At 43.0% G+C, this 144,179-nt stretch overlaps 1 protein-coding gene across 1 annotated transcript; it reads left to right on the top strand.

The window, feature by feature from the left end:
* The first annotated feature begins 37,307 nt into the window (after positions 1-37,307).
* Positions 37,308-139,706, top strand: NTSR1 (neurotensin receptor 1). The gene is made up of 4 exons (XM_054044923.1): positions 37,308-38,085; positions 110,851-111,052; positions 127,716-127,806; positions 137,489-139,706. Exons 1-4 carry the CDS (start codon positions 37,408-37,410, stop codon positions 137,736-137,738), a joined length of 1,221 nt encoding a protein of 406 aa, XP_053900898.1. The 5' UTR covers positions 37,308-37,407; the 3' UTR covers positions 137,739-139,706.
* The last annotated feature ends 4,473 nt before the right edge of the window (positions 139,707-144,179 follow it).

The raw sequence follows: 144,179 nt of genomic DNA, 5'->3' as shown, positions 1-144,179 counted from the left end.
AGAGCAGGACTCTTGGTCTGGAGTCATTGGAGTAAGTAAATGTATGTAAAATGGAAAGAAATGGCAATATGGCCCTTCACGTGGGTTGCTGGTGCTAACCCTAATCAATGCCATTGAAAGAGTCATAACAATGGAGCGGCTACTCTTAATTAGAAGACCCTCTCAAAACTAATTAATTATTACTTGACTCAGTATGAAGCAGCAAAATGTAGCAAGCCGTCATTGTGAAATAGCAATGGAAAAAATACCTAACAGCACCCGATGAAGAATGCCCCTGCAACAAATTACCAGAGACTTTGTGAAGTGCATCTTGATTTACTCCTTGAGTTTTTAAGAAGATTTTATTAATAACTTGCTGCACTTGTTTGCACTTTCAGTCTGCCTGTTTTTTCCAAGCTAGTCCGACACGACAGGTGCTGCTATCCTTTGTGTCCTCAGACTGCCATTTCAAATGTTCTTTGATCATTGGATGGTCCCAGACTTCCCTACCCAGGATTACAAACTGAGTAAAATGTGGGACATTAATGAACATCCAGTTCTGAGCCTCAAGAATTTATTGAACATATCAGGTCATGCTCCAATATCAAACCACCTCACCTGGTGTTTACAGATTTTCTGCCATGTATTAATTGATATGTTAGGGCCGCCCAGAGGATTCAGGGGGCCTGGGACAAAGCAATTTCAGGGGTCCCTTCCATAAAAAAAGTTGCAATACTATAGAATACTATATTCTCGTGGGGGTCCCTGCGGGGCCTGGGGCAAATTGCCCCACTTGCGCCGCCCCCCCCCCCCCCCCGGGGCGGCAAGTATATTGTATATAAGTATAAGTATATTGTATATTTATTTGAAACTATGGTGGTCGCAAACATTGTTACACAGAATGGTGTGGAAGAAGAAAATTTCAAACCCCTTATCTCATGGATCTTACTGCTAGCAGAAAAACTGTGACGTGAGCATATGTGTTTCAAAGCGGATGTCAGCTGGGGAGACTGGATGGCTCAGGGAGCGTGAACGCAATATTAAGCCTTTCACCTCCAGGTCACTGGCTCAAATCTACCTCCGGTGACTAGCAATCAAAAGGGGCTACCATCTCATGTTTGCTGAGTGCTGAATCCATTTCATATTCTCAGGCCAGTTCATAAATGACAATTGTTCGCTGTATTGGCAGCCTCAGCAAAGAGGACAAGCACTAAGGCCTACTCAACACTTGAAAAGATTTGCCGGTATAGCTATAGTAGTGTAGATGCAGCTTATACCAGTTCTCCAAACAAAATAAGCTCTTCCGACAGGAGCACGTCTTTGCCAGTATAATAACATCTACTTCTAGGGCTTTTACCAGTCTAAAAGATTAAAAATCACATTACTGTGCCAGCAAATGTCTGAAGTACATGCATGGAGTCTCTCTCTTCACAGGGTTTGGGGGAAGCTAGTTCTGCTCATGCCTGTTATATGGATAACAAGAGGGATCTCTGTTTCTCGGTCTGTCACTCCAGCATCTTTCATAAGCACAATAATCTTTATTCATATTTATTTAGATATGAAATCATTTAAAAAGATGCCTTCTCGAGACTCTGGGCACGCTAACATTGTTAATACCATAAAATCCCAGCAGCATGAAAGCAGGAATTCAGCTAGCCAGTCATCTCCTACAGAAACTCCTTTCTACCACTTCATTGCTCTGGGAAGCATGGCCTCAGGCCTCTCCCAAAACCCTGTTGAACAGGTGTCTTTCCCAACATCGCCAGGAGGTCACCAAATCTGGGTTAAGGGGGGGTGGGGGAAAGCAAGATCCAGGAACATCCTGCCAGTGCCCTCTCTCTTTTCTAATGAGAAGGCCCCATCTTAGGCATGCTGCTGACCATAGCTGTGGCAATATGGCCTGGGGACAGAGATGATCCTGCAGATCGGCAGTCCTAGGTTATTTAGGGCTTGATAGGCCATAACGAACACCTTTAACTCCCCCAATGGGTAGCCAGTGCAGGTCCCAGAGCACTGGTGTCATATGCGCTCAACAAGCTGCCCTATTCAGTAAGCAAGCTGTTGCACTCTGCACCAGTTACAGGACCTGGATGATTTTAAGGTATAGACCCATGAAGAGTGCTCAAGTTTTCAGCCTGTTAACTGTGTGGTTTCCTTGCCTCTGTGATATCATTATTGTGCTTAAGATTCAGCCCTTTGATTTCCCTGAATTTTTCTTTCCACCCACAGTAGCTGAGCCAAGGTGAATGCAAAGAGTGTTTTAAAATGAAATGATGATTTCTTATCATAGCTGAGAGATGCTGAATTCCCCTGTCTAAAGTTCATGGATAATTTGTTCTGTGATAACAGTCAAGTGGAGCATAGGGCTCTGCATGCTTGTCATTTGGTTGTCATTTTAATTCAAAATGAGAGGTAAATCTGAAGACACCAAAAGAGGATCTTGCAGCGAGGAGCTACAGAGGGAAGGGACCACATTAAAGAGTGGACAGAGAGGGCGATCACTGCAGACGTAGAGAGAGAATTTGCACAGGATTGGCAGAAAGGCGATCTTGACAAGGTTGATTGCACAGAGAGTAAAGTGATAAAGAATTTCATGGGATCTCACAGAGCCTACAGCGACCTGGGCCAGAAACTGAGTAGTTTACAACTACCGCAAAAATGAGACCCCCGGAGTTAGGCTGAGCATCTGCATCTCCCGTTGAATGCACAGCAGGTACTCCGAACCTTTGATGTCTTCAAGTGCAGCTACCCTGAGTAAAAGACCTAAAAATGTCTTCTAACATCCTGTATAGTTAATGCGGATTAAAGCCGTAGCCTATTTCACTGGGAAGGTCTGAATCATCAGTGAATTGCAAGAGAAGAGTATATTGGTGAATGTATTTATTAGCTTGTGGCCATTTATTAAGCTCATAGATGCCATACGCAGTTTCTAAGGTTTTCGTGACTCTTTAACTGAGTCTTCAATTCTGTTAAAACTGGAGATTTTCTCTTTTCATTTGACTGATCTCCTGGGCAGACAGTAAAGCCAAATGCATTTTAATAACTCCTGATAATCCTCTAGCATTTGTGCTTCTCATACCAGAAGCCCGAGGAATGAGTCTATTTCTTTTGTATCTTTTAAATGAGTCAATAAATTAATTACTCTTGGAATTCAGGGCTGCATAGCATTGGTTGGAGCAAGGTGTAGGGTGTAACGTGCATGCTGCTATCCCCACCAACCCAGCTTATCCAAAGCACCTTAGTTTTACATTGAAAGCCTGCCCCCATGCACTCTTCAATTCTGAACACAGCAGTGTTTCTCAAACTGGGGTTGCCGCTTGTGTAGGGAAAGCCCCTGGCGGGCCGGGCCAGTTTGTTTACCTGCCCCGTCAGCAGGTCCGGCCGATCACGGCTCCCACTTGCCGCGGTTCACTGCTGCAGGCCAATGGGAGTTGCTGGAAGTGGCGGTCAGTATGTCCCTTAGCCCGCGCCACTTCCAGCAGCTCCCATTGGCCCGGAGCAGTGAACAGCGGCCAGTGGGAGCTGCAATCGGGTGGACCTGCGGACGGGGCAGGTAAACAAACCGGCCCGGCCCGCCAGGGGCTTTCCCTACACAAGCGGTGACCCCAGTTTGAGAAACACTGGCCTATCAGCTCCGTGAGATCATGTAGTTTTGTGATATATATGAATAGAGAACAGCATGACAGCAAACTGCTTCCACTTGTGTGGCTTAACCCAGGGTTTGAGGTATGAAATACTAATGCATTAACCCACTAGTGCCCCCAACTCCAGTAATAAGTATATAATTCCATATTCTGTTGGAATTGTGAGAGATTGGTCTCAGGCTGAGAGAGCAGAATGCATTCACACAAGGCCGTAAGCACCACTTAAGCTGCTAATGTAGGACACAATCTTTGCAGAAGGCTTTGCATGGGAGTGAATTTCACACACACAGAACAGAGCATGCTCCTTAATGGGTACTGGATAGACGTTAGTAACTAAATCACCATTCTGCAGACAGTAGACCTTGGTAAGCCAGAAAATATACAGGCTGAGCCAAACCACGAGGGTCTTATTTGTCTCCATGAACCACGACACAGTTGCCTCTATAACTCGCATTGGCAGAATTTGGGGTGGGAAGGGGGAAGGTAAATAATTTTGATGGATAATATCTGTTTATTTCTATTTATTTATATCAGTTTAAATTTTCACAGTTGTGGGACATTATGGGAGGGTCAGACAATAATTATGTAATGTCAGTAGATGTTGATATTCAAACAGCTAGAGCTTTATAGCCCGTAAAACACATTGTCAACACCATGTGTCAAAATATACAAAATAAATAGCCTTAATGTTCACTGACACTGACTGATAAAAATCTAGTCCTTCGATGCTCATATAAGCCAAACACAGAGGAATATTCAAGGTCTCTGTGACTGTCTGGAAGTGGTGCCAGAATTTTCTCACTGACTTGGCTCATCTTCATTCATCAACACAGAGCTTTGCAGGAGCCCATCTTGTGACTTCATTAGCTTGGCTATCTTCAACAGAAAGCCCCATTGTACTAGTGATCATCCACAGCCAGCCTTCTGCTCAGTTTTCTGCTAATTAACTGATAACATTTCTTTGCCAAACACCTGGCGTCTTTAGAAAAAAGGAAATAAACCCTGAAGTCTTGAACTCTACCGCTAGGGATGGAATGTTATCAGCAACTTGTCCATGAATAGACCTCCCCATGGATAAATGCAGAAATTTTGAGACTCTGGGCAGAATGCAACTTGGTAGGGCATTCTGACATAGGGGGACCATCAGGTATCCGACTCCTGAGCTCATGATGACCTCTCTGCTCAGAAATCATTTGGCCAGGTCCTCAGGTCATTACTCAAGGAAACTCCCATTGTTCCATGATCTTTATGAAGTTCATAAACTCTCTTTCCTAAAGTCTTTAGATGGGGGTGATGCCTGCCCAGGGACTTTCATCATTGCCTCAAATATTCTCACTGTTTTACCAGCCATTAATACGACAGAAGATGTCCTAAATCTAGGAGCTGATATGAACTGCGACTGGGCATCTGCAGGCTCTAGCATCTTGGCAGGATGTGGGACCCTACACTTAGTCCCTGATCCAGCAAAGCACTCAAGCACTTGCTTATATTTAAGCACGTGCATAGTCCAATAGCCTTCAGTGAAATGAATGATGTGCTTACAGTTAAACATATACTATCCTGGGCTAGGGGCTTAGAATGTCCACACGCTACTGAGCAATTTGGCAATCCGTTATTGCATGAAAAAGTGATGAATGTCTGTAAAACACAGAAAAGAATGGAGAAATGTCACCATCTCTAACTTCATTATTTCATCCGGTTAATGCAAACTGGGTACATCACCACAACTCAATTAGAGGGCAGATTTTCTGAATATTTGATCAAATCCTGGCTGATGTCAAACGAGAGTTAATGAAGCTTAAAAATGTACTATGATGTGCTAGAGGCTACATAAAATGTGTTTTAAAAATCTGCTGGAAGACATTAACATGTAGTGCAGAAAGGAGAGAAGGAATTCTGAACAACAAATTGAGCCATCTGGCATGTTTCTCTGGTGGCATGATAGCAACATGTATCAGAAGACAAAGAAGAATCACCATATGGACCTAGCCGCAGAGGTAATTCACACATGTTGTCAAGCTAACTCATGCTTAAGTCTTGGACCCAATTCTGGAATTGAAGCAATGGCTACCAGACTCAATGAAAGATTATGGGTTGACTTTGATTTTGCTCATCTTAGATTTACACTGGTGTAACTTCACTGACTTCATTTGGGTTAATCCTGATTTACACTGGAGAATATGAGATCACAGTCAGGTCTATTATATTCTGCTTCCTGGAATGACAGAAAGTTACATATGCATGTGCAGAGTGACATGTGATACCCAAGTAGAAGCAATGGGATTGAGAAAATGTATACGCACTGGAGAAATATTATAAAGATGAAACAGTTTCCCCAGGGTTCCATTGTTTTTATACCACAACCCACAGCCATGACAATATTATCAATATTATTCATCTTGTGTTCTTTGCAGATTACCTGCTTTTTCTGGAACACTGCATGGTCAACAACGGCGCCCACCAATTCCTCATGGGCCACAAGAACTTCATAATATTGTGTGTAAAAGTGATCTTGCTACTAACACCCAATAAAACAATTCTTCTCCAATAAAACAATTTATTCAGTGTCTAAAATGGTATTTTCTGAATCTGTGCCAAATATTGAAGGTAATGAATCCGGAAGAATAAACCATAAATTAAGCACTTTCTTTTCCTCCATGAAAATGTTGATTATGAACTTGACTATACATAAACCATAGACAGTCCTTTACATAAAGAATTTATATGAAATCCTCTGACTTTGCTTTTGGGTGGCCAAAGAAGAGATGATTTGCCACAAACTAGACTCTTTCCCCACCCCCTTCTTTTCATTTTTGTCCAGCCTTTTGTACACCGTTGGATTTTATTGTGTTTATAAATATAGTTTTCAATATAATGTTCTTCCTCAGTGGCATCAACACAGAATCTAAAACATACATTGCCTGATTAGTTCTTGACCCCAAATGAGTTTTGTCTGTTTTCTGTGCTTCTAAATACACATTTGCCATATGCTGCCTCATATGTCACTTTCCTTTCTAATGCCACTTGGGACTAAGTGTTATGAGGCTTTTATAATAATCTCATGGCTGTTATAGTCAAATCTGGGAAACAAAGTTTCATCAAACTGGGAAAAACTTTTGTGAAACCCAAAATTTAACAACATCAAAAATGTCAGCATTGTCATGAACCCCAAAGCACCATCATGTCCTCCTGCCCCTGGAACTTGTGGGTCAAGTTCCAGTCCGGGCATCAATGCATTCCCATTGAAGTCAGTAGGATTTGATCTGATTTATACCAAAGCTGAATTTGGCCCTCGCTTCTAATAAATATCATAATATATGTCTGTCACAGCTATGTAGCTCTACAACAGTGCAGCTTACCCTGCATGGGACCTTCTCAGGTTAGAGGTCACAGTCTGGGAGACACAGTGCAGAAAACAAAGGCCAGGCACCCTTTTATTCTTCCTGAGTTCATTTTTGTACAGAGCCTTCCATGCTGTCTCTCCTGTGTTCAAGCCTTCAGCCCCTGCTGGGTGGTGGAAGATGGCCCCTCAAGGAAAACAACTTCCTATGCCTCCCACCTCCTCTCTAATATACACCAGATCAGTAGAGGAAGTTGTAACAGGTCTCCTTGCTTTCCAAATCACTTTAAAAAATCCTCATGGAAGCTGATAAGCCAGAGTGAACATAGGATTGTGTAGATTCCTTTCTTTTTTTATTGCTGAGTTGTTGATGTTTTTTTTTTTTTTTTTTTTTAAGGAACAAAGCACAGTGCCAATAACATGTCTGAAATCACAGTTTGGTATTATTAGAAACTTGTGTTTTCAGACATTAAGCCTCATTTGCATACTGAGTCTGGGATAGAAACATATTAATCAGTTATTCATTAATATTTTTTTCTATATTGCTTTAATGTCTCGAGGGCCCATTCACATTGTGCATATAACAAGAAGACAGTCCCTGCCCCCAAGAGCTTACAATCTAGATATAACACAAGATGTAACAGCTGGATACAACAGACAGGGAAGCACAACATAATTTTGAGATGATTCTGATCAGTTCTCATCTCTCATTCTTCCCTGATTCTCTAGGGGAAACATTCTCCATTAATCAGGGATTCAGTGCTATTTTGATTCACCTATTCTTTCAATCACCATGGTAATTTACCTTGTGTTCCATTAAGGAAAGATACAATATGCTTCCCCATGAAGTGTGATATCAGTTAAGTGGAACAGTTTCTTCTTGTATTACCATCCGTACAGCAAGGGAGGAAAAAACCACAATCTTTCGCAATCACAGCTTTTCAGCTTATCAGTGTCTTTTGTCCTTTGGCAGTGTATAGTCTCCCATTCGGTTTATATGTAGCAGCTGTCATAACACAGAGAACAGGTTTTATGTTATTGTTTTTTTTTAAAAAAAAGATCACTCCTTTGCGTGACTGGAGCTAGTGATGGGCAAACCTCAAGCAACCCACATTGTGGGGCCAAATCCTGAGGAGGTGCTGAGGTCAATGGGAGTTTAGCTGCTCAGCATCTTTCTGACCTGTGTGATCCTGCCAGGTGCCTAGAATCACATGGGGAATGCTGAGCACAGATCCCATTGAGTTCAATTGTCTTTGACCCAGAAGGCAAGCAGCAGAATCAGACTCTGTGAAATTATCTGAATCACCTGGGTCTGCAAAATTGGAATGTAAATCTCAGGAGAACAGGTTTTCTCATGAATTTTCCTGCATTTTCTGCTTCAAGACATACTGGAAATGCTACAATACTGACCTCTCTCACTGTATCTCTTTACTTTTGTTTCTGCTCCCGGGGGAAGTATGTGAAAATTCAAACCGATGAGGAAAAAATTCACCCAGTTCAGTGCTTTTTAGCACCTCCATAAGATCTCGCTCTGTGCGGGTTTGGTTTGTGTTCGGAGTGAAGCTTTGCGTTGGCTCTTATTGTAAGCAAACCCCATGGCCCATCCATAATATATATATCACTAGTTTTCATTGTTGTTCAGAAATTTTCCTCATTAGGGGCACAATTTCCAGAGAGGATTCCAAAGGGTGCAGCTGCAAAACCCTATACACACACAGACAGATATTTGCTTATTATGTCCCCAGAGGCTTTTCATGAAATTTCAGTCTTCTTGTACCTTGGGAGCCAATTGAGTGCCTTCAGTATGAAATTCCTTTAAAATCCTAAAATAACTGGATATGCCCAGATGGCTGGAAAAGAAGTCACTTTGTGTCTGTAATGGAGAGTAACTGTGCAGGTCTGGCTGTTTTCTACAGTATTATTGCTTATATTTAACCCTGTGGACAACTCTTGCAATTTAATGTGAGTGTCACAATAATTGGTTTCAGAGTAGCAGCCGTGTTAGTCTGTATCCACAAAAAGAACAGGAGTACTTGTGGCACCTTAGAGACTAACAAATTTATTTGAGCATAAGCTTTCGTGGGCTACATGAATGTAGCTTATGCTCAAATAAATTTGTTAGTCTCTAAGGTGCCACAAGTACTCCTGTTCTTTTTACAATAATTGGTGTTTTTCTTAAAGCTCCATCTCCTGGAGTCATGTGATTTTTTTTGTGAGAATCTCAGCTTTCAGTTTAAGAAAAGGAAGTTTATAGGTATCATGGTTACAATGTGAACCCCTTGATTCTGAAAAACCAGAAGACAAATAAGAATATCCCAACACTTATTACTTTTTTAAAATCTCATGATTTATGAAAGCAACCTCATGTTTTTGGCAGGCCTAACTTGTGGTTTTGGAACCTTTGGGGATTGGCGAAAGTGTAATATCAATGAGATGCTTTGGCAAGAAGACTTCTAGGAGATTATTACAATTATTGAAACATACTGTTCAATAGTGCAGTGGACTGGGAGTTAGGACTCTCAGATTCTGTTCTTGCTCGGTTATTGTTTCAGAGTGTGACTTTGGGCAAGTCGCTTAACCTCTCTGTGCTTTAGTTGAGCAGTAAAACCTGTGCACCAATCACCTTATAAAGGTGGTGTGGGGTTTCATTAAAATTGGTGGAACACTTTGAGATCCAGTGCAGTGTAAGTGTGAGTTTTATTGTTGTTATGACACCTCTGAAGGCATGTCATAACTGTCCAGATGGACATTCTACCCTATATTATTGCCCTATTAAATGTTTGGTCAGTTGCCTTCAACCCAAACACTCAAATAACTGTAACAATAATGAATAATCTGAGTGGTTAGGCCTCAAACTGTCTTGAAATAGCCTCACAGTCTTAGCCATAACTTTTTCTTTCCTTAGGCTTTTCTTCCTTAATGCAGCACTAGCATTTAGTGGAGAGACGCAATAGCCCCATTGACACAGCAGTGTTGACCCCAGGGCTTTGCTTAACGTATCCAGGCCATGATCCGAAGCTTCAGTAACAGCTGAATTCACCGCACTCCATTTCTTCCTACTTACTGTTCAGAGAGCATCTCTAAAACACAACACATATGCTTCATTCATCAGAAAGCTGGAAACATGCTGTCTATTGTTGTAAGTTACTGTCTACCAAAGCAGTGTTTAAGTCAAACCCCAGTTAATACTCCATAACAAGAAAGAATGTGTAGTCCAAGAGACGCACACGGCCTTACTTGTCTATAAAATATTCAGCCAGTAATCCTAAGGCAGTCAGCAACAGCAGTGATCTGTGAAGATGAGACTTCACAGCAATATCGGAACCCATTACAAAAATCGGTGATAAATTGCAGTGGGCAGGTTACATGCTTTGCAGCTAGTAGGTGATGCAATCAAGTGAAGTCTATATACGCAAATTATGGCCATTGAGAGATGAAAGGAGATGTTGATACACTCTATTCCTGCAATCTATATTCTCAGTTACAAGCCAGCCAAGCCTTTTATTCAAAATGAAAACAATAATGTGAGCTTTTGTGACTGCTAACCTGTACTTTATCAATGAATGATGAAAGAAATGAAAAACTACAAGCCTAAGAAAACAGAGGAGGCAGAAAGAGACAGCTCGACAAGCCTATGTCTAGTGAAAGAGACGGAGGCTGGTCTTGTAGTTACAGCACTGAACCGGGGACTCAAGTTAATCTCAATTTAATTCCTTGTTCTGCTACCCACTTCTTGTGCGACCTTGGTCAAGTCACTGAATCGCTCTGTGTCTCAGTTTCCAAGATGTGAAATAATTAATAAATTGGTCCAAAAATAAATTTCATCAATTCTTTCTTCAAAAACATATTATGAAAAAATTTTGATTTTCAAAATGTGTGTTTTTTCAACAAAAAAAGCCCCTGAAAATCTTTCAGTTGTCAGTTTTCACTTGATAATTTTTTTTGTTTTTTCCTTTTCCCTCTCTTCAGTGGCAAGATAGAAAAAGGAAAAATGGTGGAAAAAAAGGGAAAAAATAAACTGAAAAATGTTGATACATAAGAGCATTGCAGCAATTCAGACACAGGGAGGACCAGGGTGCATCATGAGAGATGTAATCCTGCCAAGAAGCAGGGCTCATAGAGAAGAATGAGGAACCTAGAACTACAACTCTCATGAGACACTATAGTGGCTCAGCAGATATTAATGTCAACCTGGAACAAAAGATTTTGATTTTGATTTTTCCTGACTGAAAATTCTGCTGAAACTGACCTTTTCCCTTGGCAAATTTAGATTTCAATGATATCCCATTTCCAAAGGAAAAATGTTTCATTTAAAAGTTATCAACTATCCCTAGTCATTTTTCATGTGTTCAGTTTCCAGTAGTTCTTAGCGTGTAGGGATTTAGAATGGGATTTTCAAAAGCAACATTGACTTTAAATGGGATTTGTGCTCCTAAGTCAGAGAGGTGGTTTTTAATATCCTGCCCTTGTTGCCCTGGCATGGCAGAACATTTAAAGCACCCTAAAATTCTAAAAGTTTTAGTATGTGTTTGCACCTGCAAAGTGCAGATGCATTTTTGCGAGTGCACAATTTTGCACATGTACAAGCCAAGTCTCAGAAGGAGGGGAGATCCAGCTTAAAATGTACTACTATATGGTCATGGATTTTGTTTTCTGACTTCAACCTCATTCAGTGCTGACCTTTGGTCACACAGAGTTCAAAATGTGGCACTCCCAAAATATAAACCAAAGAGGGTAAATATTCATCTGTAACTCTCATTGTCCCCCGCCCCCTTTTCAGCTCCTGTACATTCACACTTTTGGCTCATGTCTAATTCCCCTTCTTCCTCTTTCTTTGTTAGAAAATCCAGTTACAGCTTGTATCATGACTTATGGCCTGATCTAGGTTCCAGTTGAGGTCCATTTCTAGTATTAATCATAGATTTGGTTTACACTAAATGTTACATAACTGTTACAAAGGCCAGATTCTTTTGGGAAAAGAAAAATTCCTTCACCATAGAACAAGATCTTTATCCTAACACAGAGCTACGTGAGCTCAGTGGTAGTTCAGGGCTGTTAGAAGAGCAAGTGGATGGTTGCTCTTGTTATGTTCACGGCCTACAAATAGAAGTTAGATAAAAACATAAACTACTGGTTCAAGAAGGTTGCAGTGTAACACGACTTTATTTCTCAAAATCCAGGACTTTAACGCATCAGAACCCCAAAATAGAGAGAGACCAAGCAGGCTGCTCCTTAAGGTAGAGGGGCACAACTCATCGCACCTTGCTGCAGGCTGGCATTTAGCAGACTGAGTCTGATCACATGCTTCCCTACAGAACCCATTAGCCTGCAAGCAGAACCAGGAAACCCCATGCAAATTAAAGCAACAGAGCTTACAATTCCTACTCCGTTTTCAATACACCACAGCCATCTTGGCTAACACACCAGGAACTGAACCAGGGCTCTCCAGAGCTAAAATTATGACCTGCTACAGCTTGAGCTGGATCTTTAACACTCCTGGCCTAGTGGATTAGCGCAGAAGTGGAACAGTAATACACACTCATGAGTGGGTTATACAAGGGCCAGCACCCCATGTTGGACAGTAGAAATAACAGTGTGCAGGGTTTTTTTTTTTACTATTAGTGATTTTTCTCTCGCTGGCTTTCTTAAAAGAGAATATACCAACTGTCTCTCGGCTTATTATTTTCTTTTATCCATCTAGTTTCAGGCTCTCTCCAATAGTCAAGAGTAAAAAAATATCAGGGAGCTTCAAACAAATCACACTGGGCCTTGCAGGGACCAGAGCCAAAGGTCAACTTTAATAATGTGCATTCTCCTGAGAGGACAGTAGCATTCAGGAGAGAAATCACCACTGTGTCTTTGTACACACAGAAGGCTGGGTATCATTAGATAAGGACAAAACAGCTCCTGAAGGTGCATGGGAAGGATGAAGCATAGAAACTTCTTTTTAAGTTGCACCGTAAGATTTTAAAGATATAATAATTTTTTGACAGTTCATCCGGCTCACCATAAAAACAGCTCCTCTTTGCATGTACAAGCTGCTAATTAAGGGCTAGACTGAGCCTTCAAGCACAGCCCTGAGCAAAGGGTGAGCCTTCAACTCTACCACCCCATGAGAACTTCTGGGTAGCATTGTACCTCAGAGCCATGCCTCTGAGTCTCAGGGCCCTTGCCCACGTCTTCCTTGCTCTGGGGACAGGGGAAAACACTTCGCTGCTGACCTAGGTCACTAGCAAATTAGCACACCTGGGTTGACCAGCGAGTTAGGTGGGTGGAGCTAAGGCTGTGACTCGCCTCCCTACACACATGCTCCAGGGCAGGAGTAAATAAACACATAATCCCACTTCCTCCGTGTGCCTAGTCTCAAGGTCTGGGCAGCCCATACAGGGCTGTGAGGGAGGTGTACACTCCATGACTCCCTTGTATAGGCATATGGTCCAGCCCACAGGCCTGGTCTACACATAAAGTTTCACTGGTTTAATACCTCCCTCTTTACTGGTCCGAGTAGATGGCTGGGTGCCTTGCAGGGAGTTGGCTTGCTCCAATTTTATGATGCTGGAACTATTGGGTGAGGTTCTATGGTATGGCCTGTTATGTGGGTCAGATTAGATGACAGTGATAGTCTTCTCTGGCCTTGAGAAGCTATGAAACTAGGCCCATCTCCCTGCAGGTATTAGGTTCCTAACTCCCATTGATTTTGATGGGTTCTTAAATATCGTCAAGGCTCTGGGCTTTACTCCCTACCTCAGAGTGAGAGAGAACAGGGGGAGGCATTGTGATTCTTGCACAATCCACTCCCTGGTCGGCTCATGAGTCACAGCAGTTACACGCTGCCCCTTACTCAGGGCAGACTGTAGAATCGCAGTCTAGACCGAAGGTTTTAGATCCTTTTTCTGCAGAATGGATACTTCAATTGGCACAAATGGAGAGGGGGAAAAGAGGGTTATCTTTTGACTGGACTCAAATTCCAACATGCCTGCCTCTGTATATTGTGCATGCCTTGTCTTCTATTTGCTCAGACAAGTCTCTGCTAAAATACCAGAAGTCTCCACTATACGTTTTTTAAATAACAAAATAATATGCACGCAGCAAGTGCGGTGTTTGGTTTGGAGTCAGATGTAATTAGGAAGATTGTAACTGAAGAATAGGACCAGACACAGTTAATTATATTTTTTACTGCATTGATAAAGCTGAGCCTGACTCTAATCACAAAGGCCTTGAACAGTAATAACAGGTTACATACATTTCTGTTACACACTGAGCTGTTAGTTCATTCCCTTGCTGTGTGCCTCACAACTGCAGCTGTCTGCATTTGAATTCCTAAAACTTACCTCAGTTCCCTTTCTTGGTAAGGTGACTAAATCCAAGCAGATATTACGGCCTGTTTCATGGCAAAGTCTGTTTAAAAACATTACGGCCATTTGATCTTTATCTGAGTGCCACTCACTTCTGTGCTATGCATCCGAAGAAGTGAGGTTTTTACCCACGAAAGCTTATGCCCAAATAAATCTGTTAGTCTTTAAGGTGCCACCAGACTCCTTGTTGTTTTTGTAGATACAGACTAACACGGCTACCCCCTGATACTCACTTCTGTGTAACTTCTAAAAGGTGTAGAAGGCAGGTCATGGAAAGTGAGGCGTACTTTAGGATTGCTTGCTAAATACGCAAAACTTCAAACCCAAAACAATACTGGGTTCGTGTTAGCTGTTGTTTTCTATGCTGATGAATGCACAGAATGAAACATGGGAATGGGACATGGGTAATTAGCTTTATGGAAACCGTTGTCTGGAGCTCTCAAATCTGACTGCATTTGGGGATTTTAGTTTGGCCATTTCTCCACTAATTTTGATGTACAGGGTGTCACTGGAAAGCCAGAAAAAAATACACGCTTGTATTTGTTTATTAACCCAACAGGTTAGCTGGTTACTTTGAGAGGGAGAGAGGGAATGCCCCCACAGCAATAATACTGTTATCTACGGGAAAAATATCACAAACCCAATATCTGGTGACCTCTAAAACATAGCTGTCAATGATCAGGCAGATAGTGTGAGTCCTGGTTCTAGTCCTAGCTCTGCCACTGACCCGGTGCATAACCTAGGACAAGTCACTTAACCTTTTTGTGTCTGTTTCCTTATCTACAAAATGGAGCCAGTGATATTTACTGTCCCCTGTAAAGCGCTTTGAAATCTACAACTGAAAAGTGCTAGATACGGGGCTAGAGGAGTTCTGCTCTGCCTTCCGCAGCCCCAGAGCTGGAGGAATTCGCTCTCCCCACCTCAGCCCAGGGGGAGAGGAGCTCTCTCGTCCTCCCTGCTGCAGCCCCAGGGTGGGAGGAGTTCTGAGTCCCCCGCCTGGGCCCTGTGTCTGGAGGAGCTCTCTGCCTCCCCCCCCCCCACACACACTTTTTCTTCTATGGTATTTTGTCCTAACACAAACTCAGTGAGGTCATACACATATCCCCATAACATGAGGTTACGGATGCATGTGAGCCTGCTTGGTTTGCACATGTTCTCCATAAAGTTAAGGAGCCCGTATTCGAGGTGGATCAAAGGTACAGTTCATTAAAATGGTGAGTGTACTGCTGTGTATTTCTTTGCATCTGATGTATGTGCTTGTGTCGATATGGTTTAATGTGTATAATATGTGTGTGTTTAATATGCCCTCCCCCCCCAAAGCAGTAACATTTATATTCCTGCGCACGCCCCTGATTTTAGCTATTAAATAATGATGATTGACAAGTGGCTGTTTGGGTATGTGTGCGGGGTCAGGGAGACTTTGAGTTTGCAGGATTTCATTTTTCCAGATGGCTTCATAAGGAAGCATAAAGCCTGGCTTTAGCTTTCTGTGTCTGTATCTCACTGATGGGAGATCTCTCTCCTGCATTCATTAGCCTCATCTTCATAGGGCTTATCCTCTTTGCCTATTCGTTTCCAGGAGCAAAGCTTCCACTCCGGGGAGATCAGCTTTGTCTGTCTCTCCCTGGAAGTGGAACATCTGCTCAGCATTCATCCATTCAGGGTCTACGAGTGCTGATGCAAATGCTCCTTTTGCAATTGCAGGCCCCGCTCAGATATGAAGCACTTTAGCTTCTAGGTGTCTTCTTCCACCTGTGTCATTTCTCAGCAAAGACCTTATTTTAGAGGGAATCCCATAGGAGGCTGAGGGTGGGGGTGGAATTTTCCTCCAAGCTGTGGCCAGGGTACAATATAGTACACAACCCACACGCTTTAGTACTCCAGGAGCCCCCTGCCTGACTCTTCCATGGGAGACTCAGGCGGGTGGATCAATGCAGTCATAGATCTACCTACAAATCACCCTCCAGGTTGTCAAGGAGTGAGGGTCACAAAGGGAGATGGGGGAGTTCTCCTGGGCAGCCTGCCTGTGGGCTGTCATCCTCCACCCACTTGAACTGAGGCAATTCTGTAACACTTGACCTTCCATGAATGTGGGGGTGTCAGAGAAACAGCGTATCACCTTTGCAAAGCCAAGTGCTCCATGTTAGCGAGGTCTTTTCTTTATATCCTCATCCTTGTATCCTTCTTGTACCATTCCATTGTTTTGTGAAACACGTTGCAAGAAAAACATAAGACTCCTATTCCCTCTGCCCTTAGCACTGCTAAGAATAATACCTACCATTCCTACAGCACTTTGCAAATGGCATATAAATATAAATCTCTTCTCCCACCAATGAAATGCAGCCATGGGTGGAATTAACATCACAGAGTGGTAGAACACAATAGACTAGTATAGAAAGTGGACAAAAATAAAGCTTTATCCAATTGAAACTACGGGAGTCATTCAGGTAGGGGGAACATACACTTAACCAAATTAGACTTCAACCAAGACAGCATGGCCAAGATATGCACTTGTGAAAAGTATCATGGGATATTTACTGCTCACAGAACCATCACTGGATAATGTCTCACCTGAAAGTTCTGGGAAGTAGGCCCCAGATCCTCAAAGGTATTTAGGAAATCAATGTCAGTTAGAAGCCTAAAGACCTTTGAGGATCTGGGGCTGGGTATTTAGAAATTATAGGAAGCTTTTCTATTTGAAATCTGTCATTTCTTCAGCTTGTCAGCTTTTCCTCTTATCTGTGCCCCACCAGATGAATTGCTGTCTAGTGGCTGAGCTGAAAGAAAAAAGTTCACCAGCTTCTATGCAATACAGAGGATAATATCTGCTGTACTGCCGTATACAGCAGTGCTAATATGAGGGAGGGAGACTTTATCACGGTCACCTCTCATGGCTTGGGGGAAATGGAACAAAGCAATCTCAGACCCTCCTATGATCGTTCTTTATCACCAGCTACCAGATCAGAGGAATAAAGAAGTGCAGCTCCACATCCTAAAGGGAATTATCAAATTAGAGTGTTACAGCTGAGACTGGTGGGAGGATGTGCAGGAGCTTGTCAAGGGAAAGTGATTCAACGGATAATTGTTTCACAGGAGAACTATCGGAACTAATAATCCATCTAATAGCTGAGAAGAGTTAAGTAAAGAGTGAAGGAATTTCCTTCTTGCTTTTTCCGGCCTGGGTCAGTAACACCAGATGCCATGTAGCAGTTCATCCAAATTAAGAATTTATAGAAAATTCTTCCCTCCCCGTCTATTCGAATTTTACTTCTTGTTAATTGAGTGCAACCCTTGAATACGTGAGCAATGCAGGACTCCATCTCCTCCAGTCAGGAGCATTACTTAACCTGAAATCCCCTCTGAATACCTGAGAAGCACCAGCATAAAGCAGGGTTCTGGCTAATGCACAGACTGATTGCTTGGGCTCCCTGAATGGAATGACCTTCCGTTTTGTTTTCCTTTTCTTAATAATCTTTGAGGTTGAACAAAGCCAAAATGAAGCCGTGGGGATGCTCACTGCCGTGTACGTAGCAGAGCTCTGTGTTATTGCTTTTCTAAATTGAGATGAGCAACATGTAGGCGTTGGATGAGAGAAAGGAACAACTGCAGTAACATAAACGGAAGTGTTTGTGCCTTGGTTTTTGTCTAAAAATTAGGGAATTAGTGGAAATTAGTCAGATTTGGGCACCTAACTCCCTTAGGTGCTTTTTAAAATTTCACCATTGAGAATTGGGGCCAAATTAAATCTGATTTTCCTTGGTATGTGTCAAACTCATTCCTGGCAGAACTCCATTTAAATCATAAATGTGGCCCCAAATGTTTCTTTTTATTGCACTCAGCGAACAATATGGGATCCCTCATGTAGCTTATTCGCTACCTGCAAATTCCTTTGTATTCCAGTAAAAGGCTGGTGGAGGAAGCTGATATTGCAAAAGGACTTCTATTTAGTTCCTGTCAGGGTTCTCCTTTTGCAAAAATCTTCTCAAATCTCATGTATATGGCAAATTATCCATTGCTTCTTACATTTCTGTAAGATTCTAGGATCATAGTCAACAGCCCCATATGAGATTTTTATAGGTTCCCTTAAGGGACTCATAAGAAAGCAAAGAGCTCCATTAAGTTATAGCTACAAAGAGGGGAAAAGTATATACTTTCAAAATGAATGAAAATATAAGTCCCCATGGAGTCATTTTTATGAGCTTTTATGAGTTTAATCTACTATTATGCCAGTTACACTCAACTTTCTAAGGAACCAAAACGAATACAAAATGCACAGCTCATAAAGGCCAAGTCATTGAATCATGATTTGGTAGAATATTAAATGATAAATAAGAGCAGGTAATTTCAGTTTTGTGTCTTGTTCTTAGTGCTTGTCTTGTCTGCCTGTACATTTGGTTTGTTGGAACATACATTTCAAAAGTTTATGATTATCTATTTATCCATCCAGTTCATGCTCATCGCCAGGGTATCTGAGTGCCAGACTGATGCATGAAACCTGTTACATTTAGCTTTAAAGGTAAAGGGCCTGATTTGAGAAAAATTGCACCTGAAAATTACAATGCTTCAATACACAATTAACTGTAGGCACAATTCATAGTTCTTTACCATGTAACTATCCAATTGCACTTACCACCCTGGTAGTCATATGGGCAGTGAACTGTGTTCGTAATTCATTGCAGGCACAATTATTTGCAGCTGCAAAATTGCACCCCAAAATTGGAGGAGGGGGTAATGCTTGTGGACAAAGTATTAAGTGCAGTGACGTCAAGGGCCAAATCAGTCTTTCAGCGTGTACATTGCCCCTGTTGATTTCAGTGATTGGGAGCTGCCCATTCAGAATTCGCTCTAAGCATTTAGATTGCTATTGATTTTCCTTGCGATTGGCTCTTTTGTTCTGGTATCATTTTATCCAGGAAAGGTCAACACAGAGGCAGCATCCATTCTCCATTCCTTCCTTTGATCCAGTTGACTTAGTCACAACAAGCTCATGTGACTTACCCAGAGGTCACACAAAGAGTTTCCTCCAATCACCACTATCCGTGCCCTTCACTCTAGCCACCATAATAAGGTCTCCCAGAGCAGGGGTTCTCAAACTGGGGGTTGGGACCCCTCAGGGGGTTGCAAGGTTATTACATGGAGGGTTGCGAGCTGTCAGCCTCCACCCCAAACCCCACTTTGCCTCCAGCATTTAAAATGGTGTTAAATGTACAAAAAAGTGTTTTTAATATATAAGGGGGAGGTCGCACTCAGAGGCTTGCTGTGTGAAAGGGAAAGTTTGAGAACCACTGTCCTAGAGTTTCACTGCTTCTTCCTGGAGATACCTATTTGTTTCTTGCTGTCAGTCTTTTCTGGGACTTCTGATTACAGCATCTGTATTTGGAGATCGGAATGATATTATAGTCATTCCCATAGCAACAGATGCTGATGTCACAGGGCACCGTATTGTGCCTTCCTCAGTGGGATGCAAAGGAAAAAGCTCTCATTTGTATTAAAACCATCTTCAATAATAATGAGTTACAGAGTGAGATTTACTATTCAGTATAAGGCAACGGTAATCTGACTGAGGCTTAAATAAAATAACTACGCTTTATCTCCTCTGATTGTGATACTCTATCAAAATGCCTCAAGTGCCTACTGCCTATCACTCCACCAAGACTCTGTGGACTCCAAGACACTTTAGCCATGAATGAGACACCATCCGATAAAGACTTGTTAGGCACAAGATGAAGCACTCATAAAATTAGATATAAGTAACTCTTCCTAAGCGGTGACAATTTAAGATCACAAAAGTCAAATACAGGGCAATGTGAACACTGGAGAAGCAATTCTGACTACGGGTGTAATTTTAAAAATTAGACCACTTTGATGAGAAAGAGGTGGTGTGTGTGTACGTGCCTGTGCACCTGTGCATGTGTTTACATGCACTTAGAGTAATAATCCTGTACAAGCTAATCTGGGAGCACATTCTGCCTCTTCGCCTCACATTGAGTTTTCTTCATCTGGATTCCTTTTGCGTTTGTTCCTTGATGGCTCGGTGACACTCTGTCATACAGACGTTTAAGTCTGTCTGAGTAACAGCAGGAAAAACGATGACCATAACTCTCACAAGATACTTCTGAACTACCCATCTTACCCAACACGCTGTGCCTAGCAGACTGAGATCTGCAAACGTTTCTAGACAGTTGCCTGAAAAATCAAAGCAGATGCCCTGAGAATCAAAGATTTCAAAGAAATCTTTTAGTTAATTGCACACCATTTTGTCCCAGTGCCAGTTGACCTCAGAGTCATCTTCGTGCATGCACAACGTGATTCAGGTGGCACGTGCCCAGGATTCATCACCGAATTTGGTCTGTTGGTTGGATCATTCGCTTCCCCGGCCCAGGGTGGGGCCTGGTGGGGAGCACGACATGATCCATGCCCCCCCGCCGCAGTGATACCTTTGTGCCATTTATCTTCACTAATGCTTTTATGTTTATCGGGCAATGAAACATGTCTTGCTTGCTTTGTTGATATTATTATTTTGAAAGGGGGGCTCTATCTAGTTTTTCTAGCCTACTTTTCATCCCCTATCGTTAGTCTACTTTAGTTGACATTCAGCAATTATTTATATGAATGCATCCATCTAACCAAATCAGTTTCTAGACATTTTCCTCCAACGTTCAAGCTTGGGTGGTAGACAGCATTTTCTATTTTGAGCACTTCAGTAAAGTCATTTACTGCACTAAAGGAAAAGGATTTTGCTTTCCACACCAGTACATGAGCTTTGTAAGCATATACCTCTATTTGCAAATGGCCTCACATGAGCTAATTGGTTTGCATGTGCTCAGATATATGCATGCAGTTGTGTGTACCCATCTTTAAAAATCTATCCTATTATTTACAGCACTTGGGGTACCCCTTCCCTTTCTCTTTCCCCGGAGATGTCTTGGTGCATGTTCCCATCACAGTAATTATTTTCAGCACAGTATGGCTGGCTTGTTAAATATTTGAACATTGATTGTGGTATTTGACAGTTTAGGAGATGAATACTCTTTAGAAGTGCCCAGCATGGAGGTCACTTAGCAATAGCACAAGAATCAAGAGGTAACAAAGAGACTGAAAATCATATAGAAAGATATAACCTGGGCACCATTTGATTTAACAGGCCAGGTGAAGGAAAGAAATCATGCTTCAGGCAACCATAAACCCAGAAATTAATGCATTTGCTCAGTGCACCATATTGTTTTGCTATATAGACAGCCAAATGAAGGGAGGTTTGGATAACCCTCTGAGAGCTTTCAAGTGCCCAATAAGAAACCATATAGATTTGGCATGAGAGGAGGCTTCAGTTTTTATAGATACTTTTTCGACCCTAAAATTGCACATCCAAATTTTCATTCTGTTCTACCACTCTCCCTTCTGGTCACTTCTATTACTAAACCAGTGAGTGATGAACCTGCGAAAGGTTGGAGTCTGGGTGTAGTTCAGATGAACATCTAGACATTTGGATGCTTCTCTGAATCTTATTTGAAATATTGGAGCATGCAAAACTAGGCTGGAAATGTCACATTTAGAAATCTTCCTTTTGAAGTTTCCATTATTATTTGTATTGTAGTAGCACCCAGAATCCCCAGGCATGAACCAGGACCCCATTGTGCAGGATGGTGTACAAACACAGAAGAAAAAGACAGTTCCTGCATCAAAGAGCTTCCGGGACTTCTACTTTGGATTGTGGCTGGAAATACTGTACCATCATGACAACCTTTTATACAGCAGTTCTGGTTCTAACCAGAATCTTGAAATGAAAAAAAAAACAAAAACCTGTGTCCAAATATTTCCAAAACCTCAAAACAGCATCCATTCAAGCACTGAAATAAAGAAGAGTGAAGGTCTCTCCTCTGTTCTAAACATGAAAAATTGGAGCGATATGACATAGTGATTCAAGTAAGGGACCTGCCATCAGGACAGCTGAGTTCTCAATTCTGCCACAGGTTTGTGTGAATTTAGGTAAGTCACTTGTGACCTGTGCCTGCTTCCACTGGAGTCAATGACAAAGCTGAATTTGGTGGAAGATGGATTGGGTATTTAACTGCTTTCAGCATTAGTTTCCCCATTTATAAACTGGAATACTAATACTTACATGCCTCAGGGGTGTTGTGAGGCTAAATGCAGTATTGCCAACCCCAAGCATTCAAAAATCATGAGTCATTCCCTCCCCGAAAAAATCATGACATCGGTTTAAATCTTGAGAATTGGAAAAATGTGTAGGGTTCTTGTCCTCGCTTGATTATTGGAGACTTTAGGGCTCATGTTTTCCAGCTCTTCTCTGAAACCATGAGGCCTAGAAACTCTTTTTAAAAAATAGAAGCTGAGATTCTCAAATAATAACATGATTCCACCAGTTGTGAGCTTTAAGAAAATAACCCTTATCACAAGCTTGTGATGAAATCACCAGAGTCAGCAGCACAGTTCATGTATTGTGTTGAAATCCCCCCCTTGCAGAGGACCAGCACAAGGGTCTGTACACCACATAAGTCCCACTCAACGCCTATTTGGAGGGATGTAAGTGGTGCATGGGTCTTACACTGGCTCTCTGAACAGGGGTGAATGCCATCCATGTTGGCCGAAAAGTGCTTTAGGTTCCTCAGGTGGCAGGTGCTATAGAAGTGCAGAATAGCGCTATTGCGCTTTGGTCCTCCGTATCCTTATTTTGAGTCCTGAGGTAACTCTGTCAGCTGAAGTCCCTCATTTGCATTTTAACGGTCACTTGTGTCACAGTGACTCCACTGGCTCATCTACTCTGTGTAATGTCAGAATAGTTTGTTAAACCGCTTGGGATGCACCTCTCCTTCCTCATCCCCACTCCCTGAAAGAAGCCTCTGTTATGCGTTAAATGTAACACGTTGGCACCTGTGCGAGACATTACAATGACAAGGAAATCTTAATAAACTATTTCAGCTTTCTGATGGAGACAGGATCAGACAAGGATGTTTTTATAGACTTTATATCTCGACTTGGAGACCAATAGTTATTTTAAATGTTTTCTTAGCCAGTAAAAGCATTGTGATTTCAACAAGCAAGGTAGATTTATGTTCCGCCCCTCCCCCCCAACCCTATTCAAAATAAAGTGAGAAAACCAAGGATAGAAAAACGTTAGAGAAAGAAAATGATTTGGGGGCCTAAAATATAATTTGCAGAGCACTGGAAAAGCTAAAACTTTGCATTTCCCAGAAGCCACCATTTTCTTTGTATTCTGCGCCAATATATGTTGGTTTCATTTGGCAGAGACATAGCATTCCTTCTTGTCACAGTAAGATCCTTGTCTGCCTTGGGAATCAATAAGAAATTAAAATGATAAGTTCTACCAACAGCATCATAAAAGAAGCCATTGCTTTTGTGTTTAAATCTGTCACGATGTTTACAGTTTTGTATAAAACTAGAGGCAAAAAAGAAACCCTCCTCTGAAAACAAATGGGAGAATGTATTCAAAGAAAAGACGCTATTTTCTACAGCATGAGAACAGATATAAGATGTAATTTTCTTTGCAATTGAACAGATGGAATTATTTGTCCTTCAAAGCCAGAATAGCACTGTTTGTTGGTTGGTTTGTGGTTGATTTTTTTCTTGAAAATGTTTAAAATGGAGGAACTGTTGTCTGAGATTCCCATCCTTAGTAAACAATATCTTTCTATCAAATTAACCAAAGATTTGTTTAAAGGCCTGATTTTTAGAGTTTTTCAGCACCCGCAGCTCCCAAAACAGCTCAGCAGTCTGCACTCGATTTTCAAAAGCATTCAGCACATTGGAGGCATGTTGGGTGCACAGCTCTTTTGAGAACCTGGACACAATTCTGGGTGCTCAGTATTTGGAAATCTAGCCTTGAGCTCATTTGTAAATCAGGTCCACTTGTCTAAAATTCTGGCCCAGAGCATTTAGATGTCACAGTATGAAAGGAGATTTGACCAGATCTCTCTCTGATTCAGGCAGACATGAGTGTTATCATTTACCTTTCTGAAAAAAAAACAAAGAAACTAAAATGGAATACATATAAACCAGACTGCACGTTACTGACCTAGTTCTCTGAAATATTGGACCAGAGCCAGAGCTGCACCAGAACTCTGCTTAGCACAGCTGAGGAGGTGTATGAGGGAAAGAGCCATCTATTTGCTCCCTCAATCTCTGGCCCTTCCATCCCACCCCAGCATACTTTAGAGCAGTGTCAGGGCTGCTCTAAATTATAATCACCTGGGGCCTTTCTGCAGCTGGGAATCACGGGAGTATAGGAGCACTCCTGCAATGTCCCCTTCCCCTTGGTATGCCCCCAACAGCCCCACTATGTTGTGACCTGAAGGATGGAGGAGTCCATCTTGGATTCCCTTAACCCTGGGAATTCCCATCTACTTAAGATGATTTAGGGCTATTTTACACCACTGGAGCAACACAAAGCAGCTTGTCTGGGGCCAAGATTTGACCCAGTAGTTTCACAGAGTTGATTTTGCACTCAGATTATATTTGAATCTTCTGCTTGGAAGGTTTGTAACACTGGATTGGAATCTGCTCACACTATTTCTCTGGTGATAAATTTTCTCCAACCATGGAATCTGTAGAACTGGCTTCATTAGACAGAGGTAGCTGCACTTAGTGGTAACAAGTGGTAGGATTATCGTACTGATTGGGCTAACTAGATTGTCCCCTATGCTAGAGAGAGCTGCACAGGGGACAGGAAACTCGGATCGAACTCACTAGTGGAGTTTCTTCTGAATGGTTCCACCTGCCATGGTAAGGCAGCGTCTGTTGCTGCTATGGACTGAATGCTGAATACTCAAGTATGGGGGTTCTTAAAGGGAGTGGGGCAACCCATGTATGGCCATACTTCGTTATCCCCATGAGTTTCTAGGGGGTGATAGATACCATGGAGAGCAGCTTTGCTTATCCCACTTCCTTTTAGGCTCACAATTATGTAGACAGGAGGCTCTTGCGTAGGAGTTATCTGGCCAAATTTGCCTCTCCCAGAGCAGAGGGGAGCAATGTGGCCTTTGTTCTGGGCCCTTTCAGGATGTGCAGCACTGTATCAATCTAAGGAATTATTAAAAGGAACAATAACAATACAATGCATGCCTTTTTCCTTGGTGATTGTAGTTAGCTAACCACCAGCCTGCTTTGGTGTGTCCTCTGTGTATTCTTGTGCTCTGACTAATACAATCATTAACGTAAGTCATCTCAAGAACAGAACAATAAAAAGCCTCTAGGAACCAACCGAGACTGTCCCTTTGTAATGTATCTTAATCCTGCTTCTCATCAGACTACCTCCTTCCTCCAGAGACCGATCCGAGTGGTGCTAGAACACACTGACATTTTCTGCGTCAGTCACCTGCCCAGGAGACTTACTGTGAACGTGGATTCCCCCGTGTTCTCCCAAAGGGCTTGTCCACACAGTGCAGCAATGTGCACTAGAGGGGTGTGATCTAACGCGCACCAAAGTGTTGTGCACTAACTGGCCTGTGTAGCCCCTCCTGGGCTGCATTAAAAGTTTCCAAGGGAGTGTTAATGCAGTGCTATTTCAAACAATAGTGCACATTGCCAGGTAGTGTAGACAAGCCCTGGATTTCTTAATTGTATAGATTAGATCCAGTCTGAAAGAGTTTGGCTTCCTGAGCGCACCACAGCACTTTACTGTGGAAGGTTCCTCCCAACCCTCCAGTGTTAAACTCCTTCACATTTATATCCTCTGTTTGCTGTTGTTTTCTAGTTTTTCTGTCTCTAATGGCGATAGCTATACAGTGGAATGATTGTTGCTTCTGAACACCACCTTCCATCAAAGTCTAGCTCTTTTCCTCTTTGAATTCTGTTTAGTTTCCTTCTTAGCTTTTCTTCCTACAACAGAGTGTTGGCTTTTGTCCGTGTCCATGAGGGCAGGGGACTGGACTCGATGACCTCTCGAGGTCCCTTCCAGTCCTAGAGTCTATGAATCTATGTGTGAAACAGAAACAATGACAAAAAGTTTACTTCTCTCTGTCCCCTTCCCGCAATGAAAACCTGGATTATCTTTAAATGTTCTTTTCCAAGACTATATATGACAGGCATTCTACTCGTTATTGTAGATCACAGCCTCTGCTAAACTGTTGATTGTATTTGCTGCTTCAAGACACCATTTGGAACCAGATGTAACAAACTTTCAATGTTTTCCATAGAAAAGTTACTTCATAATTACCCCAGTGTTTCCAACATATTGAGCACATGCTTTCTCCATGCCAATAGTGACATCAGCTTTACCTCTCTGTAAAGTCAATGGGATTTGTGCTCCTAAGTCACTAAGGTGCTTTTGAAAATCCCACTCTGTGTCCATATTGGAAGGATGAAGGGATCTGTAGATTGGGTTGAGATTTAGAGTGGGATTTTCAAAGCTGCCTAGTGACCAAAACCCATAAAGCATCTTTGGAAATCCCATCCATTTATCTTTTGGCCAATAGAACCACTTCTTTTTCTCCCTCCTGGATTTTTTGGATTTCAGAGGCTCACTGGTTGGCACCATTCTGTAATATATCCACATTAGAACTTGGATCGCACTGGCTGGAGGAAGACAAGATTTTATTTTTTTTAAATCACGCTGTGGGAATTTTACAGAATAATAAAAACTGAGAAATCACCAAATTAACTTAGAACAAAAGGGTGGGGGGAAATAATGCATTGTCGTAATGGGTGAAGTGACCCTGATGCATCCCTTACAGGGATGTGCTGTGAACTGTGGGACCAGACTGTGAACCCCTTAATCACAGTAGTGAGCATTTACTAATCCAAGAGACTCACTGAAATGAATGTTACTCCTGGGAGTAAGTGCTCTTGAATAGGGCTAAAATGTGGCACAATGTAGCCCATTAAATTCTGCGTTTCTAATAATTAACCTGCCTAAGGATATCTAAATAAACACATACTCTGCTTAAACATTACAGGCCAGATTATCAAAAAGAGCTCAGCTCCCTCCCATTAGGCACCCAATGGGAGACAAGAGCTGCTGGGAGCAGATCCCTTTGGAAAATCTGGCTCTACAAGTGTGAGGGTTTTCTGTGGTGACTGCTGTGGAGTGGAAGTGGAACTCAGGCAAATTCAAGGTGACTGTGAGGTGACAAATTGGGAGGATGTAGGCTCTTAAGTGAAAGAACACCGGGAATGAGCTGAGCCGTATGTTATAAATAAGTCTAGTTTACGGCAGTCCAGACTGTGCTGTGAAAGACCAAATTCTCCATTCTGCGAACTTCACTTTAGCATTAGCAGTACAAAGTGAATTGAAGCCAACTGGCAATTCCCTTGAGTCCCCTTTGAATCGGGGGATATCCACCCAGTGTTAAGTTGGCAGAGGCAGCAAGTATAGCCACCTCCGACACCAGCTGCCCCACCCCCTGGGCCTAACCAGAAGGGGATGTGTTAGGGGCAGGTGGAGGTCTGGTGGACCTGAGCTGGCTATACCTGATCTCCAGGTCCCTGCTACTCTAACTTCCACTGGAGCTGAGTGGCTCGGGATCAGGGGACCATGGCTGTCTGCTATGTCTGAACACAGCTTGGATGTAGTGGAGAACTGGGGGCCTGAACAGGCTACTGCATGGTTAGTGTCTAAGATGATGAAACTGAACATCATGTGGTACCATTAGGATGAGGCACATGGAAAAAAGCTTTATTAGCCTATGATCTTTTCAGCACAAGAAAATTCACACAAGAAAACCGTGTTAATTCTGGTGGTATATAAACTTCCTCAAAACGGGACAATATTTCGTAACGATTTCACATAGAGACAGAGGTATGCCCTTGAGTCCATGCCCTTCCCATCTCAGGCAGCCCTGTCATATAATCTCATTCATGAATTTATCAAGCTGCATCTTAAAACTAGAGTCATAGAGTTTAAGGCCAGAAGGGACCCCCAGATCATCTACTCTGACTTCCTGTATAGCACAGGCCACCAACAGCACCCAGCAATTCGGTGACAATGAAGAAAACTGTCATCTATCTACCACTATTAATAGCATTTCTTCTCCGAGCTATATCCGGGAAGTTAAAGTCTCCCACTATGACACAATTCCCCAAAGTATTTATCTCCCTCATCATATTAGAGAGTTCCCTACGCATATCCAAGTCAGACCCTGGGGGCAGGAGGTTTATAGCAGACCTCGCACCACCCTAATATAAATTCTTTTACAATCCTTCCCCAAAGTGAAGAACAACTAGCTAGGTTGTTTGCCCCTACTACTGCCATCGGAAGTCTGTGCTATTTGTGGTGCTTCATACACATTAGAAAGTTATATGGGGCCAGATTTCAAGAGTATTCAGCACCCACCCACTCCCACACTTACGGAAAGCTTCTCAAAAGAACTCAGCACGTTGGGGGCTGAAATCTAACCACTTATTTTGGTGCCTAAATGGGAGCTGAGCACTCTTGAAAATCAGGCCACAGTTGTGGGTGCTGAGCCCTGGTGAAAATTCTGGTTATCCGACAGAAAGATAAGAATGAGGAACCTGGTGCCTTCTAAATACGAATGTTTCCAGCAGATGGACCATGATGTGTTTTGTGGAACAAGCCACTAAGTGGTGCTATTGACAGTCTTCAACAAAAATGCAGGCAGGGACCTCACAGGTAATCGCCCAAGACTGAGAATCAGAAAAGAAAAGGAAACAACTTGAAAAAGAAGGAAACCCTTACGGGTTTTTCCCCTGAATGGCAACATGTAATAACACAATCATTAGCAGTCATGCAAATCTACTAGCTTAATCTCTAGCAACGCCCACACCCTATGGGATTGTAATCATGGGTGTAATTTGAATGCAACGAAACTCTCCCTGTCCTGTTGGAATTCTTCACTCCTCTTCTTTATGTTTGTATCTGTGGTGAAACTGATTATTCCAATTTTGCCAGACATAAGGGGGGGGGGTGCGTGTGTGTGCGCGCGCACAATCATTTATATTGTGCACTCAAGCTGCTTTGACTGCCACAGGGAATCTGACTGTGCCTGTTACTTGAACAATTTATGGGACCTGAAAGTCACAGTTTCCTATGAAAACAAAGGCAGGTGAAACTGACAGTGTGTCCAACTTCCCAATTTGGGTGCCTACCCATAAGTTTCTAAATCCACATTTCGGTAGCCACATGGAGATCTTGGGCCAAATACTGCAGCCTCTAGGTGACCAATACTTCCATTCATTTTCAGAGGAGATTTGCCTGATTGAGGATTGGATAAGGACCAGCTGCAATTGTCTTTAGGCACCTAGTCCCCCTTTTAGGTGTTGCAGTGACTAGTTTAGGTGCACACATGCATTTTACATTCTCAGCTGCGAAAGAAACCCAGGGCCTCTGTGTCAGCTCGTGGTGTGACCTTCAATGTGCATAATCACTACGTATTTAGGGTTAAATCATGTCCTGTGTACTGTGAGGGCATGGGAGGTAGGGATGGCTGATCAGGGTTCAGGAGGAGGCTTTTAAAAATCCTTTAATATGTGAGGGAAGAAGAAACCTCACCACTCCTGAGGGAATGAAAGCTTTGACTGAGAGTTCACTGGTCTGGTCCTCTGAGTTAGTGCAGCATCACTGCACATTCCTGCTCTCTGTTAGCTCCCAATGTGGCTCAGGGTTTAAAACTGGCGGCACTTTCGATTTTTTTTTTCAGTGAAAATTATTCAGCTGTTACCATCAGACCCACCCACCCATGTTCAAAAATCCCAGCAGGTCAAAAGTCAGAGGCTTTTTAAGATGAAAATAATGGAATTCATATTCCTCATCCCAGATCATGGCAGGGTCCTCTCTTTGTTTCTGTCCTGCCATCTTGCAGCTGCAGGGATTGGTCACCTCCAGCCCAGAATTCCTGTGGTGCATGAGTGGAACCAAAAAAAGTGTCCTGCTGCTCTTTGAGTTCCTTCGCAGTCTCAAGTGGAAAATAAAGCTGCTCCAGAGAGAGCCTTGAAGCCCATAGCGACGGAAAAGGAAGACACGTGCGTTCTAGTGTAACTCTGCTGCCACTGTCATTGTGTACATTTCATTCCTCTCTGCTTTGACTGGTTGCCTATTTTATGAAAATCTGCATCGGCATCAATCTAGAATCAAGTTCATATCTTCTGTCGTTTGACCAATCGCCTGGAAAAATTAAATCAGCCAACCAAATAACTAGTTTGACAGAATGGGCCAAATTCACCCTGGCTGCAATGTCTCTGGTTTCAACGGTGTTACACCACAGATGAATCTGGCCCAGCAAGTGCAATATTTACAAGCTTCCACCATGCATCTTACTTATCCTTCATTGAACAGCAGCGTGAATATGTGGTTGCACATGCAAATGTTTACCACATGCAATGATCTAAGTTAATCATGAGCACAGAGCAGAGGAGCATTTCTCGTGTGTGTTTGTGTGTGTGTGTGTGTGTGGTGTGTTGGGGGAGGTAAGCAGGTAGGGTATGTTTTCCTTTGAAGCATTCAGCATTGGTCACCCTGAGAGACAAGATACTGGACTAAATGCACCTTTGTTCTTCTGTTCTGAGCTGGGAAATCCTCTTTGCTTCTTTATTCAGCAAAGTTTTGAAACTAAAAGGGTTCCAGTGACACTGTTTGTCTGGTATGAAAGTCAAGTCCCATAAATATTGCCCTTGTCAGTTGTTTTGCTTTAAAATACTCTCCCTTTCATTTCAGTCTAATCTAGTAAATAATTTGATACCTCACAACTGAATATCTTTATTCCCCATCCAGATTGCAATATCTTAGTTTATTTTTCAATATACTGGAGGGAGGGGCACTTTCAAGCACCTTCGTAACGAAACATCCAATAACACCATTAGCATTGGTCATTTCGATGTGCCGGTGTCCCCCACGCCTTCTTCTTTCACTGCCCACTCCACACATCTTGTATTCCAGCAACATATCCTGGGTGAATTCACAATTCAAGCTTAGCTCACCAGCGCCTGCAATCAAGGAAGGGACATTTGGAGAAGGGAGAGACTTCCCGTTGCAAATTTATTTAAAAGCTGTAAATCAGTCCAGCCTGATGAGTCAGAAATCTGCCAGGTATGTGTTTACGGCTTATAGGCTGCTACTTTAATGGAAAATGATACTAGCCTTGTTCTCTTTGGGCCAACTCCCTGCACATCTTTGCCTCTACAGCTTTTAGACTCCTTAGCAGGCACGCCTGGGGAAATCAGACTGCAGGAGGGTTAATCAGAATAAAAGTTCCTGATGGGTTCTGATATATTTTTTTTTATTGCATCACATTAGATCAACATAAAAGGGAATTGGGAGGATTCTTTTGGCAATCTGTGAGCTCTTCTCTTAGGCTCAGTGGGACCTCCGCTTAAAGCCCAGGTAGATTGGTTAGACAAGGTCTTTGGGGTGACATTTTCTTGAATGATTTAAGTAAATGCCTTGCTGTAACATTTGAGGTTGGTCATCTCTTGGTTTCATGATTCTTTTTCTTTTAAGCCCCAGACACACAGACACAAAATATATTAAAAAGAGGCGAGCTTAGCGGAAAGGTCGCCTAGTTCAGAAACAAACAGTGGGGATTTAGGGTGGAGGTTTAGGTGTGCAAGGAGAGAACATTTCATTTCAAATCCTCTCCGCTTCCTTTGCGTGGAGACTGCATGGTTAAAAGGACATGGGGAAGGGAGGGCAGGAAAGAGCCCATTGCCCCTTCATTTCAGAATCCCTTTACCTGAAAGAAACCTGAGCAATGCCCTGCCCAGTGCATTTCTGTACCAACTTCTTCGTCCAGCTTCCTAGCAACAAAGAATCCTGGTGCTTTTTAAGGTATTTTCAATAGACCCTATGCAGAGTGTTGCAGAGAAGGGGTTAACTTTCTTTCCCTCTGGCCAGAGAAAGGACCACAGCTGCTTGCACTGAGTGAAGGGATTTGCTGGGTCTCAGGTCTGCACCAGCTGCAGGGAATTAATTAATTCACTCAAGACTCTATAAAAGGGATGTGATGAGAGACAGTGGAAGCTGGTGGTAAGGGTCGGGATTTCTGGGATGAACACTCCCATTCTCTATATAGTGAGGGCTTCCTGGCCTTATTATACTCTCATTTTTAAATGAAGGGAGTCCACCTTAGACCTTTCTTTTCATTTGGCTGAAGCAGACCAGGTCTTATATCTTGCCTTTGGCTCAGAGAAGCTTTGTGGGGGTTTCTTGTCTGGCAGTGCAATCTTTACAAGTAGGCCTGTTTAACTATGTACTCTATAAAAGTGCCTCAACTCCACCTTGATGTGCAGTATCCATTCCTGCCATAGTTTGTATAGACGAATTCCTCCAGAATCGAGAGTGTGCCTTTAAAGTCTTTGTATAAACGCTGGTTACAAAACCAGTTATAAAGTTCTGTTATAAAATATCAGCAAAGAAGACCATAAATAGTAACCCCACACACACCCCCAGTCAGTCTGTCATGGGCTGATACTTTGAGCATCCATTCATCCTGGATCTCTCCTCTCTTGCTTTGGACACCATAAACTGACAGCTGGGTCATTTGGAGCATTTAAAAAAATGGCAGGTATTATTTTTTGTATATTAGCACAGCCTAAATCATAGTCCCATTGTTGTACAAATACATTGTATTTAACAGTCCCTACCCTAAAGCGCTCAGATGGCAGGGGAATATAATACCTTACAATTAACAAGGTTAGTTCCAGATTCCTTTCATATCAAATATTCTTTCTGATCTGTTGCCACCTACAAAGAAATCAAAAGGAAACTGTGCACTTCCATGATTCAAGACACTGAGGTTATTTCAAATTTCCTGAACTACTAGACAACCTCAGGACCACTTCTCCCCCCCACCCCCACCCCCAAAAATTGATGAGAGTTACTGTATTTCACCCCAGCACTTTGGATAGCCCCAACCTTGTGAAAGAGATGCAAGGGTCTGGTTGTAAAGCGGGAGCTTCTGTTTATGCTAACAAAAATGCCTCAGCCATTTATGGCTGGAGCAGACTTGCTAAGTATTTAATAGTATATATTAAATCAATTAACTTAGAAACAGCCTATGGAGGCATTTGCTGACATTAAAAGAGAATGCTCTGAGTGCACCAGCTGTTAATTAAGGGACACCGATTTCTCTGATGTACCTTTATGAACTGAAAGCTCTAGAAATTAAAATGAACTGTAATGGCCTGTAAGACTATTGACTTTAAATCAACAGCAGTGGTGCATGTGAACCACCTAGGTTGATATTTCAGTAAGTGATTGGTTTCCGTAACCATCTCTTTCATAATTGTCATTGCAAGGCTGGGTGGTATTCAGAGTTGAGCTAAAGCACAGGAACTGGTGCACTGAGCTCCCAGTGACAGCTGTAAAGATGTGAGGCTGTGATAGCTGGTATTCTTTTGGTTGTAATCCAAAATATTTGTGATCGGCAGTGCACAGAAACTTAAAACACACTCCAAAACCGAGAATTTTATACACCCACGCAGAGGCTCTCAGACATTTCAAACCATATCTAGCCCAATAGATGTGTGAGTTGCAGTTGGGGGGACCAATTCACTCTTGCGTGGTTAACATGAAATTACAGGATTGCAAAGGAACAAAAATCCTCCACTGTGAGACAATCACAAAACTATCTAGTTACTGCCTATCTGAACGAATGTGGATTAATTTGAAGATTTTGTTCTTTTGACATGGAATCCTTTCCACTGACTTTAGCAGGCTTTGAATCAGGCCCTATAACGTTACACTGGTTGAAATGTTCACTTTTTAGATCAGCTGAGCTGTCTGTCTATTCTAGGTCTTTAAGTGCCCCAGACCGATTAGAATGACTATTTGATGTGGAGGAAGGTTGGAACTGACCTCACTAATTATAATTTGTTTCTTGGCTAAGGAATGGTGTCCCTAGCCTCTGTTTGTCAGAGGGTGGCGACGGATGGCAGGAGAGAGATCACTTGATCGTTACCTGTTAGGTTCACTCCCTCTGGGGCACCTGGCATTGGCCACTGTCGGCAGACAGGATACTGGGCTGGATGGACCTTTGGTATGGCCATTCTTATGTTCTTGTTCTGCCTTCCTTAGTTCCTCTTAAATGTTCCCAATGTAGCTTAAGAAGTCACCCAGGAGACTTCTCCTTGGAAGCCAGAAGGAAATGATCAGGTGAGGGTGGTTTTGTGGATGATGGATGCACCAGCCCTTGACAGACTAACCCCAGGGAATAAAAGATATTTTTCTCTTCATGGAGATTTCATAAGAAAAGACTCCAAAATGTTAAAATTAAAGGGATATTGTCCACCCTTTAGGCCAATACACTTCACTAGAGTTGAGTGTCACAAAACAGTTCCCACCAGTTTGCGTGAATGTTTATGCAAATTTAGCTGGCTCCCCCTTTTATTTTATTCTGTCAATTGACCTTAGTGGGAGGAAAGCTGGTGGAAACACTGAATTTATAGTGAATGGTGGAGAATATCTGTGGAATGCTCCTTGGGAATTTATGGAGGGAATTTATCTATGCTGATCCAGTCAGGTAACTGAAATGCTACCATGTGGCCTGTGGGACCAGCCGATAATAAATGCAAATCAAATAATTAATATGGGCAACGAGGAGCACCCTCCTGATGCACTGCAGTGTTCTTCAATAATAACTTCTTGAAATACGTCAAGAAAATTGTAAGTGGAGGCAAACTTTGTTGAAAAAAACGACTCGCTGCTCTTACAAAGATCAGTTTTATCATGGATCATATCCAACTTGCAAGGCCTCTGCCTATCCAGCTAGACCCTTGGTTCTCAAACTTTTTGTATTGGTGACTCCTTTCATACGGCAAGCCTCTGAGTGCAACCCCCCCCACCACCACCTTATAAATTAAAAACGTGGGTGGGGCAATTTAATTTTAATTTAACAGGGGCTCAGGACTGACATCCCCCCTCTCCCCCGTGCATGGCTGGGCTTGGAGCTGTCAGCCCCTGACCCTCACGTAACCACCTCAGGGGGTCATGACTCCCCAGTTTGAGAATCCCTGAGCTAGACTTTCTTATTGCTGAAAATGGCTACACAAGCCCAAACTGATACTGACAAACATGTCTGCTGCATGAGGAAGCTCATGAGAGGAGACTTTGCCTCTAGCACCGTATTCAGTCTAGTTTCTCCACAAGCTTGTAGCTGAAATGGAGCTGCTGGAGTGAGGCGGGGACTGTAAATCCTGAAACTTGGAGGATATAGAAGAGAGAGAAACATGGGGGGAGTGTGTGTGTGTGTGTGTGTGTGTGTGTTAGTTATGCTATAGCACTGGTGCTGATACAAAATAACCATACACAACAGAGGCAACCATTTTCAGATCTTATTTTCTGCTCCCTCTCCTCATGGAGTAGTTTTGCCAAACACATGGACAGCCTCAGACAGATTGGTTATTTACGTTCTTTCTGCATAATGTATGCACATACCCCAGATAAGTGAGCCGGGCTATAGTGTTTATTCCAATAAGATACAAGCCACTGATTCTGTATCTATCTTCCCCTTTTTTTCCTTTCACACTAGATACGGAGCAGCAGATGTTTGAGCCTTGTGTGGCAGGGAAAGTGGCCACAAGATCTTTTACCTGGCCCTGGCTGTTCTGTTGTTAATTTTTCCATTGTAACAATGATTTTGGTTGCTGAATGTCCATCACATTGTATGCTGTGGCCCTAGAGTCCAGACTTCTCTGTTTCCAAAGGTGATCTACAGCATTGACAGTTTCTAGTCCTTCTCCCCCACAATTCCTGTTCCTGGTTAATTAGCCAGGTAGGCTTTGCAATAGGTCCCAAGCCACAATGCCTTGGGGAAAAGGCTGGCTGCAGGAACTGAACCCACATGTTTTATCCATGCTGGATTATTCACATGTGGGCGAGTTTATTTGGAGAAATGTAAAAGCTGGATTGACGGGTCCTGCTGATATTTAATTAACGAATTACATTGTAAACTGCAGGGTTTGGAGCGGCAACACTTGATCTCTTTACTCAGTAGAATGAACAGGCTTCTGGGCAAAAATGTGCTAGATCCAGCAAAATCCGGGTGTCTTTATGTCGCTCTTGCACTTGGAGGTGTTGGAGTTTGGATTTTTCTGGCCAAGTCGGAACACCAGCCAGTGCCCAGTTTTGGAATCTGGGAGCCAAATAATAATGATGATAATAATAATTTTTAAAAAGGTAAGATCCTGCAGACCCCACCACACTCATGTTTTTGTGGTGCTGCACCCGTTTGCAACAGGAGCTGGGTTTTTTGGTTGCACTAGGACCCGAGATTTCCCCCTCTGTTTAGACAGTAGAATTTAGGGGGCGGGGGAAAGGGTGGTTAAGATTAAAAATAGGCTCCAGGTACCAACTCCCTGGGCCAGGATGCAGAGTCCAGTTTTTTACAGTGAAGTAGCTGTGGCTACACATTTCCTATTTAGATTGTACAAAGTGGGGCTTGGGGCCAAAGATTCCCGTTAGAGCCAGAGCTGGGTCTAGATTTTGATGGGCACTGGTGCACCCCACTGGGGAATATTTTGGTGCACTAGGCGGGAGGCGTGTTCACTGTTTAGGAACTAGCATTTGGTAGCTCGGAGTCCAAACGTGGCTGGATCCAGGAGCAATCCACGTGCTGGGTCCGGGTTTTTGCGGCACGTGTGCTGGGGGTGGGGTGGGGTACATCGGGGTCTGGGTTAATATCGGTCCAGCAAGAGCACCCAGCACGTCGGTGCCATCTGAGCCCGGGTGGGGCAAAAATGAGCAGGATCCGCCAGGCTCCAGCTCGATCCGGCTTTTACCTTTTTCCAGTTCGCTCACATCACACACCACTAGCTCCCCAGCTTCGACGGGCTGTGTGTGAGAGCGAGCAGAGCGATCCTCGCCCTGCTTCCACCCCATTAGCGCGGCTCGCATCTGGGGAGCGGGAGCAGCCTTGGGAACCAGACGCAGGCTGGGGGGCGGGGGGGAGAGCCAAGCGCAGCCCCTTGTGCCGCTGGATTTTGTGAATCAAGCTGGGCGGGCTCTCGCTCCCCTCCGGGCGCCGCCTTCTCCGGCGCATTTAAACGAGCCAAGTTTCCACTCCGCTTCTTAGTGGCAGCGTTCCACCCTCGCAGCCTGGCGGAGCGCTGGGTACCACGCGGGGCAGCCTCCTTCGCCAAGCATCCCTCGGCCGCCCGGCTCCTGACCATGCACCTGAACGCAACTTCTTCGTGGCAGCAGCACCCGAGCCCGTTTCACCTGCAGCCCCCGGGCGATGCGGCCGGGAACGTCTCCAACAGCTCGGATCTGTACTCCGAAGGGCCGGACGAGGAAGATCTGGATGTGAACACCGACATCTACTCCAAAGTCATGGTCACGGTCATCTACCTGGCTCTCTTCCTGGTGGGCACCATCGGCAACTCCATCACCGCCTACACCCTGGTGCGCAAGAAGTCCCTGCAGAACCTGCAGAGCACGGTGCACTACCACCTGGCCAGCCTGGCTTTCTCTGACCTGCTCATCTTCCTCCTGTGCATGCCCATCGAGCTGTACAACTTCATCTGGGTGCACCACCCCTGGGCCTTCGGGGACGCCGTCTGCAAAGGGTACTACTTCCTGAGGGATGCCTGCACCTATGCCACCGCCCTCAACATCGCCAGCCTCAGCGTGGAGAGGTACATGGCCATCTGCCATCCCTTCAAAGCCAAGAGCATCATGTCCAGGAGCAGGACCAAGAAGTTCATCAGCTGCATCTGGGTGGCCTCTTTCCTGCTGGCCATCCCCATGATCTTCACCATGGGCGAGATCTATGGCAGGGACCAGCAGCCCGACTCGCTGATCTGTACCACCATTGTGGAAGCCTCCACGCTTAAGACTGTCATTCAGGTGAGTTTTCCTGCGTTCCTTTGTGTTCATGCTGGGACCTGACTGCATGTCGCTACACTGGAGATCAGTGGTCAGTAAGGTGCTTTGATTGATTGATTGACTTTTTTTTTTTAACCTAGCACCTGCTGGCTTTCCTAGAAAACAACAGCTGACAGCAGCTCTGTAGAGCATGGTCACTCATTGATCTCCTTTGGACCTGGCTGTGTTGCAAGCCAGTGCTCTAGCTCAGTGGTTTTCAGTCTCTCCAGACCACTGTACCCCTTTCAGGAGTCTGATTTGTCTTGCCTCCCCCCAAGTTTCACCTCACATAAAAACTACTTGCTGACAAAATCAGACATAAAAATACAAACGTATCAGAGCACACTAGCACTGAACAATTGCTGACGTTCTCATTTTTACCAGATAATGATAAAATAAATTGATTGGAATATAAATATTGTACTTACATTTCAGTGTGATACTTTAGCCTGTTTTTTCACTTGTGAATCTTGTCTGAAGCATGTAGCTTAGCTTCGCAGGGCCCCTTGTGGTGTGGGACCCCAGGTAATTGCCCTGCTTGACACCCCGTAATGCTGGCTTTGCACTTGTGATTCCCCTAAGCCCATCCCATGACTATTTGGGGGTTGCAACCCTCAGGTTGAGGAACACTGATCCAGATGAGTTGAGTACCCCTTGGAAGATCTCTGCATACTCCCAGGGGTACACATACCCCAGGTTGAGAACCACTGTTCTAGCTGACATCATAAACCGGCAAAACTTTGTAGATGTCCTTTGTGCAAGCCTCAGCATTAGTCACCCTTTGCACTTGTACGACTGAGGGTAAGTCCCGTGAAATGGTCTCTGGAGAGCAGAAGGTGGTGGTGTTCCAGGTGAACATGTGCTTACCTTTATTGCAAGCTGCTGCCTGGCCAAAGAGGGAGGCGGGGTGGGAGGAGGAGAAGAATTGACATACTGATCCCTTTCCAGCTTTAACAATGTAATTTATTTAGAAGTCAGATTACTTCTGGGAACAAACGCATCCATCCATCCTGTGCAATTTTTGTGCATAAAAGAAGCAAAGGTCTTTTCTGATCTGTCTTGGGGCTTGATTCTGATCTTGCACTGGTGTAAATGAGAAGTAACTCCACTGAAGCCGATGGAATTATACCCAGGCAAATTCCAGGTGTTAGTGAGATCAAAATAAGGTCCAACATCTGCTTCAGCCAAACTAGCATCTCTCCACTGCACTTCAGCAAGTAGCAGAAATGGTTTCTAAAGTAGACACTGGTGACTTGGCTCTCTGTAAATTCAGGGGAAACAAAGGCCAGTTCCCCATTTTAATAATGTCTCCAGTGCTCAATGCTGTTGGGGCCAGGCCCTCAGTTGGTATAAACTGGCAAAATTCCATTGGATGAGGACTTGGACTCGTATGTCTTGTATGTTACTGTTTTCACTTTACAGCAGCAGTTAACCACTGGAATAAATACAATCCCACCCTTTGACTCTGACTTTTCTAAATTCTGTATATTTCTCTTGCACCTGCTCTGAACTTGTCATGGTATCAAGGCAACATAGATTTCCTTTCTTCCAATCTTCAAATTACATTTCTCTGCTGATATCATCGTATTTCCTCCCTATGGCAACAGAACATAATTTCACAAAGTTATGGCTCATGTCACAAAACAAACATTAAAAATGAACTAACTTGCAAGGCAAAGAGCTGCTGTTTAAGCACAAATCGTTACTTGGAATAAAGCAGAGAAGCTCCTTCAACTTCAGAGGAGCTATGCCGCTTTATACAAACTGAAGATCTAACACTATATAGTGTGTGGAACGGAATGCAGGATAACAGTTTAGTCAGTGTTCTGTTTTCTTATGCACATTTTACTTTTACTTTTTGATGGAATTTCTAACTCTTCAAGGATATTTATGTACTGGAGCAATAGGCTTGAAAATGTAAGAAAACTGGGCATGAACTGGAAGAAAAAAGAAATCAGCCTATGTAGTTTTTTCTGTTGATGCCAGTCTCAGATCTGAGAACTTTTCAGGGTCTTGTCTTCTAGACATGAGTTTTCAGAGGGGTGGGAGTTAATCTCTAGCCAATTAGAGTTTAAAAGGGTATATAACAGTGTGTACACTAAATCTTTTCTTTTTAAATACTCCTCAGACTAGTTCGTAGAGAGGGAATTATATTCAGTTAAATGGAAGCAAATCAGCACCTTTTTTCTGATGAAGAGGGCTGAGATATGTATGCTGAGAAGAAGACAGAGTATAGTACCTAACTTTCAACTTCAGATCAGGCAGCTATCCTTAATGGGAGACCAGTGCAACTGAAGTCCAGATATCTTGTATTTCAAATCATCTTCTGTTTAGGATTAAAAATGACATCCAATGGCTGGCTGTGGGGCTGAGGAGGTGGGTTTATCTCCTAATATGCATCTTCAGAGATTACAGATGACATACATTTCTAAGCAACTATATATTGTTTAATATATATCTCAGTGCTGTGGAATATCAGTGTTGTATTATTTCAAACATGAAAGTGCAGGGGCATTAATTTATTACACTACAGGAAATGCATCACTTTGTGTGCTCTAACTGACCAGTGTAGAAAAACGTATATTTTGTTTCGGGGGTTTCTAATTTCACTTGTGCACTAATTGAAAAAACTAAGAGTACATAATGGTAACTTGTAATGTAAAACAGCAGCGAGCTTGGTATTCATTTATGTAGCACAGCGGCTTTCCCTATCTGGAGACCTAGATTTAAATGCTGATTTGCTCATGCGAGATGCTGGTTTAATGGCTGTTTAGTTCCTTTTAAACATATGATAAAGCAGCACGCAGTTCTTCGCTCTATGAAGCTAGTACGGGGGGGGGGGCGGGAACAGGACTGAACAAGTAGAGATATTGCAAGTCAGGCTTGAAGTGCATTAATCAAGTTGAGTGGCACAGTGTGTGACAACGCATTCTCTCACAACATACAAGTCTGTGGCCTTGGGCAAGCCAATTAACTGCGAATCAGTTTTCCACACGTAAAATGGAAATAATGATATTGCACTTATCAGAGCTGGGTAAATACTGTTAAATAAATCACTTTTCCTGTTTGCAGGTTGTCTGCAAGCAGGTTATGATTTTCTTGAACTTGTTCATGATTCAATTAATTCTAAAATATTACTTGTAAATAGTTTTTTGTTTTGTATCTGGCTTGCAAGCAGTTAATTGAAACTATTCCATAGTCAGAAACCAGTTTAAGCTGTGGTGAATGTCTTTGATTGGACGCATAGGTACACGGTATTGCTTCTGTTGCCCGATTGGATGAACATACCTCTTAGAATCAATTTCTGGTGTGAATATTGGTATGTATTTAAAATCTGCTCTCTGCAAATGTTTGTCAATATTTGCTTAAAATTTGCAGTTTTTTGGCAAAGATTCCCACAATTAAATTAGAATATTCATGAACATAATGAAATGGCTGGAGACGGGACACTAGATGGGGAGGGCGCTTGAGTTGCTACAGAGAATTCTTTCCCAGGTATCTGCCTGGTGGGTCTTGCCCACATGCTCAGAGTCTTACTGATGGCCATATTTGAGGTCAGGAAGGAATTTTCCCCGATGTCAGATTGGCAGAGACCCTGGGGCTTTTTTGCCTCCCTTTTTAGCATGGAGCACGGGTCATATGCAGGTTTAAACTAGTGTAAATGGTGAATTCTCTGTAACTTGAAGTCTTTAAACCATGATTCGAGGACTTCAGTAACTCAGCCAGAGGTTAGGTGTCTATTACAGGAGTGGATGGGGATGTTCCGTGGTTTGCAAGGTGCAGGAGATCACATTAGATGATCACGGTGGTCCCTTCAGACCTTAAAGTCAGTGAGTCTATAAATTGAACCAATATTCATGGCAGGTCTTTAGCATATGCCCTATGCTTTAACACTCCTTAATTAAGAAGGCTTTACTGAACGTTAATTAGTTAATCTTTTGATAGTAATTCAAAAATGCTCTTTAAGTTCTAAGGAATAATAAATGCAGTAAAAGTAATACATTAGATAAACTAACTGGTATAACTGTGGGCAGGGAGGTTGAACTAACAGTAATGCAGGACTTTAAACTCATTGCCGCATCATGCCTTGAAGGGGTTAGCTCTGGAGAGCCTTTGATGTTTAATCTTACAGAATAGTGATGTTTCTCAGTTTTGTATGTCACCATCTTTGCAGCTGCTTATGCTTATACTCTATCGTGTATCTTCATTGACCAGCCTTTAGTCTATTTGTCAATCCAGTGCATCTGGCTTGCATTTTGGCCTCAGTCTTGAATTTGGCAACAGGCATTAAGGACATTGGAACTACGTTATTTAAGTCTGTTTAATACTTTAACTGAAAGCCATCCTCTAACTGAAACTGCAGCCAATTGTTCACATTAACTAAAGCACCTCTCAAAACCATTTCCACACAGGCAAATTAATGTTTGGATGCCACGTCAGCTGGAGTAGGTTTTTAAAGCTACTCACTGTGGTGGTAACAGGAAGAAGAGTTTTTGAGTGAGATGTTTGGTCTGCTCATTTTGCATGTTAATACCCAGAATGCTTTTGGCTATTTCATGGAACTGCTATTGTCCATGGGTCTGACTTTCAAACAAGGGAGGCATGTAACCGCATAAGGAAAAAGTAAGTGAAACTGAGCGCCAAATGCAGGCCTGGCCAGTGTGACTGCGTGCAAACTTGTTGTCACACTCGATGAGCAATTGCGTGATTTATACATTAATCATTAACTCCAAGTGCAAATGAGACAGACAATTGCACAAACATTTTTACACTAACATCTAACTCAGTGCATCTAACTCAGTAATCAGGCCTTGTATTTACCCGTGCTGCAATAGTTTCAAAACCACTTCGCCTTCAGCCTTCATAAAAGAAGGCTCCATTTCTCCTCACAATAGGACAGCTCTCCCATGATACTGTGCAAGCCTATTGAGCTGGCTGTGAGAGCCATTACTTCAGCCAGCAGCAGTGCCCCCCATCTCCCGCACACTCCCCCAGCAGGTACGTGCTGCCCGGGATCATCTCTGGTCTTGGAAGGAGGGGAGAGCCCGGATCCATCACGCCAGTTATTGTCAGGGAAATACCCCCCACTTTCAGTTCTTCACATTTAGCTGGGCAGCGGTATTCTGCTGTTTGCACAGCAATAGGAATATGAAGAAACCACATATGTACAGCTGAATTCCAAGTAACTGTGTACTCACTGTACACAAACGTACCAAGCCTGGCTCTGTATAATATATCCTGCTGCTCGGGCTGATTTCTAGCTGCTTCTAAAACCTAGAACATGGAAGGCATTGCTATAGGGCTCAGAAACGATGTCAAAGGATACTACAAGCGGGAGACCCCCAAAAACTACATTGAAAAATCTTTGGCCAAAGGAGGGCATGAGGCTGCAACACCTATCGCAATGGGAAAGCCAGCTGTGCAATATCTCAACCCACAGCACTGCCCCAGAGTCCTGCTCCTTCCTAGCTTACAAGGGAGATGGGTGGTGCACCTGTGGTAGAGAGAGGACAGAGGGCTCTCTCTCTCTCTGCTGCCCTCATACATATCTTGGTCAACTAACACACACTCCAGGGATAGCAGCACTTAGAGCTGCTCTCATGGTACACCCGAAGTTATAATTGCTTTGATTAAAAAAAAAAATCCCCCAATTGTTCCAGTGCAGGAACGGTGTATTGGAGAAATCAATGGGGTTTGTAGGGCAAATATAGCATTGCAGGTTCTGAGTGATGGGAACCTCTTCTCAGCCTCGGTACTGACTTCAGCCTGCTTCTTCCTTTAGGGATGACTGTAATTCACTGTGGCCAGATATACAAGTACTTGATGCATGCGGATGTGCCGTTTATTTGCATAGACAGCTGGTGCAAGTCCCCTTGTTAAAATACACGGCGATAGACTCTGAGCTGCAGTAAAACGGTGTCGCTCCATCGACTTCAAGGATCTGGCCTATGCTTGGCAGTGTCGAAAGGGCTCAGTGCGTGCGAAAAGGTGTCAGGCAAAGTGACTGTGTTCCAAGTGCACAACTCTGTGCAACTGGGGGGCAAAAAGCTGAATTTCTAAATGCTCATCTGCTCTGAGACATAAGTGGTGAGAATCTACCTCTCAGAACGCACATGTGTTTCTTACCACCTGTTTCTAATACAGGGAGCTGTTCTGCGATTCCTCAAAGGTTTTGGCGGGCAGTTATAGTAATGCAGCTCTTAGTCCCACGATCCTTGTATGGAAGTCGTTTGCCTATCTCTCCAAATCCCTTGTTTATTATGTGTCACAGTGTCTGCAGACTGTTAAGGTACTTGGTATAGTACATAATCCTTCGTATGAAAGAATAGGCTTCATAACTAACCATTCTGTTTTATTTCTACCTGCTCTCAATGTCATGCCCATTCCAGAGTGCCCTCAGGGGAACTTAACGAGTGGAACTGGAAAAAGTGAGTCAGGTTTCAGGATAGAAATCGTAGGGTTAGAAGGGACCGTGAGGGTCTAACCCCCTGCCAAGATGCAAGATTTGTTGTGTCTAAACCATTCAAGACAGACGGCTATCCAGCTGCTCTTTGAAAACCTCCAGTGAACAAGCTTCCACAACCTCCAGAGGCGTCTGCTCCATTGTCCTACTGTTCTTACAGCTAGGAAGTTTTTCCTGAGATTTAATCTAAATCTGCTGTGCTGTAATTTGGATGCACTGCCTCTTGTCCTGCCCTCTGTGGCAAAAGAGAACAACTTTTCTCTTTTTTATGGCAGCCTTTCAAGGATCTGAAGACCACTATCATATCCCCCCTTAATCTCCTCTTTTCCGAACTAAACATACCCAGTTCCTACAGCCTTTGTTCATATAGCTGGTATTCTATATCTTTGATCATCTTTGTTGCTCGCCTCTGGATCCTTTCCAGTTTCTCTACACCTAGATTGGTGAAGAACTAGAGAATCAGAAATACAAGACTGGGCCAGTAGAGCCTCAGCATGTAAGCTTGGACTCTCAGTATGTTCATCAAAGTTATGATGTCTGTAGCTCTGCCCACCTGCTGCATCTCTTATTGCTAATGGAAACTCACTACTTCCTGGAGCCTACTGCTTAGCCCAAATGCTACCCCACCTCCATCCTTCAAGTCTCACTTTTATAAATATATTTTTTCTGTGAGGTTTATAAAGAAACCTCAGTCCTCTCATATTATGAGCACTGCAGTTGACCTCAGTGCAGCCCTTACATTATATTCTTCCCTAGGGAAGGGTACTGGCCATGAGCTTGAACTGACACAGGAGTGTTCAGCATAGATCAGGAGTGTGTGCATGCAAAAGTGGTGATTTTGGCAATTGACGCCCATGCCCTCAGCCCAGAGGGGCCATTCCAGCAGCCAGAAATCACTGGGGTGCAAGGGAGTCCCAGTCATTCCTCCTTTTCCCTTGTCCTGTCCCCCAGCAGAGGGTGCCTTGAAGACCAGCTGTGGTAACTCTGCACTAGAGGTTTTTTCCCATCCCATAAGAATTATTGCAATTTAAATAAACAAACCAATCTTATTCTGCATCAGGATAAAACTGAGACCTTTGGAAATTTTTCAATGAAAAACTGGAGAGGCAAAGAGACACTCACCCCAAAATAACCAATAGCATGTGGCTTGTACACTCTCCGAGATATGGGAGACCCAGGTTCAAGTCCCTGGTAAGAATCAGGCAGGGGTGTATCTCTCCTTCTCTCTCCTTCCTGCCACTGCTCCCTGACATTCCATAATGGACCTGAGAAACCTCCTCTGACAAAGTTTCATCACAACTGGTAAATTCCCATGAAAAGTTTCAGTTTTCACAAATTGGCATTTTCCATCAAAAAACCTTGTTGTTAAATTACCAACCAACTCCGCTCTACACCACCTGAATAGTTCTTCTAACAGACGAATCCTCCGGGGGCTGGGTGAGGCAGGTTCACTCTGGTGGAACTGCAGGAAGCTCCCCTCCCAGGTTCCTGGCCATTTTCTTCTATTTGTTGGCAAAGGGGCAGGTATATCTATGGCACAGTGTAAATAACAAACGATAGGTGACGGAAGCTCTCTGCAAACCACTAAAACAAAATGGTCAGTTTCTACTTGTGTTTGTACCTGGGTCAAACCAGAATGACTCTATAACTTCAGTACAGACATTCTGGATTTACCCCAGTGTAACTTAGGTGAATGCACCCACTGTCTTGTCCTTGCATTAGCATAACTTTTAGTTTTAAAACTTTAGTGCTATTAAAGGTCAATTACTCACCACTCTTACATGCAGCAGTGGGGCACTAAACCTCTTTTAGAAAAGTTTTCTATCACCGAGGCTTGGTCTATATGCATGTAGCTATCTCGGTTAGGGGTCTGTTTGGTTGGGTTTTTTTAATTGAAATAGTTATACAGTACAAATCCTAGAGTGGATGCAGTTATATTGGTATAAAGCTACCTTTATACTGGTATAGTTTCCCATATGGGAAGAGCTATATAAAGTACCATTATCCTGATGTAACTATGTCCAAATTAAAGGGGTTGTACACTTGAACTAGTCTGCCACAGGTAGAGTGGCACAACTTTTTTGTATATAGGCAAGCCCGGGGGCTTGATTCTCTACTGTTTTGCATCTTATGTGGCCATGTAGCCTCCAGCACAGTGATTAAGCACCTGTTTAACCTTAAGCACATGCTTAAGTCTCATTGAATTCAATGAGACTTATGTAAATGCTCAATTGCTGTGCTGACTAGGGATGGAGCCCTGAACTGGGGCCTTCCACCTGTATGCAGCGAGTGCAGAATGGGGGTAAAAGGCGATCACTGATGCAAACAAAGAGAATTCTGATATGTTAGCATTTTGCACTCTCTCTTGCAGGTGTAAGCCATTCTGCAAGGTGCAGGACAATGAAGAATCAGGCTCAGTGATTTAAATTCTTCCTTTTGATAATAAAACATTTTGTTAAGCAGAGAATTAAACATATGAGATGTCAGCTCCTCAAAGCAACCGCATCAGCAAAGGCAGCTGATCTTGGTTGCCAAGTGCGGCATTAGCCAAGAATGACTAATCCTAGCCCCTTTGCGCTGCAGCCGTCCTTATCGCTGGATCTAAATTAAAGAAGCTCATGCTTTCATTGCATTATGTAACCACTTGTTGTGGCAGTTCTTACACACTGTTTTTTGTACTGATTTGAATTCATTTGATTTCTCTTTTCTGAGATGTCGGCTGTAGGGAATAAAAGAACAAGGAAATGTTGTGGCAGATCAATTTAGTTCTTAGGTTTTCCTCTTACCGACCGTTTGCAAAAAAGTGGGAAAGATTAAGTTAATCTACTGGCTCCTCTACACAGAGGAAAGAAAACCCTGTAGTTGGCTTTAATCTTCTTCTGGATAATTTAAAACAGCTATTTAATTGTCTTTCACCCATCCCTCCCTGAAAGGATTTTACTGTGGTCTCTATACAGCATCTGCTTGAGCCAAACAGATGGCACTTTCACTTATTGACATTTAGAAATATTTCTCTGTTTCCTCTGCCCTGGGCATGTTCTGATGCCTATCAAAGGGGTAACATTCCTGACACGCGCTAGGTTTGATCTGCGCAGATATGATATGGTGCTGGATTCGCTTCCATCTGGCAGTCGTGATGATGGAGAACGCTGGTGTCATGTCTGGCAGGGAAAAGCTTTTGGGAATCTTTGATGTTTAATTGCCCTGAACATATTTTTTACATTTGCATCCCAATAATGCCATCTTTCCACTTCTTCTTGTTAAACATCATTCTAGCATTGCTTGGAACATCACATTGAAATCTTTCATGTTTTGTTTCTTTTCTGGGTCAAGAAGAAGGGGCTGCCCAATTCTCCATGTTCAGCTTGAGACACTTCTAACTTTCATCCATTTCTCCACACAGCAGGGTCTATCCCAGCAGAGAACATAGACATCTTGGGGTCTGCAGTGGACGGGAAAGGGACCTTTTGAACCTAAAGTGTTCATGGCAGTTTTCATGTAATTTTACTGCCTTATAGAAGCCATGGACTCAGTCACTGCAGGGGTACCCTGGGGCAGTGAGTATTCAGATGATATTGGTGATGGGCTACAGTTTCTGCATCTGGAAGGATTTTGTTCAGCCACCTTCTTGAGCCCTGGTCTACACTGGGGGGGGGGAGGGGAGGGATCGATCTAAGATACGCAACTTCTGCTACGAGATTAGCATAGTTGAAGTCTACGTATCTTAGATCAACTTAGAATCACTTACTTCGCGTCCTTGCAGCGCGCGATCAACAGCCGCCACTCTCGCATCGACTCCGCTTACGCCTCTTGCTGTGGTGGATTTCCGGAATCGACGGCAGAATGATCAGGGATCGATCACTACCTGCTGATCTAGTGGGTAGTGTAGACATACCCTGAGTGTCTTGAATGCCCAATGTTGCATGAGCAAGTGTCAAAGTTAATCCCCTTTCCTGCCCTCTAAAGGAATGCTGCTGCCTGGCAGTTTACCGCTATCCCTCCAGTATGATGACTTCACAATAACGTGCTGCCATCTGTGTGTCCTTTGACGCTGCCCCCTTGCCAAGGGCATAATCCACCTCCCGTTGAACTCCATGGGTGACTTTCCATTGATTTCAGCAGGAAGTGGACCAGATGATGGCTCACCATGCCTCTCTTTTTGTTGATATTTCTCACATCTTCCTAGCTGTCTAGTGGTGCTCACAATGTGCTGGGCCCCATTCAAATACAAAAGAAGACACAGTCCCTGCCCCAAGGAGCTTTCACTTCTTGCTCTGGCCAAACTCTGATTGAGTTTTCCTTGTACTTAAGCACCTGAAAAGATGTTCATCTGGGGGCAAAATTTAAACACTACATTCTAGGACATTAAACATCAAAGATTCTGTATGCTTTTGGGGGTCTTTGATATTTTTATTGTGTGGAGTGTAATTATTACATTTGCATCCCAGTACTCTTTCAGACCCATCAGACAACTTGCTGAAGTCAATGTTTACAGTGTGGGATTAGGCTCAGTCTGCATTAGTAGCCTAAAAAAGTACCCATTTTCCAGACTTAAATAATAGTATGAGAATATAGATAGTGTAAGGGAGACATTTTTCCAAAGGGTCTCCTCCTTTCATGTGGCCACATCTGCATGTTGCATCCCTTTGTGTGCATAAAACTTCTTATCAGGGCCGCCCAGAGGGGGAGGGGGGGCAAATGGGGCAATTTGCCGCAGGCCCCAGGAATGTCGGAGGTTCCCCTCCCTGCCCCCGCCTTCCCCCATCCCCCAGCGCCTCAGCGTGCCGCATCTAGGAGCAGCCCTGGACAGCGCTTCAGCGGTGTGGCCTGAGCTCTTCCCGCTCAGAGCCATGTGGTAAGGGGGCGGGGCTCCAGGCCCAGCAGCAGGAGATCAGGTCCCGTGGAGCCACACCGCTGCAGTGCTGTCCAGGGTTGCTCCTGGACGTGACGCGCTGAGGCTCCAGGAGAGGGGGGAGGCGGGAGTAAGCAGCATGGTAAGCCCCTCTGAGCCAGACCCCCCTCCCCGACCCTCCTTCCACAGCCCTGACCCCCAGCTCTGAGCCCAGCCCCTCTGAGCCGGACACCCCCCTGACCCCACTCCCCCCACAGCCCTGACCCCCAGCTCAGAGTCCAGTCCCTCTGTGCCGGGCACCCCCCGACCCCATCCCCCCACAGCCCTGACCCCCAACTCTGAGCACAGCCCCTCTGAGCTGGGCACCCCCTGACCCCATCCCCCTACAGCCCTGACCTCCAGCTCCGAGCCCAGCCCCTCTGAGCCAGACCTCCCCGGCCCCCCTCCCACAGCCCTAACCCCCAGCTCTGAGCCCAGCCCCTCTGAACCGGACACCCTCCTGACCCCACTCCCCCCACAGCCCTGACCCCCAGCTCTGAGCCCAGCCCCTCTGAGCCGGACACCCCCCGACCCCATCCCCCCACAGCCCTGACCCCCAGCTCTGAGCACAGCCCCTCTGACCTAGGCTTCCTCCGACCCAGAGCCTAGCTCCCCACCCAGCCCTGGGCAACAGCAGCGCCATCCCCAGGCAGCGACAGCCCATTGGCACCAACCATCACCCAGCGACAGCCCATTATGTAATTGCAAATGTATACATACCATTAAAGCATTTAATGTTTTTTAATAATGTATTTCGTGTATTTTCAAATTATTAAAAATTAATTTTTGAATGTATTTCACTGGTTATTTTTTACATTTCCAAATACATGTTACTATAATATTGCAATTTTTTTTTATGGAAGGGGCCCCCGAAATTGCTTTGCCCCAGGCCCCCTGAATCCTCTGGGCGGCCCTGCTTCTTATGGCCTGTTTGCATGCACAACTGCAGGTTTATTGCATGGGAAGTGCACATTTTACAGCTGCATTTTCAGAGGATACGTTGACTGTTGAATCCGGATTGTAAGGTTTTCATGGATTTAAACATGATTTTTTAAAAAGTCAAATAAAATCAGGGTTTTAAATATAAAAATAACAAATGGGTCAGATTTCTGAGAGCCTCTGGGCTTGACTCTCCTCTGCCCTGCTCTTTATATCATCATTTATGCCCCTCCACAATTTCCAACTGATTGTGTTTAATATTTTTGAAGGCATGTGTAGAAACTAAATTCAGATTTATCTTGCAGGGAGGAAAGAGTTAACAGCCCACTTCCCTACACTGTCTTAAGCCACTTCTGCCCATTGTGTTAGTACATAAGAGTCTTGCAAATAAAGTCCATTGATTTTCATTCATTCAATAGAGCACAAGTCAACACAAGTTTATTTTTTCACAGCTGACAGCCACTTAGTGAGGTAAGTGGATTACATGCCACTTTCTCTTCACTCACAGAATACTCCATGTCTACTTCAAGAAGTTAATCTATTATGTTCTGTGCTGGCTGGTTTCTAGCTGCAGCTCTCCTTTACCATGCTTGCAATCCCACTTTTCTCTGAGTCTGAAATAGATTTTGTCCAAGGACACTTTTCCATTGCCTTCATTGTTTGACAGAGCCAGAAGTAAGGTTCTGGCTTGCAGTTAGCTGGAAGCTCTTGGCAGCTCAACAAATCCAACAGCAATCCAAACTATTTACTCACATAGCTTTCAGAGTAGCATGAAAATCACAGTGATGGTGAAGGCCGTTCATATTTGATCATTAGTGTAATAGTCTCCATATATAGCAGATGCATTTGGTAAGTTTTGTGTTGCCAGAATTTTAACAAGGTGGTATCCTCAAACATTTTCCACCTCCATGGTGGGTGGTATGACATCTGCTGCCCAAAATACTCTGCTCCCTTCCAACCAAAATAGTCTTCAGTTAGATACACATCCTTTTTACACTTCATTCTTAATCAGTTTCTGCCCGCACCACTGTGTATGGAGCCATCCTAAAAGGTTTGGGAAAATTAGAGAGATGATTCTTTGCGATATATAGTGATGAGATAGGTATAAAAGGTAGGGATTACTGCTCTATTTTGTAGCACTCTGAAAGGGAGATAGTTGGTGCACTAAGATTGAATTGCTCATACAATAATCCTCTACAAATTGCATAAATATGCTAGGCCTGCTTCTTTTCGCCTGCTGATATTACACCAGTGTAATTCCATTAATTTCAGTTCTGCATATAGTGAGCAACACTGGTTGGGGAGGAAAAGTTTCCCCTCAGGGGGGAAAAAATATTTTTAAGATTGTCAAGTTTCTTTGATTTTTTTTTTCCAGTTTTCTGCAACTGAAATGTTTTTTGTTTCACTGGAAAATGTCAGGTTTGGGGTTTTCCAGTGAAAACTGGACATTTTCACAAGATTTCTCATTTCCTAGAGAGGCTATTTTCTGTCAAGTGTTTGGATGGAAATGTTTCAAGCTGATCTTGGTGTAAAACCTAGTGCTGAACATAATACCAATGGGACACATCCTCAGCTGGTGTAAATCAAAGCTCTGTGGGAGTCAGTAGGGCTACAGGGAGGATTTTTCTCATTGACTTCAGTGATGTTCCTCCTAATTTGCATGGTTGTAGCTGACAAGAGAGACAGGCCCTGTGTTGTTGAATAATTGTTATGAGAGAAAACCCATTTTCACTGGAAGCATCATTGCCTGCATTCTCCCCACTCCCAGCCAGTGGATTTACATTTCTCCGCTATTGCATCTTCTGCAGTACATTTCTTTCATAAAGCCTTCCTGTTGTCACGTTGCCAAGTCCATTTCTATAAGTATACAAAATAGAAGAACAGGCCTCCTACACCAGACTGGAAGTAATCTGAATTCTGCACCATTTTCTGCCCTCTCTCTACAATACCCTCCTGTGCACTCCAGTTACAATTACTTCCCTTGGATAACACAGGCTGAATCTAGGGCCAGTGCTGTTAGGGCTAGCACATAATCTAGTGGGGAATGATTTTACCTTGCTTTAGAAGATTTTCTTCGTCCTGCAGGCCGTCCTTTGATTCTAACTTTCACTTTGAAATGAATGCTGTGGCTTACTGTATGCTGATCACAACTCACTAAGCCTTCAAAGCAATTTGAGGGGGCTTCTCTGGCATGGATAATGGACATATGTTGACTCAATTCCTCCCAAGCCTTGCACGTGTGTAGTCATTTATACCATTCAATGACACTGAAAGGCAACACATTCAAAAGTCATAAAAGGAAATGCTTTTCTACGCAACGTAATCCACACTTTCTGCCACAAGGTGTAATAGAGGCCAGGAAGGTTAAAAAAAGAAAAAGATTGGCTATTTCAGGCTAATCAGTCAACAGTTAATTAGATGGGATAAGAGTTATTAGGTTGGATAATAAATCTACATGATTGAGGGCATAAACCAACAAATCTTTGACTGAGATCAGGAAGAAGCTTCCCTTATGAGCAAACCACTGAGCTATCGCTCCCCAGCAAGTTACTCTAGGATTGTCCACTCTGGGATATCTTGCACCTTTCTCAAAGCACCTGTGCCAGAGAGAGGTTAGAGGACTGAATACACCACTAGTCTATCCCAGTCGGGCAATTCCTATTCCATGATAGAATTTCACTCTTTTGCATTTCTGAGACTATTGTGCAAGGTTAGAAGGTTGCCATTTCAGGCATTTTCTCTAGGCCAGTCGTGTTTTCAAACCCTATGTCTATTCTTTAGGAAGAACCATCCACTGGACGTGTTGGCTAGACAAGTGGAGAGCTGAAAATTCTGCTTTTCTGCTGCACTGTGCTTTATTACTTCATCCTCTCAAGCTGTATGTCTGGTCATGACATCGGTTGCATCCTGTGACTGATCCGTGGGGCAGGAAGGATGGTCTGGTGCAGCGATATTCAGGCTCTCGAGCGTCTCTTTACTGGGTCTCTTGCAGCTTTTTGCAGCACATGATATTAAAACACTACTAGTACTATAGTAAATGAAACAATGAATTCACACGACTGTGGCTCTTTTGGGTAATGTTGATCGCTAATTTTGCTCCTGAACCAGTGTGGTCTGAGTATCACTGGTCTAGTGGTTAGGGCAGTAGTTTATGACTTGGGAGAGCTGGGTTCAAGTGTCTGCTCTGCCACAGACTTCTTGTGTGACCTTGGGAAAGTCACTTAACCTCTCTCTGCCTCATTTCCCCATCTGTAAAATGAAGGGAAGAGAGATTATCCCCTTCACGTTTGTATTGTCAGGTTAGATACATTAAACACTGTGAGGCGGTCAGACACTATGGTTATGGGGGTCATAGAAGTACTATAGCCCCTTTGGCACAAGCAGTTAGCCAATATTTGGGCCTTGCCAGATTGTTTCCATTACAAAGAGAAATGGATGAGATGACTCTGGTATAGTCTTTGGTATAATACTATTTATTCACAGAGAATGTACACAAAGTCTTGTTTCCCTGAACACAGTATGAGTCAAATAGAAGGAGGCAGTTTCTTTGCTCTCAGCTTCCAAGTCTGTACCCCATGGAGCTCTGTCTCAGTTCCCTCTGAGGGCCACATTCACAATTGCTTCTCTTGCTGTCTGCTCGCTTTCCTTCCCTAGCCCCAACATTTGCAGTCAGGAAACACATCAGCCCACATGGCTCAGCTTCTGATCAGGCCTTGCCTGGTGGCCCATTGTCTTGGGTAGTGGCTTCTACCATTTCCAGCTATCTCGCTCCCTAAAGGGGCTTAATTGCTCATACCATTTAGGCTGAAAGAAAGGTACTTTGCCTGCTTACCTGCTTCAAACAGGTCTATGACTGATCTATAGGTCAAAGCCCTGCTTGATGGCAGCCATTAACCTCTCCCAGCATACAGGACACTAGTGTCTACCCAGCACTTAGCACAATGGGACTTAGTCCTTGATTGGGATTCCAAGGTGCTACCATAATATAAAGAAGAATACAGATGTATAGTGCTGAATAAATAACTAAATGAAGTCTCATCTCATAGCTGATATATCCTTTCAGGGGAATATATCCTGCCCATACTAAGTATGAATTTAATCAGTCTATAACTACATTAATATGATTATGTGATGCCAACAATACTAATATGATTTTGTTTTGTCTGCCACTTTGAGTTTTGGGCACTCTCTTATGAAATGCAACTCACATTGACTCTGAAAGAGCATAATTTACTGCTAATGTTCCTTTAATGATTCTTCCTGGAGGTACCATTTCACCCTCTGAAGATAGTTTGGTCATTATAATTTACTCATTTCATTCTGAGGAGAAAGCTGATTGGAAAAGTCTCACCTTGGTTTCATTTTATAGCCACTCCATCCTGCTCCTGGGATACCATTTGTCACAGCTGTTTGTCCGGACACTGAAAATTCTGAACCTGAATTACTCTTTTTGACCTGGCATTGATCTTTTGTTATGTGTTTGGAATATAAGGCCCTCTCTATCCTTGGAAAGAAAGAGACATAAAGCTCTGCTGTCCCAAAGTGGAAGGAATGGGTAGTGTGTAATGCATACATTGCATGTGTAAGAGGAGTCAGAATGAGCTCTCCCCTGACAGCTGGTGGTGAGCTGTGGAGAAGGACTTCAGGGGCTGATCTCGTTTGCATGGGCACACCCACCCTGCCTACCATGATGGACTGCTTGCCCAGATGGTCACTTTGGCTGCTGTGGGATCCCCAGGATCTTTGTTATTGGGGCAGAAGTAATAAAGGGTTGTTATCCTGGTTATGTGAATCAAGGACAGTAGAACTGTGCTTGGCATTTTATGATGGAGGGACTCGCCCTCACCTAAGTAGCACTTGCTAGGCAAGGGATGTGGGTTCCAGTGACTTGAGAGAGGCTAGAACAGGCATGTGCACCTGATAATGTGGGCCTCAAACACCACTTTGACCCCTTCTCTCTCTGCAGTGTAATAATAGAGCTAATTTTGACTCAGTTAGGAGTTTTGTTAGGTGCTGCAGAGATGAAATCACTCATTTCTAGGTCTAAGCATTAGATCCGCTTTGGGCTAGTGGTTCTGAGTGTGCTAGCACTGGGCCTCCTTTTCCCTCTCCCCGCACCTAACAGCTGAAATCGCTAAAGAGCTGAAGTTACTGAGAGCTGAAATCACTGAGAGCAGTGGGGGCGTGCTGAAGACAAGTTGGTGAGTGGCTAGCAGGACAGCTAGCAGAGAGGAGCGGATAGCAGAGCAGCTGGCAGCGAAGACTGCAGCAGAACCCCATGGAGAGGCATGGCAATCGGCTGTCAACCAGAGCAGTGGAGCATGTAAGATATCCCCCATACATCCCCCCACTTCCACCCAGGCTGGGAGGTAGACTCTGCTGATGAACTTCTGAACTCTGGGGGCTGCACTGACCAAGGACAGAAACTGTGGGAGGGGTGACTTTTGGGTTACTGGTCCAGGGTCGGCTCCAGGCACCAGCTTGTCAAGCTGGTGCTTGGGGCAGCCACTCCAGAGAGGGGCGGCACGTCCAGGTATTTGGCGGCAATTCGGCGGATGGTCCCTCACTCCGCCTCGGAGCGAAGGACCTTCCGCCGAGTTGCTGCCACAGATCGCGATCACAATTGCGATCACGGCTTTTCTTTTTTTTTTTTTTGGCTGCTTGGGGTAGCAAAACCCTGGAGCCGGCCCTGTACTGGACTCAAGAACCAGTCTGGGGCTACACTAATCAACGTCAGAAAGTGTGAGTAGGGTGACTGTTGGGTTGCTGGACCTGAGGGGAAAAAGGATACTGCCAAACTTACTTGGGGGTGGGGCTTTTGCTCATGGTTTGTGTTACGAATCCTGTTTGTGGTGTTTCCTCAACATAATTCCACATTATTTCCCTCCTTTATTAAAAGGCTTTTGCTACACTCAGACTCCGTGCTTGAGAGAGGGGAAGTATTGACTCTTAGAGGTGCCCAGGGGGGTGGTATGTAATTGTCCCAGGTCACTGGGTGGGGGCTCGAGCCGGTTTTGCATTGTGTTATTGAAACGGAACCCTTAGATATTGAACCCAGCCCTTGTTGCTGCCAGCTCTGATGGGCAGAAGGGTTACACGGGTATAGTCTGTAAGTGACAGATGATGATAGAGTGAAGTTCTGGCACATGCATCCACCGTTTTGCACTACAGCAGGGCTGTGAAACTGCCTTTCGCTAGAACAGCTAAGACTTTCCCAGCATGGAGAATTCCTGGTTGGCATAGAGGCACAATAGTTTGCTCTACCCCACCCCTTCCTAGGGCAGAGGTGTAGGAGAGAAGACAGACGTATGACAGCTATGCGATGCTCATAAGTAAGGCTAAGATTTTATCACGGTTATTTTTAGTAAAGTCACGGACAGGTCATGGGCAATAAACAAAAATTCACGGAGCCCTTGACCTGTCCGTGACTTTACTAAAAATAACCGGGGGGATAGGAGGGTGAATGGAGTCCCATGCGGCAGGGGACTAACAGGCCAAGCCCCCACATCATGCCAAGGGGCACAGCCCTGGCTGCAGTGGAGGTACAGATGGGGAGGGGTACACAGTCCCGCTCTGGAGCTGGGCACAGCTGTGGGACAGGGGTGTGTGGCTCTTGCTGCAGCCGCTGCCAAGTCCTGGCTGCAGCAGGGGGCGCACAGCCCCGGGAAGTCACAAGGGGGGCACATAGCCCCAGCTGCAGCCCCTGGGAGAAGCCTGGAATGCCAGGCTGGGGAGTGCAGCCCCCAGGAGAAGCCATGGGGCTGGGGCTGCAGGATCCTGGTTCCAGCCAGCCCCAGTTGCAGAGCAGGGGCACACAGTCCTGCCTCCACCCGCTGAAGCCCTAGAAGTCACAGAGGTCCGGTAAAGTAACAGAATCCGTGACCTCTGTGACTAAAACATAACCTTACTCATAAGCAATCTTCTAGCAGCAAACAGCCCTGAGACTGCTCTAAATTATGCTGAGGGAAAAACAGGCCCCCCAGTGTCTCAGGAGGGTGAGAGGGAAGAGAATCAGGGAAAGAAAGAGGAGATAACCACCCACATAACAGGACTATTTATTTAGTGTGTAAATAGGGTAGTTAATAAGGACTCTGACCCCTTTCAAAGGTGGGCTCACCCCCCTCCCCCATATCATCTTGGAGTTTATTTTATTGACAAAGACAGAAGCTACACAACTTGACCGATATACTTGAGACTGGGGGGAAGTTCCACATACTGGGGATTTTTTTTTTAAGGAAGCTTTTTTCCCTTGACAGGCTGGGTCAAAACGAACCAGCAGCTTCTGAAAGCTGCTCAGGGATTTAGAGGTGGATTAGTGGACCGAGCACAGTGAGACGGGCAGTAGGGCACAGACATGCATTGTTATGGGACAAATCACAGTGATCACCCACTTTGCTGAAGCCAAAGCCTTGTGCGGAGATACTGGGATAGCTGGGGAGACAGAGTGTGCTCACCTCTACACTGACCCCTGGTCCAGTACTTCTGGGGCTACCTGTAAGATCCCAGGGCTCTCTCTGCTGCTGTTTTTTCAAATCAGCCTGACACAAATGGTTTCCTTTTTTCACCCAAAATGTGAAATCCCTCCTCTGCTCTCCCACTTTTCACCCCCACCCCAAACTTTTACTAGTCTGATATCCCAGATAAGTAGTAGCTTATCTTGGACTAGTGACATGTTGAAGGACTGATATCTCAAGAATCCTTAGGGCTAAAAACCAGAGGCCCTATTCCAGTGGAGAGCTGGGACACTCCTTTCCCCTAAGATAGAGCAATCATCCCATCAATTCACCAGATATCAGGGCTCTAAATCATGACAATGTAGATTAACCTTTTCATCTAATGTTAGGGGGTAGCTTTCCTACCCCCCCCCCCCTTAAACACCACACTCCCCCTACCTTTGATGAGAATTGATAAGGGGGCCTCAGCACCTCAGGATTGAGCCCCAAAATTGAGACTAGAGGCTGAATTCCATTCTTGCTTATTCTAGTGTGACCTCATTGATTTCCAAGGAGTTAAGTGGAAGTGGAAGGGAGTAGTATTTGGCCCCGAGGGAAGCCAGTCACAGCCTTGTTTCAGCACAAAACCTTTCCCTCAGGTAGTTCTTCATCTAAACCTCAACCCCCATGAGGGCACCGGAAAGCCTGAGGGACGCTCAGTCCCTCTGCACCTACCCCAGCTCTAAAGGAGGAGTGGGGGGGGGGGGTCATCTTGTTATAGGAAGATCATCTTCCTGGTGCAGGAATACCCAGCCTTTTTCCCCCACCCCCATAGTAATCAAATGCCTCAGCTTTGATTTGACATTTAACCACTCACCAAAGCATTTTATTGCTTCCTATACTCAGAAGCCAAAAGCATTCTCTTACTTACCTAACATATCCAATAAATTCATATGAATGCAGTTTAAAAAAAAAAAACCCTGCAACAATGGATTGCTCTTAACCACATGGAATGACTCAGTACAGCTCTGTATAAATGGATATTTAGATTTAATATGTAAATATACATACATTTTTTCCTGCTGTTTACAATGCAGGAACAGCTGTGCCTAGAATACAGCGAAACATACAAATTAAGTCACATTTTTACAGCAGTTTCTAGTTTACAGTCAATTGCATGTACACAGAAGTGATGGGACTTACGCATCTGATGACCCAACTCCCCCGCCCATTGGGGTAAACAACTAAACCCTGCTGTTTACATCCACCGTTACTGGTGCTCACTTGAGAGCCCTGCAATCAAAGCAGGAACAAAGTCAGAGGTCTTAAAACTGTGGTTCATAGTTTGTTAGTAAGCCTGCACATCCATCTCTGCTATCATCTAATGTGAACAACACTCAGGTGAAAAGTCACTGCTGAAAAATACTTTACATAAGACTAATAGCCTTGCTGTTAATCTATTTTTATATAGTGCTATTCATGTGCATGGTGCTTGAGACCAGTGGTTTTCAAATGCAGCTGTTATGGCCACATGAAGCCACCAGAGGCTTTTCTTCTAATAGGGACATATACCTATCTCAGAGCTGGAAGGGACCTTGACAGGTCATTTAGGCCTTCACAGCACAACCAAGTACCATCCCTGACAGATTATTTTTGCCCCAGATCCCTAAATGGCCTCCTCAAGGATTGAACTCACAACCCTGGGGTTAGCAGGCCAATGCTCAAACCACTGAGCTATCCCTCCCCCCTTCTTATGGGCACAGCCTCCTGGGCAATAATTAGGGGGGGGGGAGAGGAGACGAGAGAGAAGCAGTGGCCCTTCCCCCAGGTCTGCTAGCAGGGGCTGGGCCCTGCCCTCTGCAGCCACAAATGCCAGAGGAGCAGGCAGTTGGTGTGAGTTCCCCACCTTCCCAGGGGTGGTGGGGCCCAGGCTCCAGCTTCAGCGCTGGGACGGCAGGTGCCGGCCACAGGGCTTCAGGCTCCATACCTCCCAGCCAGGGGGCTTCAGGCTGCTGCCCCAGGCTCATCCCCATTGCCCCTGGCCCCGCACTGCCTCCTTACCCATCTCCCTATCCATGGTTTGCCAAGGCTGCCTAAGTGAAAAGCGATATTTGTATGTTTATCACTTTTCACTGCCTTCCAGCTAGCGAGTAAGTCTGCTGTGAAAAGTGATACATACAAATACATATCAGTTTTCACAGCAGCAGCCTTACGAGCTAGCAGGTTTTAAAAAGGCCAAAAAAGCAAAACAAACAAAATAGACAAGAATGTGCAAAGCATCTTATTTGTGTTTCTATTCTATTTAGGTCCAGTAAAGATAGAGACAACAGTATGTTATTTTTATTAAGTCTGCCAAAAAAAAAATCTACGTAAATTACAATCATTTGGACATGGATATGTGCACCTTTATTGTTTTTTCCTAAAGTTCACTAAGTATTTTAGGAAAAATGGTTAGAGCAGCCACCAGCAAGAGTTGGTGGCCGCACTCTAAGGCCACCCAAAAATGTCTCGTGTGATCCCCTGCTTTAGACAGATGCAAAGACCGATTCCCACCCCGAAGAATCCTAAATCTTAGACCAATGTTTTTCCAAGAGTAGGTGCCGGAAATTATGCTCTTAACTCCCCATTGAGGCATCTAAATGGAAGAGCCAAGCAATGGCAGCTGTCATGAGATTTACTGGGACTCCGACAGCAGGGAGAATTGCCCTAACAGGATTCCTCCAACAGTGCAAGGCTGGCATGACCCACTCTTCCCTCACCCCTCCCAGCCATAGGGTGCATCTCCCGATTTGGCTGGGGAGATGGCTAGAGCACAGTGTGTCTGGTGATCCGCACCCAGTGGAGTGATCCTTAATGGAACGTTCTGGTCACACTGGAATTCAGAGCAGCACGTAAGTGGTTAGCACCAGCACTGGATAAGCAGAAAAATGCCTTAGTGAAGCTCAGCCAGGCCTTCATGAGATGTTTTAAACAGCTAGTGCCTCTTTCAGTGTCTCGTATGGAGTCAGCCAGCTATGAGCCAGCAAATTGAAGTACTAGAATCTCTCTCCTTGCCCTTCCCCATGAGAGATTTAAATGGGAAAAAAGTAAAATATCAGGGGGTAGCCATGTTAGTCTGTATCCGCAAAACAAGGAGTCCGGTGGCATCTTAAAGACTAAACAGATTTATTTGGGCATAAGCTTTCGTGGGTAAAAAAACCTCACTTCTTCTGAAGAAAGCTTGTGCCCAAATAAATCTGTTAGTCTTTAAGGTGCCACTGGATTCCTTCTTGTTTTTAAAGTAAAATATGCTGATCATGGAGTATGCTGTTGCTGTAGGTTCTCTCTCTAAATATATAGCCCATTTTCATTCTATACAAGCTGTCAGGAAAATTAATCTGAGATGATGCTCAACAAATTCTTGTGCCCTGCAATTATCTGGAGCTAGTTTACTCTTTGGCACATACGTGTGGATGAGTTTGTCAGGTAGAACGCTATGGACTCAGCACCTCATTCTAGTTTCATTAACAGCTTTTGCATTTGACCTCCTGTCTGCTCTTCCCTCCCACCTTGCTAAATCTGCATACCAGGGCTCTACTGTATACAAGTAATTCCTGCTTCCAAATAAGTGTGGAGGGTCTGATTCACCACTGCCTGTCATTTACACCAGTGCAAAGCACTAGAAGTCTGATGTGGTATTTTGCATCCACTTTCCATGGGCATAAGTGACAGTATGGGTCTCTTAATAGTCCCCATGCGTGCTTGTAAATAAAGCTGTACTTCCTCCTTTACCATTTCTCTCCCAGTTGGGGAGGGTCCACGCTCACACTTCTCCTAACTTATTTAGTTGGATTCACCAGCATTTTGCCCTTCAAAGGGATGTTTTATAGACCTTGGGCAATATTAGTAAGTAGTTTACAAAAGGAACTGGACAGCTATACAACATGGAGGCATTAAGTTATGGGGGGCATATTAACAGCCAGACTGTATGTTACTTTATGGGGCTGTCATTACTGGTTGTGTGGCTTTCAACTAAAGAAAGCCAGGACACCATGCTGGGCTATATTCATGCTTCATGAATACTCCATGGTAAACAGCATGCCACGGTAGCAAGGGAGATGGATGCAGAAACTTCCCAGCCTGGGCCCAATCCTGTCAAGTTCTGGTTCTCTCAATTTCCACTGACTGAGCAGAGGGTGCTCAGCATCTTACAGTATCAGGTCCTCTTTACAGGTGCTAGCATTCCCCCTCCCTCCCACCTTTGCTTTCAGTCACCTGCTACACAGCCGGCTTCTCTTGTACCCTGATATTATCACCCTCAGTGAGCACAGCATTTCTGGAACAGTTTGAAATGCATTTGCTGGACTGTGCTAGGCAAGACGCAGCTTTACTAAGCATCACAAACAATGTGGGCATCTCCCTTTGACCAGTTAATCCTTTCTATGCCTCAGTGCCAGAGCGCTGAAAAATAGCCCTGCTCAAGCTGGTCACAGTAAGTTAATGGGTTGTGTGGGAGGAACACGTCTAAATCCATTACCAGTCCACAGGAGGAGTTTTTACATGGCCTTACCGTATGCCACTCTGCCCTGTGCTGTACTGTTCTCCGGCCCAGCACACAGAGTCTGCCTTGGGCCCCATTGTGCTGAATGAGAGAAGGGGGCTTTTTAGGATGTTGGCATCACTACTTATTCGGATACTTGCTTCAGCCACTGATGTTTGCCCATCAAAATGCGGTCCTGAAATAAAAAGCCACACAACCCAACACAGTGTCAGTAGTTTAAATGTAACCAGTTTCTTTAACCAACACATATTACTCTATAAAACAATTATTTGTGTGGCAGCAGCACTTAGAAGCCCCAGTCATGGACCAGGGCCCCCATCATGCGAGGTGCTGTCCAAACACAGAACAAAGACTAAGTTCTTTGGGGAAAGAACTTACAATCAAAATAATCAGAACAGCAACTCCACTCATACCCTAGGATATACAGATACCATTTCTGTCATTAATACCTAGCATTCTTATGTGCTTCTCAACCCTAGATTAAAACACATTTCACAAAGATGGTCAAGCATTATTTCCATGGGGAAACAGAGGCTCAGCAAAGATAAATGAGTTGGCCTAGGTAACACAGAGTGGATGTCAGAGAGCACTCGTGTCTCCTGATGCCCAGTCCAGTCCAGGAGCTTCCAGTGAGAAACACAGCCAAATTCACACTGCAAAAGTTCCCTTCTATTCTGGATAGGACGGGGCTATTTACAGTCTCCCCAGAGGGTTACAACAGATGGGTATGATCATCAGTAGCCTCCCTTTCTCCTCAGGGTGGAAGACAGGCCATTGTTGACTCTTTTCAAGGGCCTTGACTGCTTCGGAGCTGGGGTGGGGTATTAGGCAGTTAGAAACCCCTCCCCTCCTACTCTGGAATGGGAAGGCAGAACTCTGACAATCACAGAGATCTCTGTCCCAATCAGACCCTCAAACTGGATTTGGTGTCCTAGATTGCATTGTGCTGTGGAATTGAAGTTACTTGTGTAACAGTTGGCAAGTATCAGAAAAGCTTCCTGGTCTGCTAGATACTGTTTGAGGTCATCTTGCAACAAAGGAGCTCTCTCTTCCTATGTTATCTTAACAGCATGACAGAGAGATACTTTCCTACTAGGCAACAAAAAAGCATTAGACAACTCTAGGGACCATTGTCCTAGAATCACAGAACTTAGTAGTGGAAGAGACCTATTAGGTCATCTAGTTCATCACCTAACAAGTCCTTGTCGGGTGTAGTACAAAGCACACAAACATTTCTAACTAGTGTAGTATACAAGCTTAGTGTCTCCAAGTTTAACAGAGGAACTTACCACTTAGGCCCAGTGTGAAAAATTCAAGCACAAACAAACTATCTCAAGACAGCTGTTTCAATTGAAAACAGAAAGCAACTTTGTTACTAGAATAGCTATATTTAGATCATCATCCCCTAACTTTAGCACTGACTAATCCCTCTAGCAGTCAGAGCAAGACTGAAAACAGGTGTGAAAACCTTTCCTTTTATAGCGAGCTGCTTTCCCAGAATTCTCTGAGTCTTAGTGCTTCTTTCCCACAATTCAGCCTGCCCCAATCAGTTAGAAGTGCCCTCTTTAAATTAAGTCTCTAAGGGAGTGGCTCCCCTTAACAGGAAGGGTCTGTTAAAAGAATTCCTGTGAACAGACTTTTCAACTAAGCCTGAAGTTACTGTACTAACACTCCACTCTCTCTCAAACAATGTGTAAAACTATGTACATTATTAGAGCTTTTAAACATGCTTGTAGAGAAGTTTTCACAAAAGAGATTATTCATTTGTATGGGGAAATGGAGCAAGTTTTGGTTCACTCTCTAATCTGGTGACATTAATCCCTTCCAAGAGAAAAGTGGCCAGGAAGCCCTCAAGGAAAGGAAATGGAAAAAGACATGCTAGAAACTATTTATTCAGGGAGTAGAGATATTTATTCAAGGGGTAGAGATTTCAGCTGCATTCTTCAGTTCCAGCTAGGGGTAGGCTTGGCAAATGAGCTTGCCTCCCACTTATGTCATGAGTGGCCCCCTTCTCAGCTTCTCCATAATGCAGTAGAGAGGTGCATCCCACCCCACCCACACTCCCTAGAGAAGGTCTCTCTCACAGTGAGAATAAGCCTGTGAAATTTCAGCCCAGTGAATGATTTTTTCCACCATTATGTGTGCTTAAAAATAGGGTTTTTTTCAGATTCTCCTAGTGCACTGAAGATGTGGTTACAATAGGAAGAGAAAGCCAATCTGTATCTAGATAATTTTAATTTAGAAGATTTTGGTTTTTAATTAAGGCAGACTCCAGAGTTTTGCTAATTCATGTTTAATCTAGCATCACCTTCTGTTGTACCAAATGCCATATATTAATTACTGCCTGTGATGCAATTCTTTAATGCTTGACCCTTACTTAATGTAGTTCATATTTCATTGCTCTTGTCCTAGAGGCTATCTCAGCTAACATTCTGCGAGTCCTGAGCCGCAGGTTTTTCCTCATGCAGTAACAGGAAACTTTCTGTTATACTCTCTGGACTACTTAGGGTGGGGGAAAGTGATGAGTCAGCAAAGTACCATGCATATTGAAATTAAGGAAAAAAGATTTTAAAAATTGATAATTTGGTTAAAAGGAGAAGCAGGTAAATAAGGACTAAGGCATGGAGGGAATGATAATCTCATGGCCGCATGCAGGGTAATAACATGAGAGGACTCTATGCTTGTAAAACTAAATTGTGTCTTTATTAAATCAGCTGCGGTTTAACATTCAAGCCATGTGCTCACAGACTGACTTCCTGGTGCCTCCTCCTGATTCTTCCCTCCTGCAGCCTGTGCTCCTCCCTCCACACTGCATACAGATTGCTACAATGATAATGATCTACCAGTACATGAAGGTGTCGACACCCAGGAGGCAGAGAAATCATTCCGGGGAGAGGGTGTCCTTAGGAGCAATGGAATGAAACTGAGTGTGATGCTCCGCCGAGGTACCCAGGTTTGTAAGACACCTTACCACTACCTGCCCTGAGCATAAAGCTCTCTTGTCTGAAGCTGCTGTGGATCTGCCCTCGGAAACCACCCACCTCTGGCTGTCCAAGCATTGCCTTCCAAGGCCTCGCAGGCCTTGCTTTCTCTGTGCAGGAAGCAAAAGGCACACACCAACCCCAGACCCTCCCAGCGTTCCCTGCAGTGTCCAGCCCCTTAGCCACTGAACACTCTCCAAAATACCAGGCCTGCTGTTCCAAAGGAACAGGGCACACCAGCTCGTAAGATTCCGCTCAGGGCCAGCACTTACACACATTCAGAAGGAGAACAAGAATACGCTGATTATCAACAAACAGAGAGATTCAAGTGATCATGAGTCAGAATATTGGGAATAAACAGTTACATATAAAACAAAATCATAACACGCTTTCTAGAGACTCAACTTAACTCACAGATTAACCTCCTGTCTAAAGAAGTTTATCTCACCAAAAGTTCATGTCAGAGGCTGAGACCTCTGTTTCATGAAGTAAAGCCTCTGTCCTTTTACTTCCTCAGTGAATGCTGCCCGGGAGTCTTCTCTACCCCCAGATATAGTCCAGCAAGTGCAGGCTTCCCTCCCCTACTGCTGTTTTTCTTTTTCAGTTAGATTCTTTCTGAAGTCCCCATAATCCTTCATTTGCATTCAGCTCAGACTGGTGATGGGAGACCTATTGTGAACGAGACAATACTGAACTTATATGTAAACAGGCAGATGCATATACATCTCTTGTCTGACAGGAAACCTGTTTTTCACCTTTGCTAGTGACCAACACCCCCAGACACAGATTTTAAGAACATATTTTCAGTATATATCTTGTTACATGGTATTTGTACATACATTTCACAGTGACATTGATGACCACGTAGACACCGGCTTTCATTTGAGACTTCACATGGCCCAAAGGTCATGACCTCTAGTCTCAGCCTTTTATCCTGGAGAAGACCCCCACCCCCCGCCCAAGGCCTGGCTGAGGCTCCTGCCAACCAATGGTTAAAATTTCTCTCTCTCGCTTCCAGTGTACAATCATCATGGTCTCAGAGAGTCACTCTTATAGTAACACATACTTCAATCTGGCTTGGATTTTACATTGCTTCATGTGTTCTGTGTGAAATTGTTACAGGGTTTGACACACACATATCTCTTACCAATCTTCAAACTAGAAAATTTCCTAGGTCTCAATATTATTTTTGCAATGAGTTTTCCGCCACTTTCCTTGGGAGATTATTCCACAGCCCAGACATATCGTTAGCAGGCAACTGACCCTGATATCTAGTGTAAAATTTCCCTTTCTTAATTTTTCCCTACAACAATTCCTCTTTCACCTTGGTGTTTATTTGTAGGTTGTGTCCCTTAGCCACCGGTCTCAGACACTGATCCTGTAATGAGCTATTCATGGGGCCAGGGATCCACCCACAAAGCTCACTACAGGATTAGAGTCTGCTCAGCTACAATGAAATCCATGGGAAGAGGCCCATTGACCTCAGCGAGCTTTGGACCAAGCCTTTACTCCTGATTGTCAGTCATTATTCAAGTATCAGAGGGGTAGCCGTGTTAGTCTGAATCTGTAAAAAGCAACAGAGGGTTCTGTGGCACCTTTGAGACTAACAGAAGTATGCTCCCAATACTTCTGTTAGTCTCAAAGGTGCCACAGGACCCTCTGTTGCTTTAGTCATTATTCAGTCATCCTGCATATATATTCATATTATTGCCTGTCTGACACCAGTGTCCCATTCTGACATCAGCCTCGCCCTTGTGTCAGGAAGTAGGCGATGTCTGGGGCCTTGCATGTCAGCTTTCCAGTGGAGAAGAAATCAGTGATATGGAATATGGGTATAGTCTGAAAGTAACTTGCTTTATTTACACATATACAGCAGTCCTGAAATGAGGTGGTCAAACAGCATGCAGGGCAATCCCTTCTTCCAGGAATCTCAGCCCAAGACCAATGCCCAATTCCCAGGGAGCAACTCTGTCTCAAGAACTGACTCTAACCAGAGTGCAAACTCTAACACAGCTCCCTCCCTTTTGATACATAACCTTGTATAACGCAAAACTGACAGTAACACAGCATGTCTTTCCAAGAGTCAAAACTTGCTCCCACACTAAGAAGGAGGCTTTGGAATACCATGTGTAACAGATCATTTTTTTCTCCAGTGTCTGTTCATTTTATGAAGATTCGGGTTAGATATTAGGAAATACTTTCTAACTATTAGGATAATTAAGCACTGAAACTGGTTACCTAAGAAGGTTGTGGAACCCCTGTCATTAGAGATTTTGAACAACAGGTTAAAAAAACACTTCTCAGGGATGAACTGTACTAAATTCTGCCTTAGCATGAGGGGATGGATTAGGAGACCTTGAGACAGTCCCTGATCCAAACAGCTTTATGTTGTTAAAATATTAGTAGTTTGTAGCAATAATAAAATATCCATCCTCTTGTGTACACTTCATCTCCTGGCAGGCTTGCCAAAGTAATAAGTTCTGCATTATTGTAAAGGTAGCTGTAATACAGACAGCTAGCAGATTAATCTGAATTGTCTTTACTTTGTACTGATATGCAATCATCGATGCTCAGGGATGCAGCTGGAGAGAAAACTCAGCGTTTTAGTATTAGTATTATAATTTGTAATTAGTATTGACAAATACCAATGAATAAGGTTTAGAAAATTAATTTCCACACAGGGATAGTGCTTATTTTTTATTGTGTTTTCATACAACTGTTTGTTATTCTGTGAAGGTTACATGAAGATAAGTAATCTCAATGAAAGCTGCTTTTTATGTATTGAATCACAAAGAATGCGTTGCAGGGGCTGCTGGGAAAAAGCATAGCTATTATCCTGAGAGACCAGAGATATGGTTGAAAATAAGAATCGCTTTTGTCTTGCATTCATAATTCTAACTGTGACTTGTCCAAAATTTGGCTGTAGAGGAGTTGATTGGGCTGCAAAAGGAAAAATACAGCTTGGGAAATACTAAAAAGTACATTGATTGCCATTTTAAAAGTCACCGTTTGCCAGGAATTATCCCCACTGTGATCACAGCTTTTCCTCTGTACTTAGAGCAGGATATACCTGTGGCAACTCACAGTTAGAAATTGATACGTTGCCGTTTTGTACGTGATTACTGCACTAAGTCTCTGCCGTACCACAATACAAATAAGAAGTTATGGAAGCAGTTCATTCCAGCTTTCCGGTCTCATGCAGCTGCCAGTTATTTAAAGCTACACATTTATACTGTTTCAAGGTGAACAAAACAAGATTGTCTGGAGCCACATTATCAATTCCAGAGCGAAAACTCACTGATAAAATAAACAGAGATCACATCAGGCTATGTGTTATTAGTGCTGTTTAGACATCGTTGAAATGCTTAGTATTCAAACTGAATTAATGATGTGACCTTTTTTTCCCCTTTTGGCTGAAGAGAGAAAGTCAATGAACTTCTCTTTTCTGAGCAGAACATTTGTGATTTTTACCAAGATTCAGAGTAGGTTTTCATATTTTTACATTAAATGCAGGAGCAATGGGTCCTACCTAGAAAGTCTGGATACTGTATATATCCAGATGTGACCTTCTTTACAATTCTGGAGTGGTTGTGTAATGACCCCTGCCATGAATAGTCAGCAGAGATTGAACCCTGTGCACCAAAAAGCACAAACATCTGCCCTGTCGCTAAAGGAGTCACTCTTAGCTGATGCTGGTTGACTCTTATCTTGTCTTAAATGGACAACCCGTGTGTCAAACTAGATCCAGGGTGTTGGTTCAGTCCATTATGAAAAAAGAGGCTGACTATGAAGTTCAGATTTGGTTCTTGACCCAAATGTCCCCCCGTTTCCAGCAAAGGGGATCCACTTTTGTGAATTTGGTTCATCTCTAATTTTCATCCAGTCAGGAAGTATCTAGGAGGCTTTTCTGCACCCAGGGTTTGTGCCAGCTTCTGCCGACACTAGTTTTATAACACGGCTGGAACTTGCTATGCTTTTGAACATGGACAGATAGCCCCGAACAATACAATAAAGACGGAGACAGGGGCTGATTCTGAGCTCAAGTAGGCTGGTTTAACAGTGGTGGCATGCTGTTTGCCTCAAAAGTTAGACACTCCTACTTCACACCAATGTGAGTGAGTGGAGGAGACAAAATGCTGTTGGGGAAGCAGTAATGCTTGACCATTCCCTTCGTACATTATCAATCAAAGTAATTATAGGGGACTGGATAACCTCCAACTGTGGCTAAACATCATCACTCTTGAGTAGACCTTTCATTTCCATTGAATTAAAAGATTATTGTTTAATATATTTTAGTTGGGATTTTAAAACAAGAGAGATGAGTTGAAGTCCTTAGTTTCTTTGAGGACTAAGAATAGCATCAGATTGGTAATTTACAGTATCAACCGAGAATAAACAATAATCAGACTGTCACTTCAGTGCTGTGTTTTCTTTGGCTTGATGCGTCTTGGATATTAAATTGCAAAATAAGGGGGAGAAAGAGAGCTGGATCTTGATCACATTTTAATCATTCATTTCGTTCCTTTCTGCTGGAGAAAAGACAGAACAACCTTGCTTGTTGCTGAAGCACTTGCTAGCTGCACTCAAGCTGTTTTGGGGAAGAGAGGACCCTGATCGTCAAAACAAATCCAAAGTGAACTGAGTTTTGTTGGGTTCGTGTTCATTTTAAAGGGGGGAGAATAACGTCAATTAACTTTTTCTTTTCATTATTTCTCTTTTTTCATGTTCATAGGAAAAAGGTGATAGCAGGACTATTTTCAAACATCCATATAAAAAACAAAAAAGAGTGAGCTCCATAAATAACAATGGGCAGTCGGCAATCTTGGGTCCTTGGCAAATCCGAGAGTGACACATGCCAAAACCCCGCCTCCCCACAAGGTAACAGACTGCATCCTTCAAGCTTGTTGAGCAACTGCCACCATTTTTAATGGATACCCACTGCAGGGTGTTTCAAATATCTTCATCTTCCAGGTAACATCTGTGGCAAGATTTGCCATTCTCGACACTAGCAGCTTTCAGCTAATGGATTAAGCTTCTCCTGCAGGGAACAAAATATTAGGATGTTGTCTTGCGATATTTATTAAAATTGCTTCACGTTGTCTGTGCACCCAACCTCCTCAGCTCCTTGAAGTGGAATCTGTTTGCAGGAAAGAACATTAACTGTTGACCGCCAGGCTTCTGTGAGATTTGTCCCCCTTCCCCCCACCCAACACTCTCCCTCATTAGAACGAGAGATGAAGGTTGGCCGGCAATGTTAATGTGGCGTTGCCACTCAAACGTGTGCCTGGGTTGTGGCGGACCAGTCCTCAACTATGAATCCCTGAGGCTTTGTGGTCAGACTGATGATCTTAATGCCATTTTAAATGATTTCCTTTCTGTCCTTTTGTCATGATAAGTGACTGATGTGCATTGGCTTAAATAATGCAATAGGCTGACTCTGAAAGCAGTGTAGAGTGGTGGGGGGGGGGTATGGTCTGAGAATGATTCTTGTCTCCCAGAGCCTTAGTTTCTGAGTTTTAATAATTGGTGACAACGCCAATTATTTCCCTACATCCGGCAAGTGTTAAAAGAGAGGGTGATAGACACAAAAAGAAGGAAGTTGGCTTCACTCATGAATAAGTCAATGTGTTACTCCTGCTACATTGGAAGTGGAATGACTTCTTCCAGATGCTGATGCTTTGCTTCCCTTTCACCTTTTGTAAACTTAAACTTGCTAAAAATATCCTATAAAAGCACACATGCTTTAGGGCTACAGAAACACCTGGAAGAGCAGCAAGGAGAAAGTCAAATGAACTGATTCTAGCTACCCACCTCAAGAACGGCAGCGTTTGCACTGCACCTTATTCAGCTGCCTCTGTTGTCATTTTAGGTGACTAGTTCTTTAGTCACCACCTCCACACTGATGCTTGGTACCGGCTCTCCTTTGTCACCTCAGGCTGATTTGCATGGCACTCAGGGAGATGAATAGAGTTAAATAGAGGGAATGACACATTTCAACACTTGCCATTCCCACCAGCCTGACCTTAGACACACACCAGTCCCATGTAGTGGTCTGTGTACATGTCTCTTTTAAGCCTGCTTCTTTTGGCATAGACCTCTGCATAGATAGTCAGTGCAGAGTCTTGTCCTGCCCTCCTATTACATGATGGAATGCTTTCCCAATCTGCCGCTTTCTGTATCCTCTGCTGCTGTGGGGGGCCAGCTGAGTCATAATGTTATCCCCTCTGGGTGTCTATTTCAGTGCCTGAATTTGAGTCTAGTTCTGCATACTTTTGAAGGATATGAGTCTGAAATGTAGAAACTACATTGATGGGGGCTAAAGAACCTAGAGGGATAGATAGAGAACTGGAGGGGGCAAAGTTTTGGTGGCCAGAGCTGCTTTTGGTTTGCAGATGAATGGCAGGCTCAGATCTTTGCAACTGAACCAGCAGTTCATGCGTGGTCATGGCGTGCACTCTCACATGCGGAGATTAGATAAGGAGTCTCAGTTGGGCTGAAAACTGATCCCTTAAATCCTCCCCACTGTGCTGTCCCATGATTGGAAGGAGCTTTTTCCTTATTGGGGATTCACCCTGGCCTTCTTGGGGCCCCAAAGATCCTCATATTTCCCACCTGCTGCCCTTGAAGCCTGACAAGTTTTGACCTTCATTTTTCTGCTAAAGGAAAGAAGATGATTCCCCTTCAAAGCCTATCCTCTTCATTCTTTAATCAGCCAGAGGTGGCTGCTCTTGGGTGACACAAATCAGTGCCATCTTTCTTTCTTCTTTCTTCATCTTCTTGCACCCTCAGGTGCATAGGGCATCCACCAGTTTCCTCCATTTATTCCAGTCTTGTGTGGCTCTGTTCAGGCTTCTGAGTGCCAGGTTCATGGATTTGGCTTTTTCCTTTGTTCTTCTGTGTCATGTTTCTCTAGGTAGCCCTCTTTTTCTCTTTCCAGGTGGTGTCCATATTATCACTTCCTGTGGAAATTGTGTTGTTGGCATCCTAAAAGCATGTCCTCAATATATCCATCATCAGCTTCTTACCATATCTGATGCTTTAAATTGGTTTGTGCTACTTAGTATTTCTGGTTTTGCAAGAAACTTTTTCCAGTGGACTCTGAAGATTTTACACAACCATTTACTTTGGAATGAGTTGATCTTCTTATAAATGTCTATAGTAGGTTCCCACCACGCTGCTCCATAAAGGAGGCCAGACATTATGGGGGAGGTAAAAATTTAAATTTTTGGGTAACTGCCAATCATGCTACTTTTCCAAATAGTTTCAAGTTTATGAAAGTTGTTTGCTGCTTTTGATATTTGTTACTTGACATCTAGCATGGTGTCACCATCACAGAACATCTTACTTCCTATGTAGTTAAAATGACTTACTACTTCTAGTGTTTCTTCGTCCACTCCAACAGTTACTTCTGGGACATTGACAACCATATATTTTGTCTTCCCTGTGTTGATGAACAAACAAACTTGCTTTGCTATATCTACCAAAAGCTGGGTCTTTTCTTCCATTAAGCCAGTGGTTCTCAAACTGGGGCCGCCGCTTGTGTAGGGAAAGCCCCCGGCGGCCAGAAAATCCCTTGTCCCATGCTGCTTCCCGCAGCCCCCATTGGCCTGGAGCGGCGAACCATGGCCAGTGGGAGCCACGATCGGCCGAACCTGCAGACCCGGCAGGTAAACAAACCGGCCCGGCCCACCAGGGGCTTTCCCTACACAAGCAGCAGCCCCAGTTTGAGAACCACTGCATTAAGCAATGTGTTGAACTAAGCAGACGATATCATCAGTAAAAACAAAGTTATCCTGTTGTGATTTATCATTATGTCTTTGTGATGCTTCTTCAGTGAAACTTATCTTCAGTCAGCCCAAATGAGGAGAGAAGACTGGGACATTCAAAGTTCCTTGGGGGATGGGGACCACAATATGGTGATGGGCACTGTAGAAATGCTAATCAATAAACAGTCATTTATATATGCAATTACTGCAGCTGCGCATATGATCATGGTAAATGCAGAAGCAACCTCAGCAGTCAGATGTTCATGTCACTGTCTGAAAATGTAGGCCATAAGCCAAGGGTTGGAGTAAGGAGAAGACTTTTCTTTGCTGAAAGTCTGTTTCTAAGAGCCCCAATAATATTATAATGAGCTACCCCTACCTTGTTAGGGTGGGTGTGGTTTGAGAGAGTAGCTGGGGGAAGTGAACTGGATTCTTGTGGTGGGTGGTGCTGTCTGTCACCAGCTCCAAGGCAGGTGCTGCTGTGTGAGGGTTCTGGCTGCCTCTACAACTGAGGTTACAATATTTAGCATATGTACAGCGTGTATATTGGCATAGCTCCGCGGGACTCCTCTGACATTTCCATAGATGTCACCAGTTTACACCAGTTCAGGATCTGGCCCCTCATGTTGAAATTTACAAGCACTGTGTCTGGTGAATCCTCACAGCACCCTTCAGAGGCATTTACATCCTATCCATCCTCATTTTATAATCAAGGAACCTGTGGCACAGAGAGGTTGGGTGACTTGCCCAAGGCCACACAGGGAGTCAGTGGCAGGACTTAGTAGTTCCTCAATACTAGAACTTGGCTTGGTTTATAAGATTGTGCTGCCTCTTTCCTTCATTCTCTGTCTAAGTGACCGTAATGATGTTCTCTTATTCTCTGCAATTCTCATTTGGAGCCCTTCATTGTGTAATTACTTTTTAATAATACAAGCTATTTCCTGTCCTTGGGGAGCCAAAATCAGGACTGTCACATGCCAGAAATAATCAGGGCTTTCTCTTTTCCCATCAGCCTGCAGTGAATAAAACCCATTTTCAGACCTGTCTTCCAGCCCTCCTTTATCATTTTTGGTTTGTTGCAGTAACTCAGCAATGAACAAATGCTTCAGTGAAGATCTGCCTTGCTGCTGATTGACATGAAGATGAGACAAAATTCCTTGCTGTTTGATTACCTTATTGGGTCTCCAGTTAGATACCTGTGTCCTTTATTTTACAGGCCAGGGCCCCCCATCCCCCCCTTGAAAGATGCTGGATTTCTCAGCTTGAATGGTTCAGTGATTGACTAAGTTTGCAGAGACCAGCGGCAAGTTGTTGCCATTAACTATTGTGTTAAAATAATTCTTTTTAGTTTGGTACTAGGCAAAGAATGGGAAGAGACAATGCACTGGGAATGCACAGACGATACAGATTGTATGACTGAGTAAGCTAACTCATAAAGCTCACAACTTCCATAAAGTTGGTTGCAACTTTGTTTTAGTTCACAGACGGAGGGTTTCAACCTAGCTCCGCTGGATATCTGTCAGTGTAAGCTTTAAAAAAAAACAACAATTTGATCCAGATGGTCTGAGATCAGGAGAAGCTATGGATTGGGAGAGTGGGGTTGCGTGAGGGTTGTAATTCAGTTGGGCTAGGCTCAACCCCAGGTTCTGAAGTCAGCAGAAGCTTTGTCATTGATTTCACAGGGCCAGGATTTTCATCCCTGTGCACTGGCAGCGTTTACATGGTTCCTTCCAATGCTGCTATTATTGCTTGTCCGTAGTTAATTATACAGCAGCAGAAGTTTGCTAGATGGGCTTTGCTTGCATCTGTGCTGGGAAATCTGGGCATCTCCACCCAAGTAGCTGTGCAGGAGGTTGAGTGTGGACAAAGGCTCAAGTGTTCTTTTACCACCATATAGGACTATGATTGTTGTATTATTGTTATTTAAATTTCTATGAACACTTCTAGGAGCTGAGGACCAGGTGTATAAACCTCCTAGAAGAACAGGGCTGTTCCTTGGGGAAAGAGAATCCTTTCCCTCCTTTTTAGCCTTTAAGGATGGACATGAAGGAGAAGGAGGAACTATAGACTCAGGGAAAGGGACTGGAGTCTGCATGGAGATGAAAATAGGACAAAGATAGAGAAGGGGTGGTAATTCAGTGGCTGGGGTGGAGCCATGGGGACTAAAGGCGGAGCAAAAGGAAGCAAGATAAGAACAGAAAGGCTGGAGCTAAATCATCATGGGAGGTGAAGGTGAAGCCAACGAGCTTATATCAGTTGCAGTAGTTGCCATGCAATCAGCCTCTCATTTTCATGTGTACTAAACTCAGTCAAATTTGATTAAGTTCCCCCAGACAAGTTATAAAATTATAAAGGGGCTTTTATATAGTTGGTAAGCGGAGTTGTAACAAATGCCAGGAGCCGCAGAGATGCTATAGTAACATAATATAATTGCTCTCAAAATAGCAGGCAGATCACATGGAAAAGTAAGTATCCCCGGTTGTTGACAGTGCTTAGAATGCTTCTCAGTGTCATGACTAATGAGCCCTATAGTGTCTATAAACTACAAAGTTTAAAATGGACCTGCCTTCTCAGAACCCCTCACGAGGACAAGTCAAATTTCTTTCTCTTCTCATTTACTTCAGATACAATTTCTTTCTTCTAATATTATTTTTCATTAATTCCTCTTTATGGCCAAAATGTTCAGAAATCATTATTGATTTACCTCTGAAAATCAAGTCTCCTTAATGTGTCTCAACGTAGGCACCTAAAATCTCCAGTCGTTTTAAAAAAATCTTGGCCCTTCATTTTTAATTGGTTTCAGCAGCTGTGAAAAGTACCAAACTGATTGATCTTTTCCCGTGGTCTATGTAAGTTGTTGGCTTCCCCTCCCTATGCCTCACAGAAAGAATACCTCTAAAGCTGCCGAGGTAGTTGAATGCATAGATCGATGAAATCCTTAGCCTCCATGAAATGCATAGATGCATGAAATCCTCTCAGCTGCAATATCAAATGACACTGTGAATTGTGAAGTGGGTTTTATGACTTGGACTGTGGGAGTTTGGATTATGATTATTTTGATTTGCATGCTGCCTCTGTTAGGAACTAAACTGATAGATCACCAGTTTATGTCATATATATCATAGGTTTTAAGTTAAAGCAAACAAAACAAAGTTTGACATGAATATTTTAGCATAATTCAGTGCTACTTTGCGAGAGGCGCGCAGTTGGGGTTGCCATCAACCAGGGCTTATGACTGAGATCCTGGAGGCTTGTACCTAGAAGGGTCTAATTGGGGAAGTTATACCTTTAAAATGACCTAATGCTTCATCAGTAAAATTCATCTTATCAAATGTGCCACTTCTTTTTTATTAAACAATTGGTTGTCAGGATTGTCTGTAAGGCTTTCATTACTCAGGAGTCAGCTGTCATCTGCCTGGCTTATGCGTCTATAGAGGTGTCTGCTTAATTTTAATTCAGAACATTATAGTACTGTTATAGAGTAGAGCAGAAACTGGGGCACAGAATCCTTCCCCCTCCTCTAAACTTCTAGTATACTTTGTTGCTAGTTGCCGATGTTCTCTTTCCTGATCTTGTATTAAAATAAATTCTTCCTGGCTTTTGTTTTAATACTTTCCTAGTGGTAGTCACAGTAGAGAGGAACAGCAGTGTCTGTTTACTCTGTTTCTCCAGGAGTCTAGACAGTCTAAGAGCCAAAATCAATATCTGGCTTAGACCTTTTCCCGTTTTAGGGGTAATTCTAAATGTAAAGAGAACCTGTAAGTCTTCCCAAATCTAAGACCTTCTTACAACAGTCACCTACCAAAAGATAATGAAAGACAAGATCCTGGAAATAGGGCTGCAGTAGGAAAAGCTGCAAAAAGGCTTGGTTATGAAATGCCATTATGTGTCCACGAAAAGCATTGAGTTCCTAACACTCCAGCACACCCGTTTAATGCTGAATCAGCATTTTCTCCCCATAATATTTTCACGTACTTAGAGATGGGCTGAATGCTGAGTTTCCAATCTCTCAAGTAACCATTAGTAGATCCTGTTGTTGATGGCTGCCATCTTGGTTTACACACCAGGGATTGAACCAGGGACCTCCAGAGCTGGTGCCTGGAACAAACTCACATCTTCTCTGGCCATACTATGACCAGTGGGTTACCAGGCATTACAAGTATGTTAATACAATTCAGGATCCAGGTGACACAAGATTTCCTCTTCTGATTAATCATGCCAGTTAGGATCACACCATTTCTTACAATATATGGATATTTGTCAGGTCTTGTTGTATTTTTATGCCTGCAATGCAGTATATAAACAAACCCATTTGTACCTCACATTACAGTAGGACAGGATGTAATTTTCTCTTTATAAATTTCCTAATACCGATAGGTCTAAAGACTTGGGTAGGTCTGTTTCACACCCATCTCTTGCTGGATCACAAAGCTCAGGTGAGGACTGTGTCATTAAGATCAACATAAGATGGAAGGGAGTCAAGTTCTTTTTTTAACAATGTATTTTTGCCAAAAGAGTATTAACTAAGTAGAAACAGGTACAAAATGTTCTTTAAAAGTTAACGGCAATCTACTCTGCGTTTGCTGTCATTTAACTTTTGTTTAAAATACCAGTCTTAGTGTGTCGCTCTCTCTGCTCATATTTCTCCACTGCTGACAACCAAACACTTTCACTTGTCTCCAGTATATACATAAGCTAGAGAGATTTATTAGTATGAACAGTTCTCCGGTTCTTCCTTTCAGAAACCCCATTTTTCATAGCAAAAAAAAAAAAAACAACCCCAAACAAACCACTGCACAAGTGATATAATCCAGGTATGCAGCGGTATAGCAACTTGATCCATAGCCCACTGAAATCAGTGGGAGTCTTTCCATTTACCTCAATGGATTTTGGATCGGGCCCTGTTTTTTATTCTTAAATTGCAGGGGGATAAAGCCACCTCTATCATTACATTAGTCATCATTCCCCTTTTTTCCTGTATGTTCCCTGGTTTCCAGATAGTGGTGAGGTAGGGCAGGGCTTGTGAATGTCTTTCTGATGGGCCAAAAATAGGCCTCCTGCCTTTGAAAGGTTTCAATGCATTTTCATTTAGCTTTTAATTCCGACTTCAGGATGACGGTGATTGTTTGCATTATGTGCATGTGCCAACACTAAATAAAAAGGCGTTTCTTCATGCAGGAGGAGAAAAGCTGTATGAGTTTTCAGATCATATAAGAAAGGCTACTGCCTTTGGTTCCGGTGGGTACCGATGGGCAGGAATTTGCATGAATTGTAGAAGGCGTGCGGGGAAAGGGGTTATTGTGACACTAGCCACCAACATGCATCTTTCAATATAAAAAAATATAATACATCTTTCATGCAAAGTGTGGACCAGCTCCTCAGCTGGTATAAATGGGCATTGCCCTATATGCTTTTCCAGAGTTAAACAATGCCTTGCATGGGGGAAAGAACATCAGAGCTATAGGCCAGGGTGAAGAGAGAAGTTTTCAAATGAGATGGGACTCAATGGACATGGTGAGGTACAAGGAGGCTTTTTTGAGTGGCAGTTTTGCTGCAGAGGAGCAGGTTCTTGTATCAGCAGTATAAAGGGACAGTGATGAGGCTGGAGGTGGATAAGAAGAAAGGGAGAAAGGGAACTGGAGACAAAGTCCATGAGACCATCAAGGACATGAAGGAAAGTGGTTAGAGAGAAAGAGGACATGTCTAAAGTGGCTCTTGAAGTGAGGCTGTCTGGACTGGGGTGATTCTGCTGCACTTCTTTGTGTGTTTAAGCAGGGAGACACATACAAAGAAAAGCACCTAAACGAGAGATGCTGTCAGCAGCAGTAAAACTGATGCACAGAAAAATTCCCATGGGTTGGCACAAATTTGCCTTTGCTTTGGTGTCTTTCCTCTTCTCTGACAATATCACTCACAGGCTGATTAGCAACAAAGACCCAGCAGGGAGATGAGTCTCGAAAACATTTAATTCCTGTCTCAAACAAAATACAGTGGATGGCTCCCTGAGCCTGGGATTCCATAGACGTTAAATCGAAGGAATGACACATTTCAATACTGGCCATTCCCACCAGCCTGACCTTAGACACACACCAGTCCCATGTAGGCACATCTAAGGGACAAGCAATTCCATGCTTATTTACCTCTGCTTTTGATCTGGCAAACACCTTCAAAACCATATTAAAGGAAAGGGTGGAATTGTGGGGGGAGAATGGAGTGCTGCTCTCCCACGCTCTGCCCTAAAAACAAGCCACACCCACAAACCCAGCCCTGCCATCTTGAGATGTCAAACCACTGCTACTTACAGTAGATGGTGCAGTTCTTCACAATACGAATTTCCCTCTTCTTCCTTATGCCCTGTGCATACAGTGACGTCAGCTGATCAACGGCCCTCTTCTTTCTTGAACACAATAACAGTGAAATACTTTATAATGCTGATATTTAAATTCCCATCATGAGGCTTGACAATTAACATCATGTTGAGAATAACAGAGCTTATTCACACATCTCTGAGCTATGGCTTGTTCATTTAAAAAACATGTACATTGAGACTGGGCCAGACTCTAGCCACCCCTTAAGAAATGGTACTTACCTTCTATATATACTCATCTGAATCTTATACAGATCTGTAGTTAATCTGCATTATCAACTTTTGTTATCTGTATGTCCAGCTTGCCTGTTATCTGTATGTCCAGCTTGCCTGTGTTATATTTTTTCTACACTATTAGCTTTATCTTTGCTCCTAGGTAGGACTGTGTTACCTAGAGATTAGAGCAAGACACTGGAAATCAGGGCTCCTCTATTTAAAATCAGTTGGAAAATTTTCTTTCAAATGAAATTTTGACAAAAAACGGATAAAATATTTGTGAAATCTTTTGCACAAAAATGTTTTTGACCAGATCTAGTTCTGTTCTGTTAGCTCAATTAGCTTCTCTGTGTCTCAGTTTCTCCTCCACCTGTAAAATGGGATAATAACATTTATCTCATTCCCAGAAAGTGGTGAGGCTTGTTTAATGAATGTTGGAAATCCTTGGAAATCCATGTCCAAAAGGTGCTGAATAAATTCAGCCTTTATCTCCATTCTCTACATATCCGCCATGCAAATTCATTAGTGTCTGAACACATGAGCTAATGAGAATTTTCCACACTTGAAAGTTGAAATTAAAATGCAGCAATTACCAAAATATCTTCCATTAGGTGGAATTATTTATGAGAAGTTGTCACTTGAAAGGCTCTCCATATGTTTTATTGAATCAGAAATGAAAGGGGGTTGTAATGTTCTGCTAGGAGAATTGGCTCCAGGGTTTTGTTTTCCTACCATACCCGTAGGACAAGTTGACTAGAAAAACAGATGGAATCAAAACCTGAAAGTTCTGAATTAGCATCTTTATTATTATAAGTAAAACTTGAGGTTCAGACACAATTAATGCAAACCAATTCTTGTCATGGTATCTGAAAGGTCAACATTTCATTATGGTTCCTCAAATCATAGAGGAGCATTAAGATCTTCGGTTGAAAGATAATCAAAAGTTGCCTGAACCAAAGTTGTCAAATTAATTTGAGCACTGTGAGTCTGCTTTGGCATATAAAGACCCTGATCCAGCAAAGCCCTTAAGTGCATGTCTTGATTCATAAATGTCAAGGCCAGAAGGGACCACTGTGATTAACTAGCCTGACCTCCTGTATAACACCAGCCATAGACGTTCCCCAAAGTAATTATTTTTGAACTAGATCATATCTCCAAAAAAGAAAAAATCCAATCTTGATTTTAAAAATAGCCAGTGTTGGAGAATCCACCAGGACTCTCAGTAAATTGTTCCAATGGTTAATATGTACAGTTGTTCAAAATGTACAGTTTATTTCCAGTCTGAATTTGTCTAGCTTCAACTTCCAACCATTAGATTTTTGTCCTTTGTCTGTTAGATTGAAGAACCTATTAACAAATTTTTGTTCTCCGTGTAGATAGACTGTGATCAGGTCACCCATTAACTTTCTGTTTGTTAAGTTAAATCTCTCATTATTAAGCATGTTTTCCAATCCTCTAGCCATTCTCACAGCTCTTCAATGACTAGCTGTGGACAGATTTCTCCTGTATTCAGCTGCTCTATCCCTAATATTTTAAATCTCTGCTCATACAGAAATGTTTCATCTAAGCCTCTAATTGCTTTTGTTGCCCTTCTCAGGACCTTTTCTCTTTCTGCTACATTGTGTTGTGTGTGTATGTATTGGGCAGATCCTGAGCTTGTGTAAATCAGCAGAGCTCAAGTGACATCCTTTATTTTTTGTTTTGAAGAGTGTGGCACTCTCACTTTCGGTATCTTGCTTTGAGTTTGAGGTTCAAATGAATCATAGAATCATAGAATATCAGGGTTGGAAGGGACCTCAGGAGGTCATCTGGTCCAACCCCCTGCTCAAAGCAGGACCAATCCCCAACTAAATCATCCCAGCCAGGGCTTTGTCAAGCTTGACCTTAAAAACCTCTAAAGAAGGAGATTCCATCACCTCCCTCGGTAACCCATTCCAGTGCTTCACCATCCTCCTAGTGAAAAAGTTTTTCCTAATATCCAACCTAAACCTCCCCCACTGCAACTTGAGACCATTACTCCTTGTTCTGTCATCTGGTACCACTGAGAACAGTCTAGATCCATCCTCTTTGGAACCCCCTTTTAGGTAGTTGAAAGCAGCTATCAAATCCCCTCTCATTCTTCTCTTCTGCAGACTAAACAATCCCAGTACCCTCAGTCTCTCCTCATAAGTCATGTGCTCCAGCCCCCTAATCATTTTTGTTGCCCTCTGCTGGACTCTTTCTAATTTTTCCACATCCTTCTTGTAGTGTGGGACCCAAAACTGGACACAGTACTCCAAATGAGGCCTCACCAATGTCGCATAGAGGAGAATGATCACGTCCCTCGATCTGCTGGCAATGCCCCTACTTATACAGCCCAAAATGCCATTAGCCTTCTTGGCAACAAAGGCACACTGTCGACTCATATCCAGCTTCTCGTCCACTGTAACCCCTAGGTCCCTTTCTGCAGAACTGCTGCCCAGCCATTTGGTCCCTAGTCTGTAGCAGTGCATGGTATTCTTCCGTCCTAAATTCAGGACTCTACACTTGTCCTTGTTGAATCTCATCAGGTTTCTTTTGGACCAATCCTCTAATTAGAGTTCCAGTTATTTCTCTTCGTAGGCTAGACCCTCTGTATCCTATCCCTTCCCTCCAGCATATCTACCACTCCTCCCAGTTTAGTGTCATCTGCAAACTTGCTGAGGGTGCAGTCCATACCATCCTCCTGATCATTAATCCAAATGCCCAATGTGAAATTCTGATCAAATCACCAAATTTTGTCTGGTTTTCACCCCAAATCAGAAAGTCCCCTGAAACTCTTCCCTGATTCATAAAAGATTCTCAGACATCAGCCAGCCAGCTTCTTCCAGACGTGAAATTTTGGCTCCATTGAAATCAATGAGAGCTTTGCCATTGACCTCAGTGGGACCAAGATTTCACCCCCAGGTGAATTTGTTCTGGTTTTGGGTAGAGAGAGGCCTGAACCCAAAAGCCCAGGTCAATAGATGCCCAGAAGTTTGGAAGTTTCAATATCCAAAGCCAAACCTGTATCCAATTTGGATGGGTGGCATCTATCACTAGTTTTGTGGTTCATTACTGATTTCCTGTCTTGTGAAATAGAAGGGGTAAATGGTTAGTCTACAATGTTTTTGTGATCCATTGGCATTAGATTACCTGTCTCTTGTGTTAGTTAAAGTACTGACAGTTCCTAATAGCAGCAATATTTTCTTAGGCTTACAAATCATTCCTCAGTTTAAGGGCAGAAGGGGCCACTCTGAGCGTTGTTTCTTTTTGCAACTTATTAGCCTTTTAAAAAACAGATACATTTTAGATAAATGAACATGAAAACAGCCAATTTTTCATTCCTATCTTGTTCTTGGGAAGAAAAGCAGTGAAATTAATTACATTTTTAAAGGAATCAGATAGAGTGAAATTTGAGGAAATAATCAGGCAGGAAAATGAGAAGAAGGTTTCACTGGAAAACCAATTTGCACTTTATTGAGACAGATTTGTGCAAACGTATTTGCTTGGCCGGTTCACTTGGATTGCCTCTGATAGAGTTTAAACAGCTATCTCACTATTCTCAGCTGTTCAGTCTGAATTCTTTGCCTCTTCATGTTCAGAAAAGTGACTCCAGCTCTCTAAAAACCCAATGTACAATGAACTCTTCTTAAAAATGTGCTGATAAGAAATGCTGCTCATTTTTTGGTCACTGAAATGGTGCAGAAGAGACCAGACGCATGTGATAGTCAAAGTACAAATACAGAAATGCAGCTATGAATTATTCATGGGATTACAGCAGTTGCTATTTAGTTACTTAGGTCTGGTCTACACTACAGAGTTAGGTCAACACAAGGCAGCTAATGTCATCCTAACTCTGTTAGCATCTCCACTAAAATGTGGCTCCCACTGATATAACTCATCCGCTATGCAGTTTAATAACTCCACCTCCACGAGAGATGTAGCGCTTAGTGTCAGTGCAGATGCTAAATTACTTATGTCGACCTTAGAGGCCTCCAGGCGGTGTCCCACAATGCCCCACTGTGACCGCTCTGGTCACTGTTTAGAATTCTGCTGCCCGGTGGCCAGGTACACAGCTACATGCCCATTCCCTTTTAAATTCCATATCCTGGAATTTGCTCAGTATGGAGAGCTCACCTAGCAACTGCCCAGCCGACCACGCCGGCTCCAGCAGACGCGCTCCTGCATGGAGTACACAGGAGTGGCATTAAAGTCCCTGCATATCATTCAATGGATGTATAGTATTTCCTAGCATTCCTGTACCCTCATGTCAAAGGGGGATGAATTAATAGATTCATGGAGTTTAAAGCCAGAAGGAATCATTACATCATCTAGTCTGACCTCCTGTATGTCACAGGCCATTAGATTTCACCTAGTTACCTCTGTATTAAGTCCAACAACTTGTGTTTGGCTAACATATACCTTCCAGAAAATTATCCAGTCTTGATTTGAAGACCTCAAGATATTATCAAGGTTTGGGAAATTAGCTTTTGTGAAGCACCATGTATATATATTATAAGTTAGGCAGTCCCGTGTTTGTCCATAATGAATCAGGTCATGATCACGATTCCCTAGGCAACCACCAACTTCTCGTACAGTGATTAATTAATCTTTATGTCATAGTGACATCCAAAATAGAGTTACTTCATTTTTGGTTTAATACCTTTTATGTTAGAAAATTGTCATCTATAATTTTTAGAAACTCATGATTTTTTACTACTGGCTGCCTGGGGCCTCCAGCTAATGTTGCTCAACTGGAGGTCCCCATAACAACATAATTTTTCCTTCCACACACTACAGACAGGTGCTTAGGGAGTAAATCATCCTGTTTTCGGTTTTGATTTGGTGGTCTGTAACAGACCCCTCCCAGTACACTCTCCTGCACTTTGATAACTAGCTCATTGATTCATATGCATTGAAGAGCTCATGGTTCTGAGTTATCAATAACTCTAAAGCAGGTAATGGTGTCTTTAATGTAAAATGCCCTCCTCCCCACCACTTTTACTCACTCTATCGTTCTATATAGGTTATAACTTGGTATTTTAACATTCCAGTCATTCAGTAATGCCAGTTATATCAAATTTCTTCTCATCAATGACAATTTCAAATTCTTCTTGCTTGTTGCACAGTCTGCTAGCATTGGATTAGAAGCAACTGAAAATTTTCTTCTCTTCACATTCTTTTCCACATTTGTTCAATTTGTTCGTGACCCACTGCGTTGGAGTTTGTACTGCATTTGCCTCTTGAGGGCCCTCCCCTTGCATTGTTAGTTTAATGCCCTTTGGGCTTCTCTAGCTAGTCTCCAACTGAGATTAGTGCCCCTCCCCTTGTGAGATGTAAGCAGTCCCCTTCATAAGCCCCATCTTCCCTTGGAATATGGGTCCATGTTCCACAAAACTGATCCTTTCAGCTTCACATCAGTTGTGCAGGCACCTCCAGGATCTTCTGCCTTCTCCTCATGGAACTAGAAGGGGAAGAAGACCTGTTTGGACTTTCCTCTTCTTCAGCTCCCTTCCAAGATCCCTGATGTCTTCTGTAGTCTGTGTAGTTCCACGGGATGCCATTAATTGGTTCTAATGTGTATCATCTCCAGTGGAGATTTGTCAGATGACTTCACAGTCCCATGCAATCTTACCATTATATCTTTTATTTTTGTTCCCGAAAGACAGCACCTCCTTGTGTCCCTTACTAAATTCTCTGTCCATTCATCTTGACGTAGAGTGAATGCTTGCCTTCTTAAGATAGTTGAAGAACCTCTTTTGATAGCTACTTGCTTTGTACCACAATGACACCTATGAAGAATGCCCCCTATAGCTTTCAGTTCCATTCCTCCAAAAACAGTTGTAGTTGACTCACTGGATATCTGATAATGATTTGATACTTCCAGCTGGGTTTAATGCCTCTTGGCTTTCTTTCCCCTCTTGGTCACAAATCACCATTCTGCTTCTTCAGTTTCTACTTTCTCTAGTTCCTGTATCACTGATCCTTCCTCTTGTGGCATCTGTGGCAACAATTTCTGAACCTGGTTGTCCAAGAGGTCTTCATTTTCTCGATGCTACACAGTGATGAAATTTGGGTTTCCATACCATGTACTTTCTCCAATATGGCCACCAACTTGCGTTTCATACATCAGAAGTCTCTTCTGTCTTCCAGCAGAAAGGAAAACCTGGCACATCCATGACAGTCCTTCCTAAATGGAAGGAATCACACCCCTTCTTGGAAACACCCTCCATTTGGTGCTTCTGTTCCCCTCTTAAAGGGTTCACCTGGCAACTGATTTATTTACTTAGTCTCACTGTTTAGCTCCACCCTCTGACAGGGATGGATTAACCTCTCAGGGACTTCGAACATTGGGTCTGATCTGAAACCCAAGTATCCTAGCCACGTGGCGACATGAGCAAACAGTCCTCTCTCACCTGGCCTGTTCAGCGGTCCAAAACCCCAGCCAACCAGTCCTCCTGAAGGCAAACAGCCCAAACCTACGGCTCACTAAGGCCCTTTACCTCCAAGTACGGCACCTGCAGCTACACCCTCTGAAACTCCCTTGACTGACACTCCGGTACACCTGAAGAACCTGAGGAGCCAGATAGCACCAGATCCTATTGCCACACTCCCATTCCTTCCCCAGCCACTCAGCCAAGCCGTGTTGCACAGAACTTGACTATGGCATGTGGAGGATGCACACCCTCACCGGAGATGGCTGTATTTCAGGGGTACTGTGTGACTAATGGGATAATCCTGCAATCCCTATCTGGGCAATAGTCCTGCTGATGTCAACAGGAGTTTTGCCTGAGAACTTCAGCTTTGGGCCCATAGTTTGTAAAGCGCTTTGGAAGATGAGGAGAAGTCCTGATCTCAGGCTGTGCTTTGCAACTGCATCTCCATTGACTTGAATGGGAGATGCAAATGTTCACCACCATTCAGCATCAAGCCTAAGCTGACAAAGGTTTTAAGGACACTTTTGCAAGTTCTTTTGTAACCATAGTTACGACACAGTTTCTAATTTTCCAAAGTATTGTCGGTCATCTTTGCCAAGCTGCATTTGGTGTCCACGGAGGCTGTGTTGTCAAATCCAAACCCTCCTCTTTATGTAAACGAGGAAGCTAACATGCTATCGCTGGCCAATAGTAAAAAGTAGAATGGGCAATCCACAGTATAGCCTGCGGCTGTGGTTCTCTCACTGGTTATTATCAGCTCTGTGTTGATTTGCATCTGTAGTTTGCAGAAATTGGCACTGAATTTCTCTCATTTCCCTCAGTAATGGATCTGACAAACACTAAAATTACAGTGAAGCCATCCAGCAACATCCAAATAGCACAAGCTTTTTACAAATGGCCTTAATGAAGGGGATCAGGGAAATGGTCACCATCAATTTTTTGGCATGCAGTCTGATAAATAATAACAAAAACCATAAATGTTGTTTGTGAGCTAGTTGTTGTGGGGCAACAAAGACAACAAACAAAGGCATTTCTATTTTGTGTTTGCATGCCCTGAAGCTAGTCGTTAGTTGGAGAAAATAAATTAAAAATTATAAAAAAAACCTAAATAGTCAATTTTGGGCTATGAATATTTATGACAATATTGGACTTGCAAATCTGAAGTAATTTAAATGTCATAAATAGTGTAAAGTCTTTCCTTTAGAAGATAAATCAGAGAAATGATTCTTGATTACTGATCATAACATTGGGAAATTAGCATCTTTGGTCTTCAGAAAATTCCCCAGAACAATAACACTTTTGTCCTATCACCCTTTAAGCCAAATATTTGAAGAAGATGACAATTAGTTTTAATTAAAAAAATAAACTGGTTGCTTATTTATTAGCTAAGTAATTAGCTGGGAAAGCCTGGCTGCATACTTGATGGTGCTAGGACACCTCTTCTCCACAAGCGTTCTGTCTCCAAGACTATGTTGAGTGGAATATTTTATGTTTGAGCCAGCATCTGTTCCTGTTTTGGGGAAGCCATTGTTTTAGTTAGAAATGAGCACTTATATTTAAAAAGTATATTATTTTAATGTATGTATTATATTCCACAGCAACAAGGGCCTTCTGTAAACTTCAGACAGCTGCAGTCTGTGCAGAACCCCATGTAATGACTTGGACCCCCCTTTTGGGGTGCCATCAACTGTGCTGGGGTCCCACTGAGCCCGCATGTCCCAGCCGCCTGGGTTTCCCTTATTCTGTGTTGCTTTGACAGGCTCTCATGCCCCTTTCCAGCACACACACAGGTAGGGACCAACCCAGCTGTAAAATCACACAGAGTCTGCGATCAGTTCTCTGTGGGAGGACTCAGCTAGGGGATTGCCCAGCACTCACACACTCAGCTCCTTTGCGGTGTAAACCCAAAAATACTATTGTTTTGCACTGTATAGAGAGATCTGCACAGCGCAAGCTCATAAAAATTGCCCCCTCCCTCAATGTGGAGGGAGTTATGCACAGCGCTTGGCCTCCTTCCCTCCCCGATATGAATTGCACAAACTGGATTTTGAAATAAACAAAAAATAGGTTTATTAACTACAAAAGATACATTGTAAGTGGTTATAAGGGATAGCAAACAGAACAAAGCAGATTACTGAGCAAATAAAACAAAACACAGAACCCAAGCTTAATTCATTAAAGAAACAGGATGTTGTTTTAGGCAGGTTACAGAGTTTCTGCAGCTTAGAGTTCCAGTTATTTCTCTTCGCAGGCTAGACCCCTGTCTCAGCCTGGACTCAGCCCTGGCCTTTCTCCAGCTTAGTTCCTTTGTCTCGTTAGGTGTTTTCAGCAGTCTTCCTTCTTGGGATGGGAACTAACGGAGAAGAGCCTTGTTTGGCTCACTTCCCAGCCTCAAGTAGGATTTACGGAAGGCGGGAATGCTTTGTTTCCAGTGGAAAATACCAGCAGTGTCCAAGGTGGTACTCCGTACCAGGTGACATCATCACGTGACCCTGCAATGCCAAAGCAACATCCCAGGAAGCTTCTCAGGAAGGTGGGAGATTAGTATCTTCAAAGTTCTATTGTCCTTCTAAAAATGGCCCATTCAGGATGATTGCCTGCTGTCTGGTGGGCGTTCCCCCAAGTACACACACAGTTGTAATTGTTACATAGTCAATATTCCTAACTTCAGATACAGAAATGATACAAACAGGATAATCATATTCAGTAAATCATAACCTTTCCAATGATACCTTACATGACCCATTTTGCATAAAATATATGGATACCCTCTCAGTAAAGCGGTGGCTGGAGCACTGTTACAACAGATTCCCACTGGCAGTCATGCAATATCACTTGTTCCAACATAACTTGTAATCTTGTGCACTGCTACTATTGTTGTTGTTTGCTTATGGTAGCACACTCCATGCGCTAGGCGCTGGTCACACGTTCTTGCCCTGAGGAGATCAGAGACTGAGGGAGGTCTTGCGTGAAAGTAATAAACTCCTGATATCCAGGTCGGAGGAATGTATGCATGGTAGCCCCTCCTGGGAAACTGTTAGCCCAAGATGTTAAAATGCTTTCCCCAACCGATTTAATTTCCTCTTGCAGTTGGAGCCTAAGAGGTGGAATAAGAAATACTGTGTGCAGGGAGCCTGTGTGCAACTTAGCTTCATGCTGAGCTGGAGAAATATTGACCTGGCCCCTCTTGCACACTGGATCTGCTTAAGTTTTGTTGTTGGGGAGCCTCCATGGCTATAAAAAGTAGACTCAGGATTTTCCCCTGGCTGCTAATGGCCAGGATGGGAAGTGCCCGAACTGCATGAAAGAGTCCATCCTAACACTATTTCTGACTCTGCAGGGAATATCATTGGAAAAATCAAGTCTCACTAACTTACCACCCCAGTTTTGCAGACTGTGTTGGTGTGGAGAAGTTAGGAACGCACTTGAACTTTTTCATAGACTCATAGATTTTTATGGCCAGGAAGAAAAGTTGGGAGAAATTTTTCACCCAAAACTTCCTTTTGGAGAAGAATGCAGATTCGACAACCCTGAAACATTTCACAAAATCGATTTGGCCAAATTGTTTTAGTTGGAAATAAAATTTTAAAAAAATCAAAATGTTTCATTTCAAAATTTTTGAAACAAAATGTTTTAATTTTTTACTCAAAATGGTTTTTCATTTCATAATTTCCTTTAATTTAATTTTTAATTTAAAACATTAATAGATGCTTGAATTACAAATGAAATGTTTTGTTTCAGGTCAAACAAAATGTTTCATGCAACCCAAAACTTTTTTTTTTATGTTTTTGATTCGCTGAAGATTTTGAAAAACTTCAGTTTCTTTTCTACCCAAAACAAGATTTATTCTTTTATTTTGTGGAATTGCCAGGGAACAAAAACAAAACAAAACAAAAATCTGTAATTCACCCATTTCTACCAGAAATGATCAATCTAGCCTGACCTCCTGCATCACACAGGCCATAGAATTTCACCCTGTAATTTCTTCATTGAGCCCAGTAACTTGTGGTTGAACTAGAATGTATCTTTGAGAAAGATTTCAAGTGATGGAGAACCTACCACATCCATTGGTAAGATTGTGGGTGCAAATTCTGAGCCTTTGTGCATCACTAGCAACAATAACATTTAAATTATATCCGGTCTCTAATATCCAAGATCTCTTCTGCTTCTGACTCATCTGTTTCCCAATATAGCCAGCATCAGATGTATATTGTACATGCTGTATACTATGTTGCATTCATTTAGATGGAATATATGGGCCAAAGGTGTTAACATAACCCACTTACTGTCCAACATTAAATAGTTTTAAACAAAGTTAGGGGTTTGGCATACAGAGACCTCAGCCTGCTTAGTACCCTGGCACACTGTTAAACACATCAACTATTAAAATCCTGTTAACCTTTTATTAAAGAACAGAGGGTGAAACAGTTTAAAGTATTAATAAGGCTTTCATTTCAATAATATCCCTTGTTCCCTCTCCCTTTTGCTGTAGCGAGTCGTTAGAAGGAAATAGTCCCTTGTTCGACAGTCTCTTAGATGGGATTAAAAATTGTAAAACTGTCCTTTTGGAGGAAAGGAGAAGTTAGTAGAGATGACTTGGAGGAAAGGAGAAGTTAGTGGAGATGACCTGGAGCTGTCATAGCTGTTGTTGTTAAAAGTGCAGTCCCGTTTCCTAGAAGACAAAGCAGGACAAACACTCTCAAAAAGGGAGAGAAAAGAGCATCAACGATAGAAAATGCAGCATCAGTCTTGGGTGTTGACTTTCATTTGCAGCCTCACTGCTGGGAAAAACACAGGGCCAGTAACGGTCTTATCAGCCATTCAGAGACCTGGCAAACATGTTCAAGCATCAGGCTGATTAGGGCATACCATTTAGCTGCCTCTCTGGTCGCAGGCTTACAGCAGTGTTGCAAAATATGCAGTCTTGGCTGTCTAAGCCAGACTCTGATTAGAGAGAAGGCAAAAGGATAGGAAAGAGAAGAAATAAGGTAGGGAAGGAAAAGGACACATGGCGGTGGAGAGGGGAAAAGTCTTATATACCAGGTGGTGGTTGGGATTTAGCTAGAGCTGGTGGAGGTGGTGTGTCATCTGGGTCCCTCTCTCTGGCACAGTCTGGTCAGGACATTTCCCAGGATTAAGATAAAGAAGGTCTGGCATCCAAGGGGACAGAGGGCGTAGCAGACATCATGGTGAAGCTCTCTCCTTCCTCTTCTTTGAATCAGCCAGTGAGTGTCATCGTCCATTAGCTTTTTACCCAAAGTTTCTTTTTTGAGGACCCCAGAAGGGAATGATGGATGGAATAGCCCATCCCCTCGTTAGTTTGTGTACCAAGTACGCCTAATTTCCGACACATCAGTTTTGGTTCACTGGTTTCTGTTCCCACACTTCTCTTGTTTACCAGGCACGCTCATAACACAGCCCTGGAGATAGATCACTGGGCCTTTTTGTTTGGACTAATTCAGCCTGTCTGCCTCTTTTTTGCACCTTTTTCCCATCAACATTTGTTAGTATCGGTTACGGTGACATTTTAGGAATTTTTACTCACTTTTTCCAATTGTGCTCACAAGAAGGGAAATGTCTAGGCCCAGTTATCACAACAGCTATTTGCCGGAGGCTGACTCTTGTCAGCTGGATGGACCCCAGTGGTATGTTCTGTACTACTAGAACATTCTTTGCATTAAATGCGCTACTGCACCATCTGGAATACTGGAAGTTACAATGTAAACTTGATTCTCTTAAGTTGCAGAGAAACCTGAACGAAGTCTGTTTGTCAAAGTGCAAGCTCGGGTGTCAAAGCAGCTAAAATAATGCAAAACAATGAAATACCTCTCCAGAGAGAAAAGATCAGCTACAAACTAATGCTGCAGTTATGGAGTCTGGCCAACTTGCTCATCCATGCATGGTAGGGTGTAGTGCAAGAGATATGGGGACTGCTGCAGCCGTGAGGATGCAGGTTCAGCTGCAGAGCATCTCTGATATTATTGCAAGGTCTGTGATGGGGGGAGGATTGTTTTAGACCTCAGTGGTTTCCGCATGTGAACAATCCCAGGCCTAAGCACAGGGACTAGGATGTGCCCCTAAGAACTTCCCTGCTGTTCTGTTGATTAAACAGCTGCTATTAGAAATGTGTGGGCTCAAGAAAGGCCCAATCCAGTTGCCCCTAAAGTCAGCGGGAACAGGTACAGGCATGAAAACATGTAGTGTACTGTAATATAAGAATGCAGCAATGCACTTGCTAGTAACAATCAGTTAGCTGGGACCAGTAAAGAACAAACAATTTCACAATTCACGCCATTCCTGTGCTTGTCCCTCCGGCATTCCTCTTTATAAGGCGTGATGGAGGGAATGTAATTAACTGAAGACATATAGTTAGCACTTAGCACACAATATACCAGGAGGATCACATCCTGTTTTGTGTTACTCCCCACACTTACCCCTTGACTGTAGCAGTATTTCTGTGTGGTAAGGCATGCAGGATTTGGTCTGAATAGGAGAGGCACTCATTTAAGTATCCCACTGCACTCTCCTCCTTCAAAAATATCACTCTGCAGAATCAGGTACAATGTTCTTATGTTCCATAAGATCATATTAAGCCCCAGAGACCCCTTGTTGAGGGATAGTTTCATGCTCATAAATCAATTAAGAAAACCATGCTGTCTCAGGTCTATAAGCAAAAAAAAAGCACCTCTTGATTTGTCTTTGACAATACTGTTCGAGTATAACAGAGGCAGGTCAATTTCTGCCTCTTTCTCAAGCAATAATCTGAAAGACTTCTTCCTGGTAGCTCATCCAATCCCTGCAGTTATGAAATGCATAGTCAGGACTTGCAGAGCTGTGGGAAAGTAACTCGGGCGGGACACAAACAGTGAATGCTACTTACACTTATTTGTTTTTGAGAGCCCGGCTACGTTTTCAAAGCTACGGAACAGCTCTGAGAAGAGACAGGTCTCTCGTAAATACTGTTGAGACCTGAATATCCTCCTGGGAAGGACTATCATGGAAACATGGACTTAAGAGAGTTTTAAAATGCTAACTTATCCTAAAGATTTCCCTGGCCTAGTGATTAGTACCATAGTCCAGGCTATAGCTAATCACCAAATACTGTAGCAAAATCTATCTGCCTTTAAGTATTTATAGGGAGCCAATCACCACAGTATCTAGGCACTGAGAGTTATATTGAGTTAAGAATAAAATTATTTGAAATAGACTCTGCTCTTCCATTCTAGGGCTTAGATAATCATGCATAGATTTCTTTTCTTGTGGGCAGGCTTCTGTGGGAAGGTGAGTTTTGCATTGGGCTCTCAACAGTGTGAGACCTACTCTACATTAGAAAAGGGTTTATACATATAGCTATATCAGCAAACCTGAGACACAGCTTATACCCACAAAAGACTGCTGTTGTCAGTATAGCTTATAACAGTTCCCCGAACGAAATAAGCTACACTGGCAAAAGCACTTTTATGCTGGTATAACTGCATCTACAGTAGGAGTTTTGCCAGTTTAGAAATATTTTAAAAATCACCCCCGTTTACGTTACTGTACCACCAAAAGATTCCAGTGTAGGCCTGGCCTCAGAGTAGAGCACGTACCTATCTTGGCACATGGCTTTGCACCATCTAGTCCAAGCCATGAGCAATTTTCTTGTAAAAAACAAAGAGGTTCAGTTTGGCTGTGGCAGGGCCTACCAACACAGATCAGTTAAGAACTGGTGGAACTTCCAAGGTCAGTGGAGCAAAACTCTAAACATCTGTTGTAAAGTTCATAGCCCCACAGAGGCTGAGTTTTAATTGCTGCTTTTAATCAAACTTTATTAGTGTTAACCAAAGACCCTGATGGTTTCAAAATTCAAACTATTTGTCAAATGCTAATTATTTTAAGCTGATATGACGGTGTTTTACCAGCTGTATTAATGTGACTTTTAATCATCTGTGAACCATTTCAACTAGCTTCAAAACGTTTCATCCTGGAGGCAAACCAACAGATAAATCATCCCTGGAATTGTTGGCATTGATCTCACCTTTTTCTTATTTTCCTATCTCACTTATACCAATTTGACACCGGTGCAACTCCACTGATCTCATTGAAGTAACCTCTTCATTGCAACAGGGTCTGGGAGATCAGAATCGGGCCCAATGTCAATTTATCTGTTTCCTGTTCTTTATTAACTCTCCGCCAGGACCTCCCTTTGATTAGATTTCTCTTTAGCATCTCTGCTTCCAGCTTCATGCAGAAGGATTTAGGCTAGGATGACCAGACAGCCCGATAAAATTGGGACCATCCCAATTTTGAGCTGATTGTCCCGATATTTTGCACCGCCGGGATCACTCGGCTTTTTTTTTTTGCTCGGCTGGCAGCATTCGGCTTTTTTTTTTTGCCCCCCTCTTCCCCCGGTGTCCCGATATTTTCTTCATCGCATCTGGTCACCCTAATTTAGGCACAAGCTTGATTCACTATACCAGTGCGGACTGACCAGAGCCAAATTAAAGCAATCAAGGGCTCTAGGCACATATCCTATGCTCCCCACCCCAACACACACACACACACACACACACACACACGACAGTTCGTCTTTTGGGGAAGCAGCAAGTTTCAGAGTTAGGACCAATGAGGCAGCGCATACCTCTTGAAATGATTGTTTCAGGTCGCGTGCACACTCAGGCAGGCTCTGGCTACCCTTCAGTTCATGTTTTCAAGCTTTTCTTCGCAGCTCTGAGAGCTAGAAACATTTTTTTTAATGAATCCCGAAATTCTGATCTCATCAAGTGACTCCCCAAACTCAGGGCCTAGCCTTGGTCTTATAACACCTTAATCTGGCTCTGAAGCTGACAAGGGAGTGAAACCAATAATTAAGTTTGTGTGTTTAGGGCTAGATTGTGGTTTTACTGTAGAACAAGTATAAGGAAATAACCCACACCAGTAGCAAATTACTGCTTACTAATTATTTGTGGTTTTACTGTATGCCCAAGTAAATGACCTATTTCAACAGCAAATTACTACCCACCATCCCCTGATCCCAGTTCAGCCACACAGCTGGCATGTGAAGGGCAAAGCCACGGCCTCCCCCACTCCCTGCTCCGCTCTCCTCCTTGTGCATAGCGCCAATTTGCTCCTATATGCCTGGACTCAGGTCTTACTCCTCCTAATGTTTCCACATAACCACCGTACAGTCCACATTTATTTTTGCCATTTATACAGTGCATCTATCACAGATCTCTAAAAAAGTGAGGGAAGTGACAGAAATCTACCATCACCTCCAGTTTAACGGTTTCCTGGCTCTTAACGTTCAGGAATCTACGCAGCATCTGCTTGAACACACAAAGTCTGTCCCTTCACTTCACAGCACAAACATTGACTTATAATTGTCGCACACACGTGGGCCCTTTAAATATTCTAACACGCATGCAGGCAAATGCCATGGCTGCAATCACCAGGACTTGAAGAGATTTGATGTTACCAGATGATGAAAGAGAAGAAATAAGGATAATTGACTGTCTTTGCATCCCGGTCATTTAGACTTGCTCTGTGAGAAAACATTCAAGCATAATAGATTCACATTCACTGCAATGAATATATTGAGCATGAATCGAAGAACCATGCAATACCCAGCAGAAGTTAAAGAAGCAAAGATCCCTGCTTTGGCCTCAGGAAACACCTGCTATAATTTATTTACACAAACATACACCATTAATGCATGTAACTAGTCCGCACTGTTCTCCTTGAGACAAGAATGGCTACACCTTCTTAACCAATCTCAGTTTACAAAACCCACACAAGGAAAACGTGTGTCAGTTGCACTAAAAGCTTGCAGTCATGTCTAACAGAATAGGAAGTGTGACGATTTTCTTCTCAGTTTTGACAAGGGCATCACTAGTTACCATCAGCAAAGCCGAATCAGTCAGAACTGCAGGGAGCATGATAACCAGGCTAGCCCTTTTTTTTTTTTTTTTTTGACAAGTGGCCACCGTTTGATATGCCACTGGTTTTTTCCACCTATTTCAAAGGGAAGAAAGAAGAAAGGAAAGATGTAAAATAGTCCTATAACTCCACAGCCCATAGGGACCTGGATTAAGACTAGATTATTTAAATATCATGAGCATTGGCCATCATAGGAGGAACGTTTATTAAAATATATAGATGGCAAGCAAATAGCAGAGTTAGGATAGAAAATTAAATGAATTGTGAAGGGTGATGAGTAACAGCCCCTTTACAAAAGCGAGTGCAGACCAAAATCCCAGCGGATTTTGAAAAGTGAAAGCCAACTGCACTGATGTATTATTTAAAGCATAATTTCAATTTGTCTTTTGAAGTTGCATGTTTATTTCCCTCCCCCTCCCCACCACAGACTAGACTGTGGCTGTTTGTTTATTAAAAAAAAAAAAAAAAAAAAAAAAAAAAAAACTGTAGCAACAAAGGGTTTCATTGTCCAAGGGGAAATGTTCAAGTGAGTTTCAGTTCAGCCAAAAATAATGCAACAAATGGAAGCAAATCAACAACAAGACCTTGAGAAGCAAAGTCAGGGCTAATGAACCTATGGGCAATGTCCTATAGCCTTCACTCATATTTGCAAGCAAAATAGGGTCAATTTAATTAATCACCCATGTAGCTCAGATATTACCATCATTTATGATTAATAATAATTTGCATAATATTGCCACTATCTGTGATTAGTGTGGAAATACTTCAGACCTCAAGATCTTAACTATGCAAGGAAATGATGTCAGCAGGTATTCAGTCAATGCTGCCACCTTCCAGCACCTTGATGGCTTTGCAAATCTCTTCCTTAGCAAGAAGTACATTGAAGTTGTTTTGCATCAGCTGCTGTTTTATATGGGCAAGTGATTTGTCTGTGAAGGGAGACTTATGATTGGGAAGGTTGGCAGAATGTGTTCATCATCGACACATGTTGGATCCTTTGTGGCAGAGCAGTTCATTTCAGTCTGCTCTATATGATTAACTCCTGATGTATGATTAATTTTCCACTTTTCCAGATTGTTAACTGTTTTGCATTCTCATCAAGTAGGATGCATATGGGCTTAAAAATGCTCCACATTGTGTATTCTTAAACAGTGTCCCAACTGGAATCAACCAGTCACTCTCTATGGTTGTTCATGGGTATAAAGTGACAAGCTACAGTAACCAATAAAGCAACACTCTGTTGCAACAAAGAAGCCATACTGATGAAGATGCAATTTACGTGGACTCATCATATCTCACCAGTGGATCAGACGCAGACCCCAAAGCAATTAATGTGTGTGGAACAAACAGGTGGAAAACAGACACCAGATGGGTTGTTTGCAAACTCTTTGTAGCCAGCGTTCAGTTTCTGATGCTGTGCATTGAATTTCAGCTTCCATGGGAGCAGGATTGGGCCCTAATGCTGTTATGGTGTCTTCCATTTCTGTCATGAAAAATGCTTCTCAGGAGAGCTGTTGTGCCCATTGAGATAGAGTGTACAGCAGACTACACGCATGTGCACAGTAGCAGTATCTGTAGCATTTAACAATAATTAGCCCTTATCGAGCAGTTTTTACATCACAGCATTTTACAAAACCAGCTCGATAGCCTTTATCCCCATTTTATAGAAGGCCCAGAGAGGTAAAGTGCCTCATTCAAGGTCGCAGGCTGCAGATACTCAGAAGCACACCTAGGGAAGGAATCCAGTTCACCCCACACCCAATCCTATGCTCTATCCACTGGACCACATTGTTCTCCCCTAAGCCTTTAACATTCAGATATTCTGGCCAAACACTTACAGAGCTGGCCTATGTGGGAACCAGAGGCAAAGCTGTTGCCTAGGGTCAGCAATTGGGAGACAATAGAGTAGATATCTGAATGACAGATTCAGACTAAGTTAGGGGGTCTTTAACTGTCCAGGGTTCCCCTGCAACTCCAACCATCTAGAACGGGGCCTACTGTGCAGCATGTCCTATCTTCTAAGTGGTAGTTGCTGTAGGTCTTAAAGCACGTAGGTAACGTCTGGAAATATTGCATGACAGCATTATACTCCACAGAGACACGTAGATTTTTTTTTATGTAAATGAAAGCTAACTTAAACATCAACCAACAAAAAAAGACTAAAATATCTTAATATAAGCAACCAGCCAGAGTGAATATACAATATATCTTCAGTCTCATAAAACCCAATTACTTCAGATATTTTAAGCAGGATCAACAAATCCTCTCTAATAAAACCCAGGGAAGAGGTTCCATCTTTAATGCAAATGACACTCATTAATGTGGTAGAAACCATGTAAATTCAGTTGGAAAAATGTTAACAATCCATCAGCGCCTGTGTCATCATTGAAGTATTGGCTCTTTGTGAGCAGAATGAGCTTGGCAAATGGAGTTGCTTATTGCAAAGCTTCACTTACATTTGCAAGACAATGTATCAAATCCTGGGCTCTTTGATGACAGTGAGAGTTATTCCATTAAAATCCCTGGGACTCAGTGACTTCAGATTGCAGAATGTCTTCAGGCTTTTGCCCACTCCTTCATCTAAACCACTGTGCTGCCCCTCCCTCGTGCAAATACAAATTACAATCAGTTTGCTTCCTCCATGGCTGAGACTGTCCAGAGGCCGCTAATGAGCCTGTGATGCCATTCCCAAATTGGTCATGAGGGTGTGCTGAAGTGCAGCACACGTTACATCTTACTAAAAGCTCGCTTTCAATCCGTTGTGACTTTGTTTAGTTATTCTGCAGACATGGCGGGGATGTGACTGTCAATATCGATTGCTGTGTCAAGACAAACTCTCCAGCGTAGGAGTATAAGGAAGTATGTCTAGTGTTAAAATCCTAGCTAGCAGCCTGTAAATGTCAATTTAAAAAAAGATGGAACACTGTTGAAATATAAGATTCATACTCATCGGGGGGCTCCTTTAACTTGCACCAGTTTAAATCAGTGAAGCCGATGGAGTTATTCAAATAGTGGTGGATCTTAATCAACACATGAATGTGCAGTTCTTTCTGAGCTTCCCCACCCCTACAGCCAGCGGCGGCTCCAGGGACCAGCGCTCCAAGCGCGTGCCTGGGGCGGCAAGCCGCGGGGGGTGCCCTGCCAGTCCATGCGAGGGCGGCAGTCAGGCAGCCTTTGGTGGCGCACCTGCGGGAGGTCCGCTGAACCCAGGATTCAGCAGCAATTTGGTGGCGGGTACGCCGAAGCTGTGGGACCGGCGGACCTCCCGCAGGCATGCCACCGAATCCGCAGGACTGGAGACCTCCCGCAGGCAAGCCGCCGGAGGCAGCCTGCCTGCCATGCTTGGGGCAGCAAAAAAGCTTGGGCTGCCTTGCCGACAGCTTTGAGGATGTGTCTAGCTAGGGAAAGAGAACACTCATATTTTTTGCTTGGTTTCCTTTTCTTGAGGTGTAGACATCTGAGGCCTGATTCTTTTCTCACTTAAATCAGTTTTACGCTAGTGTAATTCCACTGACTTCAAGGGGATTAATTACTCCTGATTTACATTGTAAGCGATAAGAGAAACAGGCCCTTAGTTTACTCTTTAACATTTTCTGCAGTTTGCTGCATAATTATGCGAAGGTTCTTTGACTAATTCCTACTGATAAAATAAGAAAAAACAAAAACAAAACTAGTGCTGATTTCCCCTTCCTGCCTCTTTCAGGTATGTAGCCTGATGCTATCATATATCCCCTATGGTCAGTGCTGTGCTGTGTGCTAACTTCAAAGGTTACATCTGTAATTCATAGCAGACTGTAACATTTTGACATCAGATAGCTGTGCATGTGAACAATGTTTCACATCATTATAACCTTTATTTTAAATGTCTCCAGATGATATTTAACACTCTGTTGAAAAGGTTTTGCTTGGGTGGAATTAAGTTGCTCCTGAACCTTTTTGGTCTATGGATATCATTCCCAGAGCAAAACAGTTCTGGACTACATGAGATCCCTCTAGAGAAATTCAAGCTCTCCACAGAGTCTTCTGTAGGATGCAAAATATGGACACTACTGATGTGGATTTTTTAGTTATAGTATCTTAATACCTATCAGATTGTATTAACAATAATATTTTGCAGCTATATCTCGAAGTGCTTTAGAAAGATGGGAAAGTATTAATGCCACTGGTTTACATGCAGGGAAACTGAGGCACAAAGCTGTTGGGTGTTTTTTCTTAGCTCACACAACAAAATAGTGGCAGAATTATGTGCCTGGTCCAAAAGGGAGGATAGACTCATAGAGATGTAGGGCTGGAAGGAATGTCAAGAGATCACCTAGTTCATCTTTTTGTGCCAAAGCCGGATTAAGTACACCCATGTTCTGCTATTTTAAATTGTTTCCCACATAATCCCAGCTCTGAATGTTTCCTACCTGTGGGTTTCTACACAGCATCAGTGGTTGCCAGATAAGCACAGTACCAGACTGTGAAATTCTTTGTTTCTATATCTTGGATAAACGTGTTACATTGTTTGTTACTTGCATTGTTTTTAATAGCATTGTAATTAATAGCAATTTAATAGCATTGTAATCAACTATGTTTGTTGATTTGTTAATAGCTCTCTGCTACTATTCATGGACTGATAGGAACAGGATGATCCAAACGTAACTTCCACATGCACAGTTATCTAATGATCATGGACATTGAGCCTGACCTCCAGCAATCCCTTGTGTAGTCCTGGGGCAGTCTTGGTCAGAGACTCACAATTACGTCAACTTGCATCAAAATGTCTGGGTGTCCCAGACAAGTATACACCAGGAATGAGACAACCAAATTCATGTAAGTTGTAACTAGAGATGGGTCCAGAACAAAACTCTAAATCCAATCACCCTTGAAAGTTTTTTGAGTCCCGAGGCAAATTTTGGGACTTGGTTCCATTTCTACTGCTAACCTATAAGGATTGGAACACACGTCTGTAAGCCCCCAAAGACAAATGCCTGTGCCCTAATTCACTCAGCTAGGCAAGTTCCTGCTAGTAGTTCTTAGACATTTCTTAGACATTTCTTAGGGGTTGACTCTCTAGGGCTTCCCTGTTTATAGCTCTTATCCTATAAGATTGTGAAACCCTCATATTGGTCCACCCTTTCAGAGCAGTGTTTTTGATCTGGACACAGTTTCAATATTTATGGAATAAAACCTGACAAAGTTGTGCTAAAACATACTGCTCAATACTAAAAAGTCCAAAAATAATCCTTATGGGAATTGCTGAAGGAAGTAATGGAGAAACACCCTAAAAGTTCCAGAAGGTCCATATTGCCATTTGAGAGACACGGTGGGTGAGGTAATATCTTTTGCTGGACCAACTTCTGTTGGTGGAAGGGACAAGCATTCGAGCTACACTGAGTTCTTCTTCAGGTCTGGGAAAGGTACTCAGAGTATCACAGGTAAAAACAAGGTGGAACAGATTGTTTAGCACAAGAGTAAGCAAATTTGTTAGTCTCTAAAGTGCCACAAGTACTCCTGTTCTTTTTGCGGATACAGACTAACACGGCTGCTACTCTGAAACCACATATTGTAAGAGACCATACAAGGTGAAGTGGCCAATTAACACCTACACAGTCAGAGCACAAAACGGGTGGGGGGGGAGAGTGGGTTATAGATTGTTGTAAAAACCTATAAACCCAATGTCTTTATTAAGTCCATGATTTTTAGTATCTAACAGACATGGGCAGCGGATGAACCGCCAGCTGGAGTAGGCCAGCCCCCAGCTGGCCCGGCCTCCCTTCCCTCACTGGAGCCTTCCCCCCCAAGCACAGGACAGGCAGGCAGTGCATGGCCCCAGGTCCCCCAAGCACAGGGCGGGTAGCCCCAGTGCCTCCAGCCCTCTCCCTCTCCCCCCCAGCACTGGGCGACCCCAGCCCCCCCAAGTCTGGGCCACCCTAGCCCCAGCCCCAGCCCACTGCTTTCCTGAAGAGGACCAGCCTCCTGGGCTGGGGCCAAGGGGGAAGGGCAAGCAGGGCTTCGGGGAGGAGCGTGGGCAGGGCCACGCCAGGCTGTTTGGGGAGGCACAGCTTTCCACCGCCTATGCAATGCGCCACCCATGCTAGCAGAGGGATGAATTTAACCTCCCAGGCTTGTTGTTTGAAGGTGTTGTGCCTTTGAGAATGAGGACTGAGAGGTCAGATGTGGAGTGATCACTTTCTGAAAAGTGTTCACCCATCAGCGATATGGTGTTTTGTCTTTTTATCATTTTTCTGTGTGAGTTCCTTGGATGATCAATACCCCCCACAACACACCTTTCAAGATCCATGGGTCCTACTCATGCCTATCACAGTATGTGGTGTACCTCATCCAGTGCAATAAATGCCCCAATAACAACTAGGAGACAATCACTACACTCTCAAATGAATTTTCCTTTGTGATTCCTGTATAATTTTCCTTTTTCTGAAGCTTGTCATACTCTGATTGTCAGAGCAGGCAATACTGCAATTTGCTAGGGGTGTTTTAATTATTAAGAGCTAAAAATAATCACCCCTAGTTTAAAAAAAAAAGATAATTATAAGCAATGAGTGAGAACTGAAAATTTTGTAAAATTCATTTAGTCAAATTATCAAGATTCTTGGCAGTCAAATGTTGATCTAACAGTATGTGCTCTTCTGATTGACATATACTAACAATAAATGTCTCCACTATCAGAGGGAGAATAATTTATTTTTAATTTCCACTGGAAATTAGGTGCACCAGAATGTGGTAGATTGTTAGATCTCAGATATAGGGTTTAATTGGTTTGCTAAGAAACAAAAAGTGAAGGATTGTTTGGATTACTGGAAGTTTCTAGCATCGTATTCCAGGAAGTCCCTAAACACAGAGGTGCTACTGACCGTTTCACAAGTGGTGCTCTTGGAATTCAAGAGGGCCTATCTATCTTAGGTATTTATATGGCCCCCATCTCTGTAGTATCTGAGCATCTCACAATCTTTAATGCATTTACCATCACAACACCCTTGTCAGGTAGGGAAGCACTTATTATCCCCATCTTACAGAAGGGAAACTGAGGTACAGAGAGGCTATAAGAGACTTGTCCAGAGTTGCACCAGATATTTCTAGTGGAGCAGGAACTGAACCCAGGTCTCCCGCAGCCCTGTGTGCTAACCACTGTACCATCCTTCCTGGTGTATTGGTAGAGAATCTCTGTGCTAAAACGTCCTCACCAGCAGAAAATCAAGAGCTTCGCAGCCAGCGTCGCTCTCACACCTCAAGATGTGTGCTTCAGCTCGAAGCTGAAGGCTTCCTGAAGGGATAGTTGATGTGAGGAAATGTGAGCACAGAAAGAGCCGTCTGTCCAGGTCAGTTCCTAGCAGCTCAATGTTTTCCACACCCCTCTGTATTTCAATCATCAGACTTCCCACATCCAGAGAGGGAAGAAAGAAAATTGGCTCTCTTCCGGTCTCAGAACTCGCTGCTATAAATTAGCCCTCATTTTGGCCAGTTCCTATTCCTAGTCCCTATTTTATTTTCTGCCAGCTGACATGGCAGGCAGCTGTGTCCTTGTCTTAGAAGGCATAGCTTTGGCATCTCTGAAAAATTAAATATTTGCCTCTGCTGTGACCTCCATGTTTCATCATGTAACAAGGGGGGAGGGGGAGGGAAATCTTTCTCTTGAGTCATACTTGAACTTTGTTACTATGCCTTGATAGGAGCCTCAGTCTCGGCCAGAATAAAGTTATCATAACTTGAGGCTCCAATTAGCCGTCTATCTTGGTCCATTTTGACAATGGTTTATTTTCAACTATCCCTCAATTATGCTTCTGTTCAAGCCAACTTGCTTCTGTGCTCACGGTTCTTGGCTTTTCTCACCCATACTTTGAATGCCTCAGCTTTCCATATCCAAATGACACTGGAATGGTTTGAACTGTACATAAAAAGGGTCCTCGGGCAAACAATATTTGCAAAGAACTGCAGATCCGTTCTGAAGGTTTTGTTTAAAAATACAATTGGTTTTATGTGGTCTGTTGGCTTACGAGATCCATTTTGCGGGGAAGGAAATTGTAAATCAGAACCAATGGAACTGCTGAAGGCTGTATAACACTACTAAGAGATTCTGGAATTTGTCACTTAAATGCAATTCAAGCGACTTGGGTTGTCACATTGGTATCAAGGTTCCATAACGAGAAGCTGACTTATCTCAATTGGATCACAATCTTCCTTCCAGGTCATCTACATATCCTGAAACAGCTGTAGGACAATGAGGTTCTTCTTTAAAAATAACAACAATCTCCAAATGTCACAAAAATAAAGAGGAGGATGGCTTAAGGTGAAAGCCAAGAACTCCACTGACTGCTAATGCCTCTCACTTTGAATATCAGCTTTGAACTTCCATTCGATGCATCAGTGGAAAAAGTGCTTAATGTTCAGGATTGTCAGTGAAGAGGGTTTGTGGCTGCAGGCTATTAAAAGGGGAAATGAAGTGTGCTTGAAAATATATGATAGCTAGGCCGGTTTATCTGGAGATATGATTCCTTAGGGCCAGATTCTGAGCACGTAGGAAGGAACACATAATATCTTGCAAAACAAATCCATCACATAATCCATTGGTGCCTTTACCCATTGCCTTGACAGAGTGACTATGTGAATTGCCTTCTTCCATTCTGACCGCTTCCATGGTTTTGATTAATCCTCAGTGCTGACAGTAACGCATCTCTTTTGGTTGCAACCACTAGAGCCTGAAAATTACTCTCCTTGATTTTTCCCTCATGCAGAGGCATTCTCTTCCTTCGGCACATATATGTCACATGTGAGGCCAATGCTTAAGTGTTGTCATGGGGGATAGATGTTCTGTATCACAGCTGGTCCTGGCAGTGTTATTAAGGGTGCACTTCGGAGCACATCATTGCTTGGTTCCTATGCTTAGGGCAGTCAGCCAAACAACTTGTGAATGAGCTGTCACCCATGTGGATGGTTTAGAGACAATGGTCTTGCAAGTTCTTTTGCAAGGTTGTTCCATTCCAGTGTAAGTTAAATGTGGCTATGAGACAGGCTGTGCACTGGGAGTAGTATTTGGACTGAACAGCTGAAAATCTCAAACCCTCCGTGTGCTTCTCCCTTACTCCTAAAAAAAGGGGTGGGGCCTGGGCAGATGCCTGTGCATCTAAGGACATTGATGCTAGTATAGTGCTCAGCTACACACTCCCCTTGTAGGTTTTAGTCCTGTCTCCAGGCAGGAGCATGTAATTCATGGTAATGACTCCAAAGCATTCCCATTAATTCAGGGTCAGGTTCCCATGCGCTTTTTACCTTGGTGTAGAAATGCAACCCACTGCACCCTCCGTTATGTGCATGCGTGTAAAATACGTCCAAGCGAAGGGATTTCTTTAGCCCCACTTCAATAATAGAAAAGCCCAACACAGAGTTCGTGTGAGGAGCTTACCAATGTAACAGCAGAATTCTTCCAAAGTGGCCCTGCTATTACAGTTTGTTGCTCCTGGGATTAAAGGGGGGGTCACATAATAAACCTTTCAGGGCTTCTAATTTACAGAATCAATTTCAGCCCTCCCCAGAGTCGCTAAGTGAAGTGATGTGTCTATCTTAGCTATTGATGTTGCAAATAAATTCAAGTCAGCCTCAATGGTATCCCAGGGAAACCACATGAGCAGAACAATTCAGGGGAAGACTATGCATAAGCACAATGCGTCAGAATAAACCTCAGCAGGGACCGGTGGAGTTTCTGTTTTGAATACAGAAGAGTTAGAGTTCCAATAACAATCACAGGAAAAATCCCTACAACAGAGATGGAGGGGGCTCTGATTTTGTTTCTCTGTGGTTTTGCTAGTCTCTTGCTAGCATCACTGCATGACTTCTATGAAACCCACAGTCACAGCTGCATGGACAGAGTTCAAACAAACTTCAGAGAAGCCTGATTTTATTGAGGTGATTGTGTGGGGCTGATGAATTTTATTTTTATCAGAAATTTGATTTAATTTTTATAAATTTCCATCTGTTTTATTTCTCGTAAGCATATGAAGTCCCAACCCAGTTCATCCATCTTCTGTGTCAATCTGCTGTTAGGTGTTAAATGTGTTGATGTTTATGTGGAAGTTAAGAACTCACTTGGCAATAGGGAGTTAAAAGGAAATCAGGTATCAAAAAAGTCAATTTCAGGTATACCTAAAGATCAGGGAGTAAAGGGTTGACTAAACAAATCACTCCATTGTCCTTTGAACTGCAGTAAGGCCCAGTAAGGTTGGGGCACCATATGTTAGGCTCTGTACAAACAGGAAGAAAAGGGGTCAGATTTTCAAAGATATTTAGGTGCCTAAAAATACAAATTGGCACCTGCTGGGATTTTGAAAAGCTCCTAAACAGGTTAAGTGCCTAATTCCCATTGAAAGCATAGGCCATAAACACAACTTTGAGACTGATGTTACAGGGCAGCAAACACTCTGTATTGGCTTGGGAACATTATTCAGGAGACTGTATTTTTAGGAATTCGGTGAGTCAGAACAAATATGACAGTCAGGTGTTTGTATGCATCCAGTAATAAGATGCTCACCACTGTATTTAAGAAGTTGCCATTCTTCAGCGAGCAGACTCATCGTGGTTGATGTGTGTCTTCCTGATAAGAATTACTCTGCTAGTCGGTATATTTTCCTTCACCATTGAGGAATAATGGTACAAATGCTGCTGATGCATCTGAGAGTTAGTCTGAACTGTGCATGCGTTCATCAGTATCATGGATTGGGCTGATCCTACCTCTGTCGGAGTCAATGAGAACTTTGCAGTTGGCATCATGCCCCTAAAGAAGATGTCTGCTTGGAGAAATATTTAAATCACTTATAGCCAAATGTTCAAAGGGTTCTTTCCTTGTGTGTCAGCACCAACATGCATGCCCAAAGCATGATTTGGATGCATAGACTCCAACATGCATGCCCACGAGCTAGCCAGATACACCCAGATTTGCATCGCTGACAATGGCACATTTCCGATTGTCTTCAATGAGAGTTGGATCAGGCATTATGAGCAACATCATTCTTTCTCCTGAAAATGAGGTGGCGCTGGGCCACCACTCAGCTTAGTTTTGGGGCTGAGCTCACAGAATTTGATTAAAAAGAAATTCAATTAGAATAAAACCTCAGAATACTTGGGGCTAGGAGGAAGGACATGGGCTTTTAGCAGCATTCATTGCTTTGAGGAGGATGTGCTTGTAAATAATTTTGGACAGAAATTAAAACCTTCTGCCTCTGGGGGAGGGAGGCATTGATTCTGTCTATATATTTTTTTTATCATCAGAGCCTGGGTATAAATCGAGAAAGGAAAAAAATAGTCTTTCAAGGTAACTGCCTTCTGCTAAGATCTGATTTTCGTGTTTTGTCACTATAAATTCTTAAAAGAGAAAGTCAATAAGTTTCCTGATAGTCTCTCAGGCTTTCTGAAGAGTGTACAATAGCAATGAGGTGTAAGCAAAGAAACAGGGCTTTAAAGAGCTCTCTAAGGATATTGTATGATTCCTGTGTGATTGCTGTGTGTGCGGCCAATTTACAGGCGGGGCAAAAGTTTCCAGCTGAAAGTTAGTAAACTCTGGAACACAGGGGAGCGGGTAAAGCATTTCCCTTTATTGAGTGCAGTAGTTATGCATCAGGTAAGAAAGAAGTGTATCCAGCAATTAGAGAAACAGAAATGGGGGTCAGGACCCCTGGGTTCTTCTCTTAGCTCTGCCGTTGGCTTGCTGTGTGAATCTGGGCAAGTCGTTTTACCTTTCTATGTCACAAGTTTATCCCTACCTCAGAGGTGCGTTGTGAAGCTTATCGAAGTAGATTCAGATGCTCAGTGAGTGTTAATCTACACAGCATCATGTATTTCCATGGAACTGTGTTAGTTTGGACCAGATGAGAATCTGACCTTTAATATTTACGGAGCACTTTGCGGTTTTGGGGTGGATTTCAAAAGGTGAGGCATTTTTAAGGCCCAACAGTGTATAATGTACCAACAAGGTAAGATATCTTTTTTTCAGAAGATACAGGAGTTTTGCTTAGAAAATGTTCAGAACAAGAGTGATTAGCAGATAGTCTTAATGAGTTGTATCTAGGAGTTTCCTCAAGCAATTGACCATAGAGGAACTCCATTACTATTGTTAGCATTAGCCAAAAAAGACCTTCTCATCATATGGATAGCTAGAGATGGAACACAGCTGGTTATTTTGTTAAAGTACATTAGGCTCTGGAGCAAATTGCTATGCATTACATACAAATTTTTGGTCTAGCTAGAGAAAAGTGGGTAACAACAATTCTTTCTCTCTTCGCCAAAAGATTTATGAACCAAAAAGGTAAATACTTGTAATTGCAGTGTGCCTGTTATCCAAATGTTTGTGTAGTACTTATTTTTTGCATTACTGCTGGTATAAATAATTCAGAAACTAATTGGTGTGTATCTATCTATCCATTCCTTCATGACATTTATAATGCACTCATCATCCAAGTGGATAGTCACCATGTCTGAATTAGATTGAGATATAGCTGGCAGAAATAACAGCATACGAAACCATTCTTCTAATAAGTTATTATCCGTTTGTTTGACTTTCAAATGATGGATTTTGATTTATTGTTTTAGACCATTCAGATCTGATGGAGACCTGGCCATTTTGGGAAATGAAGTTAGAATGATCTCTGTTAAAATGCTAATTTTGACCCTGGCAAAAATCCCTATAATTTTTTTGTCTTAACAAAACTGTTTTAATGGTTTCAGTCACTTGTAGAAAATAGTTTAAATTGTAAATGTTTTGAAATTTTAAAACTGTTGCGTTCATTAATTTTCTTTAAGGCTCATGGCTTGTGGTGCTTCACAGATGACTAAGATGGAAACAATTCCCTGTGGATATCATAAACTACTCAGACACTGTTCTTGTAGCTTATGATGTCCACAGAACCCCCTAGTTAAATGATTTCCTTGCAATCAGTGTAGCTCATTTTCCACTCTAGAAATTTGAGCTTTCTGGACAAAGGTTTCAAAAGATCCAAGGGTGATAGACGCTTAACAACTTCACATTTCTCTTGCAATACTGCCAATGAGGTAGGGTTAAATATAAATGCTAACTACCTACACCTAGACCTATAACACTTTCAATTCCTACAAATTTACAGTCGCCAGAATCTAGGGCTACATCTACACTACGGGGGGGAGATCGATTTCAGATACGCAAATTCAGCTACGGGAATAGCGTAGCTGAATTCGACATATCTGATCCAACTTACCCCACTGTTAGGATGGCGGCAAATCGACCGCCGCGGGTCCCCCGTTGACGGCGCTTACTCCTACCTGGGCTGGTGGAGTACACGCGTCGATTCAGGGATCAACTATCGCGTCCCGACGAGACGCGATATATCGATCACCGAGAGATCTATTTCTACCCGCCGATCCGGGCAGGTAGTGAAGACAAGCCCTAGGAGTATAAAGACTCCCATTGACCTCAATGGGCTTTGAATCAGGCCATAATAAACATGGTGGGAAATACATGATAAGCTTTCCAATTCAAATGTATAGGAGACAGAGGCTTGTTAGTCTGATATACACTCATCAGGTTTCAGCTCAAAGTTTAATGCCATTGTAAAGTCTCTCTCCTAATGACAGGTTTCAGAGTAACAGCCGTGTTAGTCTGTATCCACAAAAAGAAGAACAGGAGTACTTGTGGCACCTTAGAGACTAACAAATTTATTAGAGCATAAGCTTTCGTGGACTACAGCCCACTTCTTCGGATGCATATAGAATGGAACATATATTGAGGAGATATATATACACACATACAGAGAGCATAAACAGGTGGGAGTTGTCTTACCAACTCTGAGAGGCCAATTAATTAAGAGAAAAAAAACTTTTGAAGTGATAATCAAACTAGCCGAGTACAGACAGTTTGATAATAAGTGTGAGAGTACTTACAAGGGGAGATAGAGTCAATGTTTGTAATGGCTCAGCCATTCCCAGTCCTTATTCAAACCGGAGTTGATTGTGTCTAGTTTGCATATCAATTCTAGCTCACCAGTCTCTCTTTGGAGTCTGTTTTTGAAGTTTTTCTGTTGTAATATAGCCACCCGCAGGTCTGTCACTGAATGACCAGACAGGTTAAAGTGTTCTCCCACTGGTTTTTGAGTATTTTGATTCCTGATGTCAGATTTGTGTCCATTAATTCTTTTGCGTAGAGACTGTCCGGTTTGGCCAATGTACATGGCAGAGGGGCATTGCTGGCACATGATGGCATATATCACATTGGTAGATGTGCACACTTTTTATTCCGATCAACTTTAATTCTTAGAGCACAAGGGTTATTGGATAATTTGATCACCAGCTAACAAAAAAATATCATTAAATCTACAAGGAAAGGCCAATATTCTGAATGCAATAGAAGAAAACTGAGCCCAAGAATTGCCCATGATAAGAAAAGAATACAGTGTACAATAAGAAACTGCTATTCAGAAAACATTGCTAAGGACTACCATATACTATGAAAGCTGAGAAGTGTCCTGCTGGTCATGTGGGTAACAAGATCAATGGTTTATTTCAATCAACACATTGCATTGCTATAGGGGCAAGGCACCATAACTGGAGAAAGATTGATTTAGCCACTTGCATCTAATGTTCTGCCACCTGAGTGACCTTATTTCACCATTGTTTAAGATTCCCCTCTGTGCAATAAGTCCTGCATTCCAAAAGCTAAATGTGTAGCCTACGTGGATGGAAAAGATCTCCCTTGCATGCTGTGTATCTGATATCATGTGAAATAAGATATGATCTCCTGACTGAAGTCCTAAGTGGGTTTGCCATTTGTATCTCCTGCAGGTCAACACGTTCATCTCCTTTGTGTTTCCAATGGTCGTCATTTCTGTCCTGAATAGTATCATCGCCAACCAGCTCATCATCATGTTCAAGCAAGCGGCACAAGAAAACCAGGTCTGCATTATTGGAGGACAGCAGGCGATGCTCAGCATGTCCATGGAGCCCAGCCGTGTGCAAGCTCTGAAGCACGGAGTGAGAGTCCTGCGTATGTACCTGTGATGTTAAGCATTGAATGAGTTAGCAACATGTTCTAGGACATACCTGGTAGAATTACAGATAGCAGCATTAGATCTGGTTGTAGTTTTTCTCCAAATCTTTTTTTTTTTTCTTCAGTGAAAAATAGCCTCTTTTGAAGTCCAAAACTTCCACAAGAAAGTTTTTGGTTTACGAAATTTTCCATTTTTGACTCAAACCACCAAATTTTCATTTTTTTGTTTTGTTTTTCTCCTTTCTTTTTCCCTTTCCCCCTTTTCCCCCCCATGTTTGCCAATGAATGCAGTAAAATGAATGCTATATAGGGTTTTGAGAGTTTTTCATTCTTTTTCTTTTTTTCATTTTCCTTTGCCACACTCTAATTTTTCCAAATCCTCAACCTGGGAAAAGTTGAAGAGTGGCAAACAGAAAAATGAAACTGTGACTGTGCTACTCAGAAGCTATTCAAAAGTTAGAGAAGTTTGGAAAAGTTGGAGTAACATAAGTAAAAGCAACCTCCTGGATATCACTTACTTTATTGTGCTCAGGGGGAAAACCTCAAAATTGTTATTATTGTAATCAACAATTATAATACTTATATTATAATTATAATTATTATAATAAAAAAAAATCTGTTTCAAACTCTAAAGTGGAAACAACTGCCAAATTACCTGCAGCATTGTTTTTTTCCATTTTTAACCGACCATGTTATTTGTCTTGTGTCTCATCACTAGTGAATGGATGACACATTTAAGGTTTTATAGTTGCATGATAATTTGTAGGAGCACTTAAGCAGATCTTTAAGTCCATCCTTATGTAGAAAAACACTTAAGTATGTGCTTAAAATGAAGCATGGGCTAAAGTGCCCTCCGAAATAGGTGAGCTTTCCTGAATCAGGGCCCAAATACTGAAGCCATTTTAATTATAACTTGTGGTTTTACCAACAGATCAAGAGCTAAACAGCAAGATGCTAAGGATAACCTGTACAATCAAAGATTTGGATCTGTACTTTGGCTACCCTCTGCACACAACAGTGAATACAAAACATGTGCACAATTATCTCAATTGCATGTGCAATTAATGCTGTTTGTGTATGCACTCACAGTAATTATGCATGCAAATGCAATTCAATTTTTGCATGAAGAGTCTTCTCAAAATCCATCCCTTTTTATTTCCTAGTCCAATTTATTTTCCTTACCATGTAGTAAAATTAATAATTGCTGTGAAAATATTCTTCACGTTATTGGAGCTGTGCAGAAGAATCAGTTTTTCACTTAGAATGGATCTGTGTGTGAAAAGAGACTTTGGCAGATATTGGATGTAGTGTTGTGGCACCTGGGTCGGTCCCAGGATGCTGTAGCGACAAGACGGGTGAGGTGATATCTTTTAATTCTCACCATCAGAAGTTGGTCCAATAAACGATATCGCCTCACCCGCCTTGTCTTTGACAAGTATTCATAGCTTTGATCCCGGGGTCAGCTTTGCCATTTCACCATTTCTGTTGGTGAAAATGGCAGAAGCCTAAACTTCGGACGAAATCATGAATTTTCATCCCTTCAAACTTCTGAGGAAATATTTTCCCCCCCTGCAAAAACTGACATTTTCACAGCACATTTGAAACAATAATGTTAAAATGTCACAACCAGCTCCACTGATTTCACCAAGAACACACATGGCCTATTTTTTTCTCTGGTTTCTACTTTTATGACTTGAGGTTTCAAAATGAGACAGTGTAAGTCCCTGAGGACAGTTTGGTTTTTTAATGACATGGGAGGGATTGGACAGCGTTATAATTTCTCTCTGAGGGACAGGGTTACTTTCTTTTTCATTTACTGCTCACTGGCAGTGGTGAATGACTGCTGAGGTTTTGCTCTGGAGGTCGTTAATGGGTTCTGTGGCTGGACAGAGTTCCAGCATTCACTCAATGTCAGCGAGGAGAAGGAGGAACTGCATTGTGGAGCATCAGAAATGGCTTCATCTGCACCTTTACGCTAAAACCACTCAGGGTTCAGGTGTGCCATATAAGTACAGTCCTGCACTGAAGGTTTTGCTGAATCGTGCTGTCCCAGAGGGCACCCAACTTACTGCATCTTCCAGAACTGCCCAGGACACATGTGGAATGTACCTTTTCAGTGCAATGGACCACACCTCCTACCCATCCTCTTCTGCTCTTCTTCACTCCATGTGCTCAGGCAAGCATGAAGCTTGCATTTGTGGCTGCACAGAGGCTGCATTTTGCATCTTTCCCGCAGCCCACATTGTGCACCGATACACAGGAAGGCCACTGTCTGGCCCTGAACCACTACACTAATAAACTGTGGGCTTCAATAAACTACAGCCAAACCAAACTTCTGAATAATTTAAATATGGTTCAGGTAGACATCCAGGCCCAGCTTTTGCAAACATGCCCAGGCAAATGTTCATGTGTAATAATGGATTTTACGTTTGCACACACAGTTATTGCAGTTGCACAGACAATTGTCATAATTAGTAGTGCATATGTTGTCTAACCAACCATTTGCATGTGCGTTCAGGATAATTACCTGGAGAAATTAGGCTATTGCGGTGGTGCCTATTGAAGTGATGCTGAGCATTTCTGGTTGCCCGTGGTAGTGTTGTTGTGCTTAACACGATTTATCTTCTTGCTTTCTGTACACAGAGTCCATAAATCTATTCAGCACATATGTTCACATGTACACATTCTTGGCAGTAGAGTTTATAAATGAAGCCAAGAGCAAAACTGCTGACAGCATTTTAATGGGAAACGGTTTAGTCAATAACGGTTGAGGCAATTTGTTCCCTTTATTTCTGTGCTGAGCTGTGGGTCGGACACAGGTCAAATCAAAGATCTCGAACCTGGAAACAGAGCTGGATTATGACAGATTTGATGCCTTAACTGAAGGGGACAAGGGAAAAGCAAAGGAATCCGGAGAATAAACTGGGAGGTGATAAAACAGAATCAGTTCAACGATGGCACAGAAGACATTCTAATAAAAGACGCTTCTCTTCTGTCTTATATGGTGACAGCCATGGTATAAAGTACAGTGTGGCCGTTTTCTGGCAGTTTTCCGTGCAGCCACTCTCATCGTTACATTGGTTGAAGCTGAAATGCTTTGGCTGCTATGATGTCTGTTAGGGCTTGTCTAAGGAGTGAAATCTTAGCCCTGTTGACGGCAAAACTCCTATTGACATCCATGGCACCGGGATGTCACCCTATGATTTTTCAGGTCCATTATTCCCAACGGGTGCAGCTCTGATGGAGACTGTGATAGACAAAATAGATGGTCTGAACACTGCCTTGTCTAGCACTTAGTGAGAGAAAGGTTGGTCCTGTGACTAAGTAATTAGCCGGAGACCCAGGAGGCATTGTTCAGTTCCCAGCTTCCTTGCAGTCATCTTGTCTGACCATGGTTAAGTCATGTAATCTCTCTACGCCTTCCTTAACCATCTCAAAAATAGGGATGATAATAATACCTCACAGGGCTAGTATGAAGAGAAACGTGTTAATGCTTGGGAGGCCCTTAGATATTACAAGGATGGAAGCCAAATCAGCACCTCAGTGCATTAATATTTGATTCTATTTTTAATACTTCTGCCTATTTCTATTTAGCAAGTGTTCTATTTTTCTCCCTCAGCCCCAACACCTTTGTCCTGACACTGAGTTGTATCTTTTAGATGAAGGATGATGGATTTCTTCATGAATAATAATGCAAAAAACTAAATTTATGCCTCTCATTCCCCAAGAGTGACTCCCTTATAAAAGAATGTATTCACAAATAGGGGTCTCCAATATGCTGGGCACTTTAAGACCTGGTTCTTTTCTCCAAGTAAAGAAGCTTTTGTTAATTATTATAGTATTCTTATTCTCCAGGCAAATTTTCACCTTGAAGATTTAGTGCCAATGCTCAGAAAAGCTGTTGCACGTGAGGACTTCAGTACAGATGACGTTGGTTTAGACTCCCCAAGTCAGGATCAGAGTGTGTCTGTGAAGCAAAGCGCTGAGTAGGGAGCAGTACGCAGCTGCATTGCTTCAGCGGCAACACCAGGGGGCAGTGTGCACAAGACCTCCCAGAGTTCACATACATACCTGCTCCACCACCCCATAGGAGTGTGCGGCAGCCATTCCTCATTGGTGCAGTAACAGGATTGGAGGGCTACCAAGGAGTTGTCCGGGCACTCAGGGGAACACAGAGGATGCACCTGAATGTGGCTCCTATCCAAGTAGCTCAGGGGGTGAGGCAAGGCCTTAGATAGCCTTGCCAGTTTGCACACTCACCTTAGGGCCTTAATCTAGACCACCCAGAACAGAACAGAACAGAAGCCGCTAGCAATTTTGGCTTTGATTTGAAACCTCTGCATTGTACTGAGAAGGACCCTTTAAGGTTCTTTTAATCAACAAGCTTAACTGAACTTAAAATTGTTTTTATTTGATTTTTGGGTTTACTTGATTACCTGATTTCCATCTCCCAGTCCTAGTATTTCTTTTACAAACCACACTTTCAAGCAGTCTGAAATGTAACAAAAATAAACAAGTATCCATGTGATTTATTTTAGGCTCTGTCATAAATGAAGATGCGCACCCAGCCTACAATAGCTTATGGAAGGTAGAGAGTGCAAATTAAAAAAATACCTCTCCACACCATTTTCCTTCCTTAAAACATCCACAGCTAATGCGCTTCCTATTTAGTGTTTCCAGCTCCCCAACATGCCATTAGGTCGCCTGCCTGTAGTGACTTTAGCCTCAAGACCAGAGCACTGAAGCTTTTAACCATCAGTAACACCTATATTACTTGTTCATTAGGAGATCTTGAATGAGACCTGTAGCTGCTTTGGCTCCATATCCTGTAATTACCCAAGCTTGTCAAGGGACACAACCCCATACGCTAGGTGTCCCTAAACCTCTGGCTGCCAGAAGCCGGGACTGGATGACAGAGGATGGATCATTCGATAATTGCCCTGTTCTATTCACTCCCTCTGATGCATGGGGCACTGGCCACTGTTTGAAGACAGGGTACAAGGCTAGATGGACCATTGGTCTGACCTAATGTGACCATTCTTATGTTCTAATTTCATTGCTTTAAGATTCCTAACCGCTCTCAGAAAGTATGTTTTCATTCAACCATCAGAATATCATAGGCCAGACTTGGCAGCTCTGAATTCACTCAGCGCAATCATCAGAGCAGTATGTTACCAAAAGAGGCTAATGGCACTCAGAATCAGTAGCTCATGAATTAACACATCATTCACACTCTTCGCTAGCTTTTGCATCCTTTCTTGGCTACATTTACTTTTAGTTTAATGAGGAAGTTCAGAGCCAAAGAATGTCTGAGTTGGGCCGTTATGTAGACCAGACTGGCAATCCATTAAATGGGTGGGTTCCTACCCAGCTGCCGTTGTGGGCGTGAGAATCAAAATTCAAAGAGCTCAAAGAGCTGGCTTCTTTCCAGTATCTTATGAGGACAGTTCTGGGTAATTTCCTCTGCGTGTCAGCATGATCACTCTAAATCTCCTTGAATAGAATGCAGAGTTTTGCCTCCCCCTCTCCACATTTTCCTTCCAGTTCTCTGATTATTAATTATGATTAATGTTAATTATTAAATAGTGCTGAGCTTAACCTCTTTACTACTGAATGATGTCCCAAGAAGTGTGAAACTTCTGTGCAGCTGTGTTTCCTGGCGTTCTGCTCCTTTGACTTTGTTCTGTAGTAACCTTTTGCCTAAACAAATCCACTGTCTGCCAACAGTGAAGTGGTTTATGAATCCAGGGCTTACTGTCTTCTAAGACTTGAGTCTTTTATGCATATATGTAAAAACTTGCCATCTGTTGTCTGCTGATTATTTGCTCTTCTCATACAGAAACCATGAAAAGAGACAAAGTAGGTGGGGTAATATCTTTATTGGACCAACTTCTGTTGGTGAAAGGTACAAGATTTCAAGCTACACAGAGCTCTTCTTTGGGGCTTGGGAAGGAAATCAGAGTGTGTGAGCTAAATACAAGTTGGGACAGATTGTTAAGCATAAGGGGTAACACAAGTTGTAGAGGCCACTTGAAATGGAGTGGGCAATAAAGGTTAGACAGCGACACAAAAGGAGTTTGAAGTGGGTCATTGGGGTTAGCAGGCAGGTGTGTGTTACAAATTGTTAGAATGAGCCATGAAACCAGTGTCGCTGTTGAGTCCATGAGTTTTGGTGTCTAACAGCATTATGAGTTTAAGTTCACAGGATTGTCTTTTGAAGGTATTGTGCAGGTTTTCTTTGAGAGCAAGCATTTAAAGAAAAATTAACATTAATTGTTTCCAAATATATTTAGCCAATTTAGTCAGGCAACAAGCCAAATAATTCTCACATTTCACCATTCGGTGCCTGCTTTTTTAATTCATTCATGAGTATTTTCAATATTTTCAATATTTGAAAAGTACTTACATACAGACTGATGCACATAGGTAATATATGCTTTAAAACAAGAACAACTGGTATTTTAATACCTGATATTTAAAACATGCCAGTGAACACAGACAAAATCTGCCCTGCATTGGATACTAGACATGCAGGTTGGGAGCAGCCAGATTAGGGGGTGGGTGGGAAATGCAGCAAATGCTCCTGTCCCTTTAAAACAAACCAGGGACACCGGGTCAGACTTCCTAACATTATCAACGCCACAATAACCAGGTAGCGAGTAGACATGTGACACAATAAAAAATGATCAGATCTCAGTTCCAAGTCTCCGAGTGGATGGTTACAAATGAGAAAATATTTTCAAACGTGGGGTGAAGTGCCCCTTGAGAGAGTCTATTTGAGCGTTTAGGGCTTGATCCTTCACCCAGTGAAGTCAGTGGTAAAACAGCACGATCAGGTAATTATTCACCAGCATGCCACAAAAGGGCAAACATACAGCCTGGTGTCCAGGGTGTGGAATTCATAGGCATAGCGGGCTGAGCAGGGTAACCTTAGTATCCAGCATGCTAAGGGGCAGCGTACTGTTATGTTGCCCCAGGAGCAGGGCAGAACCCAGACGGCGACTCTGAGGTCACAATCTGGTCCCTGTTCAGAGCCCAAGTAAAGAGCTGCGGGTGTAGACACCATGTTGTCTTCCCAAAGTTCATTGACCCTGCTTCAAGAGGCAGGAAGGCTTCCTGGGGATGCAGTCTCCATCCCCTGGCTGATTTGTATGTAAATGGAGCGTCTTCTGTTTTGGTTCCACTCTGCTTCATTTACACTGGAGACAGGTAATTAGCTGCCTTCCCTCCTGTTTCTCCCTGTGTTTGGTCACCAATGTTAAAGCATGATGTCAATGAAAAGCCATAATTCCTCAAACAGTGTTAATACAGACATTTCACAATGATATAAACCACCAGTGTGTCACAGGCTTTCATAAAAGAGCTTACCCGATACACTTTGTAATATTATATACAAGTAGTTGATTCACTTGTTTATCGTTAGGTTCAGTCCCCTATCTATAAAGATAGGGCTGTTCTCCCACCCTGCTAGTTCAATGACTTTGTTTACCTTTTATGTAAATGTACCTTGTCTCTGCCTGATGACCAGGCTGGTCAGACAAGCAAATACACACTCCTTTGTCTAAGGCAAACTGTGCTTATGCATTGCTTGCCAAAACACATTTTAAGGATATAATTCTAGCACCTAGCCACAATTCTTTGTGCACACCTTGTACACACCTCACATGAGAATATTAATGATCAGTGAGTTATTAGTATTCCAGTGATATATTACATGCCACCTTCTGGGTATATATCATGACAACAGAGTATTAGGTGTACTAAGTATGTTAGGCCTGACAAAAGTTGCTCACACAGAGTAGTGAACCACCAATGGGCCGCCATGTCACAATGAGTGCTGGTTATTAATTATTATTAACTGTTATTATTATTTATTTTATAAGCTGCATATGTATAGTGACCATTTCCCCACTGAAATGCAGCAACATCTGGGGTGATGGGCCACAGCCACACAGATAATGGATAATGGAGGACCACCATCTTGGCTGACACACTGGGGACCTCCAGAACTGAAAGCATAGTTGCTCTGTAGCTGGGGGCTGTAACAACTCATATCCCATGTGGATCGGCACAGCAGGGGACCTGTAACACACACTTTCCATAGGCATCAACTAAATGAGAATATAAAACGGGTACACATAAAAGCTGCCTCTCCAGAAATCAGCATTAAAGCAAATCCATTACATAGTCTGAGATGGCATTGCATACCAGAGTACACATTCCTTAAGAGGTGTTGGAGATGGATGACTACGGATGGGCTGACCCTCCAAAAGCTGAGATGTTTAGTTCAGATAAGGCTGGGGAAAATGGCTGTGTAGCCAAAGTGCTTCTGCCTTTGCTCAACTGTCCACCAGCCACATTCATTTCAGCGTCGCTCAAAAACTTCAGGAGAAAATCCTCAGGGTTTGCCACCATCAGCTGAACAGAATCAGTAAAGAAAACTAGCACCAAGCTCTTGCAAAGGTATTAGCAGCAACGGAGAGTGATAAACAAAATTCTAGGGGCAGGATCGCTAGTCCATTAAGGCCTCTCTATACCACTCTGGTGGCACAAAGGGCCAGTCAACAGGCAGAAACAAGCCCCAGGGAATACCCCTGACACAAGCAGGTTGTAGAGTCGTGTCCTCCAATGCAGAAAGTGTGGGGGCAAACTGAGCTGAGAGTGGCAGGGTGAGTTATGGAGGAGCTGCAGCCAAAACATGCTCCTCTCCAACAATTTGCTGCTTCCCAGGACCCATAGTGAACCTCAGGGGCAGAAAATCAGTTAGAACAGCCCTGAGGCTGTTTTAACTAGTGCTGGGAGCCACATACGCTCCCAAATGGCCCCAGAATACAGGGAGCACAAAGGCGGTTTAAAGTGCCTCCTTCCTCTGTAATTCCTGCACTCAGCACACGGACTGAGAATGGAGGCCATTGCATGTCGGTCAGTACCCTTCTAGAGACCACATGTTTATACTAACACAATGTGAGTACTCATAGAAGTTAGACATGGAAAAAACCATCTCCCAGCCACTGCAGGATAAACACAGGCTAAGATAAAATACTATGTGTAATCTAATTCAATTATCTCCCTAAGCTATCTTCATATCTAGTTTAACATGTTATTGAGAAAATCAAGACTGGCATCTTTTAAATCTTCTTTTGCAAAATAAAAAAAAAATCCATCAAAATTCATAGCTTCCTCTGCAGGGCTTCCTGCACAATAAACAAACCGTTCTTTTGTTCATTCGTTCGTTCGTTCGTTCGTTTATCTGCTGCTTTCTTCCTCTAAACATTTGTTTTGTCTTTGCTCTGCCTAGTAGGATTCGTGAGTTAGTACTGTATATGTTTGCATCCCTACTACAAAGTTAAAATTCTTATGAAGAATAGAATGTATAACTGTGTCTTAAAACAGTTTAGATTTCACAACGCAGACCAAAGGTTTGCTACATTTGGTATGCATTCATCCACTGAATATTTCTCAGACAATACTCTCCTAGACCTTCAGTCTTACTGTCAAATGCAGATTTATATGAGTGCTTTATGTGTTCATCTCATAGTTTGCTTAAGAGGTTTAATAAACTTTTAGACTGTGGTTTTTAAAACTGCCTAAGGGATTTGGGTACAATTAATTTTAATAGGAAATCGCCATCTAAATCCCCCTGAGGTCGCTTTCAAAATTGCAGATTTAATTTTAAAAAATAAGCCAAAGTATTAGAGGCAAAATATGGCTAAAAGCTAATATTGCAGCAGCAGCATTGAACTCTTGTAATTCATTTTAAACAGATAGAAAAATAAAGCTGTAATTAGTTTAAATAAGAATAGAAAAGCCCGGATGCAATAATTTAAGGGCTGAACTGATTTTCAATAATAAGTTAGATGTAGAAATGGGGTAGAAAGAAAATAAAAAGCCAAACACAGGCTTTATCTGTTCCTAGGGGATTGTGTCTGTGTTCTCCCCAGTCTGCTTCACCATGGTTCTGCTTACAGATGTTGAATCCTATTTTTTTCATATGTGGAAATAGCAGCATTTTATAAGCCCGATCCTGCCCCTATTAAACTCAATTTAAAAGCAGCCCTTGAGTTCACTGGGAACAAGACCGGTGGTTTTTTCGATGTGATAAATGGGCATTCATCGTGTCGGTGTGACTCGTTAAGCGCACTTTTGCTTCAGGGGCAGAGATAATGGGCCCAGTCACTTTCAATAAGGAAATAGCAATTTGGGGAATAAAGAACAAACCATCTTTAAAAACACAAAAACGACAGAGAGAGAAAAATCCATTTCCAGGCCCATGAACACCATTCCTGCGGGTCACCCACAGACTGATTTAATGGTGGGTCCGATCCAAAGCCCACAGAAGTTGGTGGAAGGATGCTCAATAACTTTAATGGGCTTTAGATCTACACCATGGTGCAGAAGGTAATGTTTCCTGCTGAGTCAGTCCCCAGGGCACTGTCACCCCGTGTGCCCTGCTCTAGCACGTGTTACTCTGCTGTGAGATTAAATGAACTCTCTCATCCGCATCTATTTTTCTTTGAGAACACAACACGTTGGGGGCTCACCCAAGCTGAACTGCGACATGTAATCAACAGTCTCTGCCTCCTCAAGAAGAAATCCCTGACTGAACCCAAAAGATTGTGTGTAACTGTTTCTGGGATCCAATAGAAATTGTTTAAATATCTACTTTATCCAGCATTCCTTTGACAACCCAGCTCTTTTCCCTGGTAAGCACCTCGCTCACCAAGACGTGATGAAAGAGAAGGGGCATTAGGTTTTTGAAAGAGAATGAGATAAAAGGGGAGGTTTTTTACTCAATGTTTTTTAGATGAAAATTGACACGTGCCCCTATTTGGGATTGGACCCCAGGGAGTGGATGGAGATGGGCTGGCTTGCTACCATGTGTATTCTTGATCCAGTTGATAATAAAGTTGAAACACAAGTACTAAGGGTGACAAATACAGGGCAGGGTCTTCAAAGCTGAGATGCACAATGCCACACATCAGAAATAGCACAGTAGAAAAACAATTTTTGAGATGCTGCATATCTGGGATTTAAAATCAAACCATAAGAGTCTTTTAATAAGGCTAAAACCAGGGCGTGCACAAGTGTTGAACTTTGCTCCAAAAGAATCTATTGGGGACCATTTTTAAAGCAGTTGTTAGCACCTGAAAAGTGTGTGTGTATGTAAAAATGTGCGTACATACAAGTAACACCTTTTGGAGGCCCTTTACAAAACTTCTGTTTTCTTCCTGACAGCGTCTACAATGCTGTTATATAGTGTTAGTATACATGAGGGCAGCATAAATACATTGAATTTAATATCAAAATGAATAGCACAGAGGATACATAAACGAGCAAATCATTTATTTTCATATGCAATAAAAATGCTCCATTGTTTTTAATTCAGAGGAGCCGTCACAAAATTTCCAGTCTGCTACACCAGAATCCAGACACTTTGCTCTTGTTATGAGCCTTGAGGACGTTTGTACTCTAATTCTCTCTCTGCTCTGCAAAGGGCAGTCCACAATACAGCTGGTCCCGTACAGCTGCTGCTGGCCGAATGCTACCATCCAGAATGACTGGGAAACTTGAAGCAGCGTAGCAGTAACTGTGATTCATGCTTTAGTGAGTTTTGCTAAATAAAGGAAAAGGCACAGCTGAGGGAAATAGCCCCAGCTCTACAGGAGAAGCAAGTCTGCCTGATGTGCGTTGCTTTTCACTCACAAAACTGTCCATGTCTACTGGATTTTTTTTTTTTTAAACTCATCACAAAATGAGTTGAAGATGGTGTCTCAGTCCTCCTGTGAATTCCCTGGGAGTTATCAGTGTCACGCCAAACTTTGCAGCTATTCAAACATCCTTTTCTTGTGTGTCCTGCAATGTTCCCAGGCAGGGTGGCTGAGAGGAACTGACACCTGTTGCCTCCCACTGTGAAGAAATGACTTCACACCCTCTTGAAGACTGTGACGATGGTTTTAAAAAAGATGCTAGAGTGCTCCACTTCTCCCTCATCTCATCTCATTTGAGGTCTGCGTCTGCAGCCACCAAAGTAAATGACAGGATCAGGCCCTCATTGGATGTATTAATGTTATTATTTCTTTAGATTTAAATCATAAAGCTCTAGGTGCCCTAACAGTGAATTAGAGCTACAATTGCAAACAGTGACCACACAGCAGCCAAAAAATAATCACATTGAAATAATGAATTCATTCAGCTGAAAGAGCAATAACAGATCCTCTAGCTTTCTCTCAGGAACATACCCCCTACCTTTCCCAAAAATCTTATCAAAATTAATGGCTTTTGCAGCATCTGTGAAAGATCTTCAAATACCCCAGGGGAATACAGCTAGCCTCTGCAAATGTACCCCTCTTCCAGGCAGCCTCAGTGCTGAACTTTTAATTAAGAAAATCAGATGCCCCCAACCAACCAACGCACATCATCTCCTCTGGGCCTTGATGCCAGATCATAGTCATAGGTCTGGAGCACCCACAGAGAAAAATTAACACCAGCAACCAAGCTCCCCCGCCCCCCAGCGCCTCTCAGCTGTTTCACGGTGTGTAGGAAGCTCCGGGAGGGAGGGGAAGCAGCGGGGACAGGGTGCGCACCGGGGGGGAGGGAGGCGGAGCAGGGCAGGGACTTGGGGGAAGGATAGGAGTGGGTGCGGGACCTGGGGTGGAGCAGGGAGGCCGAGCACACACACACACACACCCTGGCTAGAGGGGAAGTCGGCGCCTATGGCTCAAACCCAGTGGAACAAAGTTCTGGCTAATGTCTGAACTCTCAACTTTTCAGTCTCATCTTACACGGGGGCTCTTGGGCTTGTCTAACTCAGTTTACACTGTATGAACTTTCCTCTGTTTCCTTAGACTGTCCATTTGCTGACATGGCTGTCCATAGGCACAGCCAACAGAACAGGCGGCGTGAGAGCCTCACACAAGGATGCCATGGCCTGACCTCCCCTTCTGGCGATGCTTCTCTCCCCTACTCCTTCCCAGTACAGTCCTGTTACAGCTGGCACTGAGCATGGTACAATGCTCCGAGTACAGGGCTGGGAGCCAGGTGCTCTTGGGTTCTGATACCAGCTCGGACGCCGACTCCCTGGGTGGCTTTGGGCAAGTCATTCTTGCCTCATTGTATCCACCCACAAAATGGAGATACGATCGCTTTCTTGCTTGCTCCGCAGGAACATGAGGACAGTTAGTTACTGAAGGACCAATGGGGCCTCTCGGTATAGGCCCATAGTGTGGGGGAACTTCTGGAGGATTAATCTGTATTCAGAATCCTCCTCAAGCGCTCCATTCTCTAGGAGGAACATGCCTGCGGCTATGCCCCCTCATGAAGCACAGCATAGTCCCTCTGTGCACCAGCCCTGTTGGTGAAGAGGGAAGGGTTGGAGACAAGTTCCCACTCTTTGGGGCACTGTTCACATCCAGGGAAAAGGGGTGCCTCCCTGAATACGGCGGCTACAAATTGCAGCTGGCTGTTATGTAGGCCTCAAAGGGCTCTTTCCTGTCTCCCATCTCCATAGGAGCCCACATAAAGGCCAGGAACAATTTGGCCCTTACCATCTGTAAAGCACATTTGGGATGAAAAGCAATATGATGGTTATATTTATCTCTGATTTGTCTCCATGGCTGTTATTTTGTGCTGTTTTGACTGAGGTTTCCTACTGGGATTCTGCCAGACGCCTGTCATTTCTTACAGTGCTGGAAATATGCATTGTAAGAAAAGAACCTTTCCCTTGATTCCCTGATTTTAAAAAAATCTAGATTAACAAAGGCACCCACCAACTAGGCTTTATCGTCCATGATTCTGACTGACTGATAGCCATAGCTCTGTGCCTCGCAAAACAAAATACCTAGCTACCAAGGCCCTGGGTTGATGTCAAGAAATAATTCAGGCGTGATAAAGGGCTTGATTCAAACCCCAGCAAAGTCAATTGAAAGACTCCCATTGATTTCAGTGGGGTTTGGCTCAGGTCTAAATGGAAGCATTTTTAATTGGTTTGGGGAACACAGTCAGGGCTACTGGTGGAATCTGAATTGCAATTTTCATGAATTTCAGGAGGGTCTGATTGCTTTATTTTGGAAAACTTCCAAGGACATGATTCTACTCCCCACTTACCAGTGTAAATCAAGGGTAATTCAGTTAAAGTGAGGGGAGGCCTAGGCCCTAAAATTCTATTAAACTTGTTTTTTTTTTAAAGTAATTTGATGCATCCGAAGAAGTGGGCTGTAGTCCACGAAAGCTTATGCTCTAATAAATTTGTTAGTCTCTAAGGTGCCACAAGTACTCCTGTTCTTCTTTTTGCGGATACAGACTAACACGGCTGTTACTCTGAAACTAGCCTTAATTGTGTCTCTTGATGGAAGTTTTTTTGGTTTATCTGGGAATTATCCCTAGCTCACCATATAATGAAACACATTCTGATTGTAGAGAGCCCTTGGCTTTTCACACATACTTTCATTCTTCTAAGTAGAGATGTTGCTAGAGAGGTTCTAAACTCCACACTGGGATTTCCCTCTGAGCTAGAGGCATTTTCTTGAATATCAGACAAATGCAATATACTATTGTCGCATTCTGGGTGCGATCCAGACCAGCGAGGGGTTGTGTCCCTGCCTGCCCCGTGACTCTGGGTGCCTTAAATGTTCTGCTGCTGTGGCTCACAGCCTAGACGCTGACAGCCAGCAAATAAGTGAGCACTGAGTGTTTGTGTGTTAAGCAGCTCTGACTCAGCGCTCTTATTCCAGCAGCCCTAGCCCCACTTTGGTATCTACCAGCAATGGTTACTACTAGCCAAGTGACTCCAACCCACCTCCAGGCCCAAATTTCCCCCAAACTGCAATGTCCAGCCCGTTCCTGAGCCATTCAGAGCAATAATAAGGTTTGTTTGCTTTTTAAAGAGTCAATACCCAGCAGCTTGCCTCATTAACTGGATTAATAATCACTTCAGTTCAAATACAGCACTGGATTAGTTTAGATTAAAACAAAGCAAGTTTATTAACAACAGGACATAGGTTAAGTGATGCCAAGTAAAAGAAATAAAGGTGGGGTAGTTACAAGCAAATAAAAGTGAAGAACATGCATCAAAATCTAAAACTTAATCTAGCAAGGTACAGCCTTTGTTTACTATGGTTTCTCTCACCAAGCACTCTTTGTCCAGCCTGGCTGACTGTGTCTCAATTAGGACCTTCCACAAGGTGAACGATAACTTGGGGTTCTTTGTCTCTCTCTTGTATAGTTCAGTGACCCTTTGAAATAAATTCTTCCGAAGGTTCCCCCCAACCCCAAATAAAGGTCATTCCAGCTGCCAGGAAGGAGACGTGGAGTGGGGTGGGGAAGGAAGTTCTGTGCTGGTTTATTCCATGCTGGTGTTTGCTAAAATGTAAATTGATCTGTTCCTGCCCTCTCGGATGCAAATAAATGGCCACTTGCCATGTGATTGCTAATCGACTCTGATGATGGCTGGCTGGAGGCACAGGCTTGTCCTTTGTCTGGGAGAAACCTGTTTCCCCACTCCCCAGACTTGTCTGATAAACATGTTTTAGTTTCACATTTCCTTCCTTCCTTTGTACTGGCCCCTGGGCATTTACAGTACATACACCATGCAAGAATATTAATGATCAGTGTGATTAGTTTTCCAATGATAACTTATATGACACATCAGATACAATTTATGACATTAATGAACTGGGGTACACTGAACTGGTCAGGCCAGCTGGAAATGCCTACCAATGAGCCTCTGGCACTGGGATGCTGTTAGGGCCACACCCATAGAACTCCCTCAGTCAATAAGTGGATCTGGAATAACATTTTTATTCCTGCTACAATATCATATTGAAGGATCCCATTTTAAAATGGACTTCTGTGCTCATCAGAAAAAGACTCCAGATATGCCACCGCATTCATGTCACAAGGTTTCCAGCAGAACGGTCAAAGTTTCTACTTCGACAAATCTAATGGAGCGTGTGGTGACTGGTGTGTTGCAAACTCCTGCTGAAAAGGTGTCCCTTGGGAATAAAACATTACCATTGGTAGATACACCTGATTATTGATTTTTATTAGTAGTAGTATTATGCATTATTTGGATTGTGGCCATGCACCACCAGTCATGCACCAGGACCCCTAGGTGCTGTCCTACCAGAACAAAAAGATGAATCCTGCCCCAAAGAGCTAAATCATCCTTAGAAATCATTTGATGATCAGTAACACAATGGGACTCCTGGTAATTCAATGGCTTTATACACATGGGACACAGGTATGTGCTCTGAACTACTGAGGTCATAGTATTCCTTATTCTATGTGCCACTGGATGGAAAAAGTGCTATGGTTATTTCTGTTAGATAAAATATAAATACAATCAATGTGAAGACAGATTTTGCTTGATGCAGAGTCTGAACTAGACAAAGTGAGGTGTCCTTTCCTGCCTTTTCATGCATTAGACTTCTTTTCTTCTATTTATACCCTGCTACTCCCCCATGGATTGTAACCAATTTCCATTACCCTTGTTCTACCATAAAGATAAAAGCGACGGTTATCCCTCTGGGGCTGTTATTGATTAGCACAATGGCGCATAGGACCATTCTGGTGCTTTTAAAAGAAAACAGTGTTAAACATGCACAAAAACTGATCGCTTTTTTTATTTCCAGGAAAAAATAATGGAAATGTTTGTATCTTGCAGGTGCTGTTGTGATTGCTTTTGTGGTCTGCTGGCTTCCTTATCATGTACGGCGTCTCATGTTTTGCTATGTTCCAGCAGATCACTGGACAGAGTGAGTCATTATTTTGAAGTAGAATGCAATTGTACCTTGCCACTGCAGAAGTCTAAGGGCCAGACTGTGCTCCCCTTCCTTCCACTGAGTACCATGTTATTCAACTACTAGCACCTTTGAGGTCAATAGGGGGTCTAGTGATATTTAATAAGGAGATCAGAATCTGGCCCTGAAGTTTTACAGGGCAAATATGAACTTAAGAAGGTCTCAAAATTGTCTTCGGCTTGATTTTTTTATAACAGGTTTTAAAAGCTGGATGCCAAAGATGTATGTGATGGAAAACATTACCTTGCATTCAAATAGCATCCGATTATCTCATGTTGGCAATCACAAAATTACCACCTGCTACTAGTACAGTGACCAATTTTCACCTCTGCCAGTCCCTAAGAAATCCTTGGTTGGTATCTATCTAAGACGCAGAGACATTAGCTGTAAGGTGGAGCAGCTCATGTCAAAACACAACTTAGTTCCAAAAAGCTAAATTTTCCAGGTGATAGGAGAGAATCCACAGACAGAAAAATAGTTGCATCATTTCAACATACAAATGCATCTTGGTTTTAGAAAAGGTAGATAATGCCAGACCAACCTGATCTCTTTCTTTGAGAAGATTTTCTAAATAAAGGAAATGCAGTAGATCTAATCTACTTGGATTTCAGTAACGCATGACACTGTTCCACATGGGAAATTATTAGTTAAACTGGAGAAGATGGAGACTAGTATGACAATTGAAAGGTGAATAAGGAACTGGTTAAAGGGGAGACTACAACGGGTCATACTGAAAGGTCAAATGTCAGGCAGGCGGGAGGTTACTGGTGGACTTCCTCAAGGAATGGTCTTGGGACCAATCTTATTTAACATTTCCATTAATGAAGCTGACACAAAAAAGTGGGAGTATGCAAATAAAATTTGCGGATGACACAAAATTGGAAGGTATTGCAATACGGAGGAGGACTGGAATATCATACAAGAAGATTTGGATGACCTTGGAAACTGAAGTAATAGAAATGGGATGAAATTTAATAGTGCAAAATTCAAGGTCACTTACTTAGGGACTAACAACAAGAATTTAGAAGTGACAGAGGAGAGGAAAGACCTGGGTGTATTAGTCAATTACAGCATGACTATGAGCTGGCAATGTGATGCAGCTGTGAAAAAGGCTAATGCAGTCCTCGGATGCATCAGGTGAGGTATTTCCAGAAGAGATAAGGAAGTGTTATTACCATTATACAAGAAGAAACCTCATCTGGAATACTGTGTGCAATTCTGGTTTCCCATGTTTAAGAAAGATTAATTGAAACTGCAACAGGTGCAGAGAAAGGCTACTAAAGATGATTAGAGGAATAGAAAACTTACCTTATGAGAGGAGACTCAATGAGCTTATCTGTTAGGCTTAACAAAATGAAGGCTATGGGAAGATAGGATAGCTCTCTAAAAATACCTCAGAGGGATAAACACCCCGGAAGGGAGAATAGTTATTTAAGGGCCAATGTTGGCACAAGAACAAATGGATATAAATTGGTCATCGATAAATTTAGGCTTGACATTAGAGGAGTAAAGTTCTGTAACAGCCTTCCAAGAGAAGTAAAGGACACAAAAAACATTACTTGTTTTAAGACTGAGCTTGATAAGTTTATGGAGGGGGTGTTTTGATGAGATGGGTCACAGGCCATTGTAGGCAATCCGTGACTGCTATTAGCAAATAGCTGGAGATGGGACACTAGAGGGGAGGGCTCAGAGTTACTATAAATAATTCTTTCCCAGGTGTCCGGCTGCTGGGTCTCGCCCACATGCTCAGGGTCTAGCTGATCGCCATATTTGGTGTTGGGAAGGAATTTTCCCCCATGTCAGATTGGAAGAAATCCTAGGGGTTTTTCGCCTTCCTCTTCACTGTGGGGCACAAATCATTTGCTGGTTTGAATGAGAGTAAGTGGTGGATTCGCTGTAACTTGAAGTCTGTAAATCATTATTTGAGGACTTCGGTAACTTAGCAAAAGGTTATGTGCCTACTTCAGGAGTGGGTGGGTGAGGTTCTGTGGCCTGCAGTATGCAGGAGGTCAGAGTAGATGATCAAGATGGTCCCTTCTAGCCTTAAAATCTATGAGTCTATGAAAAGAGTGGAGTAGGTTATTTGCTAATTTTAGCAATGAAAGGCCAGAATTAACATATAGGGATTATCATCCATTTGCAGGGATTTTCAGACAGTTTAAGTGGGCAATTATACTTGTAACTGCAAAAAGAAGAACAGGAGTACTTGTGGCACCTTAGAGACTAACAAATTTATTAGAGCATAAGCTTTCGTGGACTACAGCCCACTTCTTCGGATGCATATAGAATGGAACATATAATGAGGAGATATATATACACACATACAGAGAGCATAAACAGGTGGGAGTTGTCTTACCAACTCTGAGAGGCCAATTAATTAAGAGAAAAAAAACTTTTGAAGTGATAATCAAGCTAGCCCAGTACAGACAATTTGATAAGAAGTGTGAGAGTACTTACAAGGGGAGATAGAGTCAACGTTTGTAATGGCTCAGCCATTCCCAGTCCTTATTCAAACCGGAGTTGATTGTGTCTAGTTTGCATATCAATTCTAGCTCTGCAGTCTCTCTTTGGAGTCTGTTTTTGAAGTTTTTCTGTTGTAATATAGCCACCCGCAGGTCTGTCACTGAATGACCAGACAGGTTAAAGTGTTCTCCCACTGGTTTTTGAGTATTTTGATTCCTGATGTCAGATTTGTGTCCATTAATTCTTTTGCGGAGAGACTGTCCGGTTTGGCCAATGTACATGGCAGAGGGGCATTGCTGGCACATGATGGCATATATCACATTGGTAGATGTGCAGGTGAACGAGCCCCTGATGGTATGGCTGATGTGATTAGGTCCTATGATGATGTCACTTGAATAGATATGTGGACAGAGTTGGCATCGGGGTTTGTTACAAGGATAGGTTCCTGGGTTAGTGGTTTTGTTCAGTGATGTGTGGTTGCTGGTGAGTATTTGCTTTCGGTTGGGGGGTTGTCTGTAAGCGAGGACAGGTCTGTCTCCCAAGATCTGTGAGAGTAAAGGATCATCTTTCAGGATAGGTTGTAGATCTCTGATGATGCGCTGGAGAGGTTTTAGTTGGGGGCTGAAGGTGACAGCTAGTGGTGTTCTGTTATTTTCTTTGTTGGGCCTGTCTTGTAGGAGGTGACTTCTGGGTACTCGTCTGGCTCTGTCAATCTGTTTTTTCACTTCAGCAGGTGGGTATTGTAGTTTTAAGAATGCTTGATAGAGATCTTGTAGGTGCTTGTCTCTATCCGAGGGATTGGAGCAAATGCGGTTATATCTTAGAGCTTGGCTGTAGACAATGGATCGTGTGGTGTGTCCTGGATGGAAGCTGGAGGCATGTAGGTAAGTGTAGCGGTCAGTAGGTTTCCGGTATAGGGTGGTATTGATGTGACCATTGCTTATTAGCACAGTAGTGTCCAGGAAATGGACCGCTTGTGTGGATTGATCTAGGCTGAGGTTGATGGTGGGATGGAAATTATTAAAATCATGGTGAAATTCCTCAAGGGCTTCTTTTCCATGGGTCCAGATGATGAAGATGTCATCAATGTAGCGCAAGTAGAGTAGGGGCGTTAGGGGACGAGAGCTAAGGAAGCGTTGTTCTAAGTCAGCCATAAAAATGTTGGCATATTGTGGGGCCATGCGGGTACCCATAGCAGTGCCGCTGACTTGAAGGTATATATTGTCCCCAAATGTGAAATAGTTGTGGGTGAGGACAAAATCACAAAGTTCAGCCACCAGGTTAGCTGTGACATTATCAGGGATACTGTTCCTGATAGCTTGTAGTCCATCTGAGCCATTACAAACGTTGACTCTATCTCCCCTTGTAAGTACTCTCACACTTCTTATCACACTGTCTGTACTCGGCTAGCTTGATTATCACTTCAAAAGTTTTTTTTCTCTTAATTAATTGGCCTCTCAGAGTTGGTAAGACAACTCCCACCTGTTTATGCTCTCTGTATGTGTGTATATATATCTCCTCATTATATGTTCCATTCTATATGCATCCGAAGAAGTGGGCTGTAGTCCACGAAAGCTTATGCTCTAATAAATTTGTTACTCTCTAAGGTGCCACAAGTACTCCTGTTCTTCTTTTTGCGGATACAGACTAACACGGCTGTTACTCTGATACTTGTAACTGCACACCTAGTTTGTATGCACATGTATTGACATTGCTCACATAAAAGATGAAAATAACACATGCAAATACATCCTATTAGCTATAGGCTCATGCAACTATCCAATTTTTTGCATAGTCATGGCAACTGCACGTACAAATCAGGTAAATAATAGAGCATACATTTTGCACATGCAATTGTGCACCTAAACTTTCTGAAAATCTAGCCCCAGATTCCTTGAGGCGAAGATGGCAGGAGATGGGTTCAGCGAAGAATCTAATCATTACTCAGGTAGTTCTTTTCCAATGTTACATCCTCTGTTCTCTGAAAAGAGTTCTGTTTCCTGCCGTGAATGGGAGACGAGGGGAGCGGAGGACACTTCTACAATGCTAAAATGCAGCCAAACTAAGTGATTATTAAAATTTCATAAATTCCAAGCACAAGAAACAGTGATTTCCAGTAGAGCAGTCCACCGAAACAAATTGTATATCCTGCCATGGTAACAACCGGATTTTACATTTAATAGTGAAAATAGACTCCTAGGCATGCATTGGAGCAAACCGTTATTTCTTGTTTACTTTACTATAAGAAAAGCACTTAAAGCAGCAAGCAGTTATGTAACAATAACATTTGCTCTGAGCAAAAGCAATAGACAACTTTGTCAGCAGTTAACACAGATTGATGTGTACCATTTGCATATTAATATTTTTAAAAGCCATGATTAATTTTAAGAAAGTCCAGAACTTACAGCTATATTATGAACGGCAAGCTATCAATATTGCTGGTTAATTAATTGCTTACGGTGGTTTGACGTAAGCTCATCCACAAATATGCCCATGTCTGAACAAGAGAAATCTTGTTCCTTTGAATTAATACCTCATAGCTACAGACCAACGATGTATTTGTAAGGATTGGAACGGGCCACCAATGCTTAACACACAGTGTTTAAGGTTTGTGTGTTGGGGTTAGTAAGACATCACAATCACAGGTCTATTTATCCTTCATCTGTGAGCAAGTAGAAGAGCACAAGGTCTGATTTTCAAGGATGCTGAGCGTCCATTAAGATCAGTGGAGCTGTGGAGCATTCTGCACCTCTGCAAATGAGTCCCCTACTACCTAGACTACATCTACACTATGAGCTAAGGGTTTGGTTCCCCTGCTCATGTACACGTACTCGCGCTACCTCGATGAGAGCTAGCATGAGTATAAATAGCAGTGTCGCTGTGGTAGCACTGGCTGTGGCAGCAGAGGCATGACTGACACTAAACTGGGAGGAGTGGTAGATACGCTGGAGGGTAGGGATTGGATACAGAGGGACCTAGACAAATTAGAGGATTGGGCCAAAAGAAATCTGATGAGGTTCAACAAGGACAAGTGCAGAGTCCTGCACGTAGGACGGAAGAATCCCATTCACTGCTACAGACTATGGACAGAGTGGCTAGGCAGCAATTCTGCAGAAAAGGAGCTAGGGGTTACAGTGGATGAGAAGCTGGATATGAAACAACAGTGTGCCCTTGCTGCCAAGAAGGCTAACGGCATTTTGGGCTGTATAAGTAGGGGCATTGCCAGCAGATCGAGGGACGTGATCATTCTCCTCTATGCGACATTGGTGAGGCCTCATTTGGAGTACCGTGTCCAGTTTTGGGCCCCACACTACAAGAAGGATGTGGAAAAATTAGAAAGAGTCCAGCGGAGGGCAACAAAAATGATTAGGTGGCTGGAGCACATGACTTATGAGGAGAGACTGAGGGAACTGGGATTGTTTAGTCTGCAGATGAGAAGAATGAAGGGGGATTTGATAGCTGCTTTCAACTACCTGAAAGGGGGTTCCAAAGAGGATGGAACTAGACTGTTCTCAGTAGTAGCAGATGACAGAACAAGGAGCAATGGTCTCAAGTTGCAGTGGGGGAGGTTTAGGTTGGATATTAGGAAAAACTTTTTCACGAGGAGCACTGGAATGGGTTACCTAGGGAGGTGGTGGAATCTCCTTCCTTAGAGGTTTTTAAGGTCAGGCTTGACAAAGCCCTGGCTGGGATGATTTAGTTGGGGATTGGTCCTGCTTTGAGCAGGGGGTTGGACCAGATGACCTCCTGAGGTCCCTTCCAACCCTGATATTCTATGATTCTATGACTGAGCCATGCTGAGTACAAACCTTTCTGAACCCAGTAGGTATGTATTCGCTCCGCTGCGGCTACCCATGTGACTGTAGCTACACTGCTATTTATACTCACGCTCAGTGGTGGATTAATAATTTTGCCGCCCCGAGGCTGGGAAATAATTGCCGCCCTGGCCCCGCCCTGACTCTGCCCCTTTCCTGCCCACATTCCAACCCCATCCCCAAAGTCCCTGCCCCAACTCCGCCCCCTCCCTTCCCCTATTGGATCCCTTCCCCAAATCCCCGCCCCTGGCCCCACCTCTTCCCCCAGTGCGTGGCGTTCACCCTCCTCCCCCCTCCCTCCCTGCCCCGCGAAGCAGCTGTTTCGCGGCGCAAGCGCTGTGAGGGGAGAGAAACAGGACGCGGCGGCACGCTTGCAGAGGAGGCGGAGGTGAGCTGGAGCAGCGGGGCGGGGCGCAGAGGGGAGCTTCCGTCCTTGCAAATTTGCCGCCCTGGGCCTAGGCCTTGTCGGCCTAGGCAATAATACGGCGCTGCTCATGCTAGCTGTCACTGAGCTAGTGCAATCATGGGTACACGAGCAAGGGAATCACACCCCTCACTCGTAGTGTAACGTAGCCATTTATGCCTATGAATTCTACCCACTCACAAATAGTAATCCAGGGATTTTAGTCCAGCAGTTGCACCCTTCCTACTGAAAATGCTGTCTCTCGTCAGATTATTCCCCTGCTCCACAAGAATCACTCCACTCTGTCAGAACGCATCACCCAGCCATCCCACCCATTCTTCTAACCTGGCTTGCACCCTGGTGGCATCTGCCCAGCACGATGGCTGTGCCTTTAATTCAGATGATCTTGATATTCAGTTTATTGTGGGAATGATCGACTGGTGCTTGTCTAAATACATCCATCCTTTTCCCTGGAGCAGCCTGAAACCAGCTCTAAAGAGGAACCTAGTCTGAGATGAACCAGGGTCCTTTTCCAGTTAATATTTACAGAAACAAATGAAAAACAAGGCAGAGACTCTCACTTCATATTAAATTGCTGTTTATAAATGGTTAATAAATGATTAATAGACGTAATAAGCAAGTTATAGACATGAGTAGTATTTGTTAGAGATGGTTATAAGCACATCAGTAGAAAGTGTTATAGATGGTTATAAGCAACCTATTGACCTGCTGGACTCTATGGCAATCTACAACCATTGATTATCCATTTGTTAAAACATCTATTAATCATTTATTAACCTCTTTATAAAGGGAATCAATATAAAGTATGACCCCAGACAGCATTTGTGATTTTAGAGACCAAGATTTTTCCAGAAGAGACTTGTTTGTGAGTGCCTGCCTTGAGGCAGGTCCCTTTTCGATGTCTCAGGTTGGGCAATCAAAAGTTAAGGCACCTAAAATCGCCAGTCACTTGAAAATTGTGTCCTCAGTGAACAGGAATCAGTGAAGATTTTCTGTGTGTATGCGTCAGAAATCTTGTACATTTCTGTAGGGATAAACCACAGTAAAGAAACTGTTAAAGTGTGTTAAGAGGACTGACTAGACCAAAGTTAACATTTGTTGATCTTTAAGAACATTTAGAAAGGAACTGCTTGAAAGGATACTTACTTTCACAGTACTTCCTTTGGCAAGAATAATGGGCACCTGCACTGCAAGCTACTAGAATTTCACATTTTCTTTATAATTATTGACACCATGAGGGGCTAAGTGACAAGCTCTTTCAGTCTGGAAGATGTGCACTTTCCCAAACAAGTGCACCTCTGGCTGCTTTCAGCTGTCGCCATATCCTAGCACTTTGTATCCATTAAATCAGAGACACTGATGTGGGTTCTGCAATAGATTGCGATTTTCTCTGAAGGTCTGTGTGTCTTAACCCTTAAAAACCTTTTGCACAGAGCAAAACCCTATAATCAGGATTCATGCTATCATGTTGACGCACAACCTCCCACACCACTAAAAATAACTGTCCTGACTTTACAAAGCTTGGCATATACCTATGACAACTCTCATAAGCAATTAGAGAAGGCAGTTGCAGTATCTTATACACAGTTCTTCAGTCTGTAGAGATTCCTGTGCCTTCTACCCTTGCGGTGTTTGCACATCACACTAAAAACCATCCTTTTGTTATCAAGTTGATGAGTTCCTGGCCATAGTCTGGTTCCTACATACCTATAAGCAATGGAAGTTTTGAAGTTGACTAAAATAGGAACAGGTGGAACTCCTGTATGGGTTTTAGTTAGACCTGGTTGAAAAACAGGTTGATAATTTCACTAAAAAGTTTGGTGAGGTAATATCTTTTAAGGAACCAACGTCTGTTGGTGAAAGTAACAAGCTTTCAAGCTGCACAGACCTCTTCTTCAGGTCTGTGCAGCAGGAAAGCTTGTTTGTTGCACAAACAGAAGTTACTCCATCAAAAGATATTACCTTGTCTTTCCTACTCTGGGACTGACAGGGCTACAACTGCAAACTAAAGTGTCTGACATTTCAGGTTTGAAATGGACTCATCTTCTGGTTTTTGTGAAATTTCTCATGATATTCCTTACTGACATGTTTATCAAAAGTAATTTCAAAATCATCATCGAAAATTTTGACTTGCTGAAAAGTGGGGGTTTGGTCAATGAAATTTTTCAAGAATGATTTTGCAAATCACTTGTTAAAAAAGATATTGATGAGAAATGCTGAGGAAAAAATAAAAAAAAAATCTGTCAATTTTTCAGCAAAAAGGTTAATTTTCAGAAAAAGGCCATTTTAAAAAAAATGAAAAACAAATTGTGCAAAAAATATTGATCAGCTCTAGATATGTTATTACAGTGATACAAGCTCCTCATCAGATAGCAAAGTTGTTCCCAAGAACCACGTCCAAAGTCCATTGAAGTCAATAGGAATCATTCTGTTGACTTTGATGGGCTTTGAATCAGGATCCTTATGTAGAACTTTGTTTTAACAGTGGTGGAGAGAACACACTAAATATTTTCCATAAACATTTTTTTGAAAACTCTCCCCCTCTCCTCCTGCCCCACCCCTAAAAAAAACCACTCATGGAAACACCCACGGTTCGCTGTCCCAGGGAAGCGGCAGCCAGCACATCCCTTGGCCCGCACCGCTTCTCGCAGCCCCCATTGGCCTGGGACGGCGAACCGCAGCCAGTGGGAGCCACGATCGGCCGAACCTGCGGACACGGCAAGTAAACAAACCGGCCCAGCCCGCCAGGGGGCTTACCCTGGTGGGCCGCGTGCCAAAGGTTGCTGATCCCTGGACTAGATGGACCACATTTGATATCTAGTATGGCAATCCCCTGAAAATCTGGCTTCCATTTTCTCCAACCCTGCAATTGTAAGTTATTCATACTCTCCTCCCCCACTCATATTTCCACTCTCTTCTTGTTCTATTCCATCAGGTTCCTTTATAATTTCTACCACTACTTCTACATGTTGACAAATGTCCTCTTCTACGTCAGTTCTGCCATCAACCCCATCCTCTACAACCTGGTATCCGCAAACTTCCGCCAGATCTTCCTCTCCACGCTCATGTTCCTGTGCCTGCCATGGAGAAAGAAGAAAAAGAGACCCAGCTTCACCAGGAAGTCCAACAGCATCTCTAGCAACCATACGTTTTCCAGCCAAGTCACTAGGGAAACGACATACTGAGCCCCAAGTGAAGCCAAAGGAAGGGAGAATGTGTTTCAACATGGATTTAGGACGTGAGAGAGACCTCTGGGACCTTAATGCATGGTCTCTAAATTCACCATAACACGAATGTGTTTAGCAGTCTCATTTTTGTTGGAACAAATAGGCTTCGTTCTGCCAGTAACTTTGGGGTTATTTTAAAGCATCAGCCTTGCCTCTTGTGAATAATGTCTACGCATTTTGTAACTTCGGTATGGCATAGATTCCGATGCAGTGTTATCTGGAAAGCCATAGCACTTCTTCAGCCTATAAATGTCAAGCTTAGGCAACTCATATCGTGCTTCGTCCTTTTCTCCGTGCAGAGATGCCGTGCTAAAGTTGAAGAGCTCAACATTGTTTCTCTTGGTGGCACTGAGCTGAGACTTTAATGAGGAGCAAGGCAGTTTTGAGTGAACAGGGATATTTTTTGAGGGGGGGGAGTAGTAATCCAAGAGGTGATAAAAGAAAGAGAAATGGAAATAATGGAATCAATGGGGAATATAGCACTCAGGGAGCAAGGTGGTTATTTATAGAACTCATTCTGATTAATTAGACCAGGGTGTCCAGGAGAGCCAATTTAGTGTCCCTAAATTAAATAATAAAATAACGATAATGCCTTACCTATATTAGGATGGCACCTTGGAAAACACTGTTCAGTGCTCTTAGGGGGCAAGGATCATCTTTTTGTTAGGGGTGTGTGTAGTGCCTAGCACAATGGGGCCTCGATACCTCTTGGATCCTTTCAGCAAGCTCATCACACAAATACATAAAATAATACATAATAATAATAATAATGACAAAGTTTAGAATGCTTAAATTGAGGCAAATCTTATTGTTAAAAACAAATAAGAGGGCAATCTTACATTTGCTTCATAACCAAATCCCATTTTTACCACTGAAAAAAGGTAAAAAGTTAGTTGAGACATATCAAGAGATGAGCATATGCCTGGACCATGATGAGCGAGGGCTGCTAATGGATGAAGGAGAGGCATAGAGCAACCTGCATGAATTCTGCAGGGCACAGATAATTGATTTCTTAGCCATTCTTATTCCAGTTTTTCTCAATTTGCAAGTGTTTTATTAGAGAGTTTGCGGATATCCCAAAGGGCAAGCTCAAGTCCAAGGTACAAGGGCCACAAAGGAATCATAGAATATCAGGGTTGGAAGGGACCTCAGGAGGTCATCTAGTCCAACTCCCTGCTCAAAGCAGGACCAATTCCCGACTAAATCATCCCAGCCAGGGCTTTAGAGTCCTAGACTCTAGTGCAATTTTCTTTTTCTGTGACCTAATGATCTGTATTTCCTATCATTTTTTAACTGGTGTCTTTACCAATCTCTAGCCGCAGACAACACACCTGAAGAATTAACAGAAAACAAGATGATTTAAATTCAGGATTCCCAGTTCCAAAACCAGGCCCCTTCTTGACAGACTACAGGGGCAGCAGACAGAACTGTTGGGTCTGAATAGGCTGTGTAATAGGATGGTTTGCCTCTTCTGGGCTGGAGCTAGCCAACCCTGATTACAGAATGAGCCACTCCTGGGAGAGATAAGGGTGACTGCCCTATAAAGAGCAGCAAGAGGGCGCAATGAAGTAGAAAGAGGAGTGGAGGGAATGGCAGCGAGTGAAAGGTTTCTGCAAGGAAGACTCTGAAACTAAGGGAGCTGTGACAGAGAGGAGAGGCAGTATTCCAGAGGCTCCTGCTAGGGGCCCTGACTGAGAGAAGGGTTTGGGCCTGGAAGCCAGAACCAGGGGGCTGAGGTTCAGTCAAGTAAAGCCTGGGAGAATGGGGCTTAGCTCCTACGAGTGACCCTGACTAGCAGAGTGTGACTGAATTGATGTTGGAACCAGGAAGTCCAGTATGTAAGGACTCAATAAATGGGTCCCCAGGAGGGGAATGTTGTAATTACCTGTTGATGGTGAGTTATTAAGGGGCCCTGAATAGGGGAGAAGTTGGTAGCTGGACACCACAGTCAGTCATGTTCCAACAGAAGGTGCGTACATACAAACCTTTATGTGGCATAAATCCTCTTTGTTAAATGAGTGCTTAATACAAGAGTTCAGCCCAGCTGGGAGGAGCTAATCTGTATTCAACCATGGCTGCAGGCAGGCAGCAAACCAAAGCTATGGCCGGATGAAAAGTGGGACTTGGATCAGATCTAACCCTAGGTTTGGATTTGCAAACCTTTTATCCGAATGGCTGTGTAGCTTTAGGGTTTGAGTTAATGCTCCCATCTCTACCAGCCAACCATCTAATGCAGGGGTCGGCAACGTTCGGCACACGGCTCACCAGGGTAAGCACCCTGGCAGGCCGGGCCAGTTTTATTTACCTGCTGACGCGGCAGGTTTGGCCAATCGCGGCCCCCACTGGCCGCGCGGTTCGCCGTCCCGGGCCAATGGGGGCGGCGAGAAGCGGCGCAGGCGAGCGATGTGCTGGCCGCGGCTTCTCGCTGCCCCCATTGTCCTGGGGTGGCGAATCGCGGCCAGTGGGGGCCGCGATCGGCCGAACCTGCCGCGTCAGCAGGTAAATAAAACTGGCCCGGCCCGCCAGGGTGCTTACCCTGGTGAGCCGTGTGCCGAACGTTGCCGACCCCGATCTAATGCAAGAAAATACACCAAAAACACAGGCCCCACATAATAAGCTAAAGAAGTACCTCTGCTATTACACTGGTGAGCTGAGTGAAATGGAACCAGCACAAGGGTTTGTGCAACGTGTGCCAAGCTCTTGTGATCAGCCACATCATATTCTAGTATATATCTATGCACAAGTTAACACAATAGTGTCCAGGCCCACCTGCACATAGTCAAATTCACTTACATTGCCAGGTGTTGCTATCATGTCTCCTGGGCAAATGGTTATATCAGAAACCTGACCAGCAGACCAATAATTCCAGTCAGACAAAGTTAAGTCTTTGGGAAATCAGTGCAAAGTTTTGATCGTCAGTAAGTGGTGCTTAGAATAATTGTGTTGATTTGAATGGGCTATAAGAAGGAAGTAAATTGCAGATTTGTTCTAAAAAATGAGTGGGTCACATATTGTAGAAAAAGGAAGACTGAGTGTCTGGTATGCCAAGCAAGGTTAATTCTTGAACCAGTGTCACCTAGGAACTATTATTTCTTGATGGTAACAGTTGCTGCTATGCTGGCACACCATGGCCACTCAGAATTTCCTCTGGCAGTGAGGACAGAATTTATGTCCTTCTGCTTCAAAAGCATAATCCCCTATCCTCTGAAATAAAATAGAATCTCCAGTAGCTCATAGCAGTGCAGGGGCTATGACACACAGCTGAACAGCTCTGACTCTGCAGAGTGATACATAGATATACTAGCCAGCTGGTTACAATATTAATTGTTAAATGAAAGAGGCTTACCGTTTTAATTTACAGTGCAAATTAGTCTCCTTTTCCCAGTTAAACTTCCCACCTGATTGATAAAAGTCAGTTGCCAATACTCTGACCACCAGTGAATTTTTCTAGTACAGGATTAGTGTCCTGTGGATTAGGTCCCATAAGGTTTAGGTGACAGAGTTCATGCATGTGCAGCTGCAAATCATAGCTATCAAAAGGCTATTGAATTATCGCTATACAAATCCACTTGAAAATCAAGGGTTCTAAGTTTAGAATGGAAATTTTTGTGGGTTTAGTTTCATTTGACTCTGCCAAAATGTGAGCTCTGCTCTGTTTTGTGGTTGGTTTGTTTTTTATTTAATTCCCATGGTAATCCCAGAAGCAGTGCAAAAATTACTCTTTAATGAGCATCTTTATTTTGCATACAGTGGGCTTCTATCTAGTTAGAAACATAACTTATTAAATTTACCTAGAAAAACCAAAAGGTAGGGTGGTTTCACTTTAAATAAAGGTTTCATTTATAAATGGTTTATGAATAATCAACAGATATTATAAGCATGTTACAGACATGAGCAGTATGTGTTAGACATCAGTAGAAGGTGTTATAGATGGTTATAAGCCAAAGTGATAAGCAACCTGTTGCCCTGTTGGATTATGTAACAGTATTTTCAAGTCTCACAGTAATGAATACCTGTCTGTTTCAGATCAGAAAAGAACCTAATGAACCAAATTTTCAGCCTAACTGGGCCTTCAAGTTGCAAATAATTCTGGCTGCCTGAACAATTTAAATCACTTATGCTACCAAAGCAGGTAATTTAATGTCTAAAGGGCCTAAATTGCACCCAGAAATAACTGGCAGTAAGATATTATTTGCTCCCATAAAAGAGGCCTGGCTGAAGAAGTTGCAGGTCAGGATCCAAGCAGGATTCCTACTGTTTGACTAGTTTCAGAGTAACAGCCGTGTTAGTCTGTATCCGCAAAAAGAAGAACAGGAGTACTTGTGGCACCTTAGAGACTAACAAATTCGGATGCATCCGAAGAAGTGGGCTGTAGTCCACGAAAGCTTATGCTCTAATAAATTTGTTAGTCTCTAAGGTGCCACAAGTACTCCTGTTCTTCTTTTTACTGTTTGACTATCTGTATCGTTTCATGGACTAGAATTCTATCCCTGTAGTTGATCGGTCTTTTCGCCTTGAATGCTTAGAAAAAAATTAACACAGACAAAAATAATTCTGTAATTTCAGCAATCAGCACAGAACATGGAAATGTAGCTACTATCGAACTCCCATTGACGTTAACAGACAGTGTCGGTAGACAGAATGTCACCAGGTCTGCAGCTGGGCCTTACCCCAGGGATAAGCAGAGATAATACAGTAGCAGGATGTGTTGCAGCCATGCCAGCATCATGGCTTAGAAGCTGCTTCCAGCTGATTAAGAGCTCTGCAGAAATAACTTGAACAACAACAAGTACTGTGCACACTGGCTGTGGCCATATTCCCTGCAGAGTCTCACCAAACTCAGCCTGCAGATCTAAAACCTGCCCTCCCTATTACATTGTTTGAGTAGAGGGAAGATGAATCACAACCTCATACACTGAACTCTGAGCCTAGTGGACAAGAGCCCATATTTCTGATCCTGGGAGTGGCCTCAGTATTGTTTTAACCACACCTCTAACAGGAGCTGCACAGTTTAAGGGTGGGGTTTCAAAAGCGCCTAGGGAAGTTAGGAGAATAAGTCCAGTCGACTTTCAGTGGGACCTATCATCCTAACTCAGATGCATTTGAAACTCCGACCCTGCACCAAATCATTCTTGAGATGTTAAATGTCATTAATATTCCTGATAAATACCAACCTGCCGAAACGTGCTTGATTATCCATTCTTCAATCGGTAGGGAGAATAAAAGTACGACATGAAAATCAGTCTTACCTGAGATGTTTGTCCTAGTTTTTCTCTAGTGGGTTACAGCAGCACTGAGAATATTGTTATAGCATCATAGAGTTTAAAGCCAGATGGGACCACCAGGTCTTCTTGTCTGACCTCCTGTATACTACAGGCCACCAACACCAGCTGGCACCTGCACACTAACCCCAACAGCTGAAATTAGACCAAAATAATACAGCCCACAGAACACTAGACTATTATGTGCCACACGCAGAGAATAGGAGGGACTGAGGTACACCTGTGCCCAAGACAGGAAAATGATTAGGGTGACCAGACGGCAAATGTGAAAAATCAGGACAGGGGGTGGGGGGTAATAGGAGCTTATGTAAGAAAAAGACCCAAAAATCGGGACTGTCCCTATAAAATCGAGACATCTGGTCACCCTAAAAATGATTAAGTGAGATATACCCAGATATCCTTGTAATTCTGAGCAGCTGATAGGTTTATCTTTGATTTGGCATGAAAATAGGAAAGACCTCAACCGAAAACAAAGACATTGGGACAAACCTTTATGGATTCTTAGTAGGGACGGACTAACCTTGAAGAGATAAAAGATTTTGTGAACTTGCCCAAACGTTTTTCTGGTTCACAAACCTTTGTTCCTGCATTCTAAAACAGAGATGGGCCTAAAGCAAAAGTCCTGATTTGCAATTTTAGCCCAAATTTTTTTCAGCTGGCCAAATCCTGATGTCTGGAAACAAGGGGAGGTTCCAGTTTGGAACATAATTTCAGACCCCAAAGTTCTGGCATATTCAGAAACTCATGGGTGTGAGCAGGCGGTTTCAAGCACTCAATTTAAAACAAACACTCATATTTTTCTAGCTAAAGAGAAGCCTGTGCTGTGTATTACAGAGAGAAGAACACTGGTTGCTGCAAGAAAATGGTACAGACTTCATGGTACATACAAATGATCTTTATTAGAATTTTTCTGTTTCCCTTTCTGCTCCTTTTTAACCACAGAAGGTTAAACTAACCTGCTAACCTAAGAAGGTTTGGGAATGAACTGAACTCTAAAACTGATAAAGTTGGAGTGGGCTTGACATTGGGCATAATTAATTCACTCATCCTTATTTTTGTTTCATATACTTGTTTACTTCTAAATTATATATAGGGACAGAGGAGACAGAGCGTCTGT

Source organism: Malaclemys terrapin, chromosome 12, assembly GCF_027887155.1.
Source record: "Malaclemys terrapin pileata isolate rMalTer1 chromosome 12, rMalTer1.hap1, whole genome shotgun sequence".
Classification (NCBI taxonomy): domain Eukaryota; kingdom Metazoa; phylum Chordata; order Testudines; family Emydidae; genus Malaclemys; species Malaclemys terrapin.
The sequence above is the reverse complement of the archived record's forward strand: the minus strand, read 5'-3'. Positions and strand labels throughout refer to the sequence as shown.

Excerpts from the sequence above, each read along its gene's own strand:
- NTSR1 (XM_054044923.1), top strand. The coding sequence starts at position 37,408 with ATGCACCTGAACGCAACTTCTTCGTGGCAGCAGCACCCGAGCCCGTTT. Across the intron at positions 38,086-110,850 it reads CGCTTAAGACTGTCATTCAG|GTCAACACGTTCATCTCCTT; the intron begins GTGAGTTTTCCT and ends TATCTCCTGCAG. Across the intron at positions 127,807-137,488 it reads CCAGCAGATCACTGGACAGA|GTTCCTTTATAATTTCTACC; the intron begins GTGAGTCATTAT and ends CTATTCCATCAG.